We start from the raw sequence: 144,179 nt of genomic DNA on the forward strand, positions 1-144,179 counted from the left end.
ACGGAGGTTTAATGTAACCAAAGGACCGAAAAGCGATACAATAAAGGATCTGTTTGAAAAATTTCAGTGGACTGGGAACGTGACGGATGAACGTGCTGGAAAGGTAGGGCGACCGCGTACGGCAACCACAGAGGGCAACGGGCAGCTAGTGCAGCAGGTGATCCAACAGCGGCCTCGGGTTTCCGTTCGCCGTGTTGCAGCTGCGGTCCAAATGACGCCAACGTCCACGTGTCGTCTCATGCGCCAGAGTTTACACCTCTATCCATACAAAATTCAAACGCAGCAACCCCTCAGCGCCGCTACCATTGCTGCACGTGAGTCATTCGCTAACGATATAGTGCACAGGATTGATGATGGCGATATGCATGTGGGCAGCATTTGGTTTACTGACGAAGCTTATTTTTACCTGGACGGCTTCGTCAATAAACAGAACTGGCGCATATGGGGAACCGAAAAGCCCCATGTTGCAGTCCCATCGTCCCTGCATCCTCAAAAAGTACTGGTCTCGGCCGCCATTTCTTCCAAAGGAATCATTGGCCCATTTTTCAGATCCGAAACGATTACTGCATCACGCTATCTGGACATTCTTCGTGAATTTGTGGCGGTACAAACTGCCTTAGACGACACCGCAAACACCTCGTGGTTTATGGAAGATGGTGCCCGGCCACATCGCACGGCCGACGTCTTTAATTTCCTGAATGAATATTTCGATGATCGTGTGATTGCTTTGGGCTATCCGAAACATACAGGAGGCGGCGTGGATTGGCCTCCCTATTCGCCAGACATGAACCCCTGTGACTTCTTTCTGTGGGGACACTTGAAAGACCAGGTGTACCGCCAGAATCCAGAAACAATTGAACAGCTGAAGCAGTACATCTCATCTGCATGTGAAGCCATACCGCCAGACACGTTGTCAAAGGTTTCGGGTAATTTCATTCAGAGACTACGCCATATTATTGCTACGCATGGTGGATATGTGGAAAATATCGTACTATAAAGTTTCCCAGACCGCAGCGCCATCTGTTGTTGAAAATTGTAACTACTGTAATTTCGAAAGTTTGTCTGCCTGAAAATGTACTGTTGTCCCAAGCATATTGCAACAAACGGTGTATTTCTATCGCTGCTCGTATAGTTTTTATTGCCGTTTCAAATATACCGGTCATTTTTGAAACACCCTGTAGGAGCATTAATGGTCTGGTGACGGCTAGAGAGATATTTTTCTGAGAACATTTTGTTGATTCACGAATTTCCGCCTCAGCCGAATTTGTGCAGAATTTCTTAGATATCTACACAGTGGAGAACACGAGGAGATCTGTTACAGCAAACATTCTTGCGAGAATTTTTGAGGGCAACGTTGCACACGTCTTCCAGCCTTGGTGAGTGTAGAGTGCCATTTGTTTTCGCTAGGGGCGCACACAGTTTTCCCACTTCATAAAAACACAAGGAAGTGTAGACTGTTAAACTCAGAGGCCAGAAAAGTATTGTCAGACCAACAGGCATGAGAGGCGATGCACTCAACAGCCGACCACCGCCAAGATTATAGCTGCATTCTGCAAAATGTATATGACACTTTGCACAAGCGTTAGAGGTTGAAGTCACCAGCGTGCTTTCACTTCAGGTCCGCATTAGATTGGAGTAGTTATTCGCATTTCCCTCGGTTCCATGTCAGCCACGTAATTCACGCATGATCGTGAGGTTTAAATTTGAGGAAATATTCAAGCAGATAGAAATTATTGCCCGGCTACAGTAATTTAGTTTATATTGAGGCAGTATACCATTATGATTATGACAGCAATGTAAGCTGCAATACTTTTAGTAGTTTCTAGTTGCCTTCATCAATACTTTCTTTGTGTTTATTTTCCTACGGTATCTTCCTGGTTTGTGTAGGATTTTCCTAGAGATAACACTTCCACATCTTGGACATATATATGTATTGGTCATTCATTTCATAAAATCTTTTGTACGGGGAGTAAACTGCTGATTGTTATAAAGTAGAGCTTACCCCCTTTAGTCACTGGTTTTAGGTGCGACGTCGGCAACTATTCTTCTGATGTCTAACTATCGGTGTGGCTGGCGTCTTCACACCGGATTATGATTTAATTTTCGTTTTCAGAATATTCTTTGCCGGCTAAGTGGTGGGGTAGATCACACCAAACCATCACCAGCTTGTTAGAAGTGCTGATTTACAACAACATGATCCTGCATTCAACTTCCGTACTACGTTAGTTAGCCTGAGTCTAGCTCACATAAAAAACTGAGAACTAGTCAACGTGTAGGAAGCGACTGCTGTACCTTCTATTCATAGACTCCTCATATTCACGGAATGAGAGTAGCAAGGAAGGAAGCAGATACAACACTGACTCAACGTCGGTGCGTCGATTTATAGTGTATGAAACCCTCAACATTAGGCCCATAATCATCCCTTCCTGCTCTCTAGAAGTGAAAAATGTGATGTCATCAGCAAACACTTAAATGGTTTAAAGCGGCTTCATTAATGTGAAATTCTTCTTCATTTTCTCGCATGAAATATCTGCGAACTTCCTCGTCTTACTTTTGATTCTAAATTTTTCTATGTTTGGATAAATTCCAATGAAATCTATAAAATGGTGGTGAATGTTCCTCAATATATTCATCTCCGTGCCATCCAGCATTCACTTTCAGAGCAGTGATCATGCCAAATTCCAGCTCCCACTATTCTCAGGAGACATAATCAAAGCGACGGATCAAGGAGCTCAAGTAGATGCAGTGTTCATTGACGTCCGAAATATATTTGACATAGTAACAAACCTCCACTTATTATCGAAAGTAATGTCGTGACTTCATGAGAGATTCCTTGGTACCGACGATACAGTATGTCATCTTGGATGGAGAGTTATCGGCGAAGGAGAAGTAACATCATAGGTGCCCGAGGGAAGTATGCCAGGTCCCTATACCGAATGAGGTGGCGCAGTGGTTAGCACACTGGACTCGCATTCAGGACGACGACGGTCCAATATCGCGTCTGGCCATCCTGATTTAGGTTTTCCGTGTTTCCCTAAATCGCTCCAGGCAAATGCCGGGATGGTTCCTTTGGAAGGGTACGGCCGACGTCCTTCCCTAATCCGATGAGACCGATGACCTCGCTGTCTGGTCTCCTCCATCAGAAACAACAACAACCAGGTCCCTAGCTGTTCAGATTGTATATTAATGAATTTTAATACAATTAATACTAATAAACTCAGAATTTTTGCTGACGATGCAGTTATCAATGAAGTACTGTCTGAAACGAAGTGCAGATATTTCGCCGGATTTAGATAGAATTTAAAACTGATGCAGAGACTGGCAACTTGCTTTAAATGTACACAGATTTAAATTTGTGCACTTATGACACACAGCAGTTCTTGGTCATCTCATAAATACACTAGAGTTTAAAAGTTTTCTGAGATATGAAACGGAGCGATCACGTACACTGAAATGACAAACGTCGTGGGATACCTCCTAACATCGTGTCTGATCTTCTTTTGTCCGGCTTGTGCAGTAACTCGAAATGGCGTGGACTCAACAAGTCGTTCGGTGCAGAAATACGGAGCCATACTGCCTCTCTAGCTGTCTATAACTGCGAAAGGGTTGCTGGCGCAGGACTTTGTGCGCTAACTGAGCGCTCCATTACTTCGCATAAATGTTCGATGTCATTCCCGTCGGGCAGTCTGGGAGGCGAAATCATTCCCTTGAACCGTCCAGAATGATCTTCAAACCAATCGCAAACAACAGGGGCCCAGTGAAATGACGCGTTGTTACCCATTAAAGTTTCATCGTTGTTTGTGAACATGAAGTGCATGAATGGCTGCAAATGGCCAATGATTTTTTCAGTCGGATCAGAGGATCCAGTCCTTTCCACGTTAACATAGCCCATACCGTTATGGAGTCACCAGCAGCTTGCACGGTGGCTTGTTGACGGCTTGGGTCCATAGCTTATTGGTGTCGGCGCCATACTCGAACCCTACCATCAGCTCCTACCAACTAAAATCTGGCCTTATCAGACCATTCCATTGCTATTCAATCGTCACGACCTCAAGTTCAAATGGTTCATATGGCACTGAGCACTATGGTACTATGGTACTATGAACTTAGAACTACTTAAACTTAACTAATTTAAGGACGTTACACACATCCATGCACGAGGCAGGATTCGAACCTGCGATTGTAGAGGTTACGCGGTTCCAGACTGAAGCGCCTAGAACCGCTCGGCCACAACGGCCGGCTACGAGCTCAGGAGAGGCTTTGCAGGCATGTCGTGCTGTTGGCAAAGGCACTCACGTCGATCGTCTGCTACCATAGCCCATTAACACCTAGTTTCGCCGTACTGTCCTAACGAATAAGTTCGTCGTACGTCCACCACTTATTTCTGCTACTATTTCACGCAGTATTGCTTTCTGTTAGCACTGACCACTCTATGCAAACGCTGCTGCTTTAGATCGTTAAGTGAAGGCCGTTAGCCAATGTGTTGTCCGTGGTGAGAGGTAATCACTGAATTCTGGTATTCTCGGCACTATCTTGACACTACGCATCTCCAAATGTTTATTTCCGTAACGATTTCCGAAATTAAATGTCCCATGCTCCTAGCTCCAGCTGCCATTCCGTGTTCTAAGCATCCTCCTTCCCGTCATGCGGCCATAATTACTTCGGACACCTTTTCGTATGAATCACGCGAGTACAAATGACAACTCCGCCCATACATTGCCCGTTTATACCATGTGTGCGCAATACTAACGCCATCTATACGTGTATATGGCAGTGCTATGAGTTTTGTCACCTTTGTGGTAGCTCTGTCGTAGATAAAGGAGGTGGCAGATTTTGGTATATTAGTAGAATAGTTGGGAAATGGAGATTTCTTAAGAACTCTCTCGTCACCCATTCTAGAATAGTACTCGAGTTTGTGGAACCTGTCCCTTAGAGGACTATTTAGAAATTTAGACTTATAGGATCCAAGGTGTGTGAATTCCTAAGGGACGAAACTGCTTAGGTCATCGGTCCCTAGACTTACACACAACTTAAACTAACTTATGCTGAGAACAACATACACACCCATGCCCGAGGGAGTACTCGAACCTCTGGCAGGAAGAGCCATTTGGACTTATACAAATAAGGTTAATACATATGGGCATAGGTATTGTTGGGCCCGTGGAAGAGTGTCGTTAAGATTCTGAAGAATCGTAAGTGGCAGACGTTTGAATTTAAAAGCAAACTATCCCGGGAAAATCTACTTGCAAAGTTTCTGGGAACAGCTGTAAGCGTAGAATCCAGAAACATGCTACACGCCCCTACCTTTTGTCACGTTGGGATCGTGGAGACAGACTAATCACATCTCAGAAAAGAGGAGTTTCAGCAATCATTCTTGTTGTATTTGAAACATGAAAGAAATGAGAAAAAGGCCGAGTAACTATTAAAGTGGCACCCACTTCACAGACCGTGGATGTTGCTGTATATGTAGACGCAGATTCAGTGCGTGCCTTGATTATCTAGGAATGTTGGTACAAATTTTACTTTCTCAAAATCCGATAGCCTCAGAATTTGTAGTGCTTCATGTTCACTGTTCACTTGACGTTACACTAACAGTTTATTGTTCTGCATCTCCAACCAACATCAGCTTGTTCCTTCGTCTCATTAGCATACAAAGTTTTTCTTTTTCTGTTGTGAGTGGAGTAAGTTTAGTAATTGTCTCATATGTGGGAGAGGAAAGGAAGACATCTATAATTACGTACGGAAGCGCATTCGGGGAGTCTGCGGCTCATATCTTCGTCTGTACATCTGCTATTAGCAATTCTGTAAATGGTCTTTGACAAATGCCTGAATCTGTTCTATCCTACTTTTTTCATTTTTGTGGAACTGACTTCCTTCGCAAACATGGTTCAGTTTTTGTTTCCATCTTAAGATATCGTAGGAACAAGTGGGTATTACATACAAACTTTACGCAAATCCATTCGCATCTGTTTTTGCTGTGTTACGTCCTCTTCTGTTTAGTAGTGGTACCACGAAACCAAGTATTAAGTATGCAATAAAGTCTTCTGGGGTTTCTTCCCCCGTTAATATGAAGTATGTATGGAAACGAAGATTATTGTAGCATGTCAGTTGCAGTTATTAATTGATATGTAACAATTTTCTGTTCAGGGTGTTGATGGGTCAAGGTCTACAAACGTAGTGATTACAAATTTAGTAATTATTAGGAAACGAATACCATCACCAATCTCAATTTTACTTTCTGGTACCAAGACTGCTTTCACGCACCTAGACCGCTTTCAAGTTGTTGTGAGCCCTACCTTCGTGGAAGTACACAGACAGATTCATGCTATTCTGCAAAGAGGCCATCCAGACAAACCCCATATAATGTACTCGTACTACGAAACGTAGGAAACAGTTTGCATTTTGCGCTGGAATACTTGATTCCTGTCATTTTCACTCTTTCTAGAAACACGGACGTTTTAATGCTACAGCTGCCTCACCATGTCGAGGAGAAGAACCACTTTAATTGGAAAACGCGCGTGTGGTGCGCAGGAAGGAGCAGCTGACTCTACACGGCCTTCTGCCGTTTCCCACTCTCCTAACCCTACCCCACCCCCCTCCTAACCCATCCCCCCCCCCTCCCACCTCTTTCCCAACGTGCATTCCCCCGCCTCTATAACAGACGACACACGCGGCGGAAACATCGCGTCTGCTACTCGCTGGCGCCCAGGTTGCCAGGTGTTGCCATGACTACGCGGGGAGGCGTGCGAGCACATCCCCCACGCCCGCAATATTTACAGCAGATCGCCAGGGCGCGCACAGACGCCGCTGACAGGGTGTATAAATAACGGCGCGCGCTCACTGCCGCTGCCGTTTAACGCTCTTAGCGGCTGCTGCGACGGAGGAAGGGAAATGGGGAAAAATGAAACGACGACACCTCGGTGTTGACGCGCCGTGTGTCATACAGGACACCACCCACTGTCCAGGTCGCTTACTGCATGATCATTTACAGGGTCACATGGTGTTTTTGTATTTGATTTTATGTATTATGTACGTCATTACAGGAATTTTGTTAATTTATCCATCTTAATTGTGGTTGCGCTTAATTGAAGAATTACCTCAACCTGACAACATGTTACTGGTAGCTTTATGTTAAGCATGGATGCGTGTCGCGCTTTCAGTCATTCGTCAGAATATCAATTTTACTGACTGCATTTTGAATTTTCGGTTAGCTTGAACGAAAGAATGGAAAAACTCGTAGAAGCGGACCTCGGGGAAGATCAGTTTGGATTCCGTAGAAATGTTGGAACACGTGAGGCAATACTAACCTTACAACTTATCTTAGAAGACAGATTAAGAAAAGGCAAACCTACGTTTCTAGCATTTGTAGACTTAGAGGAAGCTTTTGACAATGTTAACTGGAATACTCTCTTTCAAATTCTGAAGGTGGCATGGGTAAAACACAATGAGCGAAAGGCTATTTACAATTTGTACAGGAATCAGATGGCAGTTATGAGTCGAGGGGCATGAAAGGGAATCATTGGTTGGGAAAGGCGTGAGACAGGGTTGTAGCCTCTCCCCGATGTTATTCAATCTGTATATTGAGCAAGCAGTAAAGGAAACAAAAGAAAAATTCGGAGTAGGTATTAAAATTCATGGAGAAGAAGTAAGAACTTTGAGGTTCCCCGATGACATTGTAAATCTGTCAGAGACAGCAAAGGACTTGGGAGAGCAGTTGAACGGAATGGACAGTGTCTTGAAAGGAGGATATAAGATGAACATCAACAAAAACAAAACGAGGATAATGGAATGTAGTCGAATTAAGACGGGTGATGCTGAGGGAATTAGATTAGGAAATGAGACACTTAAAGTATTAAAGGAGTTTTGCTATTTTGGGAGTAAAATAACTGATGATGGTCGAAGTAGAGAAGATATAAAATGTAGACTGGCAATGACAAGGAAATCGTTTCTGAAGAAGAGAAATTTGTTAACATCGAGTGTAGATTTAAGTGTCAGGAAGTCGCATCTGAAAGTATTTGTATGGAGTGTAGGCATGTATGGAAGTGAAACATGGACGATAAATAGTTTAGACAAGAAGAGAACAGAAGCTTTCGAAATGTGGTGCTACAGAAGAATGCTGAAGATTAGATGGGTAGATCACATAAATAATGAGGTGTTGAATAGGATTAAGGAGAAGAGAAGTTTTGGCACAACTTGACTAGGAGAAGGGATCGGTTATTAGGACATGTTCTGAGGCATCAAGGGATCACCAATTTAGTAATGGAGGGCAGCGTGGAGGGTAAAAATCGTAGAGGGAGACCAAGAGATGAATACACCAAGCAGATTCAGAAGGATGTAGGTTGCAGTAAGTACTGGAAGATGAAGAAGCTTGCAAAGGATAGAGTAGCATGAAGAGCTGCATCAAACCAGTCTCAGGACTGAAGACCACAACATCAACAACCACGTTTAGCGTTTCTTCCTTTATGTTTAAGTACTAATTAGATGCACTTACCTTTTTTCCGTAATCTAATGAAAACAATCGATGAAGTCGGCTATTGGAAAACAATAAATTCGTTTGTCTGTGTTTTTATTTATCTGATGAACTGTTCATTCCTTATTTTGAGTGAAAATAGTCTGTTGGCGCAACCGAGGAAAACAATCGATTTAGCAGATTACGGTTCTACATATCAGTGTGATTAGTATTCAGTGAGAACAGACAGTGCCTGGAGTCGAAACGGTGACTCTTGAAATTAAGTTGGCCAACTCAGTCCTTGGTGTAGGTGAATGTAATCAGGCGACTACTTTACTTTAAACTGTCAATTCCAGAGTTTCTGATGACGCACTTGCATTAACACAGAGCGATATAGATCAATACTGACTACTGAGTGCGACCTGTGTCTGCCTTGGAAAACTGGATAACTATTCATTCATTTCTTTAGTGTGAAACGAGTCTGAGGGAGCAACCGAACGAAAAATTTGATCGTATTGGCATAAAGAACAAAAAGGAAAATGGTTCAAATGGCTCTGAGCATTATGGGACTTAACTGCTGAGGTCATCAGTCCCCTAGAACTTAGAACTATTTAAACCTAACTAACCTAAGGACATCACACACATCCATGACCAAGGCAGGATTCGAACCTGCGACCGTAGCGGTCGCCCGGCTCCAGACTGTAGCGCCTAGAACCGCGCGGCCACTCCGGCCGGCGCATAAAGAACAGCTGCTAACTGCACTGTACCATCGCCTGAGGCCACTGTTATCCTCATTCCTATATTTTATATTTATTGAGTAGCAATAAGTAGCTTCTAGTTCGGGTTTTTGTCCATATATTGAATTGTATACTCTGTTTCTGGATCGAAATTCCGAAAAGCTGACTGGTGTGGGTACGGAAGTAATCGTACGACTGGATGAAAATATGGTCCTGAGGGTAAATTCAATACGATATACAGTATCAGCAACGATGATTTTTATTCTGACGCTGTTACTTAAAGAAACTCAAAGAAAACTGAAATATGATGACAAATATTTCTCGCAAACAGTGCTTCACCAGGTGACTGCATACGTTGAAAAAGCAAGCTGTTATACAGCAGACAATTAAAGGAATTGTATCTTAAATGATTCGTGTTCACATCTCCTCAGCATTTACTGAAGGAAAATTATCTGTGATCGATAAAAACCACTGGGTTGAGAGAGACAGAGCATCAATAGATTTATAATAAAAAGGAGCTGTTCGTATATTTAAACGTAAACTTGTCGTTTAGCACCAGTTATCGACTTTTTAAAACGAACGAAACATGTATATACAATTCGGGAAGCAGAAAAACTTAGCAGTTAAATAAATAAATTTCGAAAATGCTTCAATTTTAGAAACATGCTTTTGACCACTACTGTTTGAAACAAGATGGGTTATTTGGTCTAAAAAACTCGGCAACACTAGTCACAGTCCGTTTGTAACAATAGAATTTCTAACTGAAGTCGCTCGGTCTTGGAGATGGAGTGCAAACATTAACACTCGTATAATTGGCGTAACCGTGAGAGAGTTGCCAGTCTGTTGTCTCACATTGAGTGAAGCTACTCAATCTTGTGAAGTGAGAGGAAAACACTCATTCAGCTGACGTGGCCGCAGAGATAGTTTCATTCGATTGTTCCGTTTCGCTGAAGAATTCGTCTGAATCCGAATGTTTATCATGCGGAGAAGTATTACGCAGTAGTAATACCGATATTTTTTTATAATTCTCTTCCAAATATTCAACAATTTAAACGAAGTTACTTTCTCGAAGTGTGTGCGTGTGTGTGGTAATCTTCAGTCCAGTGACTAATTTGATGCAGCTCTCCAAGGAAGTCTATGGTATGCACATCCCTTCATCTCTGAATAAGTTGTGGCACAAACTCACTTCTCTCAAATTCATCACAGTAACCCATCATTATTTACTGTAGTAGTGAGTCGATCGACACCTTCAGAATTGTCCTGTAGCAACACGCTTAATGCTTGTACTCTTCTCTTTTGTATGGTTCACCGGTCCACGTTTCACTTCAATATGAGGCTATACAACAGGCAAATACTTTCAGAAGAGGCTGTCTGACACTTGAAGTCACATTCGATGTTGACTAAGATATCTATTCCTCGTTAGTTGTTCTTGGTATTTGCGGTCAACAAATAATTGCCTTTGTACATATTTTACCACCAGATATTTTACTGTAAAAATAGGACAAATAATACATTGCTTTCAGTCTCTCCGTAATCCGATTCCCTCAAAATCGAATGAACTTGTTGACAAATTTTCTAATAATTATCGAAATTGTTATTGGTAATGCGATCAACAACCTAATATGATGTATCGCTAAGTAACAGGGTGGAACGAAGTACGTTAACAGCATTGGAAACCTTGTTCCATTGGGATGGAGAATTTAGGAGGCTTTCACAAAGGAAGCATGAGCTGTAGCTTACGAATGAGTGAGGCCGGCCTTTGCTTTCAGTGCTTGTACGGGGAAGCTAGCTGGGACCAGTCGAGGTCGCCCAGGTCCGAGAAATGGCAGATGCGGCCCGTTCTTGAGAATAAGGTTACAACAATGAGTAAAGTAGTCGTTAATTAAGTGAATAAAACTCAGAAGTTGGATTTTTCAGTGCTTTGTCGTTGTTGTGGTCTTCAGTCCTGAGACTGGTTTGATGCAGCTCTCATTTTTCAGTGCAGTTCTCAGAAGTTGGATTTTTCAGTGCTTTGTCGTTGTTGTGGTCTTCAGTCCTGAGACTGGTTTGATGCAGCTCTCATTTTTCAGTGCAGTTCCCACATATTGAACTGAGGAGTTACCGTACATAACTAATAGAAAAAATGGTAAAAATAAACAAGTCATTACAGGGCGAGACCATGGTCCGGAACCACCTTATTGACGACGTTGTACCGACGTCCTTAAGAGACGGAGATAGACAATTTCTACTGGTGGTAATGACCACTTGTCTGGCTGACCTAAAAGGAGAAAGAACGTCTTAATTCAGACGGAGTGTGATGGTGTAAAGCATAGGCGCTACCTTAGTCCTTTTGGCATTCGTTGCTGATGAGTCTGGTCACTGATGCGAGGTTCCGATGACATACTTAACATACTGACAGTTCTAACAGTTAATATTATTAAATATATCAATAACAGCACTTATGAGCATGTTCTGCTCACTCTCCTGGATAGCCATGCGTGTTAAAGCGCGGACGGGTGGCGCGCTGGTTCCGCATCTAATATGATGAGGGCTGACGTGTCGGCCAACTTGGGTCCCATTACATGACTGCGAGGCTGGCTAAGTCCCGCCTCAGCTACAAAATTTGCAAACGAGTAGAAAACACTGGCTCATTTTCAATTGACCAGCTCTATAGGCAGACAGTTGGGGTGCAAATATTCAGTGCGGGGGAGAAACAGGGTGGTGACGGAAAGTGCATCTGGCTACTCCATAGACTAACCGCGCAAGATCAGTTCATAATCATGCCGACCCTGCGCCATCACGGACCAAATGCACGAGAAAAATGAGATGCTGAGCATCTTACAAAAAATGGCTCTGAGCACTATACGACTGAACTTCTGAGGTCATCAGTCGCCTAGAACTAATTAAACCTAACTAACTTAAGGACACCACACACATCCATGCCCGAGGCAAGATTCGAACTTGCGACCGTAGCGGTCGCTCGGCCCCAGACTGAAGCTCCTAGAACCGCACGGCCACTCCGACCGGCTGTGCATGTTACACTGCACGGGTGGTTGTGTATTGTCTCATTACTTAACACAAGTTTCTTCTTAGAGGATATTCTTGTTCTTGGATGTATCCCATTGGCGAACTTGCAAAGAACCTGAAAAGAATATTTTATTTGTTCTAGTAGCGCTACCCACAATCATACAGTAGCAGCCAATTTCCATTTAGTAATGTGGATAGTAGTCTGATACTTCCTGACAGATTAAACCTACATGGCGGACCAGGGCGAGAAGTCTGAACCAAGCTATTCCCAGACTACTCACGAAGCGCACTCATAGCTTGACTTGCACCAATAGCTCTCGGGTTTTCATCTTTCCTATCATTTTTATTAGATGATATAGCGCTAAGTGAAGAGACTCAAGTGAAAGTCGCGCAACGGACGAGCGCCGCTGCCATTGTACGGTAGGCACATGCGAGAGGGGTAACACATTGTCCGTATTCAGATGTACGTGTGCAGTAGCCTCAGCCCCGCAATAGCTAACGACATAAATACACTGATAAGCCAGAACCACCTTCTTAATAGCCGGTATGGCCAACTCTGATTCGGAAAACAGTGGTGACATGACGTGGAATGGAAGCAATGATAGTTTGTTAGGTCACTGGAGGGAATTGACACCACATCTGCACACCCAAGTCACCTAATCCCCACAATTTCCGAGGAGAGGGGCGATGAGCTCTGACACGACGTTCAATCACGTCCAGATATGTCTGATCCGGTTCACCTCTGGCGTGTTCGGGGGCCAGTACATCAATTGGAACTCGCCACTGTAATCCTCAAACCACTCCATCACAATCCTAGCCTTGTGACATGGCACATTATCTTGTTAAGGGGCTCCGGAACGCCGTATACTTGCAATGTTAAAATAACGCTTATAAATTACATCTTTCCTCACAAAGTATTTGACGTGGGAAGTAGAACTTTTTACAGATTATTTATTGGAATATGGGCTACAACTTAACACAGGGATTTTACAAAATTTTAGTTCAGTTAGTAAAGATGATTTTTTTTTCAATTGTAATGAAAATTCACATTTTTTTGCAATTTTTTATTTATATATTCAAAAATATACAGTTTTTTGGAAAAATTATGCAGAAGGTACTGTGTAACATTTACTGAAAGTTTGAAACAAATATGTTTGGAAGATCCTTAGAAAACATGTAATTAGTATGAGAAAGTAAAAGTTTTGGGAATCGAGCGACAAAGATTGGATTAACTTTTTAGTGCATTCCAGGTCCATAGGATGGATTATCTTCATCCTCTGCAAACCCCTCCTCCAGCTTCCTCTTGTTCCTCCTCCTGTTTACTCTTGCTTGTATTTCTAGACTCTTTACAGCCCTGCCTGCAGCCCGAAGGCGTTCCTTGTCTAAAGCAAGCATCGCTCGTTGTTGTGTTCGTAGATTTTGCTACCATTTTCTTCAGTTGCAGTTCCTGCAACACTGTTCCAAAAGGTGGTCATGTATGAACACTTATCACATTTCAGTTGTATTTCACTAGCAAGTCCTACGTGCTTTATTATGGAGAGTTCCAGACCAACTTCACTACAATGAATACATCTTACACAGTTTGAAAAAATTCCTTTGAGAACCGACATATCAAATATTTCATTCACATCCGAATCGCCCATAAAACATTCATAGTTTTCACTCATTGAACCAAGCTTCTTCTGTGAAGTATTTTCTTTCCCACTTTGACTGCTATGGGCAGGTGTACTTGAGAGGATAGGTTCACTCACTTGGTTATCGTCTTTATTGTTTACAGTAATAATACATACCTTTGGCTTTCCAACATTTCTCCTTTTCTTAAAAGCTTTCAGAAGATTTCTAATAACTTTACTTTTACTCATTATTATACTTCAACAAAACAGAGACTCAAGAAGCAGAATTAATTACGAATATTTTCGAGATAACAACAGAGTAAATAAACATGAAACAATCGACAATCACACCAGCGATATATATTGAACCATCACAGGTTAGCCACAACACATACTTTATCTCACATCACTAAAATGTACCTGATGAACACGGACGTTAATAATAACACCATTTGACAGCAGTTTAACAGCGCCACAGTGGGTCACGCCCATGTAGAACACATTTAAAAAAAAATTTAAAAATAGTTGTAGTCTTCGAAATTGAATAAATTATATATCTATTAAGAGGTAATAGTCTACAGATTCAGAAAACGCAAAAAAGTAAAAATTGGACTTTTCATGATTTTGAGCCTTTTCGGAGCCCCATAACAAAGATCACTACCATCTGGAAACACGGCCGTCAGCTAGCAATGTACGATACTCCTTCGCTGTCATGGTGCCTTGCCTAGGAAGCCCACGCCAGAATTCCGCAGTGCATGAAGGAGCCTCGCTAGCTTGTCCCCGTCTCTTAGTAAAGCTGTTTCCATGGAACGCGACGGAATCGCGCCCTCCCACCGGCTTTATGAAGTAGGTATCGGGATTTATCAGGCCACGCGGCGCTCTGCCACTGCCTCAGCCACTCATTTCATTCATAGTTGCCGATGTCGAGTTGTTAACATCGTCACATCTGTGGGTCGTCGACTGCGGAGGACCGTAATTAGGAGTGCTCTGTGCACTGCGGATTCAGACACCCTTCTACTCTGCCCAACGTTAAAGTCTGATGTTAGCTCCGCCACAGTTCGCAGCCTGTCCTGATGTACCAGTCAGCGCAGCCTACGACGTCCGACATCTGTAACGACGTGTGGTTCCCGAACCCCACAACGCCTTAACGTGGTTTCACCTGGGTTTACAACGTGTTGAAGACACTCATGACAGAATTTTCCGAACACCCGACAAGTTGTGCAGTTTCCGAAAAGCCGATCCTCCAGTCCATCACACGCTGCCCTCGGCCAAATTCAGAGAGATCGCGCGTCTCCCCATTTTACACGAGGACAGCGCGCTCCCTGATACTACATGCACCGTGCACGTGTCTGGGTAACAGTCACTCCACGCCAGTTAACGCTGCTTTCGCCTGGACTGGTTTACTTCGAAAGTAGGTCGGTGGCCATGATGTTCCGGCAGATCAGTGCGTAATCATATATTAAAAAAGCTCAGAGAAACTGTCATTGATCATAAAAAGACGAAATTCATAATAAACACAATTTACTTATAATAATTCTGGATCGTATTGTGACACTACCAACTGGGTACTCTAAAATGTGTGCCCACTGGTTTCCTCGCAGCCTGGCATATGAGCATAAAGAGCAACAATGTTGTGTGCGGAGTTGCTTGGTCGTTACAAGGCTAATACTGACAATTTTTGTTGAATATCGCCAAAGATTATGAAACATGAGGTCATCACTTCGAATCGGAAGCGGAACGACAAGCCCCGGTACACCACTTCTCCTCCGAAGAAAAAGTTCAAATCCGGTAAAGCCAAGGAGACTATCTTCTGGATCTCTGAAGAGGTTATTTTCTTTTATGACCTCCTTCATGGTGCAGTGATCAACTGTGAAGTGTATTGTGGTGCCCTCAGGTAACAGAGGAAACAACTTGAACATGTTGGTCGACACAAAAACGCAAAAGAACTTCTCCTTCTCCGCGACAGTGCAAGGCCTCACGTAAATCTGCTCCTCGTGGGAACTCAAACTTCATTGGACTGTTCTTTCTCAGCCGCCCTGCAACCCGGATCTTGCACTTTTCGACTTACAACTGTTTGCCCCGATGAAAGACGCACTTTGCGGGAAGCAACGCATGGGTGATGCTGGGGTTATTGATTCAGCAAGACATAGGCTCCGACATCGACCAGTAGAGTGGTAACATGCGGGCGTATTGGACTTCCCAGTAAGGCGTCATTTAAAGGAGATTATGGTTTTGTAGCCAAAAGAGTGGCAAATAATGTGGTGTATTGGAATCCTGAATAAAACCAATCTGTTTTCAGAAAAAAAATGTTTTGTGTTACTTTCTGAACACCCTTCTTATGTTGGTGCCGTCAATGAACAGTGCATTCAGGAATAAGAGAATCTGGAATCCCTAGCTAGGTACTAGTGACGTTAGATACGGGGTGCAATAAACAAGCAGACAATACTACCGGCAACGTTACACTCTCTCCCACATTGAAATCGTCACAATCCTCCTGCACATCTTATGGCAGGAGCAATCCTGGTGCAGTCTTACTCTGCCAGGAAGTTGATTAAAACACGTTCCGGTGCAGAGTGGAAATTTGTTCTCGGCAGTGGTCTGCCAAAGAACATCCAATGAGTGATAGGGAGCAACACTCTTGCCGTGGACGTGGCGCCGGGCGGCTCTGGTTGGTCTGCCTTTAGGACGCTTGAGTGACGCGAGCATGGAGTGTACCTGTTGCGGCCAGTGGCCAGTAATTGACAGTAAGCAGGGGCGCGGCGTGATGGATGACCGGCCGGTGGCGCGACACGGCCTCCTAATCAAGGCGGTCGCCGTCTCCGCACCTCAGCCCCGCTATCTGGCAGGACGGGCCGGCCAGGGAACTCACTGGCCAAGTCAGCGCCATTGCAATTCGTCGGTAAAGCGTGGCTGGGTGCCACGTCGCGTAATTTGCCATGAAGGCTCGTGGTGGGCCGTGCATCCAGATGCAGCGAACTGTACGTTGAACCCTTGGGCGATTGAACGTTATTTTGGAAATGATCTCATTCTTTAAAAAAAGGATGTTAATAGGTCTAGAGCCCTTTGTGTCGCCCCAGTCTTCCTCCTGAAGTATAATAATCAGTCATTGTTCCAGCTTGAACCGAGCTTGGGTGTGTTGTGGAAAGACACTTGAAAGACACTCGACTAGCGTTCGAGAGGACTGTGAAAATCTCTTTCTGGCAATTCACATTTCCATGATTGCTATTCATTGCTTGTTGGCAGATGCTGGGATGATGCATTCGAGAAGACGCCATAGACTTCGTACATTTTTGTGACCATAATGTCCGCAGTTGATGTACTGCTACATACAGCACTTCAAATCTGAAAGAAGCCAACCTAGACTGAGATGCCTTCGAGCAGCCACAGTGTACTACATCGATAGGACGTTCTGCGAGGCAGATCGCTCCCCTAGAACTCAGATGTGGGAATCAGAACTGACAGAATATAGTGATGAACAGTTACCATTGAGCTTGGGGTGCCGGTTCTCTCGCAAATCATTAATGATGTCGATAAAAGTCGCTTCATCTACCTACTGATATAGAACGTCGGTCCAATTTGACCCTAATTTATTGTAAAGTCTGTGCTTCAGAACATAACACGAAGTTTCCGACAAAATGAATTCGAGAGGAATAATACACGTACAAAATAAGAGAAAAAGTCTGTATTGATAATGACAAATTGACAACTGCTTAGTAGAGTAAGGAAGAACAGAGAACAGAGATTGCTCTCATCTTGTCACATAACGTCAGATGTCACGTGCAAACTGAGTCGTTAGTGATCCTTGTAAGAATAATCAAAATATCAACATTCTAGCATCTTATTAATCAAAAATCGGGCTCCTTTCCCAAGTCTCATTCGCGATCCACTGTGCTGCAGTGACTCATTTTGATTTAAGCTGTGGTATGGAGTAGCACATTACTTAAAAGGTCAATCCAAAATTCCCACCCTTCACACATAAAATAAGTTCTGTCAATCCGCGTTTCTCAAGCGTCTGTAAATCACAGAAAGCGTCCAGCTGTTTCCCACTATTTGTTAATTATTTTTAGGAGGATCCAGTGGAGCTGCATTCCACGTTTGGTACATCACGAACGACCGTTCACCCTGCGTGGAGACAATGTCTGGGTGGCAGCAGCTCGCCCCTGCAATGGACAAAATAAATTCTCCGACGAACTCAACTATTTATTTTCCCACGAAAAAGACATAGATCTTTATGGTATCGCACCCCCCTTGGTTTCTAGGAAGGCTCCCAGCATCAGCAAACACATTCTGTAGACCGGAGCTCTGGCCGAATAGCTTTGGCCCTGTAAAATTGGTAGTATCGTATCCAGGACCAAGTTTTCGTCACGGCTCATTCTACCAGAGTATTAAGGTGGAGACAATGGACTCCCACACTGTAATATACAGTGACCTGAGAGGAAGTTACTGGCACTAGGCCTAAGAAAAACACACAGAAATCTACATGCACTCACACAGGACCCATTGATCCTCGTCTACAAACTTCTTACAACAGGTCCGACCTTCCCTGTGGGTTATCTGTCCACGTCTGAGCTCATTACATGTCGCAGACACGCAGCTGCAAAAAATGCACATGCAGCAGCTACCAAATATGAAGAGGATATTAAAATGGGAAATGACTGTACAGCATTGTATGGTAGTGAAACATGGCCTTTGGGAAAACCGGGAATGAAGAGAATCGAAACATTTGAGATATGGTGCTGCAGAAGAATGGTGAAAATTAGGTGGACTGATAGGCTGAGGGGGAGTGAGGAGGTCCTGCACAGAATCAAAAGGAATACGTGTAAAACAGCAACAAGAAGAACAGACAGGATTGTAGGACATCTATTAAAATATCACGGAATAACTTCCATGGCACTAGAAGGAGTTTCAGAGGGTAAAAATTGTGGAGGAAAACAGATTAAAATACATCCAGCAAATAATTGAGGACGTAGGATGCATATGAAGAGACGGTTACAGGAGAAGATAATTCGTGTTGGGCAGCATGAAAGCAGTCTGATGACTAAAACGAAAAAACTTTGCAATCTTTGAGGATCCTCAGAATCATCATTAATATATTTCATTGATAGCAGAATGTCTCAGATGGGAAAATGAATTAAGGAAGTGAAACGAAAAAATAGGCGAGTCAGTCCATAGCAGGCTTACACTTTCATGTTGTGGCCATAAGTGGAACACCAGGCCTAACAATCATAGGCGGCGATAAGAAAATACACTTTTATTAAACCTGCTCTACATACGGTTAACAACAAAACTGGAATTAAAACGAACACAGAGTCAAATTAATTCACTTAAGAAATTAATCTTCTCAGGCTAGATTTTGAGAACGAGAACAGCAGTTAACCAATCGCTATTAAACTGTGTTCACTGGATAGTTAGCCTCTCAGTGTGGACCTTTTTGGTTGGATTTAGCTTCAGTGGCTAAGTCCAGTTTAAGATTTGCTGTCCATTAGCAGCATAATTCAAAGAGGCAGTGCTAGTAGGTAAAAGCTACGCCTTCTCAGTGGAGTTATCCTTGATTGCACCGCATCACTAACTGGCTGGTTAGGTGACAAACTGCTTCTTAAACACACGCTAAATCGTAGGATACTTGTTCTGTCCCCTTCTGGGCATGACACCAGTGGAAATGCAGATACCGCGAGTTTTACACAGAGCCATCCGCCGGACTGCTGCTAAACATGTTGTTATTTACTAGTGGTGGAGCCTGGCAGGTGCTATTATTTACTAGCGGTGTACACTGGCCAGTGTTATAATTTTGACGGCTGACTGCTGTTGGTGGACAACCCATGAGCCTTACCTGTGCTGCAGTGTGGCTTATGTCCTAGGATACTTAAAATTACGTATTTAGGAGTATTGTAGTATTTGTGCTTCATTACATTTATAGAAAAGTCGATAGTATGGAAATAGACGAAATGAGATAACTAAGCGCTTTAAAACGCCGGCATCATGGGGAGGCGAGGCGGTCTCGTATCGAATCCGTCCGGTGGATTAACAATGAGGGGCCTGGTGTGCCAGTGATGCTGGGTGTAGATTTTAGGCAGTTTTCTGCATACGACTAGGTGAACACAACGTTTGTACCTACATCTCTCCTCAAACATGATTTGCAAACATTTAGAAAACATTCTCACACTTGCGCGTGAGACAGATGAGATGGGTTCACAACTGTCGTCCCATTGATGAGGTGGGGGGGGGGGGGGCGGCATAAGGGCATCCGGCCACCTGCCACCTCAAACAGTGCCAAATCCGAAATAATATGCTCACCCTGGGGAGACAGAGAGTAAGACCAGCGAGAAAGAAGAAAAAAGTCATTGGTTTAATATAAAACGTTATTGCATTTCTAATTTAGTTCTACACCTAAAAACAGTTAATTTCAGATGTTGAAATGATATTATTTACTGCGTTTTGAACTGGTGTCTCTGACCTAGTTTAACGCAGTACAGCTTTCTGAACGTAAAAAATGATACACTAAATCACAACTGTTTACTTACGTTCTTCTGGTTAGAAATATGTATGTGGTGCAATATTTGACCTTTTCTTACGTCTAAGCTACAGTTAGCTATATGTTTCCGACAGAAGGTTAGTTTTTTGTCTGTATTTGGTCGCGTTTTACGTCAGCGCTACTGGTTATTTACGTTTTACCAACCAAAAATGAGGTTGGTGGTGTAATACCCAGTCGTTCTTTACGTTAAGGACATTGTTTACACACGTTGTCCAAAGAATAATGAGGGAAGTTGTGTAATATTTAATGCTCCTTTACGTCAAGAAATGTGTAATGCTGCAAGCCAAAGTGATACTAGGCCGAAATTGCTAGTTTCAAATCCAGTATGTACGCGGTAAGCCTTGCTAAAGCAATGTAAAACTCATAAACTTAATACAGAACTCTAGTGCGTGGCATCAAATCTTATACGCCATCTTCTCCGATTTGCCTAACTAATTGTAGTCATCGTCATGTTCCTCCCACAATAAAGAAGAATAATTGGCCTCTTGTAAGTTCTCTGCGAACGTCGTGTTTGTAAGAGACTGATACTGATGGAACCTGTGTCTGCTTCGCCGAGAATGAATTTAACGGCATCTTTCTCATTCCCTGCACCAAGAAGCGGTCATTGTACAAAATTCCTCCCAATACATGACCAAAACCCACGTGTTGCCAAATATGAGCGATGCTGTTCCTCTGTCGCCTCTTAATCAAATATTTCCCCGACTGTTTGAAATTAAGGTATATACAGGTTGAAAGGTATATTAGTTCAGGTCGTTGGTACCTTAATATGCGCCCACTTCAATGTGTTAGTTTCTTTCTCTGTGTCCAACAGTCTTCCTTGAAATACGTTACATATTTTACTACCGATTGTTCTCTGCACAGGAGTAGCAGCACCACTATGTGGCCTATGCCTGTCGGTGTAGAGTACCCGTCTTTCGTCTATGAGTCCACATTCCAGGACATGACCAGCTGCCCAGGGGAAACATTAATGGCTTGCTCTGGAGGTACTACGTAATCTATAAACGTACTACTCTTATTAGCTCTAATTATTATCTAGTTACCTTCCATTAGGAATGTGGGTGCACTCAACGACTGTGATATGACCTTCAAATGATAGAACACAGCAATCAGTCGACCTCTTCTTTCAGTTTTCATTAGGCAAATCTAGATTTCGGCTAGTGCCTAGCCATTATCAGTGCACTATTTCATGCACTACATGTCCTACAACGTCAGGCCCGTGTTGTTCGGGCTTGTCACAGTTCGTTCACGAGTCTAACGCACTAGGACGCGCACTGATACCATGTAACAGCGCATAGGTGATGGCTAGAAACTACCTGAAATCTAGATTTCCCTAATAAAATCTGAAAAAAACGACTAATTTCTGTGCTCTATCGTTTGAGAACTCTAATCATTAGTTCGCATATGAAGTGAATATTGATATAATGTTGTTCAGTACACTTCCTACAGTCACTAATAGAAATATGTGCACTCACACCCCTAAAAAAATGGTTCAGTGGCTCTGAGCACTATGGGACTTAACATCTGAGGTCATCAGCCCATAGAACGTAGAACTACTTAAACCTAAGGACAGCATATGCTTCCATGGTAGCAGCAGTATGAATGAAATGGTTTCAGGATCGTCTGCTGCGTCATCGTAAAAACTCTGAAATATCTGTATCTGCACCAGTCTCTACATTCGCTCTCACTGCGCAATAATGTCTCCACTGCTAGATGGTCCGAATGGCTCTGAGCACTATGCCAGACTCAACATCTGAGGTCATCAGTCCCCTAGAACTTAGAACTACTTCAATCTACCTAACCTAAGGACATCACACACATCCATGCCCAAGGCAGTATTCGAACCTGCGACCGTAGCGGCCGCGCGGTTCCAGACTGAAGCGCCTAGAACCGCTCGGCCACTCCGGCCGGCGAACACCCTTAAAACCGTATATATTTACAAATACCACATTTGTGACGATGTGTCAGAATATGTCTACAAGCTATTTGGCTTGTAACTTTTCCGGCATGGGCTGCCATAGAAATAATGCTTCAATAATGACAATTATGAACCCCCCCCCCCCCAAAAAAAAATCACTGTCCATCTTAAGAGACAACTGAAAAGATACGTGAACACCTAATCGATCGCTACCTGGCAGTACAATTCTTCGCCTACATAAAAGGAGGAGGAGCGCCATTATTTGTCCCCTCGTTTTGATTAGCAGTCGCCAGCCACACCTGTCAGCAGGCACCCCGGCCGCCAGTAAGGCGCGGGCCAGCCCGGGGTGCCATCCATCCAGCTGGAGCCGTGCCGCCAGTAATTAGCACGTGAAAGACTCGAAGAAGCACCAGAAGCAGGGATCGCGCCGTAATGAAGCCGGCCGGCCGTCCGGCGTAGCGCAGCCACCTACAGAAAGGCGCCATTGTCTGCGGTGACGGGCCATTGCCTGCAGACAGCGCGCAATAAAGCACAATGGCTTTGCTGTTCCGGTACGCCGCTGTGTCACTCATTCGCCAACCATTCTCTTTCCCCTGTAACTAAGCGAGTTTTGTATGCCGCGACCAGGACGTAAAGCGATTCTGACACGAGGAAGAACAAAAGGACTCGGGAGGCGTGCGGCGTGTAAGACGACCTCCCCATGAGCAACCACTGGTAGTCGCAAACGCGCTTTTTTTTGCCTCTACAGGAAACTTGTAGACAGCTTGTTGCTACAGTGCAGGTACTCGATCAATCATGTACGAGTCTTTTAAAATGGAAGCTTCCAACGCTGCACGGGAGGGTATCTAGTGCTTCGTTGTCTCTGTCCCTCCTACCACCCAGTCGAATATGCACTGTAGAGCCAAAGAAACCTGTACACCTTCCTAAATTCGTGAAGAACCCCCGAGAGAACGCCGAAGTGCCACAGCACGAAGTGACATGGTCTCAACTAAAGTCTGAAATAGTGCTGGAGGGAACTGACATCATAAATCTTGCAGGGTCAGCCATAAATCCGTAAGAGGGGGTGGGGGGGGGGGCGGAGGGGGCAGGTGGAGATATTTTCTGAGCAGCACGTGCAAGGCATCCCTGATACGCTCAATGATGTTAATGCCTGGGGAGTTCGGTGTCTATCGGAAGTGTTTCTGGAGGGAATCGGTAGCAATTCTCGACGTGTGCGGTGCCGCATTGTCCTGCTGGAATTGACCATGTCCGTTCGAATGCACAATGGACATGAATGGATGCAGGTAATCAGACAGGATGCTTATATACGTGTCGCTTGTCAGAGTTGTATCGAGATATACCAGGGGCCCTACATACTCCTAGTGCTCATGACCCAGGCCATTACAGAGCCACCACTAGAACAGTCTGCTATCATGAAGGTTCCACGAATTCATGAGGTTGTTTCCATACTCGTACACGTCGATCCGCTCGATACAACAAGAAACAAGAGTCGTAAGACCAAGCAACATGTTTACAGTCATCAACACTCCAACGTCAGTGTTGACGGTCCCAGGAGCGTCGTATAGCTTTGTGTCGTGCAGTCATCAAGGGTACACTAGCTGGCCCTCGGCTCCGAAGCCGGCCGTGGTGGTCTCGCGGTTCTAGGCGCGCAGTCCGGAACCGCGCGACCGCTACGGTCGCAGGTTCGAATCCTGCCTCGGGCATGGATGTGTGTGATGTCCTTAGGTTAGTTAGGTTTAAGTAGTTCTAAGTTCTAGGGGACTGATGACCACAGCTGTTAAGTCCCATAGTGCTCAGAGCCATTTTTTTTTTCGGCTCCGAAAGACTATATCGATGATGTTTCGTTGAACGGTTGGCACACTGACACTTGTTGCCCCAGCATTGAAGTGTGCAGCTATTTGTCTTCAGTTGTAGTTGGCCGCGTTCTTGCAGAATCTGTTTCTGGCTGCAGCGATGTCTGAGATTTGACGTTTTACCGGATTCATAATGTTCGCGTTACTCTCATGAAACGATTGTACGGGAAAATCCCCACTTCATCGCCACCTGAGAGAAGCTGTATTCCATCGCTCCCGCGATGACTACAACATCAAACTCACTGAAATCTTGATAACCTGACATTGTGGTGGTAGTAACCGACCCAACAACTGCGCCGGACACTTATTGCCTTACATAGGCGTTGACGATCGCAGCGCCGTATTCTCCCTGTTTCCGTAACTCTGTATTTGAATGCGTATGCTTCTACCAGTTTCTTTGGTGCTTCAATGTACATACATTAAAAAAGAAGTTTTGCATCACTCCAGTTCCCAGGACTCCTGAAGATAGACGTTGACTGTGGATATTGTATCACACAGTCCCTTTGATTGTTCAGATATGTCACTAAACCTGCCCAAAGATGTAAACAACTATGCATGAGCAGCGCCTATTTGACGGAGGAGGTCCGACAGCCGATTAGTTTGTCATTCCACCAGGAGGGAGGGACACTGCTCGTGTTGTCTGTAGTTCAACCATGTCTAGACAGTCGATACCGCGGTTCGATCGCATCCGTATTTTGTGCCAAAAAGGGCTCTCAACAAGGGAAGTGTCCAGGCGTCTGAGAGTGTACCAAAGAGATGTTGCTCGGACATGGAGGAGATACAGAGAGACAGCAACTGTGAACGACATGCCTCGCTGAGGCATCCCAAGGGCTACTACTGTACTCCGAAAACCTCTACCAACGGATTATGGCTCGAAGGATCACTGACAACAACGCCACCATGTTCAGTAATGCTTTACGTGCAGCTACAGGACGACCTGTTAAGATTAAACAGTGTGCAACAGGTTGCATGATGCGCAGCTTCCCTCCCGACGTCCATGGCGAGGTCCATCTTCGCAACTATGACATCATGCAGCGCGCTATAAATAGGCTCAACAACTTGCCGAATGAAACGCTCAGGATTGGCATCACGTTCTATTCACCGAGGAGTGTCGCTTATGCCTTCAACCAGACAATCGTCGGAGACTTGTTTGGAGGCAACCCGGTCAGTCTGAACGCTAGTGCAGCAAGAGGGAGGTTCCCTGTTGTTTTGGGGTGGCATTATGTGGGGCCGACGTACGCCGCTGGTGGTCATGGGAGGCTAAACGGCTGTACGATACGTGAATGCCATCTTCCGACCAATAGTACAACCATAGCGGCAGCGTATTGGCGAGGCATTCATCTTCATGGAAGACAATACGCGCCCCCATTGTGCACATCTTGTGAATGACTTCCTTCAGGATAGCGACATCGCTCGACTAGAGTAGCCAGCGTCTTCTCCAGACATTAACCCTATCGAACATGTAAAAGAACAGGAGAAGTGGCCACCACAGAAAGTACTCGACACCGTGATTTCGAGGAAGCTATTCGCTGCTGTCGCATTTCTGCGTATGCACATCCGTTGCTTGCTCTGTCGTGGGTACTTTGCTCTGTCAGCATGTTTTAGTATGAGGGAGATGTGCGGATGTATTTAGTGACCAGTTGAGTGCCATAACAAATGGCGCTTCTTCAGTGCACAGTGTTACGCCAAGCCCAATTCGTGGAAAACTTAAGCGGAACTGCTCGTGCAAGAGAATAAAACTGAAAGAGTTTCGGCGAAAACCTCCAGTAAAGTCTGAAGTGTAGACATTGGAACCATAACAGCGTGAAACTAACTCTCTAGTAAATAAAAATCGCATCTTTCCGAAAAGAATTCGAACACCAGAAAAAATTTCCTCGAGTGAACGAAAGTCTGGACCATAGTGTGAAGAATTGTCGACGACCTTTAACTGCGTAAGTGGTAATTAAGAAATTGTCGCTCCAAACGTTATGAAGTCGGGAATGCATCTTCATGTTTTCTGACTGTTTAATGGTCGTTCGCCATGTATTTTAATGGTCGTTCGCCATGTATGTCTCCTCCATTAACCTCTTCATGTCAGAGTTGCTCTTGGACCCTACGTCCTCACTTATTTGTTAGATGTGTTCCAATCCCTGTATTCCGCTACAGCTTTACGCTCCGCAGATCCATTTAGCGTCAAGACAGTTAATCCCTGTGCAATAACACATGTCGCATCATACTGTCCGTTCTCCTTGTCAGTGTTTTCCATACGATTTTTCATAGCTGATGCTGCGGAGATCTTCCTCATACCTTATCTTGTCGGCCTATTTAATTTTGAAACTTTTTCTGCAGCACCACATCTGGAAATCTTAGATTCTCCTCCTTTCCGGTCTTTCAAATTTACATGCCTCGCTACCATACAATGCTGTGCTCCCAAAGCACGATCTTAAAAATTTCTTCTTCTTATTAGAGCCTATGTTTGATGCGAGTAAACTTCTCTAGACCAGGAATGCCATCTTTGAGTGTGCTAGTCCACTTTTTATGTCTTCCTTGCTTCGTCGAACATGAGTTTTTTTACTTGTAAGGTAGAATAACTCCTTAACTCTGCTTACTTCGTAATCACCAATTTTGTGTTACGTTTCTCGCTATTCTTATTTCCACTATTACTCGTTGCTTTCGTCCTTTTCCGTTTAGGTGTTAGTCAATGCTCTGTGCTCATTCGACAGTTCATTTCGTTAAACAGATGCTCTAATACTTCATGTCTTTCATTGAGGATAGGGATGTCATCAGCGAATATTATCACTGGCATTACAAAACTACTATTGTGCACAAGTTAAAGAGTCGAGACGAACTTATGCGTGTTTATTTCTGCCGGTGTTTGCAGAGTGAAGCGGAATCAGAACAATTGGATACTGAGATTAACATTTCCTCAGCACGAATCAAATGTGATTAGGCATAAGAAGAGCCCCATCAGTACTTTGAAGAAAAGTTGCATAGACTCAAGATTCGTCTTCGGTGAGCAATGTCAATTGTCCTTATCGTTTCATGATTCTTTCCCCAAAATGTTAATGGTTGCCTGCAATCCGGTAGTCAGTATAATCAGTATGCCAATTAACTCACAGGAGGTGAGTGACTGTACACGAGTTCCCATGAAGACGAAGTAAAAGCACATACCTCTTTGATAACCTTGTAACAAGTACATGAGGTGTTTGGTGAGAACAGGGCGTCCAACAGAGGCAGTGCCATCTACTGACCATCTTAATCACTTGAGCTCTCACAGTGTGATTTTTATCTACGGAGAAAACGAAGGATGAGGTGTCGGTACTTAAATAATCCTCAGACAATGGAAGAGCTACTGCACAGCACCGAAAACGCTACCGTTGTTAGTCCTCGCTCAGAGCCGCTACTCACCAGAGTTTGGTAAACTGCACAGTGCTGCAGCGACGGCAACGGTGGTCATTTGTAGTATCTTCTGTGACACTCATTAATACGAGTCAATCGTGCGTCAAGCTTATTCCAAATATGTTCCAAGCTAATTGTATTTCACCCACCCACCATAATAGCAGCAGTCTCAGAAACTTGATTATGCCATTATTCATGCAACAGAATGGCGAAATGTTTACTCATCAATATACCAGTAAGCATTATGATTATGAAGAGAGACCAATGCAGTGTGAACTTGTAAATGCCAAGAACGTTGTTTCTTTCACTCGTTTCCCACTCCATTCGGGAAGTCAGTGTTTTTATTTTACAGGAGGGTCGTTCACCCTTTTACTTTCGCTTCCTGCTAATTGATTTGCTATTCCTGTCTGTGGCCTCAAGGGCCATATTGCATATGTTGCTGACAGCAGGTATAGTCAATTTGTGAACGAGAAATGACTGGAATGCTCTCTGCAGGGTGACCAGGACGCAGGGCTACCGACGTGATGGACCCTTACAAAGCATATGACAACTGCCTTTAAACTTAGCTTGCATTGTTTTACAATTCCTTTTAGTTTTAGCGCTTTAAAGGCTATATTCACAATACTTTACTCTTTGAAATGTGGAATTCAAAAGTTTAAAAATATAAAGGTCTCATATTTTTTAATATGTTGTTGTTGTCTTCAGTCCTGAGACTGGTTTGATGCAGCTCTCCATGCTACTCTATCCTGTGCAAGCTTCTTCATCTCCCAGAACTTACTGCCACCTACATCCTTCTGAATCTGCTTAGTGTATTCATCTCTTGGTCTCCCTCTACGATTTTTGCCCTCCACGCTGAAATCCAACGTTAAATTTGTGATCCCTTGATGCCTCAGAACATGTCCTACCAACCGGTCCCTTCTTCTTGTCAAGTTGTGCCACAAACTCCTCTTCTCCCCAATTCTGTTCAATACCTCCTCATTAGTTATGTGATCTACCCATCTAATCTTCAGCATTCTTCTGTAGCAACACATTTCGAAAGCTTCTATTCTCTTCTTGTCCAAACTATTTATCGTCCATGTTTCACATCCATACATGGATACACTTCATACAAATACTTTCAGAAACGACTTCCCGACACTTAAATCTATACTCGATGTTAACAAATTTCTCTTCTTCAGAGACGCTTTCCTTGCCATTGCCAGTCTATATTTTATATCTTCCCTACTTCGACCATGATGATACAAATTGTCGAATTAGTTACAGCATAATAAGGATTTTACGGCTTTGTGGTTTACATAAAGATCTCATATACGAGTAATGCTTCCTAATATGTTATTCTGTTCTCAACATCAGGTATTACACTTAATTTAATACTATAATTAGTAAACGTCACCTTCACTAAAAATACCATCACTACATAAGTGGCGCACAGAGTAGAACCTAAAAAATACAACACTATGATTATATCTGCATCATGTGCCACATTTCAACATACAGCTCTGGGTATCACATTGTAACACGTAGCTGTGGGTACTTTGTACAAATAACAGTAGAACTGCTGGACGAACTGTTAAAAACATCAGGTTTTCATAATTATGTAACAGCGTGTGGCCAGGTCAATATCGCCCTTGTTCAACGAGTCAACAGAGTAAGATGGCGGTATGACTAAAATGACGGGCACATTTTCTGGGAAAATGAGATTGGCAGTCGTGTTTAGACACGTAATTCATCACGTTACCTTCCATTTGGAAAGTGGGTGCACTCGGCGACTGTTATGTAATTTATAAATGATAGAGCGCAGCGAAAAAGGACGACTGATTGCTGCGCTCTATCATTTCTAAACGGTAATTCATGTTAACGGTCGATTCCCCAAATTTCATACGGTGGTTTGTTTGAAAGAAAAAAGAAAAAAAAGAAAATAAGAAAACTGAAAAATCCTTCCGGAGACTACTCTAGTCCGAGCTACTTCTCGGTCTCAGATGTTAATATACTCAGATTTTAAGTACTTCAGCTCTTCCGCTTCAACGATTCCCGTTTCAGTTTATGAGTATCTGTGAGTTTTATTTCTCTGTCACGTTTTAAGATGACTTCTGATGTCAGGTGTACTTTTTTCAGACTATGCTGACGAAGAAGCTCCAGTTTTAGCAATTATATACAACTGCATCGAAGACGAAGGATCCGAATCTACGGAATTTTCACAATCACCCCAACACACCAGTAAGGAAGTAGAAGTAAACCGTTGAATTATAGGCCTATAACATGGACACAGATTTGTAGTAGAATTATGGAACATGTACTGCGTTCTGTCATTATGAAATACGTGAAAGAAAATGGCTTGTTGACACATGAGCAGCACGGGTTCAGGAAATGTCGTTCTTGTGAAAGAAAAGTGGCATTTAATTCACAAGAAATAATAAGTGACCTAAAGCGCAATCTCAGCATGGTTCCGTATTTCTAAATTTCTATCAGGATTCTTGTCACCGTTCTGCGTTAGTGGATGCTAATCAAATTGTGTGTCAGTGGAATACGATTTCAGTTATACGACCGTACTTGTTTTACCCTCTCATTCATGTCACAGTTCGTAGTAATTAACGGGAAGTCAAAGAGTGAAATGGGAATGGCATCCGCGGTTCTCCGAGGAAGTGTTATAGGCTCTCTGCTGTTCTTAATCTATAGAAACGCTTTTGAAGACAACGAGATCAGCCTTCTTAGATCGTGTGGAGATGATGCTGTCGTTAATTACCTAGTAAAGCAAATTGCAGAAATATTTGGAAAAGAAATTGTCACAATGCAAAGTGTCTGCAATCAACTATAAGGGAAAGGCCCACGAAATGAGTAGAAGAAAATACGGTTAAATTTCGGTTACACAATAAATTAGGTAAATTTAAAACACATTTACAGGTAACTATAATTGTAAGTATCACATGAAATGGAAGCTATAACAATCCCTAAATCGGTTTATGGCAGGGCGATTTGAAATTTCTGCGTTATGTTGGCAGAACACTAAGAGCATGAAATAAATCTGCTAAAGAGACCCTAGGTAAGCTTGTCCGTCCTCTTCTGGAGTACTGTTGCGCGGTGTGAGTTACTTACAGGATAGTATCTATGGGGAGCATCGAAAAAATTCATTTGAGTCTTCATTTACATCTGAGGATGGGAAAAAGATGACATTAAATTTATAATGTGAAACAGAATAATGAAATAAGTGCAAGTCAGTTAGATCAAACATAGAAATTACGGCTGTTACCTTCCTCAAAAACATCAGCAGCAATGGAAACGCTTAAAAGCGTTAGAGTAAAAAGTAAGGAGTGGCGCTGTTTACTATATTTTTTTGCTCTTACGTTAAGGGATTTCGTTAACTCACCTAAGTCAGTATGGTACTAACGGGGATTACAATAGCTCCTCCAATACAGGGTTCAAATGCCTTAAACGGCTTGCACATAGTGATACATCACACGTGCAATGGTCTCGGGTGTATTGGTTTTTGTTTCGCGGAGTATCAGCCTTTTCAGTAACTGTCACATCGCCGTATCTATTGATTCATTTTGATAATTTGTTGAAGTGTATTATGATGCAAAAATCTGTATATGGTTCTGTCACATTCAAATCAGCTATCAAATTATTTTTTATTCATGATGAAAAATAAACTAAAACAAAAAATGAAAATTCAAAATATTATTTAATGAATAATCATGTAAAGGGTAAATATTTGACAGCTTTCGCTTTATATCTCCTGAATGTACATCTTCGTCGATTACGTCGTCTATAGCTAGTACATTTCTTTTTTATAGTTAGGTACTCATAATTGGTTAGGTAAGAGACAGAACGTGGAGCTGTGGCTAGAAAAAATATATTCTGAACAACATAAATAGATGACATATTTTTTGAAAACTTAAAAGATGAAGAAGTTAGTGATTTAAATCTGCTATATTAAAAATCCTACCCCCATGAACCATGGACCTTGCCGTTGGTGGGGAGGCTTGCGTGCCTCAACGATACAGATGGCCGTACCGTAGATGCAACCACAACGGAGGGGTAGCTGTTGAGAGACCAGACAAACATGTGGTTCCTGAAGAGGGGCAGCAGCCTTTTTAGTAGTTGCAGGAGCAACAGTCGATTGACTGATCTGCCCTTGCAACACTAACCAAAACGGCCTTGCTGTGCTGGTACTGCGAACGGCTGAAAGGAATGGGAAACTACAACCGTAATTTTTCCCTTGGGCATGCACCTTTACTGTATGGTTAAATGATGATGGCGTCCTCTTGGGTAAAATACTCCGGAGGTAAAATAGTCCCCCATTCGGATCTCCGGGCGGGGACTACTCAGGAGGACGTCGTTATCAGGAGAAAGAAAACTGGCGTTCTACGAATCGGAGCGTGAAATGTCAGATCCCTTAATCGGGCAGGTAGGTTAGAAAATTTAAAAAAGGAAATGGATAGGTTGAAGTTAGATGTAGTGGGAATAGTGAAGTTCGGTGGAAGGAGGAACAAGACTTTTGGTCAGGTGGATACAGGGTTATAAACACAAAATCAAATAGGGGTAATGCAGGAGTAGGTTTAATAATGAATAAAAAAATAGGAGTGCGGGTAAGCTACTGCAAACAGCATAGTAAACACATTATTGTGGCCAAGATAGACACGAAGCCCCTTGCCTACTACAGTAGTACAAGTTTATATGCCAACTAGCTCTGCAGATGATGAATAAATTGAAGAAATTTATGATGAGATAAAAGAAATTATTCAGGCAGTGAAGGGAGACGAAAATTTAATAGTCATAGGTGACTGGAATTCGAGAGTAGGAAAAGGGAGAGAAGGAAACATAGTGGGTGAATATGGATTGGGGGAGAGAAATGAAAGAGGAAGCCGTCTGGTAGAATTCTGCACAGAGCATAACTTAATCATAGCTAACACTTGGTTCAAGAATCATAAAAGAAGGTTGTATACGTGGAAGAATCCTGGAGATACTAGAAGGTATCAGATATATTTATATAATGGTAAGACAGAGATTTAGAAACCAGGTTTTAAATTTTAAGACATTTCCAGGGGCAGGTGTGGATTCTGACCACAATCTATTGGTTATGAACTGTAAATTAAAACTGAAGAAACTGCAAAAAGATGGGAATTTAAGGAGATGGGTCCTGGATAAACTGAAAGAACCAGAGGTTGTACAGAGTTTCAGGGTCAGCATATGGGAACAATTGACTGGAATGGGGGAAAGAAATACAGTAGAAGAAGAATGGTAGCTCTGAGGGATGAAGTAGTGAAGGCAGCAAAGGATCAAGTAGGTAAAAGACGAGGACTAGTAGAAATCCTTGGGTAAAAGAAGAAATATTGAATTTAATTGATGAAAGGAGAAAATATAAAAACGCAGTAAATGAAGCAGGCAAAAAGGAATACAAACGTCTCAAAAATGAGATCGACAGGAAGTGCAAAATGGCTAAGCAGGGATGGCTAGAGGACAAATGTAAGGATGTAGAGGCTTATCTCACTAGGGGTAAGATAGATACTGCCTACAGGAAAATTAAAGACACCTCTGGAGAAAACAGAGCCCCTTGTATGAATATCAAGAGCTCAGATGGAAACCCAGATCTAAGCAAAGAAGGGAAAGCAGAAAGGTGGAAGGAGTATATAGAGGGTCTATACAAGGGCGATGTACTTGAGGACAATATTATGGAAATGGAAGAGGATGTAGATGAAATGGGAGATGCAATACTGCGTGTAGAGTTTGACAGAGCACTGAAAGACCTGGGCCGAAACAAGGCCCCGGGAGTAGATAACATTCCATTGGAACTACTGACGGCATTGGGAGAGCCAGTCCTGACAAAACACTACCATCTGGTGAGCAAGATGTATGACACAGGTGAAATACCCTCAGACTTCAAGAAGAATATAATAATTTCAATCCCAAAGAAAACAGGTGTTGACAGATGTGAAAATTACCGAACTATCAGTTTAATAAGTCACAGCTGCAAAATACTAACGCGAATTCTTTACAGACGAATGGAACAACTGGTAGAAGCCGACCTCGGCGAAGATCTGTTTGGATTCCGCAGAAATGTTGGAACACGTGAGGCAATACTGACCCTACGACTTCACTTACAAAATAGGTTAAGGAAAGGCAAACGTACATTTCTAGCATTTGTAGACTTAAAGAAGGCTTTTGACAATGTTAACTGGAATACTCTCTTTCAAATTCTAAAGGTGGCAGGGGTAAAATACAGGAAGCGAAAGGCTATTTACAATTTGTACAGAAACCAGATGGCAGTTATAAGAGTCGAGGGGCATGAAAGGGAAGCAGCAGTTGGGAAGGGAGTGAGACAGGGTTGTAGGCTGTCCCCGATGTTATTCAATCTGTATATTGAGCAAGCAGTAAAGGAAACAAAAGAAAAATTCGGAGTAGGTATTAAAGTCCAAGGAGAAGAAATAAAACCTTGAGGTCCTCGGATGACATTGTAATTCTGACAGAGACAGCAAAGGACTTGGAAGAGCAGTTGAAAGGAATGGCCTGTGTCTTGAAAGGAGGATATTAGATGAACATCAACAAAAGCGAAACGAAGATAATGGAATGTAGTCGAATTAAGTCGGGTGATGCTGAGGGAATTAGATTAGGAAATGAGACACTTAAAGTAGTAAAGGAGTTTTGCTATTTGGGGAGCAAAATAACCGATGATGGTCGAAGTAGGGAAGATATAAAATATAGACTGGCAATGGCAAGGAAAGCGTCTCTGAAGAAGAGAAATTTGTTAACATCGAGTATAGATTTAAGTGTCGGGAAGTCGTTTCTGAAAGTATTTGTATGAAGTGTATCCATGTATGGATGTGAAACATGGACGATAAATAGTTTGGACAAGAAGAGAATAGAAGCTTTCGAAATGTGTTGCTACAGAAGAATGCTGAAGATTAGATGGGTAGATCACATAACTAATGAGGAGGTATTGAACAGAATTGGGGAGAAGAGGAGTTTGTGGCACAACTTGACAAGAAGAAGGGACCGGTTGGTAGGACATGTTCTGAGGCATCAAGGGATCACAAATTTAACGTTGGATTTCAGCGTGGAGGGCAAAAATCGTAGAGGGAGACCAAGAGATGAATACACTAAGCAGATTCAGAAGGATGTAGGTGGCAGTAAGTTCTGGGAGATGAAGAAGCTTGCACAGGATAGAGTAGCATGGAGAGCTGCATCAAACCAGTCTCAGGACTGAAGACAACAACAACATATTAAAAAATATGAGACCTTTATATTTTTAAACTTTTGAATTCCACATTTCAAAGAGTAAAGTATTGTGAATATAGCCTCTAAAGCGCTAAAACTAAAAGGAATTGTAAAACAATGCAAGCTAAGTTTAAAGGCAGTTGTCATATGCTTTGTAAGGGTCCATCACGTCGGTAGCCCTGCGTCCTGGTCACCCTGCAGAGAGCATTCCAGTCATTTCTCGTTCACAAATTGACTATACCTGCTGTCAGCAACATATGCAATATGGCCCTTGAGGCCACAGACAAGAATAGCAAATCAATTAGCAGGAAGCGAAAGTAAAAGGGTGAACGACCCTCCTGTAAAATAAAAACACTGACTTCCCGAATGGAGTGGGAAACGAGTGAAAGAAACAACGTTCTTGGCATTTACAAGTTCACACTGCATTAGTCTCTCTTCATAATCATAACGCTTACTGGTATATTGATGAGTAAACATTTCGCCATTCTGTTGCATGAATAATGGCATAATCAAGTTTCTGAGACTGCTGCTATTATGGTGGGTGGGTGAAATACAATTAGCTTGGAACATATTTGGAATAAGCTTGACGCACGATTGACTCGTATTAATGAGTGTCACAGAAGATACTACAAATGACCACCGTTGCCGTCGCTGCAGCACTGTGCAGTTTACCAAACTCTGGTGAGTAGCGGCTCTGAGCGAGGACTAACAACGGTAGCGTTTTCGGTGCTGTGCAGTAGCTCTTCCATTGTCTGAGGATTATTTGAGTACCGACACCTCATCCTTCGTTTTCTCCGTAGATAAAAATCACACTGTGAGAGCTCAAGTGATTAAGATGGTCAGTAGATGGCACTGCCTCTGTTGGACGCCCTGTTCTCACCAAACACCTCATGTACTTGTTACAAGGTTATCAAAGAGGTATGTGCTTTTACTTCGTCTTCATGGGAACTCGTGTACAGTCACTCACCTCCTGTGAGTTAATTGGCATACTGATTATACTGACTACCGGATTGCAGGCAACCATTAACATTTTGGGGAAAGAATCATGAAACGATAAGGACAATTGACATTGCTCACCGAAGACGAATCTTGAGTCTATGCAACTTTTCTTCAAAGTACTGATGGGGCTCTTCTTATGCCTAATCACATTTGATTCGTGCTGAGGAAATGTTAATCTCAGTATCCAATTGTTCTGATTCCGCTTCACTCTGCAAACACCGGCAGAAATAAACACGCATAAGTTCGTCTCGACTCTTTAACTTGTGCACAATAGTAGTTTTGTAATGCCAGTGATAATATTTTCTGATGACATCCCTATCCTCAATGAAAGACATGAAGTATTAGAGCATCTGTTTAACGAAATGAACTGTCGAATGAGCACAGAGCATTGACTAACACCTAAACGGAAAAGGACGAAAGCAACGAGTAATAGTGGAAATAAGAATAGCGAGAAACGTAACACAAAATTGGTGATTACGAAGTAAGCAGAGTTAAGGAGTTATTCTACCTTACAAGTAAAAAAACTCATGTTCGACGAAGCAAGGAAGACATAAAAAGTGGACTAGCACACTCAAAGATGGCATTCCTGGTCTAGAGAAGTTTACTCGCATCAAACATAGGCTCTAATAAGAAGAAGAAATTTTTAAGATCGTGCTTTGGGAGCACAGCATTGTATGGTAGCGAGGCATGTAAATTTGAAAGACCGGAAAGGAGGAGAATCTAAGATTTCCAGATGTGGTGCTGCAGAAAAAGTTTCAAAATTAAATAGGCTGACAAGATTGAGACGATAGGCAGGACTGGTGCGTGATTCAGTCACTCGTTATTTGAGAAAGAGAACCTCTAAACGAACAGAGGCAGCCGTGAAAATGCAAAAGCAAAGCGAATATGAAATTAAACCATTCAATAGCATACTTCTATGTACGTATAATATAAATTTTCCACATATATTTGTTTACAAACTAAACGAAAGAGAAACCATCTACACATTGAGAGTTGGAAATTTTACACGTCTTTGGATACTTAAACCTACTGCCGTAAAGAGACGGTGAAAGTCGTCAATAAATGAATGTTAGCTGAGTGATATTATCCGTGAAAATGATAAAACAATTGTTACTGGCACGATAGCATCAAATACGATCACTTCCAGGGGTGTGTGGATTCAATAAAAACTTTCCGGAGAAATGACTGTTGTATTCTTGTAGGAAACGTCAGATATATGGTATCATTTTCGGGAGAGTTTATGATGAAAATATGAGGCGTGGGAATATAGCTCCGACTGTATCAATACTTAAAAGAAGACAAGAGCATTGTTTGTAATAGACGTTAACTAATTCCAAATTCCACATCAGAACGAAGAGGTCAATGAACATTTTAAGCAAGTCGATATGCTGCGAACCTCATGTTTTGTTAGAGATATTCTAATTATGAGAGGGTAGCTGCCTAAAGAGGTTGTACTGCGTTCTTAAAATTAGCTGCTATCCCTCTACTTGAAGCACCATCTCATGAAGAATATTTCCATGCTCTGGAGCCTGTCCGTTAAGGAAGATGGACTGCCGAAATATTTTATTGCATGAAAATATTGGTAGTCAAGGATTAGCCTGAATTACGAACGGAAGAAGAGAGTGGAATTTGGGTCGTTAAAATTTTACATTTCAGTGCTCATGTCGAAGTACAATTTTATGTCCTTTCTGAAGCCAGAGTATCGTATTTGAATCTCAGTATTCTTTCGAACCTTCGTACATACATCACCTATGTTGATATCTCCTGTGTGTTTCAAAAAATACTGAAAAATATTTATGGTTCCTGTTTCCTATTCTGTCTGCGAGGCTATTTGACATCATTATGTAATAGTCTTCTGAATTAAAAATGAAAAATAATCTTTCTACTCAATTATGATGAAAATATAACAAAAATTCACGTAGGAATCGATCGACTCCAGTTATCCAGAATGGGACTGGAGAGTTGGTTTCCAGTACGCTTATAGTATTTTTTACCAGGTTTAATTGGAGTGCTGTGTCCCTTCAAATAGACGCTTCGCAATGGCACGTAAATGAAAAATACGTGAGTAACCTATTCTGGACTTTAAAAGCCATCCTCAGATGATGGGGGGCCCATGTCATCTTCTAACAGTAGTTTTTGAGATGAAATAATAAAAGATATTCTATGCGTTTCTTCGTCGTGGGAGCACGTATTCCTCTATTCGTGCGAAATCCAAATTTCACACAAATCACTTTTGTGCAAAAGAACCAAACAAGGAGGTAGCACAATGAAGAACCAAACTCGAATAATAAGAGTCACTTCACTGTGTACCAGACGTTCCGCATGAAAAATTGCATAGGGAAGTGTCCAATACTTCTCATGCATATCACTTTGTATTAGTGGTTGGGGTTGGGTTGTTTGGGGAAGGAGACCAGACAGCGAGGTCATCGGTCTCATCGGATTAGGGAAGGATGGGGAAGGAAGTCGGTCGTGCCCTTTCAAAGGAACCATCCCGGCATTTGCCTGGAGCGATTTAGGGAAATCACGGAAAACCTAAATCAGGATGGACGGACGCGGGATTGAACCGTCGTCCTCCCGAAAGCGAGTCCCGTGTCTAACCACTGCGCCACCTCGCTCGGTGTATTAGTGGTCTTCTTCAACTGAATGTAGTGAGAAGGTGCACCAATAATTATTCTGATTTGTCTCTAAGAAAGACGTAGGGAAGCGGATGATGAAATGCTGAAACGAGAATCATACTGAAAAAGCGCTAGCAACTTATTAGAAGGCAATTGTTTTGAGTCTCCGTATAATTTTTCATCGTTTACTGCAAAACAGAATAAAATCTTCGCAAAGCTGAATGTACAGCTGGAGGGCGTTCAACGGCATAGGCTGGACGGAATCCCGCCGAGATGTATCCGAGACAGGGGACGGAATATAATTGGAATCAGTCTTGCTCGGCTCTCCAACGTTCTGTGCTTACAGAACTCAGTGCTAATCGCAATTTTTAAAAGTTCGCGACAGGAGTGGGTTAGGCATTTGGTTAGAACACCATCACCTTGTCCCAGAGTAAATAAGCTTTTATAGCGTCCCACACTAGGTCACATGGTGATGCACCGAATTAGGAAGGAGCCGTGCTCTAGTAGCGTATACGAGTAAAGTTTGTTTTTGACGCCGCTAAGACTTGGGTTAACTGTCGTTTACTTTACGCATATCTTGATTAATGTTTCCTAAACGGGTGTCATTAAAATCATTAACCTCATTTTGATTTCACTAGAAACATATACTACTACTCAAATACTTGGGCTACCCTAATAAATTCTCCGTTGCAAGCATGCATTCGGTTTGTAATTGCAGCTTCAGTGCAAGTTTGTTCAGGGTGATTGATAGCATTTCTAGACAAGGCAAAGGCACGACGAACTAGTGTACTATACAATGTGTTTTTTTTACCTCATGTTCTCTTAGTACCGGCCCGCTGCCTAAAATGGAGGCCAAAAGGAGATGAAGGAAAGGGACTTAACATCTGTGGTCATCAGTCCCCTAGAACTTAGAACTACTTAAACCTAACTAACCTAAGGACATCACAGACATCCATGCCCGAGGTAGGATTCGAACCTGCGACCGTAGCGGTCACGCGGTTCCAGACTGAAGCGTCTAGAACCGCACGGCCACACCGGCCGGCAGATGCAGGAAAGCATGGAGGCAGTGTATGACGAGGCGTCACTGGAGACAAAGAGGTGTACAAGAACACAGGCAAGAACGCGTAAGATATGCTGCAGCAGGAAGCGAAAGGTTGAAAGACGTCCATTCCACCTGCTTTCATCATATCTCATGCACTTGCATCACAGACATTTAGTTTGGTGGTTTTCTTCTATCTACGTTTCGGTATTTCCAACAACAAAAGCCAACGTACGGTGCGTGACAGAGGGTATCTTGTACCACTACCAGTCATTTCCTTCCCTGTTCAACGCGCGGATAGAATGAGGGTAAAACGACTGTGTATATGCCTCCGCATGAGCCATACTTCTCGTATCTTCGTGATCGTTACGGGAAGTATATGTTGGCGGCAGTGGAATCTTTCTGCAGTCAACTTCAAATGCCGGGTCTCTCAAATTTTTTCAGTACTGTTCCTCGAAAAGAACTTCGTTCCCGTTTAAGTTACCGTAGCATTTCCGTAACATTTGCCTGTTTTTCGAACTCACCTGTAACAAATCTAGCAGCCCGCCTCTGAATAGCTTCAATATCCTCCTTTAATACAATATGGTACAGATTCAAAACACTCGGTCAGTACTCAAGAACATTTCGCACTAGCTTCCTTTAGGCCGCCAGCTTTTCAGACGAACCGTACTTTCTCGAAATTGTCCAAGTAAACCGAAGTCGCCCATTAGCCTTCCCTTCCACAATCTTCACCCATTCGTTCCACTTCATATTGCTTTGCAAAGCTACGCCCAGATATCTGAACGATGTGACTATGTCGAACAGAAAGCTACTGATGTTAACTCAAGGTATTTTCCCAGACAGGTTAAAATATGCTATTGTCAGGCCTCTCTACAAAAAGTGGGACACCACAGACGTCAATAATTATCGGCCAGTGTCCTTGCTTACAGTATCTTCAAAAATCCTCGAGAAAGTAATGCACTGAAGAGTGGTTAGCCATCTCATCAATAATGGGTACTTAGTAAACCACAGTATGGATTTCAAAAACGCTTTTATACTGTAACAGCAACATACAATTTCACTGTCCACATAATGGAGTCTTTAAATAGCAAAATGTCACCAACAGGAATTTTCTGTCACTTGTCCACAGCATCTGATTGTGTGAACCATGACACTGTGTTACAGAAATTACAGTTCTATGGTATAAATGGAACAGCAGATGAGTGGTGAAAGTCATACCTGCAAAACAGGAAGCAAAAAGTTTCCTTATATGGGTCAAGGGATTTAAATAAGTCTGCCACTTCATCTAACTGGGGTGAAATTACATTATATGTTCCACAGGGTTCAATCATGGTCACCTTCTGTTCTCGATAAATGTGAACGAACTCCCCTCCTATCTGAAACAGGAAGCTGAACTGACACTATTTGCTGATGATACAAGTATCATTATTAATCCAGTAAAAGAAACTCCAAATGAAAATGATACAAATAAAATCTTTGGAAAAGTCCTTAATTGTTTTTCTGCATCCGATTTTCTGCTGCAAAACCTACAGTTCCTTGAATAAATATAACACGTCAACAGAAGTCAATAGACAGGGTAGAGTATACTATGTTTTTGAGTGTACAAATAGATGAGAATCTTTATTCGAAAATTCATATTTTGCATCTTCTAAAGCGGCTAGGTTCAGCAACTTTTGCAATCAGAATAACTGACAATTTTGAGGATATAGAAATTAACAAGCTAACATACTTCCCATACTTTCACTCTCTGATGTCATACGGAATTATATTTTGGGGTAACTCAACATTTAGACAAAAAGTATTCACCACTCAAAAGAAAGTGGTTAGAATAATGTGTGGGGTTCATAGTCGCACATCTTGTAGGCATCTTTTTAAAAGATTGGGAATTCTTACAGTAAATTTACTCTCTAACGAAATTTAATCTCAACAACATGGACCAGTTAAAAACAACAGTGACATTCATGATTATAATACCAGAAAAAATAAAGACTTACACTATCCTTTACTCAACCTATCTTCGGCACAGAAAGGGGTAAAATATGCTACTATAAAATTTTTGATAAATTACCAGATGAAATAAAAAGTCTGACAGAGAGCAGTAATAGCTTCAAAAATAAATTTAAATCATATCTACTTGATAACTCCTTCTATACCATAGATGAATTCTTGAATAGGAGTTAATAAATCTATAAATATAGTATATGCATTTTGTGTCATTTAAAGGAATGGGGTCAATAATAGAAATATTAATCTTCATATATAAAAAATCTTGTTTCATATGTGCATTTCTTGTGCACTTGTCACATTCCACATCATAATGGTTACCGTAACTTGCGATTTATCAATGGAACACGCTACCAACTAACTAACTAACTAACTAACTAACTAACTAACTGTAGTCCGCAGCTCGTGGTCTAGAGGCTAGCGTTGCTGCCTCTGGATCACGGGGTCCGGGTTCTTTTCCCAGCCGGATTGGGTGTTTGTGTTGTCCTCGTCATTTCATCATCATCATCACCATCATCATCATCATCATCATCATCATCCGTGACAGTGGATAGATTGTACTGTATAAAAAAATTGGGCTGTGTAAGAAATTGGGACTTTGTACCAAACAAAACTAATGCTGTATCTGAATATTACGGGTTTGTTTTTCCTACTCATCCATATTATTACTCTTTGTTTTTACATGTAGAGCTGGATGCCATTCATTATACCAACTACAAATCTTGTCTAAGTCATTTTGTATCCCCCTCCAGTAACTCAACTCCTACATTCCCAGACACCACAACATCATCTGCAAACGACTGCATATTGCTGTTCCCCCTCTTTGCCAGTTTATTTATGTGTATAAAAAGTAACAGCGGTCCTGCCGCATTTCTCTAGGGCACTCCTGACAATACCCGTGTCTCTCATGAACGGTAGTCATCGTGATCAACATACTTGGTTCAATTACTTAAGAAGACCTCGGACCAGTCATGTATGTGGGAACCTAATAGAGATAGTCATACCCTCGTTAAACATTCTACAACGGAGCACCGTATCAAAGGTTTTCCGGAAGTCTAGAAATAATGGAATCTGCCTGTGTCCTTTCACCCATAGTTTGCAAGATATTACATGGGAAATGGGCAAGCTGACCTTCGCACGCGCGTCGCTTTCTAAAACCATGCTGAATCGTGGACGTAAGCTTCTCGGTGTCAAGAAAATTTGTTATATTTTGAGAATATGTTCAAGGATTATGCAGTAAATCGGTTAGGGACATTGGTGTGCAGTTTTATGGGTCCGTTCCTTGGCCCTCCTTATACACAGGAGTCACCTGTGCTTCTTTCCAGTCGCTTGGGAACTTTGTATCGAGCGAGAGATTAAATGCAAGCTACGTAAGGGGCCAACGCCGTAGAGTACTTTTTCTAAAATCGAATTGGGATTCCTACCATACGTTGCGTCTAATTTGTTTTTAACGTTTTCAGTTTTTTCTCCACGCCAGGGATGCTTATTACTACGTCGTCCAGGTGGGAGTTTGTCCGATGGTCAAACGTCGGTATGCTTGTACGATTCGCATGTGTGAGCGTTTTATTAAATATGAAATTTAAAACGTCCGCTTTCGTTTTGCTATCTTCAATTGCGACATGAGGCTGGTCAACGAGTGACTATATGGAAGCATTAGAACCGTTTACAGATTTTACTTAGGACCAAAATTTTCTCGTGCTCTCTTTCACATGTTTTTCTAAGCTGTGATGGTGGTAGTAGTTGTATGATTCACGCATCTGGCAGAATATTAATGTAATCTATTAGATAAATTTTTTATGAGGGGTACGTTCAAGAGGCAAGGAAGTTGTTGGTCTCCTTGCTGTTGTTACTGTTGTTACTGCTGTTTCGTGAGGGCACGTGTTGGCTATGCTGAGTGGGAATGGGTTTGTAACTTTGTCTTCGTATTTTTAATGAAATAAGAGCAAAAAACCCAGAACAGTTCGTAAAGTACGAAGAAAGGGACTGAACCTAACGGCCAAGTCAGAGTGACGGATCATCATCAGAGCTGTAACATCCCCTCATAGATTTGATATTTCATCCAGGACAATTGCGCAAACTCAGGAATTCAGATCCCCACACTACCAAAATCCCAAATTTTACGTAAATTATGAAGATATAGATATCAATGATCACCAGTTTTCAGCCGCCTACCTCCGACTCTACTGCCACAGAAAACCGAAAAGCGTCTGTAGTTGTCACTTAATAGAGTGTACGACGCTAGCTACACGATAAATAGTCGGCTATCCTTTCAGTGACCAATATGAATTAGATACAGTTTATGGCTATTTCATAATCCCGTCAACTCACATCAAAACTGAGGCAGACAAGGTGGTACGAGTAGAGCAGAAGGTAGTTCGAAAACATGCCGTAGGGGGCGAACGCGTTGCTTAGTACGGGTAGATGCGCTGGCAGGCGTGTTTATTTGCGGCGGCAGTACGAGGAGCGGGCCACTGCTCACACTGATCTCAACCAACGCTGACCTTACCTTGTGGAAGTAGGCTGTTTAGGTTTTTATGTTGGTAACGCCACGTAACGCTCTGTATGAAAATCACTGATTGTGCTGTGTGAAGTTTGTGACTGGTTTGCATTGTTGGAATATTTGCTATTACAGTGTTGAGGAATTGGATGTGAACAGCGCGTAGCGTTGTGCAGTTGGAAGTGAGCCGCTAGCAGTGGTGGATGTGGAGAGAGAGATACTGGAGGTTTGAGAGGTTGCTATAAGATATATATATATATATATATATATATATATATATATATATATATATATGATGACTTTTGAATATTATTACAGTAAATACATTGTTTGTTCTCTATTAAAATCTTTCATTTGCTGACTATGCCTATATTAGTGCCTTCCGTAGTTAGAATCTTTTATTTAGCTGACAGTATTGGCGCTCGCTGTATTGCAGTAGTTCGAGTAACGAAGATTTTTGTGGGGTAAGTGACTCATGAAAGGTATAGGTTATCGTTAGTCAGGGCCACTCTTTTGTAGGGATTATTGAAATTCAGATTGCGTTGCGCTAAAAATATTGTGTGTCAGTATACTGATGATGAGAATAAGTAAAGAGAGAAATGTCTGAGCACATTCGTTTTGCTCGGCTGTTTGAAAACCAAATAACGTAAGAGGTTTTCCAAGACAGTCATTTATAATTTTCTAAGGGGATGTTTCACTTGCAATTCGTGCAGTTACTAAAGATGCCCTTCAGCATTTGAAATTTTTGAATAACGGTTCAATGAAGATTGTAGTGACTACTAGCTGTGATACGCTGAAGTGCTGAAACTATTACGAGCACCTTCTTAATAAGACAATATAGCAGAGTTAACGGAGTTATGTGGCATCAGATCACGCAATTCCGATAAATGATGGGCCTAGCTGGTGCGCAATAGCGTTCCAGTCGTTTTTCATCGCTTTCGATTAAGCGAATTTGGTGGTTAAGACACGGAGATCATTATCATCCTCTTGAAACCACTGTAGAGTGATTCTAGCCTTGTTAAGTGAGGTGTCGACGTCCATATCCTTGTCGCCTATTCGAGGTTTCAACATAAAATTCTACTGTTCGACACGTGGAATTTGTTCGTCGATAATTCAATCCTTTTCTCATGGTCATCTCTCCCTTGGCCGTCCTTCCACAGAGAAAACAAATGAGGGCTAATTTGTAATTTTTTCCCAGTGGAGAAATCATCGTGAAGTTTTCTTCGCTTCCGGGCAATATTTATAGACACACATTGTGTGCTTCTGCTGCAGTTGTTTCCATTGCCTTCTGCATACAGTTCGACCGCTTTCCCTGGCTACTCACAACAGTAGCACGCAAAAAGCTCACCAGATTCGTCGTTTACAAGATGACCGTTTCTAGGGACTAGGTCATAACAATCTTCCGATTCTCTATTTACCTATTACGCTAGAACGATTCGCTTTTCGTCTCTGCTCCTCTTGAGTACTTTCCATACTGTGGACCAGATCACATCAGTCAGAACACCGAGAACACAAAAATCTAATACTCTTTAATTAAGAACATGATAATTAGCCGTTATACAGTGTGGGCAAAGAGGAACCACTTCGTAAACTACGTCGTGCACCTTATGACAGGCAAACCAACTACATCGTTACCTCGCTTGCGGAAGATATATGTTTGGCTGCCTACCAAAAGGTGGATGAAATATTTTCACCTTATCATCCCTGTATTATTGACAATTTATTGCTGTAGCCACCATTATTTTTAGCACTGCTGTCAGCCAGAGAAAAACGGAGCATCAGCAGATACTGCCATGGTGCATCTCAAATATTTTGACAATCGTCGGGTTTCTGTGGCGCTGTTGAATGCGTGCGGGAGTCGTCGAGGATTTCAAACGTCTGCTGCCTGTCTTGCGTCCCGGGCAGCACGTGCCTCCGAGCTATCTCTTACCTGTTGCAAAATGTCTCTCATGACAGCTATCGTTGAAGCACTCATCCAAAGTCTAGCAGTGGTGACATTTTTGCGCAGCCAGAGCTAGTGTAGGGTACTGGTGCAAATACAGATGTTTCATGGTTTCACGATGACGCAGCAGACGATTTTAAAACCATTTCATTCAAACTGACGCTAGCATGGAAGCATATGCTCTATTAACTTTTGCAGTGTATTTTTACCGCACTCTGGGGTAGCATCTATGACTATTAACCAAAAAATTCTATATAAAGGGTTCGATAGCATACGCTACATAAATTTTGAGTAAAAATCATCAGCAATTGTGGTGGAAGATTTCCAACGTAAGGGCGATCCCTTGTTCTGCCAACGGCCTTGATAAAGAGGGCGGAGGAACCGTAAGATGTTCAGGGCACCATCTTCTCGATGGGAAGAGAAACTGTTCATAGAAGACGGAAAAACTGGTATGACGATGCAGAAGATAATGGAAACCACTGCAGCGAAGCCCACTATTTGTATCCAGTAAAAACGAGGACCGGAAGTGAAAAAGCATTATCATGAGACTTCCACAGGCAAAAAATTTCGAATTAGTCTTCATCTCGTTTTTGTGTTGAAGGACGGCCAAGGGAGAGCTGACCATAAGAAAGAATTATCAATGAACAAATTCTACTTGTGGAAATGTGAAATTACATAATTTTGAAGGCGAGGGGGAAGCTAACGATCTGAAAAGCACAATACAAGGACTTAGTCTACATGTAGTGTTTGTCAGTGAAGTTAAATGTGGTCAGGTCAATAGAGGGTATTATCAACAGCAGACGAAAATGTTATAATTGGAGTAGCATTTGTGACGAAGAAGGTCAGAAAGTTAGTTATTTTGTTGAATTCTGTGGCAGGATTATTCTAACAGTGCTTTTCAGTAAAACGGCATCAAGCCTTACAATTATGAGGGTATTAAACGGAGAATTGTGCATTTTCCACGTGCTTCCTTTTTCTCCACGATTCTGTGAAGAGCCCCTCAATTTGTTATTTCATCAGTCCATATAGTAGAGAGGTATTAACCGTTAATTTAGTTCTGCAAAGAGTAACTAGAATGCAATATTCGTGGGCAAAACAAAATATTTTGTTATGTTTATACTTACTTCCATAACGCTACTAAAATCTTTATTATGCTGCATCTCATTTCGACAGTTCATATCATATGGCAAATTTTACAGATTAAAGTGCAGTGTACCACATGTTAATTCGAATAACGCTATGTACATATTTTTGTGCAAGGAAGTGACCTTATTATATCCCATGGCATTATCCAGTCCAGGATGTCGTTTTGCACATCTGGCCCTCTTGCCTCCACAGCAGTAACTACAAAAGTTACGTTTGTAGACTTCTGGCATACTCCAATTTAATCTTTAATGTGGCAGCAACGCTAGCCTCTAGACCACGAGCTGCGGACTACAGTTAGTTAGTTAGTTAGTTAGTTGGTAGCGTGTTCCATTGATAAATCGCAAGTTACGGTAACCATTATGATGTGGAATGTGACAAGCGCACAAGAAATGCACATATGAAACAAGGTTTTTTTATATATGAAGATTAATATTTCTATTATTGACCCCATTCCTTTAAATGACACAAAATGCATATACTATATTTATAGATTTATTAACTCCTATTCAAGAATTCATCTATGGTATAGAAGGAGTTATCAAGTAGATATGATTTAAATTTATTTTTGAAGCTATTACTGCTCTCTGTCAGACTTTTTATTTCATCTGGTAATTTATCAAAAATTTTATAGCAGCATATTTTACCCCTTTCTGTGCCGAAGATAGGTTGAGTAAAGGATAGTGTAAGTCTTTATTTTTTCTGGTATTATAATTATGAATGTCACTGTTGTTTTTAACTGGTCCATGTTGTTGAGATTAAATTTCGTTAGAGAGTAAATTTACTGTAAGAATTCCCAATCTTTTAAAAAGATGCCTACAAGATGTGCGACTATGAACCCCACACATTATTCTAACCACTTTCTTTTGAGTGGTGAATACTTTTTGTCTAAATGTTGAGTTACCCCAAAATATAATTCCGTATGACATCAGAGAGTGAAAGTATGGGAAGTATATTAGCTTGTTAATTTCTATATCCTCAAAATTGTCAGTTATTCTGATTGCAAAAGTTGCTGAACCTAGTCGCTTTAGAAGATGCAAAATATGAATTTTCGAATAAAGATTCTCATCTAATTGTACACTCAAAAACATAGTATACTCTACCCTGTCTATTGACTTCTGTTGACGTGTTATATTTATTCAAGGAACTGTAGGTTTTGCAGCAGAAAATCGGATGCAGAAAAACAATTAAGGACTTTTCCAAAGATTTTATTTGTATCATTTTCATTTGGAGTTTCTTTTACTGGATTAATAATGATACTTGTATCATCAGCAAATAGTGTCAGTTCAGCTTCCTGTTTCAGATAGGAGGGGAGTTCGTTCACATTTATCGAGAACAGAAGGGGACCATGATTGAACCCTGTGGAACATATAATGTAATTTCACCCCAGTTAGATGAAGTGGCAGACTTATTTAAATCCCTTGACCCATATAAGGAAACTTTTTGCTTCCTGTTTTGCAGGTATGACTTTCACCACTCATCTGCTGTTCCATTTATACCATAGAACTGTAATTTCTGTAACACAGTGTCATGGTTCACACAATCAGATGCTGTGGACAAGTGACAGAAAATTCCTGTTGGTGACATTTTGCTATTTAAAGACTCCATTATGTGGACAGTGAAATTGTATGTTGCTGTTACAGTATAAAAGCGTTTTTGAAATCCATACTGTGGTTTACTAAGTACCCATTATTGATGAGATGGCTAACCACTCTTCAGTGCATTACTTTCTCGAGGATTTTTGAAGATACTGTAAGCAAGGACACTGGCCGATAATTATTGACGTCTGTGGTGTCCCACTTTTTGTAGAGAGGCCTGACAATAGCATATTTTAACCTGTCTGGGAAAATACCTTGAGTTAACATCAGTAGCTTTCTGTTCGACATAGTCACATCGTTCAGATATCTGGGCGTAGCTTTGCAAAGCAATATGAAGTGGAACGAATGGGTGAAGATTGTGGAAGGGAAGGCTAATGGGCGACTTCGGTTTACTTGGACAATTTCGAGAAAGTACGGTTCGTCTGAAAAGCTGGCGGCCTAAAGGAAGCTAGTGCGAAATGTTCTTGAGTACTGACCGAGTGTTTTGAATCTGTACCATATTGTATTAAAGGAGGATATTGAAGCTATTCAGAGGCGGGCTGCTAGATTTGTTACAGGTGAGTTCGAACAACAGGCAAATGTTACGGAAATGCTACGGTAACTTAAACGGGAACGAAGTTCTTTTCGAGGAACAGTACTGAAAAAATTTGAGAGACCCGGCATTTGAAGTTGTCTGCAGAAAGATTCCACTGCCGCCAACATACACTTCCCGTAACGATCACGAAGATACGAGAAGTATGGCTCATGCGGAGGCATATACACAGTCGTTTTACCCTCATTCTATCCGCGCGTTGAACAGGGAAGGAAATGACTGGTAGTGGTACAAGATACCCTCTGTCACGCACCGTACGTTGGCTTTTGTTGTTGGAAATACCGAAACGTAGATAGAAGAAAACCACCAAACTAAATGTCTGTGATGCAAGTGCATGAGATATGATGAAAGCAGGTGGAATGGACGTCTTTCAACCTTTCGCTTCCTGCTGCAGCATATCTTACGCGTTCTTGCCTGTGTTCTTGTACACCTCTTTGTCTCCAGTGATGCCTCGTCATACACTGCCTCCATGCTTTCCTGCATCTGCCGGCCGGTGTGGCCGTGCGGTTCTAGACGCTTCAGTCTGGAACCGCGTGACCGCTACGGTCGCAGGTTCGAATCCTACCTCGGGCATGGATGTGTGTGATGTCCTTAGGTTAGTTAGGTTTAAGTAGTTCTAAGTTCTAGGGGACTGATGACCACAGATGTTAAGTCCCTTTCCTTCATCTCCTTTTGGCCTCCATTTTAGGCAGCGGGCCGGTACTAAGAGAACATGAGGTAAAAAAAAACACATTGTATAGTACACTAGTTCGTCGTGCCTTTGCCTTGTCTAGAAATGCTATCAATCACCCTGAACAAACTTGCACTGAAGCTGCAATTACAAACCGAATGCATGCTTGCAACGGAGAATTTATTAGGGTAGCCCAAGTATTTGAGTAGTAGTATATGTTTCTAGTGAAATCAAAATGAGGTTAATGATTTTAATGACACCCGTTTAGGAAACATTAATCAAGATATGCGTAAAGTAAACGACAGTTAACCCAAGTCTTAGCGGCGTCAAAAACAAACTTTACTCGTATACGCTACTAGAGCACGGCTCCTTCCTAATTCGGTGCATCACCATGTGACCTAGTGTGGGACGCTATAAAAGCTTATTTACTCTGGGACAAGGTGATGGTGTTCTAACCAAATGCCTAACCCACTCCTGTCGCGAACTTTTAAAAATTGCGATTAGCACTGAGTTCTGTAAGCACAGAACGTTGGAGAGCCGAGCAAGACTGATTCCAATTATATTCCGTCCCCTGTCTCGGATACATCTCGGCGGGATTCCGTCCAGCCTATGCCGTTGAACACCCTGCAGCTGTACATTCAGCTTTGCGAAGATTTTATTCTGTTTTGCAGTAAACAATGAAAAATTATACGGAGACTCAAAACAATTGCCTTCTAATAGGTTGCTAGCGCTTTTTCAGTATGATTCTCGTTTCAGCATTTCATCATCCGCTTCCCCTACGTCTTTCTTAGAGACAAATCAGAATAATTATTGGTGCACCTTCTCACTACATTCAGTTGAAGAAGACCACTAATACACCGAGCGAGGTGGCGCAGTGGTTAGACACGGGACTCGCTTCCGGGAGGACGACGGTTCAATCCCGCGTCCGTCCATCCTGATTTAGGTTTTCCGTGATTTCCCTAAATCGCTCCAGGCAAATGCCGGGATGGTTCCTTTGAAAGGGCACGACCGACTTCCTTCCCCATCCTTCCCTAATCCGATGAGACCGATGACCTCGCTGTCTGGTCTCCTTCCCCAAACAACCCAACCCCAACCACTAATACAAAGTGATATGCATGAGAAGTATTGGACACCTCCCTATGCAGTTTTTCATGCGGAACGTCTGGTACACAGTCAAGTGACTCTTATTATTCGAGTTTGGTTCTTCATTGTGCAACCTCCTTGTTTGGTTCTGTTGCACAAAAGTGATTTGTGTGAAATTTGGCTTTCGCACGAATAGAGGAATACGTGCTCCCACGACGAAGAAACGCATAGAATATCTTTTATTATTTCATCTCAAAAACTACTGTTAGAAGATGACATGGGCCCCCCATCATCTGAGGATGGCTTTTAAAGTACAGAATAGGTTACTCACGTATTTTTCATTTACGTGCCACTGCGAAGCGTCTATTTGAAGGAACACAGCACTCCAATTAAACCTGGTAAAAAATACTATAAGCATACTGGAAACCAACCCTCCAGTCCCATTCTGGATAACTGGAGTCGATCGATTCCTACGTGAATTTTTGTTATATTTTCATCATAATTTAGTAGAAAGATTATTTTTCATTTTTAATTCAGAAGACTATTACATAATGATGTCAAATAGCCTCGCAGACAGAATAGGAAACAGGAACCATAAATATTTTTCAGTATTTTTTGAAACACACAGGAGATATCAACATAGGTGATGTATGTATGAAGGTTCGAAAGAATACTGAGATTCAAATACGATACTCTGGCTTCAGAAAGGACATAAAATTGTACTTCGACATGAGCACTGAAATGTAAAATTTTAACGACCCAAATTCCACTCTCTTCTTCCGTTCGTAATTCAGGCTAATCCTTGATTACCAATATTTTCATGCAATTAAATATTTCGGCAGTCCATCTTCCTTAACGGACAGGCTCCAGAGCATGGAAATATTCTTCATGAGATGGTGCTTCAAGTAGAGGGATAGCAGCTAATTTTAAGAACGCAGTACAACCTCTTTAGGCAGCTACCCTCTCATAATTAGAATATCTCTAACAAAACATGAGGTTCGCAACATATCGACATGCTTAAAGTGTTCATTGACCTCTTCGTGCTGATGTGGAATTTGGAATTAGTTAACGTCTATTACAAACAATGCTCTTGTCTTCTTTTAAGTATTGATACAGTCGGAGATATATTCCCACACCTCATATTTTCATCATAAACTCTCCCGAAAATGATACCATATATCTGACGTTTCCTACAAGAATACAACAGTCATTTCTCCGGAAAGTTTTTATTGAATCCACACACCCCTGTAAGTGATCGTATTTGATGCTATCGTGCCAGTAACAATTGTTTTATCATTTTCACGGATAATATCACTCAGCTAACATTCATTTATTGACGACTTTCACCGTCTCTTTACGGCAGTAGGTTTAAGTATCCAAAGACGTGTAAAATTTCCAACTCTCAATGTTTAGATGGTTTCTCTTTCGTTTAGTTTGTAAACAAATATATGTGGAAAATTTATATTATACGTACATAGAAGTATGCTATTGAATGGTTTAATTTCATATTCGCTTTGCTTTTGCATTTTCACGGCTGCCTCTGCTCGTTCAGAGGTTCTCTTTCTCAAATAACGAGTGACTGAATCACGCACCAGTCCTGCCTATCGTCTCAATCTTTTATTTGATCAAATCTATCGTCTTCAACAGTAATGACTTTTAAAGCATTAGAATGTGCTTTGTTCTCAAGCTTCCTTTCACTTATGAACCTCCGATGATCTTATTCATTTTGTAGCAGCCTTGATGTTGATACAAAATTACAGACTTTTGGTGTACAGTTTCTCAGCTGCTGTGTCGGAATGTGTACTTTTCCCAGTAAATCATTACCAACACACCTAATTTGAATCTTTGATGGACAGCTAACTTACACGTCGGCAAATTTTAAACTTTTCTTTGAGAGAGGACATACTACTTTTTAAAATCATAAGTTTTTGATGCGGTGCACCATGAATTCATCTTTAGTGCCAACCTTTTTCTCTCAGAGAAGCATTGTACCCTACCTCCTCATATATTTGCTACTTGTATTCCAGTCGATGTCTTCTTGTACAGTTTGTACTTTCTACAGGTCCCTCTAGTACCATGGAAGATATTTCTTCATGTCATAACAGCTGTTCTATCATCCGGTCTCTCCTTCTTGTCGTTATTTGCATATACGAGGGTTATTCGGATAGTAAGGAACGATGGTTCGCGAAATGGAAACCGCAGTGAAATTCTGATGAAGTTTTGCATAGGTATGATGAGCAGTGTCTCTAATATCCCCATCGATCGCGTTACGTCGTTCTTTTTAGTTCTGAGCACATAATGATACCTAGAACAATAGTGTCTCCCGCCAAGTACGAGGGCCTGGTGAGAAATTTCGCCTGAAGCTATGAAGCCAACATTACATAACCGTCGTGCGTTTTCTTCTTCAATACAATTCTCAGAAGCATTCTGCAGGGGCAATAAAGATGCGCTATGAGTTTCACCTCTGCTCACATGTACAGCTGGCTATGAAGACAACATTTTGGCCCAGACAATGAGCTGTAGGCCACCGTAGAGAATTGGCGGAAAGCACTGCCGGCTGCCTTCTGTTACGAGGGTATTGGGAAATTGGTACAACGCTACGACAGACGTCTAAGTCGTATCGGCGACTGTGGAGAAAGGTTGCTGGAAGTTAACGGTTGCAAATAAGAGTTTTGACTTTCAGTGTGGTTTCCATTTCACGACCTATCGTTCCTTAGTTTCCAAACAGCCCTCGTATTTCTTTCTTCACTGATTCTGCGAAAAATTGCCTCAATACTTACTATATTGGTGAATGTAATTTTCGACTTTTTTCTGCAGCACCACTTCTGAAATCCCTCAATTCCCTTCTGTTACAGTTTCCGCACAGTTCATGGTTCACTACCGAAAATCTCTGTGGTCGAAATCTACATTCTCAGAAATTTCGTCCTAAGAATAACGCCTATATTTGATTCCAGTAGCTTCTCTTGATCAGAAATGCCCTTTTTCCAGTCCTAGTCTGCTTTTTATGTCCTCTTTGCTCTGTACGTTATTGGTTAGTTTGCTGCCTAGACATGAGAATTCCTTAATTCCATCCACTTCGTGATCACCAATACTGATGCTATTCTCGCTGTTCTCGTTTCTGCTACTTCTCATTACTTTCGTATTTTATCGATTTATTCTAAATTAATGTTGTTCTTATTAGACTGTTAATTCCATTCAACAGATCCTGTAATACTTCATCACTTTCACTGAGCACGGCAATGCCTTCGGCGCTTTTTATCATTGGCATGGTTTAACCTAGATCTTTAACCCGAGTCTTGAATCTTTCTTTTATTACCATCATTGCTTCCTTCGATGTACAGATCGAACTGCAGGGGAGAAAGACTGCAGTTCTCTTCTATACCCACTTTAATCCAAGGATCTCTTTCTTGGTTTGCCAGTCTTTTCACTTCCTCCTGGATCTTGTACTTACTGTACATTACCCGTATTTCCCTATAGCTTACCGCCCGCATCTCGTGGTCGTGCGGTAGCGTTCTCGCTTCCCACGCCCGGGTTCCCGGGTTCGATTCCCGGCGGGGTCAGGGATTTTCTCTGCCTCGTGATGGCTGGGTGTTGTGTGCTGTCCTTAGGTTAGTTAGGTTTAAGTAGTTCTAAGTTATAGGGGACTGATGACCATAGATGTTAAGTCCCATAGTGCTCAGAGCCATTTGAACCCTATAGCTTACCCCTATTTTTTCAGAATTTCGAACCTCTGGACATTGTGGAATGCTTTTTCCAGATCGATAAATCCTATGAAAGTGTCGCGAGTTTTCCTGACTTTAGATTCCAGTCTTGTCAGAAGCTTGGATGCATGAACTGTTGAGCACATTATGCGGTAATTCTCGCTTACTTTGCTATTTTTCTCTTCTGAACTGTGTGGAAGAGGTTTTTCCGAAAGTCATCAGACTTATATTCCATACATTTCACATACCAACTTGAACAGTCGTTTTGTTGCAACTTCCGCAATCATTTTAGAAATTCCTCTCTCCTTCCCTTCCTCCTTCTCTCCCTCCCTCTCTCTCTGTGTCTCTCTCTCTCTCTCTCTCTTCTCTCTTCTCTCTCTCTCTCTCTCTCTCTCTCTCTCTCTCTCTCTTTCTCTCCCCCCCCTCTCTCTCTCTCTCCTCTCTCTCTCTCCTCTCTCTCTCCTCTCTCTCTCTCTCTCTCTCCCTCTCTCTTTTTTTTCTTGCGCGAGTCCACTGGGACCCTCTATTTCTTGCTTGAGGCCATTGACTCTTCAACTCACTGGTCCATTCTACTGTAAGAACACATTCAAATGAGTAAAATGAAGCAAACAACCAGGCCTAGATGATGAACGCATTTGTCATGTAGAAGTAATATTTTACGAATTTGATTTTCTGATTTTTGGTTGCCAGAGGGACAACCTCACCCCTTACGTGATGGAATGGAACCAATCTGGTTGGGTAGCTCGAGAAAAATTACCAACTACTGTAAGAAGTGCAACGTAAGAGCCTCCGTAGCGGACGGGTAATGCCAGACATCAGCCTGGGGAATCGCACTCCCGCTGTGAGCCGCAGGGCTGCATCAGGCTGCGCGGGCTGGCGGTGTTTGTGCCGCGCTCGCCCGTGAGGCGGCGTCACTCAACCAGCCGTCCCAGCCCGGGTCAGAGCAGAGCAGAGCCAGGGCGGGACCCGCAGCAACTGTTGCTGCTTCAGATTTATGGACGGCGGGGAATTTATCTCGCACTTGCAATTCAAAGGTAGCTCCCGGGGGAAATGCCGCCTATTGTACGCCGTCTCGTGTCGATAACATGAATTATTTATACCGCCTGTCATTCTGCTTGCGTGCACCGGCTCCTTTCATCTGTAACCGTATCGACCTATCGCAATTTGAATAGGACTCCGGTGCGTCTCTTTCTACTAGATGACTTCGTCCCGTTGTAATGGGACTTCCAAAGATTGTAAATGACAACACAACCGCGGGGGTAAGCAAATTTAACTTTTTAGAATTCTTGATTTGCTATTTGACGAAGGACCTAAGGGGAGCCCATTATCCACCATACTCGCTAATTTATTTGCGTAAGATTCTGAAGACAGGACGCTGAGGACGGCTACTTTACAAAGTACGTGTTTGTAGAGGCACGCCCACAATAGTCTAATTGTGGTCACATCGACTAAACGCGCTCAGCCGCTTCTTTGGTAATTTCTAATACCTTAACACTGTCATCAAGTTCACAATAGAGGCAGGAAAAGTTTGACTTACTGACCTAGAGTTCAATAATGCGACTCTTGGTGACAGTGTTTATAGAAAAGCAACGCACGCGGAGAGGTACGTACACGCTTACGGGGTTCCTGAAAACGTACTCAGTAGCAATTCATAGTTTCTACCGGCTTTCACAACTAGGATACTCTGCCTTCACATAAAGGCTGGGGGTAGCAGCGACGATGTCTGCTGCATGCGCTGTCCGTTGCGCAGCATACAGAAGGTCACCGTTCACGATAGGAATCATTTCCGGCGATATTAGGAAACAGCATTCTCATTTAAAGATGGTGACAAGATCGACCACCGAAATACTTGTACGATCCAACTGCAGAGTGCATACGCTGCAAGAAAATTATCAAGATACAAATCTGAAAAAGAAATTAGCTACACTATAGCTGATGTGTGGCACTATGACACAACGTTTATACACAAAAGACGCAAGTACACTCGCAACTGTGTAACTGAAATGGAAATGAGCGGTTGGCGTCATTGGCCGGGAGACCCCTTGCGGGGCATGTCCGGCCGCCTTCGTGCATGTCTTATTACATTAGATGCCACGTTGGGCGACCTGCGCGCAAGATGAAGACAACACAACACTCAGTCTCTGAGCGGGGAAAATCTCTGACCCAGCTGGGAATCGAACCTGGCCCGTAGGACGGCACTCCATCACGCTGACCACTCAGCTATCGGAGCGGACAGAACTGTGTCATTAATACAATAGAATTAAATTTCCAGATGTACTCAGTTCTAACATGGAAGGGTCGTGGACACAGACAGAGGAAATACAAATGAATTTCATAGACATGTTTAGCAATACAGTAAAAATAAATGTGTAAATTCCAACATACAAATACACCACATCCTAGCCTGCACAGCTTACAACAAATTCAAATGGCATTGGCGGTGCAAGTGCAACGATGGCATAGCCTTCACAATCAAACGGTGCTTACTGCCTTCCTAACAGCTGCCCTCACAAATACAACAGCAAATAAGAGGGGCAGGAAAAATCTTAAACATATATAAAATGTTTACAGAACATAGCACTAACGGATGAAGCAGTCAATAACGCCGCAATTTAAAAATGAGAAAATTTCTTTAAAAGGATTATAACAAGGCTGCTAAACTTACTGTAGCAATAAAACTACAAGTAATAAAACTTATCAATCAGTAAATGAACCATATAATCTTTACTAAAAGAAGTGCAGCCAAAAGGGTCGTGACTTCCGAAATAAAATTCCATTTCGCCAAATTGGAAGGATCTTCATTTAAAACAGAACTCAAAATACTAAGGTTAAATACATTTGAAACGCAAAAGCTCTTATTCTCAGCCTACAATAATAAACCGACCCAAACGAATCAGATTTTACAGTTTAGCAACAATCTTTCGATAAGACAGTCATGAAGAAATAATTTAATTTTTATCGCCGTGAGTGAGGTTCACAGAAAAATTTAACCTACCGCTGTAAGTGGGCTAGTAAATGAACAATTTAAAACCTTACCCTAAAAAATCACGTTAAAAACACTAAGAGGTTATACTGCCTTTCTTAACACGTAACCAACACTGCTAAGCAAGCGGGTGCCTATCCCAGTTATACAACTAGGGTAAGAGGACCTGTGTTTTTCCGAACCACGAGCTCCTTCTGGCAGATCATGGCATCGTTGAGAAGTGAAAGCTACGTAAAATCGTAGACTGAAGACTCAGTGAACTGAGAGCGATTCGATCTCAACATCTGCAGGTCTACAAGCATGGGCTTTGGTACTAAACGTCCACGCCTGACATGTATGTAGGTATGTAAGGCTTTCGTGGCAGTTGTCACTGGAGGTAAAATTTTCTGGATTGTTAGTCCCCGTCATATTCTTTCTAAACAAACGACTTTTGTCCTCTCTGCTGCGATTTTCTTGAGGATCTTGTGGTATCCATGTAGACTGAGCGCCATCAGATGCCAGTGTCACTTTCTCTTATCAAGAGAAGTCCTCCCGCCCTTGTGCTGGAGAAGTGGAGTTATTGGGTAAACCTTGCGGCTACCGCTGGTGGACCGTCGTCGTCAGATAGCAAGAGAAGTTTTGTCTCCCTGACGCCGAAGACGGGGTTATTGGCTAAAACTCTTCTGGCTACCACTGCTGGGCAAACGTCATTGATTTGGAAGGGATTTTTACCGCACACAGGGTGGAGAATATTGACTAAAATTCCTCCCTCTGCTATTGATGGGACAATGTTGTTAGCTAGAAGCGAAACGGGCACGGAAAAAGAGAAGAAATGTTTAACGAAAATGTTGTTGTCCCCAGCATTTTTTTGGATTGCTCGCATGCCGCGGCCGCGTATTTACTTCTCTCTATTGAAGTTACATGCGTTCTTAGAAATTTTAATTGCTGCTCAGACTTTCCTTTTATAAATGTTGGTTTCCTTAGGCAGCACACGAACATAATTGATACTGATGTCAAGGCCACAGTTCTCGTGATGTTTCGCTATTGCCTATTTCATAATTTATTATGCCGCATGTGGCTTTCGTGTTCCTTAGTACGTCCTTTAACAATCCTTCCTGTATCGCCTACATACGCTTTGCCGCAGCCACACGTCACTTTATAGGCGCTCGCGAATGGAAGCAATCAGGTGTATCGATATATCCGTCCGAAAAAAGTCTTTTATTTTGTTTTGACTGTAGAAGGTGGTCTGAATACCATTTTCTTTAGAATTCTGCTTATGCGGTCAGTGACCCCAGAAAGAAAGGTAAATTAATAGTGAGAAGGGTTTTTCTCGACGTTCCAGTTAGCAAAATTGTTTCACTTAAAAGCCCTGTTTATGGACAAACAGTCGTAGCCATTAGCCTTCATTGTCTTCTTTAACAAATCCACATCCGATTCCAAGCTGATTCTGATACGGAAGGCACCTGAAGATAGTGTGTTGAGCACTGCTTGCTTCTGGGATGGGTGGTGATAACAAGTGACACCTAAATACATATTTGTGTTAGCAGGCTTCCTGTATATCCTCTGTATAGTGTCTTGTCAGATGTTTTACATAGCAGCACACCTCCAAGGTAAAGTTGATTTTTGGGTGAATTCCATTTAAGAAATTGTGGAACACACGAAGCTCTTCTTTTCTCTGCGGCCTCATGACAATTGTCATCCACATAATGGAGCGAACAGGAAGGCTTCAAAGGAGCACTACTTAATGTCTGATGCTTAAAATGCCCAATAAACATGTCAGGTGCTACTGGTGACAAGGGTGAGCCCATAGCAAAAACGTCAGACCATAGAATTCGGCGTTGTATTTAAGATAGCTCAACAGAAGACATAACTCATTTAAGTCGCAAACATATGGAGCAACTTCTCTCTTAAGATCTCCATTGTATCTAATACTGGTATATTTCTAAATAATGTCACATCGAAGACAAGATAACGTCACTTGCGCATGACTTCACCGTGCGTAAAATTTCTAAAGATTGTCTTGAATCAAAGTATTTGCTTGTCCAACTACATGTCGGTTTTCCAGAAAAATAACTAGCTACAAAATAAATTGGTGAGATATTTCCGTTCATTATAGGGCTCAAAGGAACAGGTTCTTTGTGTATCTTGGGTATTCCATTAATTATGGGCCCGACTGATATTCGAGACATTACATTCTTTGTAACAGAGCTATCCATTCTGGAGTCTAAATCCAGAGTTTTCACTCTCCGAAATGTTCATCGAATGGTTTTTTAACTTTCGGTACACAGGATCAGCTAATAGCTGTTCCTTCTTACTGTGGTATTCCACATAACAGGTGTAGCATTCCCTTTAAACGATTGCCTCACAACGATGCATTCGTATCTCTTGAGTTTATTAAGAGCTTTCCTTTGCTTTGCCGATACGTTGCTTTCGAGTGGTTTCCATTTCCGTAGATTTCTCGACAGGTTTAGTCTTACTGCTTCGCTCTGCAACTTCGGAAGACAAAACAAGGGTGTTTCGATGGCACTTGCTATACCTTCAATGATAATTTTCTTAGGTGCAGTTGCGAAATTCAAACCTTTTCCCAGAACTAAAACAACTGATTTATCGAGTCCTTCTGACGAGAAGTTCATCGCTATTAATTGTATGTACGTTTTTCATCTACAGATTTTATGAGTCACTTAGTGAACATCAAACTTTATCACATAAACGACCGTATCGTTTGATCGCACTGACTTAGAAGCTTCAATTTTTTATACCGCCTGGGGGATAGGAAAAAAAAGACGAAAGAACAGATAAACGGACTATATGAGACAAAAATATATTTTATGTGATACAATTTTAGGATATTTTTCTTTTATTTTTACTAAAAAACCTTGTTACCGTCGAATTTAATAATTCTAGGTCAACGAAAAGCTTTAGAGTGTGATTTTGTAGCAAGAAAACTGGATTTTACTGTATTCTGTACCAGCTTCGTTAAGGCACTACCGGTTTCAGGCCTTGCAGCCACATCATCATGTACATATCTGAACAATAAAATAAGAATAAATAACTATAGTGGTTCGAGCCTCACACAGCCAAGTAATACCAATATCATAGATGTCTTATTCCGAGGATAGGTAAAAAATGCACTTTTTTGAGTCATAAGTCTTCTGATGCTGCCCGTAACTGACTTCCTCTCCTGTGCCAAATTTTTCATCTGAGAGGGGTCCTTGCAACATACGTCCTCAATTTATAAATGTACTTACAAATATTAAAACATTGTAAACAACATGGCGAAGATTATTGAAGGCCCGGTCTTGTTAATTCAAATCATAATGTGCGTATGGCATACAGTCAGTGAATGAAACCTGGGTTATCCGGCAGACTGATCGTCGTCTAACTAATCCTCAATTTTGTTCAAATGGCTCTAAGCACTAGATGGCTTAACAGCTGAGGTCATCAGTCCCCTAAACTTAGAACTACTTAAACCTGACTAACCTAAGGACATCACACACCCATGCCCGAGGCAGGATTCGAACCTGCAACCATAGCAGCCACGTGGTTCTGGACTGAAGCGCCTAGAACCGTTCGGCCACCGCGGCCGGCCTCAATTTTATTTTTTATTGTTTAGTATTTTATTCTTCTCAACTGCTGGGACGCATGAGACATGAGACGTTACGCTGATTAGACGTTATTCTCGCACTATTTTAAGATGCAGAAGCTATTTTACTGGCCAGTTTTATTTTTCTCACCCTTTAGTTATAGATTTAGCACAAATAGAAGAAAATAAAATGTATCTACATCGAAGTTGTACACTTCCAATGTTAAAGTGACAAGCTGGTCACATTTTGCATCGGCCTGATAATGGCCTACTGATCAAAACCGTTAGCACTGTGCGTGAAAATAAATAGTTGATGGTCATCTGCAATGAAGTTTCACAAAACAAAATGTGATCTAGTTTTACAAAATACGAATTGAAAGACGTAAAAATTATTTATTTAGAGCGCAATAAGGGGCAGTTATTTTTTTAATAAAAGTCGTGGTTCCATTTCTCAGAACCCAGCATATATCTTGCTACCGTAGGGGAAAGGCAAAGAGTCAACGTTTAAGTGATCCGCTGAGAACGCCATATTTCCATACTACGTTTGAATTGTGTCACACGCTACAGAGCAGGGTCGATGTCAGCATTTCGCGTGTGCGCGTACGTCGCGTCCGCGTCAAGCCGCTGCGCTGCGGCGCAACGTAACGCATCGTTAATCTCTGGGAGTGATAAATGCTCGCCCGCGTCGTTCGGCGGCCTACCCAGGCAGTCGGTGGGTTTCGCGCCTGCGACTCGGCAGCCGGCGTAGCGGCTGTGCAGAGCGGGTTGCAGCTAATGAAGGGGTAGCACAGGCCGCTAGATATACGCCGGCCAAATGGCTGCGTAATGAACTGCGCGGCAACAGGCAGCTGTTATCGAGTGGCCATTCCGCACGGCGCAGCAGGCATGGGAGGGGGGCGCCGATTCACCTTGCGTGACTGCGGCACCTCCTTCGCAGTGAGCACGTATGCCCGCGCGGCACATTAGCACTGTTATCTGTGAAACCCTGTTGAACCTAGTACAGCATTACGCTATGTGAATCATATTCTATTGATGCCCGTATGCTTTATAGGTATTGAAAATAATGCAATAAATAATGAATTATCGTATTGGTCAATACTTAACGCAATCTTCACATCGGTATTGCACGCTCCCTGGACCCCATGTTTTCGAGCATAGCTATTCTAAGATTTATAAAGAGCGATGAAGAAGTCGCCCTTCGAAGACTGTAGAATCGAGATCGTAGCATTGCGGCAATCATCCCACCAACACACTACGTGGAAGATACCCGTTTGATAAAACACTGCGTCTTGCTGCGTAAAGAAGCCCAAGACTGCCTGCTGCACATCCTAGCCCGACATTAATCCTCGACCCTTCGAGGTCTTCCTTAAGGGATCGAAGGCGTGATACTGGAAAGGGAGCTATTAGAACTGTAGGGAGGGTGATCGAGTCTTCCACTTGAATTGGCGTAACTTCCGTGTCACGACATTTACCATACGGGGATGTGCGTTATCATGAAGCAGCAGCACCCCTTGTCGCAGTTTTCTATGACGTTTCGCCTCAGCCGAACACCATAATTTTTACATCTCTGTGCAGTACTGTTCCCCAGTGATAGCAGATCCAGGTTTCATGAAATCAACTAACTATGGACATCGGTAAACAATATACAAGATCAGCACCACCTTTCCAACATATGCCTGGCTTTTCAATTTCTCGGGAGGAGGGGATGACGGACGATGTCACAACATCATCGTTTCGACTCCAGTTCCCAGATTTAGTCACCTCAAACAATACGTTCAACGAACACGTTGTTTTCAACATTGAAACGCAGCATGCGCTTCACCCAATCAGCAATCCAGTTTTCTTTCTGCTCGGTGTTTAACTCCCGGGTATCCACTGGCTGAAGACTTCACGGTAGCCTGAACCCTGCCGGATAACGTGTTGCACGCTACCGATCCTGTTGTCGATATCATTAGCTAGCGCACGGATGGCTACGAGCCAGTCCGCCATAATCGCATTATAAACGGGCTGCTTGTGATTTTACGTAATGGATGACGCTGGTGTCTCAGATCGATCGGTGTCTTGTGTCGAATTGCTACCAGCACCATTCTGCAGCGGAGGTATTCGACAGACATAATGCCTCATACACATTCTTTATCGCCGACGGATGTCTGCGATGCTCACCATTCGGCAGCCAAGAAAAAACTATAGTACGTCGTTCCTGCCAGGATGCATTTGGTAATGTCACCATAACCTATGTTTCTTTACTTACTGCACGCATGTTGGGAAGACACTCATGCTACATTAATACCTTGCTCACATGTCGGTGATTACATGCCGATATCGGAGTCATGCTACGTTTGCATATATGCTGCAGAAACGCCGACAATCGCAAAATTTTTGATCGCCTCTTATGCAGTTCGGACTGAGTGTCTTCAGTACCCTAAAGCAAATGTGTGTGACAACAACGTGGTTCTCATGTTTACTTTGGGAGTAATGCAATAAACGTACTTCTGAAGAATTTATTAGTCATATTTTCAACGACTTAACATGCTCCTTGTATCCTCAACGATCCAAAATTAACGTACTTACACGCTCATCCATTATTCCAGCTCGTCCTGGTGACAGTGAAATACGCTAAAGGGCTACGAAAGCAAGATAACACCACGTCAATTGCCTAAAATAAGTGCAAGCTGGTGTCCTACTTTCTAATTATTAAGGCTATAGCTTTGGTTCGGTTCCCACACCACATTCCCAGATCGTAAGTTCATCTGCCGATAAATAAGGCAACTCCAAGAGACAAAACAATAATACTGAATAACACCGCCTACTACAATAATGTTAGCCAAAAATTGAGCGTGGAAGTGAGTGAACAATGTTCTTCATGTATTCCATATCCAATAAACCCACCCGGGTTCCCGGGTTCGATTCCCGGCGGGGTCAGGGATTTTCTCTGCCTCGTGATGGCTGGGTGTTGTGTGCTGTCCTTAGGTTAGTTAGGTTTAAGTAGTTCTAAGTTCTAGGGGACTTATGACCACAGCAGTTGAGTCCCATAGTACTCAGAGCCATTTGAACCATTTGAACCAATAAACCCACTGATTGATGACTGAATACCGTAGAACCACTAAACGGCGGAAGTGGTTATTGATCAGTTTTACCCGATGTTCCGTAAGACTCAAATATTTTGTAAGGAATCAAGGTTCCGTGATTGAGCGGCCAACCGAGGTGCGACAGGTGCGATATCATACCTGAGTGTTCGTCCATCCAACCACGTACGCGCGCAGATCTGTGAATACAAATTTCATCGTCCTGGAAGACCTGAGTGTTTACAGTGCACTCGTCCTGAAGCTGTAGAAGAGAGGGCAGCACTTGATCACCGAGAATGTTGAAATAAACATCCCGGTTCATGTTTTAGGTTAACGTCTCCCGCCTGAACAACACCTTCCACACAAAGCAAACTAAAAGCATCATTGGGCAGTCGGAGGACGAAGCACCTTGCACCAGACACGGTTCGCCGGACCATAGTACATGCCTCTAGTCGGCTACGGTTCAGTTACAGTGTTGTTCTGTTTAAGGCGTTCAGCTATATAGGCGACTATCATCATTGTCCATTTCGCGCATTTATTTTCATAATTTTAGATCGGGAACTGCTCGATACTGGCCTGCATTCGATCATAGTATATACTCCTTGAGCTTTTTTAAACAATAAACAAGACATGACGCTCAGCTCCAATACTATCGGTTATGATATTCTTGTGACCACTGTTCTGTCGCTGTATCACATGGGCTAGATTGGTACACCTTTCCTTGTAGACAAGTTATGAGTCTCAGTTTTCACACCAACAAAGAGGCCAGTTTCAAAAAAAATGATTCAAATGACTCTGAGCACTATGGGACTTAACTGCTGAGGTCATCAGCCCCCTAGAACTTAGAACTACTTAAACCTGACTAACCTAAGGACATCACACACACCCATGCCCGAGGCAGGATTCGAACCTGCGACCGCAGCGGTCGCGCGCTTCCACACTGTAGCATCTAGAACCGCTCGGCCATTCCGGCCGGCGCCAGTTTCATTCACGGTTTGTTTACGAGCTGGACTAAATACGGAACATCTCTTCTGCTATTCAGTCGCGTATCCATATTGTGTAGATTTGATAGAACTGCCTGATACATTACCGCCACTGCAATACCAGTACTTACGTCAAATTTCTGAAGGATCTACTATATATACATCTACATTGCTACTCAGAAAATCACAGTTAAGAGCCTGGCAGAGAGTTCATCGTACCACCTTCAGAATAATTTTGTTATTCCTCTGACGAAAATCTCGCGGAAAAAACGAAAACATAATTTTCCGTGCTAGCTCTGATTTCCCTTATTTTATTGTGATGATCGTTTCTCCCTATGTAGGTGGCGTCAACAAAATATTTTGATTGGTGACTGAAATTTCGCAAGAAGATCCCGTCGCTAGGAGAAACGCCTTTGTTTTGATGATTTCCACCCCAAATCCTGTATCATTTACGTGACTCTCTCTCCCCTATTCCTCAATAAGACAAAACGTGCTGCCCTTCTTTGATCTTTCACAATGTATTCCGTTAATCCTATGTAGTAAGGATCCCACACCGCGCAGCAGTACAAAAGAGGACGGACAAGCGTAGTGTAGGCAAAATCTTTAGTAGATCTGTTGTATCTTCTAAGTGTTCTACCAATAAAACAGTCATTTGTTCGCCTTCCCACGTTTTCTGCGTGTTCTTCCCGATTTATGTTGTTCGTAATTGCAATTCCTAGGTATTTAGTTCAATTTACGTCCTTTGATTGGCCGTGTAACGCAAGATAATCGATTCCATTTAGTGTTCATGTGGATGACCTCACTTTTCATTACTTATGGTCAGTTGGCAATTTTCGTACCATACAGATATCTTATCTAAATCGTTCTGCGATTTGTTCCGATGATGTGATTATTTTACTAGACAGTAAACAGCAGCATCGTCTGTAAACAATCTAAGACGACTGCTGAGATTGTGTCCTAAACTGTTTATATAAATAAGGAACAGCAGAGGGTCTGTAACACTACCTTGGGAAATGTCAGAAATCACTTCCGTTTTACTCGATGACTATCCGTCAGTTACCACGAACTATGACCTCTCTGACAGGAAATCACGAATCCAGTTGCGTAACTGGACACCCGAGGTTCTACAGCGCTCCTACGTTATTACTCTGTTCTGTTAAAGAGATGACTAATACTTGCTCCGGTGAGTGTGTTACTGTCGCGGTCACACAAGAGGAGTGGCGTGTAGAGGCATTCGCTCTCACGGAACGAGTTTTTTCAGACAGTGCTTTGTTGCGGGGTGCAGTTTTTGCTCGCGTTTCAGGGCGGCTGCAGCGCACAGTGGGTCGTCACGTGATACGGTGGCGGCTGGGCTCGGCTCGGCGCACGCGAGCGCGAAATGCCGGCCGCGCGGTAACAAGGCCAATTACCGGCCGTGGCTCATTAATAGCCCAGCGGCAGCCAGCGGCACTGCCCCGGCGCACCACAGCACGGCCGACTCGCGCCACGCCGCGCTTGAAACGCGAGCTCTGTGAAAGGCTAGATTCCACAGCCGTCCGGTATGGTCCTCGTGACCGATGTTGCAGCTACCTGGTACGTTACACCACACGGACTAACTGCTATTGCAAGGGACATACAATAATTAAAGTGAGAAATTCATGCAGAAATGAAACAATTTGTAGAACGTATTTTCTAATTTTGCGACTTATTAGCAAACTGGGATGACTGAGAACAGCTAAAGCACAAAAATATTGTGTGTCTGCAGCTTGTGGTCGTGCGGTAGCGTTCTCGCTTCCCGCGCCCGGTTTCCCGGGTTCGATTCCCGGCGGGGTCAGGGATTTTCTCTGCCTCGTGATGACTGGGTGTTGTGTGATGTCCTTAGGTTAGTTAGGTTTAAGTAGTTCTAAGTTCTAGGGGACTGATGACCACAGATGTTAAGTCGCATAGTGCTCATAGCCAAAAATATTGTGTTTAACGATGGCGTGTCCACCCGAAGTTTCCACATTAGCTGAATAGCGCTCAGTGATCTGTTTTGAACGCTCAAGATGAGCAACCACCTAAAATCTTCCACGAATGTTTTTACTCTGTGGCGAAACTAACATCGCCGGATCACAACGTTTTGTTTACGGACAACCAATGCAGTCTGTGTTGCAGATCACCTTCACTTGAAGCTTGGAAGAAAAAGGTAGTAACTGATGATTTTCCATAAGTGCGATATTACGAACAGCTATCTCATGGATATTAGAAATTACAACAAAACAAGTTACAGTATTTCAAAGAAAAACACCTTTTGCGTGCTGCACGTTATGTCTTTTTGTTTATCTAGCGCACCCAGACGCGTTTCGCCTTTGTTATAAGGCATCTTCTGTGGGTGTCAAATCAGCTTCTAATTCGATAGTTTTAAGCCAAACAGTTTTCTCTTACGTGTATAACTGGTGGAAAATGAACACTTTTCCTTTTTGTTACTGCTTCTAACATATAACAATTTAAGTGCCATATCTGGCCAGCACAAGAGGCATGTTAACAACAAAATACTATCAACCCACACATATCTGGTACTGCAAAGTGCCTTTTGTCAACTTTGTGTGAAACTGAGATAAAAAAAACATGAATGTGTAGAAAATGTTTTCGTATAATCACGTGACGTGTCCATAAATCAATGATGAGCACATTAAGACAGTGTAAATCCAATTCTCGATTTATAATCAAACAAAAAATAGAAAAAATTCAAGTGTTCTTCAAATCTGAACATTAAAACCGATTGTCGGTAAATAAAAAATGGTGATCCAAACGGTGTTTGTTTATTTATTGTAAGAAAAGGGTCACGGTTCCTAATACATGACGTCAATTACGAACTATGGTGAAAGTTGAATGAACCACGGTTTTTCTTTATAAGTGAGTAGATCAGTTCAGAACCTCCGAAGCTCGGTGACTGACGAGCAGTGGCCTGAACGGCCAGTTAAGGTGTCAACACCATCGCTTGAAATTCGAAAATACTTTATTTGAGAAAATTCACGTAATACAGTTGAGCATATAGCAAAACAAAAGCAGTAAGTGTTTGCATAGTTCATAACGTCAACATTAACAAGTTCATACACAGCAAAACAAGTGCAAGGTCTGTGACGAAGCAGATAACGCAACATCACGAAACAAGACTCAAAATGTGTACAGACTTTAAAGAACGCTACGAAAGAGAAGGTGACATTTTTCTAAATACGATTTTAGCGTGTGATGAACCTTGGTGTTACCATTTTGAACAAGAGTTCAACATCAACGAGAACTACAATGAATTTGTGAGAAACTGGTTCAAACAGCAAAACAGACTTCTTTGCTGCAGGTAAAGAAGAAAACTAGTTCATCTCTGGAACGAATGCATTAATACTGGTTGGGGCTGTATTGAGAAGTGGTGTATGTCCAATTTTGTAAAAATCAGCAGTTTCTTTTCTACGTCTGTTTCTCTGTTTCATTACTGAAAGTCCCTTATACAACATCACATTTCGATATACTGTACATGTTGTTATTCATCGATAAAGAGCTTCAACAATTTAAAGCTAGCCTTCATGAAGGTACTAACAATTGGAGACTAGTGTTGGTAGTCAAAATGTTGTGACTTGGCAAAACAGCCAAACCACTAGGAGGTAGCCGAAAGGCACGCGTTTAAGCTCACGCAGGCTGGCGTGAGGTCTGGAACAGGTAAAGTAATTATACTAGCAAAAGAGGTACGTAGCTTCTGGAATACTTAACTTTAATCCATAATTGGTGAACATTGGTCTGCCGGTACATGCATCACAAGATAAATAGCAAATGATAATGGCACCTTGCTAGGTCGTAGCAAATGACGTAGCTGAAGGCTATGCTAACTATCGTCTCGGCAAATGAGAGCGTAATTTGTCAATGAACCATCGCTAGTAAAGTCGGCTGTACAACTGGGACGAGTGCTAGGACGTCTCTCTAGACCTGCCGTGTGGCGGCGCTCGGTCTGCAATCACTGATAGTGGCGACACGCGGGTCCGACGTATACTACCGGACCGCGGCCGATTTAAAGGCTACCACCTAGCAAGTGTGGTGTCTGGCGGTGACATCACACAAAATATATTTCTCTTTATTTTTAACTTCCATGACGGGTTTCAGGTTACCCCATCATCAAAACTTTAAGATAGATGCACAATGCTTTGCCATTTACAGTCATTCCATTACAACATTAGTGGATCTGATATTAAAAAATGGTTCAAATGGCTCTAAGCACTATGGGAGCTAAATTCTGAGATCATCAGTCCTTTAGACGTAGAACTGCTTAAACTTAACTAACCTAAGTACATTACACACATCCCTACCCGAGGCAGGATTTGAACTGCGAGCGTGCAGCAGCGCGGTTCCGGACGGAAGCGCCTAGAACCGCTCGGAAACAGCGGCCGGCTCTGATCTTATAATGGAATGATAGTAAGTGTATCGATGTTAATAAGAAATTAAAAATAAAATAAAAAATATGGCGGCCAAAACAAGTGTGTAATCACTACTGCCATCATGGCCGCACATCGTCTCGAAGACTTCTTGTCTAGGGTGACGATCAAGATGATCAATGAGTGTTTCAGATCCGCGACATTCATGGACAGCAGATGCATTTTTAGTAGAGGACAGTGCTGTATCTTTGGACACTTCTCAACCTTTCGTCCCTAGCCAGCTCTTCAAGAAAGCTATGTCATATCCTTTTTCTAAATTTTTAAACGATATGTGCTGTAGTCTATTTTGAAGCTACAAAAATTACTCTGGAATAGACACGTTTTTCCAGGTGTAAAAACAAGATACAATGTGGTCATGGTCATGTACATGGTCTAACCGCCGCCACACTTCTATATTCCAACGTCGATTCGTTAATGTCGAAGTAACTTTAAATTTGAACGGCTGGTCACAGTCTCACAGCGCTGGGCACACTGAGATAGTGACACACTGCAGAAAGAGAGACAACAACGGCAGAATTTAAATAAACAATTTTCGTAGTAGTTGCCTGCCACCACCCTTCGTTGTTGTCGAAAATTGTAGACTCATGTCCAAGTCCATGCTAGAATTTGAATTGCAACTTCATATAATGGTCTAGGAGATGCTCGGTATCACTACCTTAAATGATATGAACACTGGTTGAGTTTCTTTTCTGGAACAAATATATTTTTGGTTATTTCACTTCAGAAAACAATCATGTTCAACCTCCATGCCCGCTCAATACATACATAACTCGTACTCCATACTAGCACACCATACTTGTACGGAACAAGAAAAAAGATTTACCTATAACAACGCGTAGCAAAGAAAAAGAACTATCGTATATCGATCTGTTAACGCAAAATCATTTTTAAACATACATTACAAAAACGAAGTACAATTACCTGTTTATCATGACATTTATTTTTAAGAAGTCAGCAATTATCATAGTTTACATATGTTGATGTTTATAAATTATCGTATGGCTGTTTGGTAGTGGATTTCTGGGTTTTGAAACTTTAACTTGAGAATCAATTGTTTCTTACTATCCAAGATCAGTTAGTGTAATTTATCTCAACATAACCAGTTTTATTGCAGTGGAAACATATATTCTATTGAAATTTGAAAGCTTTGCGGTAGAAGAAATCTTGCCAGTACTGTATCTAGACGTTTACGTAATACATTATTACTCCACTACACACCAAATATCAGTCAGTGAAATCAAATTAAGCATAAATATTATCAAACACAACCTCAAAGTTAAATCCATGTCGTAGTTGAAGCTGCTGGAAAATAACACAAATTTACATGATCGAGAGAGGTGAAATTTTTAAAAAATTAACTCAACTCAGTTAATTCTCGACTAGCCTATGATCTACGGCTAAAGACCTTCCATTTCAAAGTACATGGTGTGCATGGACGACGAAATATCACTTCACAATCCACATGCTATTTATAGAATTTCACTTGCCACAAAACACTGTAACTGAAAAATAAAAAATATATTCCAAATAGCTTTCAGATATTATGTAGTACTTAAATGTACATATTTCTAAATATTTACAAATGCTGCACAAAACACAATCCCGTGTCTAGGAACAACAGACACTACAGGAAATGGCAGAAACAGCTTAAGGCGCTCTCTGGTGTCCATTCCTAGTTGTGAATCTAAAACAGTTCACTAGACTGAAACACCGACGAAGACGCATACATCCACGAGACAAAGCTCAATTCCCTATGTAGTGTTTTTGTACTTAAAATGTGTTATGTTCAAATTAAACATGGGAGCCACTTTGCCACAGTAATAATCAAACAAGAGATAATTGTTTGTGGCTTAAACTGGCTTCGGAGCATTGACTACAGACCAGTAAGAGCGATCCAGGTTGCTCTCCCAGTCGTCCTGAAAAAAAATGAGTCCGAAAACAAAAGTGTAACCTCTTCCACATTGGGGGCGGGGGAGGGAAAGTATAATATTACGCGTCAGACCTGAATAAGAAGTGCCCTTGTTCCTAAGACATGTCGGTATAAGTAGATTCCTTCCTCTCTTAAACGTGGTCTTAATCTGTCCGAATTCAATACACACTGTTGAAGAAGTAATTGCAACACCAAAAAGGAGTTGTGCGACGTAAACGAAAGTTGGTAGGCGTGTTTCTAAATCTGATAGATGATGCTTATTCTAACTCCGTGCTGGTCGTATAAGAGTGGCAAGTCCAATTTGCTTCAAATACGAGCAATAACGGTGACTGTACGTGGTGATCTGACGTTAGTGAAGAACGCCATTGTCGCTCCTCACTGAGCTTGAACGAGGTTGTGTAATAAGGCTACGAGAAGCTGGATGTTCCTTCTGCGATACTGCAAAGAGACTGGTAGGAATGTAGTCACCGTACATGATTGCTGTCAGCGGTGTTCCCGATGTTGTTTAATTAATAAATATTTGGAAAAAGTAAGAAAAAAGAGAATGTAATATCGCCAGAAGACAAGGCACTTGATGGTTTAGTAGCAGTACCGAGACGGAAGACCATCGTAATTGGCGTATGAGTCCGTCGCTTCATATTGCATCTTCAGCAGCAAATTGAGCAGCATTTGGCACCACAGTTACAGAACGAACTGTTAAAAATTGGTTACTTCAAGGACAGTTCCGAGCCAGACGCCCTTCAGCATGTAATCCACTGATCTTCAGCCACCACCATTGGAAGGAGGAGTGGAGATTTCGTGTTCTGTGATGAAATTTAGTTCTGCCTCGGTGCCAGTGATGCCAGTGTGTTGGTTAGGAGGCCAGTTGAGAGCCTGTATCCAAACTGTCTGCGTGTTACACACGCTGGACCTTACCTGGACCTATGCTCTGGAGTGCGATTTCAGAAGAATTATTGAGTTTGAAGAGTGTAGCGCATCCATCAATTGAGGTCCTGTTTATTAATATTTGAATTTGTCAGTTGAGTATGCCTAGCTTATTTTTTTTTGTTAACTACTTTTCTTGGTAATTTAAATTCTATGCGTTAAATTGCACCAAGTAACTGAGATACTGTGTATGTTGTAATAATAAAATTTAACAGTTAACTAGTCTTGCACCTCCTCTAGTAAGTAACATTTTTGGGGAAATTAAAAGCCTTGTCTCTAAGCCAACTAAACACACCAAGCTCTAATGTTGTTAAGGGTCAAAATATTTTATTTACGTTGCTTGGTTATTACAGATGATTAACAGCTATTGTGCTGCAGGAGTTATTATTACTAACTGAGAGAACTGTGTTGATGTAAGGACAAAATAATAACTATTAAGGTGGCATGTACATATTGTACCTATCAACCGCTCAATCTAAAGTTAATCCGACATGTAAACAAAGTTCTGGAAACGTGATATTCAGTTACTATAAAAGGAATTTAGCTACTTGCCATTACAATGCTCACCGTCCCGGGGATCCTATTTGCGTACGATCGTGAAAATGTTTTACTTAAAATTTAATGTAAGGTTTAAGTAAGGAAATTTTAAAACTGATGGAAGCTTTGAAAATTTTAAAGTTGATGCTTTAACCTCTTCTAAAGGTACTTAATTTTTTGATAATTTGGTTTTATTGCAAAGTCCTGCGTGAATATAAATCTAAAATGTCATGGTTTAGCAAATGAAAGAAGAATTTGCAAAGGATCCAATAGATGTCAGAAATTTTGATTTGAAATTAGCAACCCATGTGCATTTAGTAAAATGAATGTGTCTCTAATAGTATTCAAAATTTCTTGTCCCATCACGTTTCGTACTGCACAAACTTGGAGCTATCCGTTTGGTCCAAAATTAACTTTTATCTGTTTTACAATAATTCAAAATATAGTATTTTTCTAAAGTATGGGACGAGTTATGTGCGACAATTCAGAGCCCTCTATCGGCAGCTGGTTTTATTTAAAAAGTTTCTAGAACTTTTCACATAAAAAACTCAGAGCCATTACTTTTCAGCATGCCCTCATAATAAAATAAACATGTGTTTTCCGTACAACAAACAGGTAGAATCAATTCAAGTACCTTATATTAACGAGAAGGGTCTTTTGAAAACATAGATATGTAAAACGGAAGAATATACGAAAGAGGAGATTCCAGATATGGGACGATGTGATAGACAACACACTCGTGTACGTCATCGTTACGGAGGAAGGGATGGACAGATAGAAATGGAGACGCAAAAGAGAGAAGAAGAAGATCAAGTACGAAGCTATTAAAGGTATCTTATACAATTATTATTTTTTTCATAAATTCTCTATACATTTTCAGAATCGCCTTTAACATGATGATCAGTTTCTGTAGCTTAACTGATGTCTTCAGATACTGCATTTGATGGCAAGACAATAGTTAAATTATTTGAACTGGCCATTACTTATTAATTTTTTTAATATCTTCTGGTAAACCTTCCGGGATGTAAGGTCGTGGTCCATGAAACTCTTCAGCTCCTAACGTTTCGTCTAGAGCTGCGCTGGACATCTTCAGAGGGGTGTTTCTCCTCCGGTGAGTCTTGCGCAGCTGTGGACGAAACGTTAGGAGCTGAAGAGTTTCATGGACCACGACCTTACATCCCGGAAGGTTTACCAGAAGATATGTCATCCGGTCGTGAAAGCCTTCACACTATGAATTTTTTTAATGTTAAAAGCGACTGAGACAATGCATACAAAATTTTTGAAAGTTTCTAAAACTTTTGTAAAAGGTATTTAACACTTTTTTTTTATTTCGTATTTTATTATCTGATACGATGGCCATCACCTGTTCTAAGAATGTCACACATATTCACAAAAGAAGTAATGACGATGATGGGATTGTGTGTGTTATACCACTTACTGTAACATTAGAGCCATTGTGTACAGCATGTAATCATGCCCGAAAAGCATTTTCGTCGGAAATCCAGGGTACACAAGACCCCAGTAAGGAACCGCAGAGCTGCTACGAGCGGCATGCGGCGCCTTTTCTCATCCAGCACTTACCTGCGCAACGGCCCGCGGGAGAGAAGGAAACGGAGTGTAGGAGAGGGGGTGGGGGCGGCAGAGAGAACAGCAGAGAGTAATTACAAGCGGCCGCCTCAGCTCGCCGCGCGGACAGACACCGGCTAATTGCGCGGACACCTCTGCTCGCTGTTTATGACGCGGCGAGGACCTTTTAGAAAGCACTCTGCGCTTTATTTGGGTCGCCACTCCAGCTCCCTCTGGCGTCCGCCCCCTCCCTGCGACGAGGACTTCTGCGCCCGGCCGGCGGCGCACTGTGCAACCCTGCGCCCGCGGCGGCGCCAACTTCGGCCCGCGGTTAGAAAGTAATTAATCGTTAGCGCATTATCTCCGGCGCCGACTGAAACGCGGACAGCTTCCTGTCCCACCCCCGCTCCCTCCGCCCCCACCGACACTCTTCTGCGTTTCCTTGTTTTTCCGCGGCACACTTCTTTTGTTCCGCAAAGTCGAGCGGCATTTAATTTGGACCGTCTAGCGCGTTCACGGCCCATCTTTCCCGCCCACACCCCTTCCCTCTGTCTCTCTCTCTCTCTCTTCCTTTTGGTCCGGAAAACTGTTTTGTTAAAATTATTTCCTCAAGTTGTTTAATTTCGCGAATTTAGGAGAAAAGTTGGTTTGCCGCGCAGGCACCCTCCCACTCGCCCGCCTGCCCGCGTGATAGTTCACAAAACGAGGCGACAGAATTACCGCCACCGTATCTGAAGACGTTTCTAATTTGTGCTATTCCCCACTCTCTGTCACTTCTCCGGTGTGTGTTCTGGCTTTGCTTTCTGCGAGGTTGTTTATTCTTTCCAGAGCTACAGAGCATGAGCTCAAAATGCTATCTGCAGTGTATGTAGCACGAGGACTGATTTGTATTCGAACAGTCCATATCTTTTCAGAAACACGACGTCGCATCAAGAGAAGAAAACTGTCATCTGCTCTGATCCCCATAGTGCATTACAATCAACTGTAACTAACATAGCAACCAGGATGAGATTTCCACTCTGCAGCGGAGTGTGCGCTGGTATGGAACGTCCTGCCAAATTAAAACTATGTGCCGGACCGAGACTCGAACTCGGGACCTTTGCCTTTCGCGGACAAGTGCTCTGGCATCTGAGCCACCCGAGCATGACTCACGTCCCGTACTCACGGCTTTACTTCTGCCAGTACCTCGTCTCCTACCTTCCAAATCTTACAGAAGCTCTCCTGCAAACCTTGCAGAACTAGCGCTCCTGAAAGAAAGGATATTGAGGAGACATGGCTTAGCCACAGCCTGGGGAATGTGTCCAGAATGAGATTTTCACTGTGCAGCGGAGTGTGAGCTGATATGAAACTTCGTGGCAGATTAAAACTGTGTGCCGGACCGGGACTCGATCTCGGGACCTTTGACTTTCATGGGCAAGTGCTCTGAAAGCTGTGAGTAGGGGCGTGAGTCGTGCTCGGGTAGATCAGATGGCTGAGCACTTGCCCGCGAAAGGCAAAGGTACCGATTTCGAGTCTCGGTCCGGCACACAGTTTTCATCTGCCAGCAAGTTTAATATTTTTTTTTTTTTGTCATCAGTCTACTGCTGACTGGTTTCATGCGGCCCGCCACGTATTCCTTTCCTGTGCTAACCTCTTCATCTCAGAGTACCAATTGCAACCTACGTCCTCAATTATTTTCTTGACGTATTCCAATCTCTGTCTTCCTCTACAGTTTTTGCCCTCTACAGCTCCCTCTAGAACCATGGAGGTCATTCCCTCATGTCTTAGCAGGTGTCCTATCATCCTGTCCCTTCTCCTTATCAGTGTTTTCCACATATTCCTTTCCTCTCCGATTCTGCGTAGAACCTCCTCATTCCTTACCTTATCAGTCCACCTAATTTTCAACATTCGTCTATAGCACCACATCTCAAATGCTTCGATTCTCTTCTTTTCCGGTTTTCCCACAGTCCATGTTTCACTACCATACAATGCTGTACTCCAGACGTACATCCTCAGAAATTTCTTCCTCAAATTAAGCCGGTATTTGATATTAGTAGACTTCTCTTGGCCAGAAATGCCTTTTTTGCCATAGCGAGTCTGCTTCTGATGTCCTCCTTGTTCCGTCCGTCATTGGTTATTTTACTGCCTAGGTAGCAGATTTCCTTAACTTCATTGACTTCGTGACCATCAATCCTGATGTTAAGTTTCTCGCTGTTCTCATTTCTACTACTTCTCATTACCTTCGTCTTTCCCCGATTTACTCTCAAACCATACTGTGTACTCATTAGACTGTTCATTCCGTTCAGTAGATTATTTAATTCTTCTTCACTTTCACTCAGGATAGCAACGTCATGAGCGAATCGTATCATTGATATCCTTTCACCTTGTATTTTAATTCCTGAACCTTTCTTTTATTTCCATCATTGCTTCCTCGATGTACAGATTGAAGAGTAGGGGCGAAAGGGTACAGCCTTGTCTTACACCCTTCTGAATACGAGCACTTCGCTCTTGATCGTCCACTCTTATTGTTCCCTCTTGGTTGTTGTACATATTGTATATGACCCGTCTCTCCCTATAGGCCGGCCGGGATGGCCAAGCTGTTCTAGGCGCTTCAGTCTGGAACTGCGCGACCGCTACGGTCGCAGGTTCGAATCCTGCCTCGGGCATGAATGTGTGTGATGTCCTTAGGTTAGTTAGGTTTAAATAGTTCTAAGTTCTAGGGGACTGATGACCTTAGAAGTTTAGTCCCATAGTACTCAGAGCCATTTGAACCATTTTTCTCCCTATAGCTTACTCCCACTTTTTTCAGAATCTCGAAGCTTGCACCATTTTATATTGTCGAACGCTTTTTCCAGGTCCACAAATCCTATGAAAGTGTCCTGATTTTTCTTTAGCCTTGCCTCCATTGTTAGCCGTAACGTCAGAATTGCCTCTCTCGTTCCTTTACTTTTCCTAAAGCCAAACTGATCGTCACCTAGCGCATTCTCAATTATTTTTCCATTCTTCTGTATATTAGTCTTGTAAGCAGCTTCGATGCATGAGCTGTTAAGCTGATTGTGCGATAATTCTCGCACTTGTCAGCTCTTGCCGTCTTCGGAATTGTGTGGATGATGCTTTTCCGAAAGTCAGATGGTATTTCGCCAGACTCATATATTCTACACACCAACGTGAATAGTCGTTTTGTTGCCACTTCCCCCAATGATTTTAGAAATTCTGATGGAATGTTATCTCTTCCTTCTGCCTTATTTGACCGTAAGTCCTCCAAAGCTCTTTTAAATTCCGATTCTAATACTGGATCCCCTATCTCTTCTAAATCGACTCCTGTTTCTTCTTCTATCACATCAGACAAATCTTCACCCTCATAGAGGCTTTCAATGTATTCTTTCCACCTATCTGCTCTCTCCCCTGCATTTAGCAGTGTAATTCCCTTTGCACTCTTAATGCTACCACCGTTGCTTTTAATGTCACCAAAGGTTGTTTTGACTTTCCTGTATGCTGAGTCTGTCCTTCCGACAATCATATCTTTTTCGATGTCTTCACATTTTTCCTGCAGCCATTTCGTCTTGGCTTCCCTGCAGTTCCTATTTATTTCATTCCTCAGCGACTTGTATTTCTGTACTCGTGATTTTCCCGGAACACGTTTGTACTTCCTCCTTTCATCAATCAACTGAAGTATTTCTTCTGTTACCCATGGTTTCTTCGCAGCTACCTTCTTTGTACCTATGTTTTCCTTCCCAACTTCTGTGATGGCCATTTTTAGAGATGTCCATTCCTCTTCAACTGTACTGCCTACTGCGCTATTCCTTATTGCTGTATCTACAGCGTTAGAGAACTTCAAACGTATCTCGTCATTCCTTAGTACTTCCGTATCCCACTTCTTTGCGTATTGATTCTCCCTGACTAATGTCTTGAACTTCAGCCTACTCTTCATCACTACTATATTGTGATCTGAGTCTATATCTGTTCCTGGGTACGCCTTACAATCCAGTATCTGATTTCAGAATCTCTGCCTGACCTTGATGTAATCTAATTGAAATCTTCCCGTATCTCCCGGCCAAGTATACCACCTCCTCTTGTGATTCTTGAACAGGGTATTCGCTATTACTTGGTGAAACTTGTTACAGAACTCAATTAGTCTTTCTCCTCTTTCATTCCTTGTCCCAAGCCCATATTCTCCTGTAACATTTTCCTCTACTCCTTCCCCTACAACTGCATTCCAGTCGCCCATGACTATTAGATTTTCGTCCCCCATTACATACTGCATCACCCTTTCAATATCCTCATAGACTTTCTCTGTCTGTTCATCTTCAGCTTACGACGTCGGCATGTATACCTGAACTATCGTTGTCGGTGTTGGTCTGCTGTCGATTCTGATTAGAACAACCCGGTCACTGAACTGTTCAGAGTAACACACCCTCTGCCCTACCTTCCTATTCATAACGAATCCTACACCTGTTATACCGTTTTCTGCTGCTGTTGATATTACCCGATACTCATCTGACCAGAAATCCTTGTCTTCCTTCCACTTCACTTCACTGACCCCTACTATATCTAGATTGAGCCTTTGCATTTCCCCTTTCAGATTTTCTAGTTTCCCTACCACGTTCAAGCTTCTGACATTCCACGCCCCGACTCGTAGGACGTTATCCTTTCGTTGATTATGCAATCTCTCTCTCATGGTAACCTCCCCCTTGGCAGTCCCCTCCCGGAAATCCGAACGGTGGACTATTCCGGAATCTTTTGCGAATGGAGAGATCATCATGACACTTCTTCAGTTACAGGCCACATGTCCTGTGGATACACGTTACGTGTCTTTAATGCAGTGGTTTCCATTGCCTTCTGCATCCTCATGTCGTTGATCATTGCTGATTCTTCCGCCTTTAGGTGCAATTTCCCACCCCTAGGACAAGAGAGTGCCCTGAACCTCTATCCGCTCCTCCACCCTCTTTGACAAGGCCGTTGGCAGAATGAGGCTGACTTCTTATGCCGGAAGTCTTCGGCCGCAAATGCTGATTATTTATCAAAGTTTAGGCAGTGGCGGGGATCGAACACGGGACCGAAGACGTTTTGATTATGAAACAAAGACGCTACCCCTAGACCACGGGTCAAAAGTTTAATATAGCAACACTGAAAATATTCCAAACATACCCTGCGGCGATTTTAACTGATAATAGGAGATAGTTGTCATTATTCTAGGCACATGGTGGCATGGAGGAATTGAGAATGAGACAGCAGATTTAGCATGTCTGCCAGGAACGCAGTCTGACGCAGTGTCCCTTCCCTCTTCAAGCTGTCATGTAACTCTTGAGTATGAAAGCCATGCAGAAGGGGGAGCAGATCACTGTGAGGATAACTGTTTGGAGAAAGAGTAAACATCTACACCATCCTCACGTATCCCACTACAGTTGTTCAGAAAAGACGGTCCCTTGTGCCACATTCTAAATGAACATACTCCTGTAATAGCAACCCTCACAATTTAACTGCTGGGACAGATGTAGCAGAACTTACAACATTTTGTGAATTGTGTAGACTCCAATCTACATTTTATTTAGCGCTTATCAGTGTGTTGCAAAGTGGGTGGATATTATTTTCCCGTGTATTGTTCAGCGAGCCATATGTTACCATCCTAAGTATCTTAACCACTTCTCCACAGAGCTCTGTCTAAAAATGGCTCTGAGCACTATGCGACTTAACTTCTGAGGTCATCAGTCGCCTAGAACTTAGAACTAATTAAACCTAACCAACCCAAGAACATCACACACATCCATGCCCGAGGCAGGATTCGAACCTGCGACCGGAGCGGTCGCTCGGCTCCGGACTGGAGCGCCTAGAACCACACGGCCACTCCGGCCGGCAGAGCTCTGTCTCCATTGAGTTCTGTCCCTGTTTAAGGCTATATTTTTTTTTTCAATTGAGGATACGAGTTTCACCGTAGCGAAGATTAACAAGTATTCATAGCATTCTGGAGCCCATGTTTACTGGGCATTTTTTCTCTTGTTTCGGTCCACACAACAGCACTGAAAGTTGACTAACCTGCAATTTTAGCATTAACAGCACCGCTACATGTATTTCCCTGTCAAAGGTATCAGAAAGAGTTTCGCTTATAAGCTTCGACTCGAACGTTTCCGGACTAGGGTCTCATACCTGAAATTGTACATTTGTCCCCTTCCATCATCCCTGAAAGTTTGTAACACTATCACGGAATAGCCTGTTAACGCCTACAAGTACTAGCGCGGGCGCATGTCACTTCCACGCTCCGCAGAGTCTTCAGATGACGTTTCCGGACACGGGTTCTTGCCCGTGTGTTGCTCCTCAAGTCTCCTATACACTCACAAAGTTTATCGCTGTAAATTTGAAACACACACACACACACACACACACACACACACACACAGAGAGAGAGAGAGAGAGAGAGAGAGAGAGAGAGAGAGAGAGAACGTGATTAAAAAAGGAGAAGCGTCTGCTCAATATTTTTAAAAATTCTGTATGGCGCTACTAATATTGGCCACCCTGCCCCACCCCATAGGATTGGGGAGGGTGTCAACATTTAAATCTTAAACTGAAGCATCTTATTTTTATTTAAGTTTCAGGTTCTCAGGGAAAATTTACCTGCAGTTTGCATGTAACTCTTTTTCTCGTTGCACGATAGATGGCGCAGTGCTAGACAAGTAACAGAGTTTGGTTACAAAACAGCATTATCTCTAGAAAAAAGCATGAGATCAAGAAAAGGGAAGCAGACGTAAAAATTAATTTTGAAAGAATCTTGTTTGAGGTTTGTCCTCTCACTTCTCACCAGTGAGGTACTTTATGTTAAAATTATTTCACCGTAATTGCTCAAGAATTTCGTCGCCCATATCGATTTACTTCTCTCTCCGCGCATGGAATGATTCGCACGACAAAGAAGCTTTTCCGATGTAATCTACTGGCATGCATTGGTCGTACGCCGAGTTATATTATCACACGTTGTTGTCACTTTATTACAAACTTCACTCTTGAACTAACCCGACAAACGAAAGTGAGGAGAAGTAAGATCTGGCCATCTTGCTGGCCAAGACAATAGACCGCCTCTTCCGATCCATCGATGATTGTGCGCGCAAATTAATTCTACCCGTCCTGCTACAGAATAATGTGCTGGACGGCCATCGCGTTGCAACAACATAGTTAGTCGCAAGTCCAAGGGAAGTTCTCCGAACAATACTTGAAGATCGCCCTCAAAGAATATTTAACGTTTACCACCATTTTAGCTGCCATCGGTAAAGATTGGTCCAATGAGTTTTTGACCAATTATTTCTCACTAAACATTCATGTACTACGGAGGCTGACGTTCAACTTTGCTTAACGATTTTGGGGTTTACAGTACCATAAAGCATGTTATGTCGACTGCTCATACCGTTGTTCGTGAAGGTCGTCTGGTCAAAGATCAATACTAGAGCAAAGAAGTTGGTCTCTCTCTTTATCTGCTGAAGTTAACACTGGCAAAATATTACGCGGTTTTTGAAAACACAGCCATGAATTTCCTGATGGACGGATATATGAAACGGATGATGTTTTCTAGGGTTCAAAGTTCAGTAATCAGTAGCCTTGACTAACTCCTGATGTACTACTTAAATGCCGACTGGTAATATAGAAGTTAAAACTCACTGCAGCTAATACCGGTATTTCATTACTCTTACCAGCAACTAGTCTATGACGGTTCTATTCCTGTGGTTGTATAGTACGCTCTGTGGAAAACTGTCGGATAACCTGACAAAAAGAAACGGCCGACGGCAGCCTGCTTTGAAAACGCTGTGAAAAGTGTTACTGCGTAACCACATTCCCACCTCTTTCTTCGTATCTGTAAACTATTTCGGTTTTATTTTCTTTCATAATAGCCTTTATTCGAACAAGTAGCGCAGTCAGGTTATGAAGTGAAGTATTTAAGGAAAGAGAGACAACCTGCACGCATGACTTGTAAAATAAGATATGGTCCAACGTTTGGAAACAACTACACGGAGAAAACACCGTGTCAGGAACCCAAGTGGGTTCCTTGTCGATGCCAGTGTCATTTATCGCACAACGACAAAAGTGTTACATAGGAGAGGTACATATTTTTTCCAGTGGAATTCGATTCGACAATAAGAATGTTATGGTCCTGTTAAACATTGCTAAGTTATCCCCCCCCCCCTACCAAATACCTGGGATGAGGCTGGGGTTAACTATTGGTACCACCTGATAGCATTTTCAAAGATATTATTTGCGTTCTTTTCCCTTTTTTAGCCCGGTGCGTAGTTATCAAGATATTTCGGGCTCAAAAGATAATGACGTTCATGCCACTTTCTTCATGCACGTACGGAATGGAAACTTTATGATATCTTTGTAGACGGTACAATCCAGAATCGGCATGCCACTCAGGCAAAATCGCGGCGAGCATTGAGGTAATCATGCCACCGTTCGGTAGGACACGTGCCCTGCTGTGTCAAGAACTCCGCAACAACCTGCTGCACCTCGTCAGACAGCAGTCATCGATCTTTCAAGGCCTTTTTTAAGGGATAATAATCGCATGGGACGAGATCAGAACTAAAGAGCGGGTGCTTCAGTGTCTCTCACTTCTGTTGGAATAACTTCTGCGTTACGACACATACTGTCCCACACACTATGTCTCTAGCGGGTGTCTACCGGTTATCGGTGTCTGTCATACGATAGCCAAGGTACGTATAATAGTATGTTGGCCCTGTTTGACCATTTGGTAATAACGTCACTATATTCATGTTTCCGTATTTACAGCGCACACGTCGGAAAGACACGAATTCCATACTAATATATTGTCTACATGTAAGTGCTCATACACACGCATCGCAGACATGCTATGTTGCATATACGCTACAGCAACGCACTCAAACGGAAAATTTTCCGTCGCCCATTTGCATATACACTGATCAGCCAGAACATCATGACCATCAACCTATTATCGATGCAAATCCGTCCAGGCGATAGCGGTGTCACCTAATGAGAATTGACTGCTAGTCAGATACACTCCAGTTGCATGCGCTGTCAGTAAGAATGGTGTAGAAAAGGGAAGGTGGGCAATCTGAGTGTGACGGAGAGCAGAGAGTGATGGTCTGGAGGCTCGGCACGAGCATTTAGGAAACTTCGCTACTTGTCGGGTGTTCGAGGAGTGCCGTGGTGTGTGTGTTCAATACGTGGAGAAACCAAGGTGAAACCACGTCCAGATGTCGTGGGATTGGAGGGCCACACCTCATTAAGGATCTTGGACATCCCACCTAACTCTGCCCTCTGCCACTTCATACACTTCTCAAATTAAAAAAAAAAAAGTGAAAAATTAAATTCGACAGGATGCATCTACATCATGGGCGCACACAATATGCAGGAATGCACAATCCCTACAAGTAAACAACCATAGCTTGTAAGACAAAGTTACTTTACTTCAAATGGTTCATGTATATTTTTTCACCGGAAATAAAAATGAGAAGTAATATTAGTAATAGGAGACTTGGTTTCACTGCTGTAAAACTGCTACCTTCTGGACTACTTGGACTTTCAACAATGGAAACGATGCCACAGTTTCTGTCGTTACGCAGTAAGGCAGGATTCCTGCTCTGTCATGAGTCCCGTTGTACACAATAGTGGACTGCGCATCACGGCAGAAGCTGTTATGTCTTTGCCATCTTTTAAAGTCTACGTGTTTCAGAACAGTGAAAACGAGTCTTCCGTCTGTATTTGTACCTCTAGTTTTCATTTTTTTTATATATTTTGCTGGATGTTAGCGACAGAGGTCTCACAACAGAGGTCTTTTTTATATCTAAAACTGACTACACTCTCTGGTGATAAAGAAACCTAGTTACCGTCAATATAAAAAAAAAAAGAAAATAATCCCGTAGTTGCAATAACTTCTAATTTGTCTGCAGAAGAGGTTTATTTTAAAATTTACTTTTTGAGGGTATCATGATGAACTTACTGCATACACTGGAAAGACTAACTTAAGAAAAGTGGCAAAAGTGAGAAACATTTTGTAGTTCTTCACTTAACAAATGTCATTACAACGAAATCATTAAATTTACGATTTAACGTACCACGTATCGCACCTCACCATAAATGGCGTGGGCATAAACGAACACAGTGATACAACACAAGTAGAAACCCTGCAGGATCTAAACAGACTTTCTCCAGATTCTCTCAAATTAATAGCTGACAAAGAAATTGGACCTGAAATTATCACTAATAAACAGGAAATTTACTTTTAATCTTGATAGGATAAGAGAAAACTCTGTGTTGTATTTTAATTATACCTCTAAATATTAGTGTATTAAATGTAACATGAGCAACATGAAATTCAAGTTGTTGTAATAAACAATTGAGACACTGAGAACTATAAAGGCCAAAAGCACAGATACAAGGAATTGGGAAAAGTAGATTTTGTAGACAAACCACCAGATTCAACATCCCATATTTTCTAATAAAAGTTTAATGTCCAACCATAAGTAATGAGAAGGTATTAATAATTCAGGCTGTATCTTTTATTGATATTAACTCAGAAAATGTACATATATAGGCTGGTGAAAACTGTGTGTTCAGACAAGTGCAAAGTTTGGAATTTATGTCAAACCGGAATCAAAACATAAAGCAAATATTAAATGCAAAACTGGAATCATCTAAATCTACATCTACATGGATACTCTGCAAATCACATTTAACTGCCTGGCAGAAGGTTCACAATTCGCTATTATTCCAATCTCGTATAGCGCGCGGAAAGAATGAACAGCTATAACTTTTCGTACGAGCTCTGATGTCCCTTATTTTACCTTGGTGATCGTTCCTCCCTGTGTAGGTCGGTGTCGACAAAATATTTTCGCATTCGGAGGAGAAATTTGGCGATTGGAATTCCGTGAGAACATTTAGTCGCAACGAAACATGCCTTTCTTTTACTGATGTCCAGCCCAAATCCTTTATCATTTCTGTGATACTCTCTCCCATATTTCGCGAATATACGAAACCTGCTGCCTTTCTTTGAACTTTTTCGATGTACTTCGTCAGTCCTTTCTGGTAAGGATCCGACACCGCGCAGCAGAATTCTAAAGGAGGACGGACAAGCGTAGTGTAGGCAGTCTCCTTTGTAGAATCAAAACATAAAGCAAATTTTAAATGCAAAAAAATGGCTCTGAGCACTATGGGACTTAACATCTATGGTCATCAGTCCCCTAGAACTTAGAACTACTTAAACCTAACTAACCTAAGGACAGCACACAACACCCAGCCATCACGAGGCAGAGAAAATCCCTGACCCCGCCGGGAATCGAACCCGGGAACCCGGGCGTGGGAAGCGAGAACGCTACCGCACGACCACGAGATGCGGGCTTTTAAATGCAACACACACACACACACACACACACACACGCGCGCGCGCGCGCGCGCGCGCGCGCGTAAACAAACAAAACAATGATCTAGTCCAATAATTCGTGGTCCTTTGTCATCATCATCTTAATTAAGCAATGTATGTAGCTTAAAATTAGAATAAGACTGCCACTACACCTCCGATTGCGAAGTAGTTCTAATACGTATATGAGGCAGACACTGAATTATGGTGGAAACCCGAGATAACAATACAATATCCGACGGGGTGAGACAGGTTTTCGTGAGTGTTCGTATTTACAGCTTGGACGTAAAACGTGGATAAAAATTGTTCTCCATGCAGTGAGATGTTAGGAATGTGGATACATGCTACAACCTCAAAACCGACGATTGTGTGTGAGTACCTTATTGTTCTCGGCATCTCGGTTATAACTGCACTTTAATTACGTTCAGACAGTACATTTTATTTGGAAATTTTGTTAACTGGAATTGCAGCATTTCGAGTATCCCCACATAAACAAAAAATATAATTAGTGATAACTACTCTCCAAGATGGATAGGATAATGAATCTATCACAAAACTCTATCACTTGCGAAAATTTTAATATTTCTCACTTTATTGTATTTTCCGTCATTGTACCAACCGGTAAACAAATGGGACGATCCTGCTAAGTGATAACTGGAGGAACGAGCAATGCTGTATGTAGCATATTTCCAAATGATTTGTCACGCGTATAACGGTAGTTGCGGGCAGGCGCGTCAAATAGCATCATATTAATTAAAATCGGGGATAAATAGACATTATTTTGGAAGAATTAAAAAGGGGAAAGTAATACGAAACTTTAATAACTGCACAGTATTACTAAGAAGCAATACAATGAAAAGTAATAAAAAGCAAAGTAGCAAAGACCAAGCGGGACAGAAAGATGTAGGGGCGCGTTTGTTTTTTAATACATATAAAAGAACATGTAACACATTATTGAGCTCTCTACCTTTCAGTTATCGCGATCGGCCTAGTCGATGAAAAAGTGGTGTGCGACTGCGAAATTCGTTAAGTAGATTATTTAAATACTCTTCAAGCACGTTTAAAATACATTACATGTGACGAAGTGATCAGAGACGTTCATTGTATGGTGAAGTGCAAATGTTTCCGACAACATAATTCGAACTTTGTGTTAGCTGGGAAAAATACTCTTGGGAAACTATTATGGTTGTGGAATCCAAGAAAGTTGTACGCAACGGAAAGCTATAGTTTACGTAATTCTGCACTTTATGAAATTGTGAAACGCGTGTGCGCGGAACATTAAGGGACTCTTATCCTTGGACGGTTGCGGGGGTAACTGATGCAAACAATGCGCCAGCATAAAAATAGTTCGCTTATTAACGACCAGATATTAATTAACGGGGACCTGAAATACTAAAAACAGTGCATACCCCGTTAAATTGAACCTTGCGTGTGAAAGACAATCACATGGAACATTTCGAGAGCAAAGAATAGCCGTTTAAGCGCCGAATTGAGAGCCTGGGTCGTGTCGGTATTTGGACGTTATATGACACACGTTATTCAGAACACGATATCGACCACTGTAATACTGAAATGAAGGATAGGATCATCACCTCCAATCCCGATTCATATTTCATATTTAGTTAGTAAAAAGAAAAGTGTTAATATACAAACTACATTTCAATTTTATCCACGATTTTGGCTTCATTACGTAGTCTTGACTACATGGCCGGCCGGAGTGGCCGCGCGGTTCTAGGCGCTACAGTCTGGAGCCGAGTGACTGCTACGGTCGCAGGTTCGAATCCTGCGTCGGACATGGATGTGTGTCATGTCTTTAGGTTAGTTAGGTTTAATTATTTCTAAGCTCTAGGCGACTGATGACCTCAGAAGTTAAGTCGCATAGTGCTCAGAGCCATTTGAACGATCTTCTTGACTACATGATAAACAATATCTGTGGAAGTTGTATACAACGTATCGTCATAATATTTAGCCAACCAATATTGTGGGACACCAAAAATGTAAATGCACGAAATTGTTCTTACAGCGGATGTATAATGTGTGAGTGCGACGAACTGTATTGAGAAACTGAACATCCATTACGTACTTGCATGTCTGTCTACGAAAATGGTCCTTGTTGGTGCATCAGCATAGAGAATCGCTGGAACATTGCAAACCATTCAGATTAATCGAACATCTAAATACGCATAATGCTGGTGTCACCAGGATGTGTTCTTTCTCCTCACCCCCGTGGCAGTAATTGAATTAAGAGTCAGCCGGGAATAACATTTAAATCAATTGACGACCACTGAGCTAGCGTCACGAATTTTCAAACGTCCACTGCCATGTATGATGGTGAGTGACACCACGAGTGCTAACGTCGATCGAGGGGAGTCGTCGTGATCGTATTGAATGACATTAAGCGGTCACAGCGTGTGATAACGTTGATCAGGGCTCACCTAACCAGTAGTTGAACGTTATGTAATTTATATCATGACTTCTCGGGGGTAAGAGTACAGTCATGAAATGTACTCCGTCCACGAAAGCGACCGCTTAAAGGGGAAACAATGTGCAGTTTTAGTAACCTAATAATTTTCTGTAGCAATGAGTGCTGGAAAGAGTTCTGAACTCTGCAGAGGACCCACCTACGTGCGAGTAGGGGTCGCATTCTTTCACCGCCGCCCACAGGGGTTGGCAGGACGGCATCCGGTGACGCGGCGCAGCAATTTGGCGCTCGTCGCGGCGGCCTTTGTACCGCGTGACGTGCGCGACGTCTCGCATTTACCTGACGCCCGACGCCGGCGACGTCCTCCCAGGTTGCAGCCGGGGGCGGCGCGCTGACGCTCGCTTTGACTCGCCGGCGCCCCTATTGTCGCATTCCGGGCGCATTCCGCGCTCATTGTGCGTTGCCGTCGCCCCTGACCCCCGGTCGGCTGCCGCGTCGAACGCCACACAGGCGGCCCGCAGAGCGTGTGGGCGGGACGTCACAAACGGCCGCGGACGTAGCTCCACCCCCCGCGTGACAAGCTCGCCACCGGGACGCGCAGCGGCGGCGATCGAGGAAATGGCACTGCTGCTTTCATCGTGTCAGAACGCAATACTAGACCTCACATTTCAAGCCACGGCAGGGCTAAAAAGGGAAACCTATCCAGAGGTATCTGCTCTGATTTCGCCAAAGCCTTTGGTCGTGTCCATCACTAAAATTTACCCCCCAAACCATGGTGTTCGAAAATAAATGACGTCCCTATTGCATGATTAAGAGAAGCTTGATACAGCACAGAGTAGACAGTCACACTGACATAGTCTCATAGGCATGAAACTGGCCTGTGGGGTCCTACAAGTATCGAGGCCCAGCACTTTCTTTCTTACTCTACGTAATTAATCTTCCAGTAATTTTAAAAGCACTGCTGCTTTCATCGTGTCAGAACGCAATACTAGACCTCACGTTTCAAGCCGCGGCAGAGCTAAAAAGGGAAACCTATCCAGAGGTATCTGCTCTGATTTCGCCAAAGCCTTTGGTTGGGTGCATCACTAAAATGTACCTGCCAAACCACGGTGATCGAACAGTAATGACCTATTTCATGATCGAAGGTAGCTTGATACAGCACAAAGAAGACAGTCACACTGACAGTCTCACAGGCACGAAACAGGCCTGTGGAGTCCTACAAGTGTCGAGGCCCAGCACTTTCTCTCCTACTCTACATAATTAATCTTCCAATAATTTTAAGAAGTAACTAAAAAACTATAATTTCTGATGATGACACAACCACATTGCTCAACAGTTCCGTAAATGGGTCACAGCATCCCCATCAGTTCTTATTTTGACAACGTTTCGTGTTATGCAAGTTCTAACAAGCAAAAATCTATTAGCAACTCAAGCACATTTCAGTGAAGGAAAATGAAGAGAAACAGAATTCGTACAATTGCCTGAAGGTCAGCTATATGACAAGTTTAAACGGAATCAGCACCTACGCTATCCGGTCTCAAGTCTCCAGCACGCCGATGAAAAGCGGAACTGACCACCAGATATGACAAGAGATGAACTCGACAGTACCAAAGGAGGCGGGGTGTACTGTGTTGTCAGTAGAGTTAAAGTATCAGAAGAAATGGTGGATGAGCAGAAATCAGTGCCACCTATCGCCGTCAAATAACTGGTTGTCCATTTTGGACATTTCAACATTTCTAAAGCTGTTTCAGTGATGTGACTGTGAGATGGAAACGCGAAGGAACAACAGCAACCAAAGACAGGCACGCCTCATGTATTGATGGACAGCCCTTATCGAGCTTTGGACAAGACGGCTGTGATAAATCACGTGAAACCAGCCCAAGAAGTCACTCGTGAGTTCCAAAGTGTTATCAGCGGTCCAGCTGCGCAATGTGCGTGCGGAGTTACAGAGAATAGGCTACAACGGTCGAATAGCTAATTAAACCCATATGTTAATGTAATATTTTGCTAAGCAACGCTTGATGTGGTTTAATGAACGACACCACTGGACAGTGGAAGACTGAAAAAGAGTGATTTTGAGTGTTGAATCACGTTTTACTTTGTATCAATCAGATGGAGGTGTTTGGGTTTGGTGCATGTCGGGGGAACTTTAGATGTCATCGTGTAAAGCGCAAACAGTGTTATAATCTCTTCCCCTTATGGCCCTTAACAAAACGCTAAATATGGGAGGATATGAATACATTTTACAGAACTGTGTACACTTCGGAGAACGGTGATTGTAAGTGTGGCAATGACAGTAGCATCAATGAGTCAACAACATTCTGATATGAACAATACTGCCCAGAGTCCCGAACTGAACCCATATGAAACATCTTTGGAATTACAGTACTGGCCATTAAAATTGCTACGCCAGGAAGATGACGTGCTACCGACTCGAAATTTAACCGACAGGAAGCAGATGCTGTTTTATGCAAATGATTAGCTTTTCAGAGCATTCATACAAGGTTGGCGCCGATAGCAACACCTACAACGTGCTGACATGAGGGAATTTTGCAACCAATTTCTGATACACAAACAGCAGTTGGCCGCTGTTGCCTGGTGAAACGTTGTTGCGATGCTTCGTGTAAGGAGAAGAAATGCTACCGTCATGTTTGCGATTTTGGTAAAGGTCGGTTTGTAGCCTATCGTGATTGCGGTTTAACGTATCACGACATTAGTTGAGATCCAATGACTTAGCAGAATATGGAATCGGTGGGTTCAGGAGGGTAATACGGAACGCCATGCTGGATCCCAACAGCCACGTACCACTAGCAGTCGAGATGAGAGGCATCTTATCCGCATGGCTGTAACGGATCGTGCAGCCACTTCTCGATCCCTGAGATCGTCTGCAAGACAACAACCATCTGCACGAACAGTTCGACGACGTTTGCAGCAGCATGGACTATCAGCTCGGAGACCATGGCTGCGGTTACCCTTGACGCTGCATCACAGACAGGAGCGGCTGCGATGGTGTGCCCAACGACGAACCTGGGTGCATGAATTATAAAACGTCATTTTTTGGATGAATCCAGGTTCTGTTTACAGAATCATGATGGTCGCATCCGTGTTTGGCGTCATCGCGGTGAACGAACATTGGAAGCGTGTATTCATCATCGCCATACTGGCGTATCACCGGGCGTGATGGTATGTGGTTACACGTCTCGGTCACCTCTTGTTCGCATTGACGGCAGTTTAAACAGTGGACGTTATATTTCAGATGTGTTACGACCCATTGCTCTACCCTTCATTCGATCCCTGCGATACCCTACATTTCAGCAGGATAATGCACGACCGCATGTTGCAGGTCCTGTACGGGCCTTCCTGGATACAGAAAATGTTCGACTGCTGTCCTGGCCAGCACATTCTCCTGATCTCTCACCAACTGAAAACGTCTGGTCAATGGTGGCCGAACAACTGGTTTATCACAATACTCCAGTCACTACTCTTGATGAACTGTGTTATCGTGTTGAAACTGCATGGGCAGCTGTATCTGTACACGCCATCCAAGCTCTGTTTGACTCAATGCTCAGGCTTATCAAGGCCGTTATTACGGCCAGAGGTTTTTCTGGGTACTGATGTCTCAGGATATATGCACCCAAATTGCGTGAAAATGTAATAACATGTCAATTCTAGTATAATATATTTGTCCAATGAATACACGTTTATCATCTGCATTTCTTCTTGGTGTATCAATTTTAATGGCCAGTAGTGTATGATGTCTGATGGTGAGACAATCACATTCCGGAACAGATCCGCACATGGGTCACAGCATCCCTTTCAATTCTTAATTGCACAACGTTTCGTATTATGCGAATTCTGACATGCAAAATTCTATTACCAAGTCAAGCACATTTGAGTGATGGAAAATTTGTACAATTGCCTGAAGGTCAGCAAGATAATAAGTTAAAACGAAATCAGCACCTACACTATCCGATCGTAAGTCTCCAGTACGCCGATGAAAAGCGGAACCAGACATGACGATAGGTGATCTCGACAGTACCAAAGCAGGAGGGGTAACATTTCCAAAGCTGTGTCAGTGATGTGATTGTGAGATGGAAACGTGAAGGAACAACCACAACTAAAGACATGCAGACCTCATGTACTGATGCACAGGTCTTGTCGAGCTTCCGACGAGACGGTTCTGAAAAATCACGTGACATCAGCAGAAGAAGTCACTCGTGATTGCAAAGTGTTACCAGTGGTCCAGCTGCGCAATGTGTGTACGGAGTTACAGAGGATAAGCTACAATGGTCGAATAGCTAATTAAAACCAAGTGTTAATGTAATCAGTGCTAAGCAACTCGTGGTGTGGCTTAATAAACGACACCACTGGACAGTGGATGAGTGGAGAAGATTGATTTTGAGTGTTGAATCACGCTTTACTCTCTATCAATCCGATGGAGTTTTTGGGTTTGGCGCTTGGTGGGAAAACTTTACCTATCCTTGTGTATGGTGACAACAGTGAAATAGGGATGAGCTGTGTTACGGTAAAGTGGCGTATTTTGTGGTTAGGGTCTGTTCCCCTTATTGCACTTAACAAAACTCTAAATTTGGAAGGATATGAATACATTTTACTGAACTGTGTACTGCGTAAGGTAGAGCAACACTCCCGAGAATCATGGTTGTAAATGCGACAATACAACCTTTCCTACAGCAGCATCAGTGAGTGAACAGCAGTCTGATATGAACCATCGAGGCTAGACTCCCGAACTGGATCCATATGAAACATCTCTGGAATTAATTAGATTGTCGATGTCGGGCTAGATCCAAGCGTCCAGCATCAGAACTTTCTCTGATTTGCTTTTAAGAAAGAATGTGCTGTCATTCCTCCACGGATGTTAAAACACCGCCGGCCGAAGTGGCCGTGCTGTTAAAGTCGCTGCAGTCTGGAACCGCAAGACCGCTACGGTCGCAGGTTCGAATCCTGCCTGGGGCACGGACGTTTGTGATTTCCTTAGGTTAGTTAGGTTTAACTAGTTCTAAGTTCTAGGGGACTAATGACCTCAGCAGTTGAGTCCCATAGTGCTCAGAGCCATTTGAACCATTTTGTTAAAACACCTTTTCGAAAGAGTCCCCCCAGGAGAGTTCAAGGTGCCATAAATGGTGAAGCGTGTACGCACCCCTCTTAGTAAAAGCCACCATCAGGTACCCGCATACATTTATTCAGCTAGTATGGAAAAACTGTGAAGCCCAGTTCAACGTACTTTACCCTGCGAAAATGATTCTCGTTGTTTGACCTAAAGATAAAATCGCTGGAGTTATTGTATCCACCTGTTTTAATATCGAATTATCTTCTGGATTTATCCACCTGTCTTCCACCATTGTCAGGAGGCTTCTGGTATACAGGGTGGTTCTCAAATGAGAGTAGAAAGTGAGTGTGTTGGTAGAGTGAGCCATGACAAGCGTACTTCACATAGAAACCCATTTCCACATCCCTTAGCCTAAGCCAATACGCGCCGTTGAACAGGGTGGCGCATCGCCAAGAGGGTGAGCAAAAAACATGTCTTCCGATACGTCATGGTATCAGGTTTGCAGGGCCACGGTTTCCACGTATTTGTGGTATCAAGGTAAATGAGTAGTCGAGGTGAAGTTTTGTAACATTTATTTGAAAACACTTACAAAAAGTGCTCTAAATTATGCCCTCCTTTTCCAAAGCACACCGTGCAAAGACGCTACAGTCACTGTCACAATTTCAGTCCCTCTTAGCAAAGTGGAAATGGTATCGGAAGCTGCAGTAATGCGTGCCATCAGATCTTCGAGTCTCAATGACTGTTTCATAGAGAACAGATTTCAGGTGGCCCCACGAGCAAAAACGTGCAGGACATGCCACCGGCCCACCGCGCCCTATCCAGTTCTCACGAAACGTTTCTTCCAAATGAATTCGCACTCCATGTGCGAAGTTCGCAGGTTCATCACCGTGTTGGTACCATATTTGCTGTCGCACATAGTGTGTAACATGTTGAAACAACTATGGCAGAGTGTCTCGTAAAAGAAGGAAGTATCTGTGAAAGGTATCTGTTGGATTCCTTTCATGTTAATTTCTTAAATCTTTTACGGCATAAATTCCTCTTCTAAATTTACTGTGGTGTTTCTGACTATCTGGGAGGAGACTGAGCAGTGAAACGTGTTACTTTTACACATAAACAAGAACGATCTGTCACACTACAACACTTTAAAACACAGTTTATATGTAATTCATGTTACACAGTCTCATACGGAACCTGCATCCGCTTTCTTTTGTATACTGTATGTGATAAGATACTGTCTCCCCTCCATTCTGTGTGAGAGGATGAATGAGCAAATGTATTTCTAGTTGCATGCTTGATGCTAGCAGACAAGCCTGTCTGCTAGAGAACAGTAAGACCAACGTCGGAACAGGTAGCTACGCTTTGTAAAAGCAGAGAGGTTTCTATTCTTAGTATGGTCCTGTCCGTCCCTTGTCATGTTGGTATAGGAAGCTGCCTCTCTGGTCACTTCCGTTTGTATCTATTAAGCACCCTCAGCAGGGGCCCAGGGCAGTCTGTCCGCGGCGAGTGTCTGAAGTGGTAAGATCTCTGGCTAAGCGCGTGTCCGCTAAGTCTGTAGGACAATGGATTTCTTAAGTTCAGCCTAACTGAAAATTTAATCACCTTTATTTCAGGTTTGGATCTAAAATATCTAATGTTATCTTAAATTGCAACGCAGTGTATTTCGAGTGTGAAGTTCAGAATATCTTCCAGTAGTTGCTTTGTCACTACTTTGTGAGTAAAGTAGAACCACGTGTTGATCAGTAACTCTAACTAAGATCATCACTCTCAAATGCGAATGTGCGTGAGATTATAACGTCTCGTCTTGACAATATTTTTCAATATAGATACTTTTCTTTATGTTCAACCCACGTGGGGTGTACTTTGTGAGACCAGTACCACGTGCTTATACAATTGTTTGACCCATCAGGTTAATAGTAAGACGATAGTAACCAGTTCAAGGTTCTTCTTTCGTAAACTGCGTTTCGATGTAATTTATTTTAATTATCAAAATTATTGTGGAGTTACATGCTTTGTGTAAACCATGTTGACCACGTGAAGCATGTGGTGCAATCATCAAAGTAGCCCTCAGCTATTCTTTTCGGGAAGATTTCACAGAGAGTTAGTATGGATTTAGTATACCAATGTGTGGTAATTTCATGACGGACAGGATTACGCTACGAACGTAACTTCTTTGGGTGAAAATTGAATTGGTTGGTTGTGGTTAATTTCCTCTTGCATATGTTTCAACGTTCTTCGTGTGTTATTTTATGAATGCAGTGTTGTGTGTAGTCTCCCAATCTTGGCTCCCTATTTGATGTGTTCTGTAAGATTACAAACTCACATTTTCACAATCCTAAATAAGGCACCAGTTTAGTAATGAATCAAGTTTGATATGCTGAAATTTTAATGGAACAATGATCAATGTTTAAATAAATGTCCAAATATAAACTGATTTATTTCCTTTTATTTAAATTGTCTTTTTATATATGTATCACCGATTATCGTAAGATGAATACTAAAAGATTATAATTAATGCTAGTCTGGTTGGGAATTTGGTAAGCTAGACTGGATACCTGGTGAAACAGTTGCGCAGTAATGCAAGGTTAACTTCCTCACATAGCTGACAGCTTTTAACCCACTTTTATGGTCTTGAATATCACCACCGCTTTCAGAACAAATTAATGCAACAACATTACACATGGCGACCCTGTTCTGTGATTCCGCTAGACTCTGGAATCTCTGAAACGTTAGATTGTGAGCGTTGTATAATCTTAATTTTTTTCCCTGCAGCGCTCAAACAACTTCTGCGTTGTTTCTGAGCAGACTTTCAAAAGATTCACTGCATTGTTGAGCGGCGTTGTGTTGTTTGTCTTGTTTTGTTTTCTATATTTGTGTGTTTTATATGTATGTGTTTCTTTTTCTCGCTTGTAAATTGCACTGACTTCGGTCAAAGATATAAATTTGTTTTGCGTGTGAAAAAGTGCGTACTATGTTGGGTACCTTTCGTGTGACTGTCGTAATTTTTGGGGGATACATTTATTTTGATTACTGTGTTGTGTACCGGGTATAAATTGAACTAATGCAGACACATAACCAAGCTAAAAGTAGGCGGTCCAACAACTTAAGCGACATGGACCACGGGGATAATTTGATTTCGAATATTAAAGCGTCGGACGGTTCCGAAAATGCATTGGGGAATACTTCAGAGGAAATGCAAAACAGGACGAATGGGCTCACATCAGAGCCTGAAAGTAATTTGCCTCCTACTAACCAAATTGATTTGGGAGAACTCATGAAAGCCTTATTGCAATAAAATAAAGAAAACGCAGAGAAATCTGAAAAATCGATCCGAGAGCTAGGTGAACAAATGACGCAGAAATCTGAAAAATCGATCCGCGAGCTAGGCGAACAAATAGACGAAAAACTAATCCAGCAGACAAATAAAGTCGACAAGTCGATGCAGAGAGTGTCCGATGATATCTCACAAAGAATAAACTATCTGGCAAGTGAAATAAAAAGTGATTTTATGAAAGAATTAGGCCATACATTTGAACAAATCGATGATCGTCTGCAAGCCTTAGAACAGGGCAAGCGGATTCGCGATGCGGAATCGAAAGAGAGCGAGGAACAGCTACCTAGGAATTTCCAAGCTCTGAGAGAAGAATTCCAAAGGGAATACCAGCAGGTACTCGCCAGAGTCCAGGAGGCGGAAACGCATTGTCCCGCGTCCGTTAGCAACACAGTAGCGGACAACAGTCAAGCGATTCACGCACTCGAACAGCAAGTAGAACAATTGAAGCAGACTGGGTCGGAGGACAACAGACAAAAACATGATAAGATTGCGGCATTAGCGGACATCATAGGCATGATGAAGGTGACAGAGAGCGATAACAACACTACACCGGTAGCGGTCGTAGAGACCGATGAAGTGCGTTCGCTTCTTAGATTTCAGAAGGGACAGTTCGAAGTGAACAGGCAGCACAAAGCTGCAACAGGCGAATTACAAGAACGCGTGGCGCATCTGGAAAGCCACATGGGGTATGATTCCGAACTCGCCAATAGCACTAAAAATAGCTGTACGAACAGTGCAGAGAGGGACTCCAGCCACGAGGGAGATTTTGATGACAGGGAAGAATGTATTTTGAGGGGCAGACATGAGAAAAATAGAAACATTCAAGGGCCTCGCCGGGAGGGAATGCGGGGATTTGATTTCAAACATTTCCTTACGGGGAGAAAGTTTGAGATATTTCGAAATTCGCAAAAAGGAATACATCCACGAGCATGGCTCGAGCAATTTGAGTTCTGTCTGCCCCCCGACTAGGCAAGTTCACATAAGATAGAATATATGTGTGGCTATTTGGAAGGCGAACGGGCGATTCGCATGAGGTCGGCAGCGCGTCACTGCAACTCCACTCGGAAGAGGCACAAGATAGGGTCAAGCATGGCATAATTATGCAGCCAAATTTGAACCAGTCTGGTTTCGGCAGCCCAGCACGCCTATTCGACCACATGCCACAGGCAAATCAATTTCTATACGACCCATACGGGCCTGCAGAACTAATTAGGATATGCATCACCAAATTGCCGATGCACTTGCGCCACGTCATTCTTGCGGGACGATGCAAAGAGGACGTGGAAACGTTTACGACACTTGTGCAAGAATTTGAATGCAATACAGGAGAATGCCCGCCTAATCAGGCACAAAGTTATTACGGGGCACAGCAGCGCGATCGCAGTCGTGGCCGTAGTACTAATCAACGGCGTGACTGGTCGCGACGCGACGCGAACGGAACAATAATCGGGACCGGCCGTGTAGAAACTGGGTAACTGTCGCTAACACAGGTGGAACAACGGAAATGATCGAGGACGTGGACAGGATCGTGAACGCAACAGGTACGGCAACCATAATCGATACTACTATGATCACGGTGGGAATAGGATTGTAGGCGGAGCACCACATGATGTTGAAATTCGGCCGGCCAACCCTAGACATAATCCACCAAATGGAAATGAACAAAACCGGCAATGACAGATGATGAGCGCAGAAGGCGCCCAATCGGAACAAATGAGTGGTATGGCAAATGAGTACATAGGGCGTATAGAGAGGAGAATGAATTGATTAGTTTACATTTGTAACATATTCATTTTTAATAATATGTTGGTAAAAATAATGATAAAGATGTTTCTATGTGATTGATTGAAGTGACGTCATTAGTTTTCTTTCTTTCCTTGTGCAATTAGGATTTAGGTTGGTTCAAATGTGAAGATAAAAGGTTTCTTTGTGAACGAGTGAAATGCTGTTTATGGTTTTTTTGTGTAAATTGAAAAGAGTCGCTCCTGAGAGAAGCAAGATCTATGTTGAATTAATGCAAAACTCAGGGGAATATCCGATTTGTGGGTATTATGGGTCTGGCAAAGGCAGGTACCCAGCTGTTAGTAGCCTTGTTTCCGATGTTCTGCTTTCAGTGCTATCTATTACTATTCTATATCTGTCAGTTTAAATGAGGATCTCTTACTATAGTATGCGTGCTGTATGAATATTTTAAGATAGGAGAAATCTGAGAAAGGAATGAGTAAGTTTGGAATCTTGAAACAAGGATGCGATAATACGATTGTTTAACCAATGGCTTCCCAATATAAGCTAATATGTTAATATTGATGATATATGTCTTTTTTGTTCTTTATAGCTGAGTACGTAAAGTGCTGTCTGTGGATTTCGTAAGTAGATTTATCCCCTTCAAGGTGAAAGAAGAGTTGTGGGTTGTGTAATTTACGTGGCCCTGAAATAGTAATATGGCAGTGAAATGACGAGCAGTTTTCCGGCTCAATGCGTTAGTTCACTTGATGATGGCGACATGTATGATCGCCGAAATATTGTGCCCATTGGACACTCTAGACCGGCAGTACACCCGTGGATATTTTGATTATCAAATACGCCGGGAGAAACTCAAGAATCACAGATAGTATACTGTTTTCGACATTTTATTCGAAACACTAGCATTTAGTTTTATCGAAATGTTATAGCTGACTGCTCTGAGGAACTGTCCGATTCGGTACTCCTTTGGATACCCTCATAGAAATCCACAGAAGAACAGAGCAAAGCCTCAACAACAAATATGGCTGATATGTATTTCTACAGCTCTACATTTGATCACTCGATACCTCACTGACTAACTGATTTATCATTTCGCACCAAATACGATTGTCGTACAACTTTGCAGCCCATAAGATGCCGAATTATGTGACAGTTTACTAGGGTCATCCGTCAGTCACAGTGGGCTTTGTAAAATACATTTTCTTGTAAAATAACAAAATCAAGCTTTCAAGTGTTTCTCTTATTCTCTGCAACCACTAGGTCGATATTAGTTGCGGATCAGTAAAAAAAGAAAAAAAAATTACAAGATTTCTGAGGTTATTTTACAAGAAAATGTCTTTCATGCAAGCTGTACCACAGAACTTCCAGAATATTTTATAAAATTCTCGAATGGATCTGTAAATAACTGTGAGTGGCCTCTTAACAACTGTCTCATACCGGCCGGAGTGGCCGAGCAGTTCCAGGCGCTACAGTCTGGAACCGCGTGACCGCTACGGTCGCAGGTTCGAATCCTGCCTCGGGCATGGATGTATGTGATTGTCCTTAGATTAGTTAGGTTTAAGTAGTTCTAAGTTCTAGGGGACTGATGACCTCAGAAGTTAAGTCCCATAATGCTAAGAGCCATTTGAACCATTTTGTCTCATGTCCTCGCGTGCGGTAAACAACTAACATACCTGCTGAATAAATTCACCGCCTTCATGGTGCATCAAAAGAGGATCGCTACTGGATTATATATATGTCACTGTCGGCCGCACAACAGATGATGTCTTTACTACCGTTCGTGCAGCACATGAGTAGCAGCGTTAATCTCAGTGACCGCTTGTCACTCTTTCACATTTTATGCTCTTATCTCCGGTCAGAGTAATCAAACAAAGCAGAAAGGACAGATATTATCGCGTGGAAGTTCAAAAAACCTGTAAAGTAAATGACAACCAAAACACACTTATAAATGGTGTGCAATGGATTTCCCGAGAAATTTGATGTATTCAACAGTAAAGATGGCAAGGGCAGATAGAAGATTGTCTCAGAGTTGCCTTCACAATGCATGCTTTCGAGTTGTGGACCATAATAATACATGGATGAACGGACAACGAAGAATCTCTTAAATGGTGGGTTTGATTTTCAGTAAAGGCATTAAAGAATCATCACTAACTTTACACTTGGTAACGGAGGCAACGCATATGAAAACTTAAGGCCCTTTTACAGGAAAAGAATTTGACTCTGCACTGTGGTGCAGGATGTTTGAAAACATAAGAACAAGTGGCGTACGCTATAGGGAAAGACGTGTGACATACAGTATGTAGGGTACGAATACGGAAAGTGAACAATGAGCGTGGAACACAAACAGAGAAGAGGACTTTACTTCTCAGTCAGTATATCTGAGCACTGAAGATGTTAATGAAAAGATGCAGGAGTGAGATACAGAGATAAAGAATATCACTGACAGCACCAGAATGAGATTTTCACTCTGCAGCGGAGAGTGCGCTGACATGAAACTTTCTGGCAGATACACTACTGGCCACTAAAACTGCTACACCTCGAAGATGGCGTGATACAGACGCGAAATTTAACCGACAGGAAGACGATGCTGTGATATGCAAATGATTAGCTTTTCAGAGCATTTGTCCGCAGCTCGTGGTCGTGCGGTAGCGTTCTCGCTTCCCACGCCCGGGTTCTCGGGTTCGATTCCCGGCGGGGTCAGGGATTTTCTCTGCCTCGTGATGACTGGGTGTTGTGTGATGTCCTTAGGTTAGTTAGGTTTAAGTAGTTCTAAGTTCTAGGGGGCTGATGACCATAGATGTTAAGTCCCATAGTGCTCAGAGCCATTTGAACCATTTTCAAGCATTCACACAAGGTAGGCGCCGGTGGCGACACCTACGACGTGCTGACGTGAGGTAAGTTTCCAATCGGTTTCTCATACACAAACAGCAGTTTACCGGCGTTGCCTGGTGAAACGTTGTTGTGATGCCTCGTGTAAGGAGGAGAAATGCGTACCATCACGTTTCCGACTTTGATAAAGGTCGGATTGTAGCCTATCGAGGTTGTGGTTTATCGTATCGCGTTGCTCGAGATCCAATGACTGTTAGCAGAATATGGAATCGGTGGGTTCAGGAGGGTAATACGGAACGCCGTGCTGGATCCCAACGGCCTCGTATCACTAGCATCTTAACCGCATGGCTGTAACTGATCGTGCAGCCACGTCTCGATCCCTGAGTCAACAGATGGGGACGTTTGCAAGACAACAACCATCTGCACGACGTTTGCAGCAGCATGGACTATCAGCTGGGAGACCATGGCTGCGGTTACCCTTAATGCTACGTCACAGACAGAAGCGCCTGCAATGGTGTACTCAACTACGAACCTGGGCGCACGAATGGAAAAACGTCCTTTTTCGGATGAATCCAGGTTCTGTTTACAGCATAATGATGGTAGCATCCGTGTTTGGCGACATCGCGGTGAACGCACATTGGGAGCGTGTATTCGTCATCGCCATACTGGCGTATTACCCGGGGTGATCATATGGGGTGCCATTGGTTACACTTCTCGGTCACCTCTTGTTCGCATTGACGGCACATTGAAGAGTGGACGTTACATTTCAGATGTGTTACGACCCGTAGCTCTACCCTTCATTCGATCCCTGCGAAACCCTACATTTCAGCAGGCTAGTGCACGACCGCATGTTGCAGGTCCTGTAAGGGCCTTTCTGGATACAGAAAATGTTCGACTGCTGCCCTAGCCAGCACATTCTCCAGATCTCTCACCAATTGAAAACGTCTGGTCAATGGTGGCCGAGCAACTAGCTCATCACAATATACCAGTCACTACTGTTAATGAATTGTATTATCGTGTTGAAGCTGCATGGGCAGCTGTACTTGTACACGCCATCCAAGCTCTGTTTGACTCAATGCCCAGGTGTATCAAGGCCGTTATTACGGGCAGAGGTGGTTGTTCTGTGTACCGATTTCTCAGGATCTATGCACCCAAATTGCGTGAAAATGTAATCACATGTCAGTTGTAGTATAATATATTTGTCCAATGAATGCCCGTTTATTATCTGTATTTCTTCTTGGTGTAGCAATTTTAATGGCCAGTAGTGTAGAAACTGTGTGCTGGACCGAGACTCATACTTGGGACCTTTGTCTTTCCCGTTCAAATGCTCTGCCATCTGAGCTGCCCAAGCAGGAAATTTTATCATTGACGATAATCGCTGATGAAATTTTAGTTGTCAGTGAATTGTCAAGGAATTCAGAGAACTGTTGAATGTTACGAACAGGTTACTAAGCAGAGAAAATGAGTGGTGAGTAAAGCAGAGAAAGAGAATTGTGCTTAGAAATAACAGAAATGAGATTAGTAGCGAACGAAACATTATTTTGTGCCCAAGCTGTATACGATCTGCAGGATTTTTATGTCGTCATAAGCAAAATCAGGCTAATAGGACAAGGCAAGAAGTGCGTGGAATAAGTAGTGTTTTGAGCTACCAAAGATAACAATTCTCGCTAAAGAAGTTTGTTAGTATCATAATACGTAATTTAAGACATCTGGAGCAGAACCGTATACAGAAATTAATCCCCAGCTGAGAAAAACTGAAGGAGAAAAGCAAAGTGTTTGAGATGTAGTGTTACAGAAAAATGCTGAAATTACATAGGGTAGAAAAGATAAGAGATATGGATCAGAATGACATTTTCACTCTGCAGCGGAGTGTGCGCTGATTTTGAAACTTCCTGGCACATTAAAACTGTGTGCCGGACCGAGACTCGAACTCTAGGCCTTTGCCTTTCGCGGGCAAGTGCTCTACCAACTGAACTACCCAAGCACGGCTCACGACCCGTCCTCACAACTTTCGCAGGAGAACTTCTGTGAAGTTTGGAAGATAGGAGACGAGGTACTGGTGGAAGTAAAATTGTGAGGACAGGTCGTGAGGAAGGCCTTACAGTCTGATATCTGATTTCGGACTCTCTGCCTGACCATGAAGTATTGTAACTGAAAGCGTCCCTTAGACTATATCCAGCCTTTTCCATGTATTTCTCTTGTGATTCTTGAACACAGTCTTTCGACTCTTTTTTCAGTCTTTCCCCCCTCTCATTTCTTTTCCCAAGCCTATATTTTCCCGTAAAACCATCTTATACTCCTTCCGCTAGAACCGCCTTCCAATCTCGCGTGACTATTAGATATTCATCTACGTACTGAATTGTCCGTTCAATATCCTCATATACTGTGTTCGGTAGAGAGCGGAAAAAGGTGAAAATTTGATGGCACAAGGTCAGGTGAATAAGGTGGGTGCGTATTTACTACCCAGCACAACTCCTATATTGTTCTTTTTGTCAGTCTGACAGAAAGCGGTCGGGAGTTGTTGTGGCGTAGCCTAACTTCACGAAGTCTTACTGGTCTTGTTCTTGGATTGCGTCAGCAATGTCTCAGTTTATGACAAGAAGTATCAGCAATTATGCTTACATCTCGGGAAAGAGATTCGTATTAGGCCACACCGTCACTCTTCCACCAGATATATGAGATTATTTTGTAGATGCGTGGAGGTCTTTGTACATGATATTGCTGCTTTGTTTGGGCTCGACTGTTTCTTTCTTTTCCTTATATTAACATAAAGACACCATTAACGGTATAGGATAGGGATGGTCGGTGTTGTTCAATAGACAGTTGATGACTGGGAAGCAGAGATGCACATATGATCACTCTATGATTCTTGTGGTTTCGGTTTAGAACATGCGGCAATGCTAAACCTTATTTTGAACCTTCCCCATTGTATGCATATTTCGTAAGACGGTGAAATGTTCGCAGTTCATCAAATGTGACAGTTCTCGAGTAAATTGACGTTTATAATTGTGAATTATTTGGTTAAAACGATCTTCATTAAACCCGTATGTCTTCCTGAGCGTGGCGAGCCAAAAGGACCAACTAGAGAACCATTTTCCTTGCTTGCTCTGCCCATTGACATTGTCCCCGTATACGGCGTTGTCAATCCTCTGCTGGGCTCAAACAAAAGCCTGTGTCGGAAGAATTCCGAATTCTGCAATTAGCACACCATTTTCTGGCGTTCACAGTTCCACTCACTATGTCCATATGACAAACCGTTAAATAGCAATAGTGAACTACAAACGAAAAATGACAATCGGTAACCAAACGCATAGAACCTTAACACCACAAGCAAAACGAAAATGCTACGAACTTATGCACCAACCCAATTCCTACAAACAACCATATGTAATCGCTCACCTCTTTATGATTTACGAGTGTGTGCTGGCTTCCTAGGCTGTTACGCCGCGTCATGTTTCTCTTCAAATTCCTTGTTCAGAATTCGCGTTCGGACCTTTCTGCTGAAATTTTTACCAGAATATTCGTGTATCTCCAGTAAGCTAACAACCAAGAAGATTAAACTTGTTTCAAGACTTTTCAGTACTAGCGACACACTGCTTCGTGATAGAGATGGCTCTCATCCATTCCGTATTTTACAAGTGAAGACGACATAATTCATCCGAACCCGGTAATTGTCATTAAGAAATTTGCGATCACGCATTGTTCATAAAATTACAAGAAAAGGTAAGGAGGAAAGGAAAATAGGACAGTTGTTATTGGCATTGTGGTAAGGTCTGATGGGACCAAACTGCTGAGGTCATCGGTCCCTAGGCGTACACACTACTTAATCTAACTTAAACTAAATTACGCTATAGACAACACACACACACACACACACACACACACACACACACACACACACACACACACACGCACGAAGCATATCTCTCATTCTGAAGGAAAGAAGCTAAACGTATGGAATTTAATGAGTATTCTTTTTGCTTACAGGTAAGGATATCTCCAAGCAACATGCATAGTGGGGTCTGAAGAGTTGGTGTGCAGAGGAAAAGGAGGTGACCTTCCTTGGGTATGTGGCTGCACATATTTAACTAACCATCACAGTTGATAACTACAACGAGAAAAACTTGTTTTCCTGTAGTGAACATTCATTTATTTACAGATGTAAGGAATATAAATTTGTTAAAATTTGGCTATAGTAACTGTAAGCCTTTCCCATATTTTTGTCAGTAGTAATAAACTACAAAGACGAGAAACTAAACGTTATGGACTATCATTCTGTCAGATTACATTGAAAAGTGATTTTCCTCGATGTAAGTGAATATAAATCATCCTCTTTTTAAACACAACACTATTTGTGCAATGTTCCAGTTAGAGACGTAAAACCATCGGTACTACGCAAAAAAAGCAAACATTACTAGGAGACATAAAGGCTTATCATTGCGCGATCATGTTTTTCCTACGCTGTGAGAATTATGATAAAAGCAATGAAGATGTAATCTAGGGTACTGCTAGGAAGTAACTACAGTACACGGAGGTTTGCAAATATTTTCTGCAGCACAAAAAACTAAATCTACATATTTGCCGTGTTATTGGATGAAAGCATCAGAGCGTACAAATTTATTTCTGTTTGCACAAAATTATTTAGTGGGCATATCGGATTTAACTACATAGTCAATATGAATAGCCCACAAATATTGCTTGACCGATGGTTACGTCAGAACATGCTGGGAGTCAACATTTCATTTTGGTTCCTGCTCGAGGAGCAATATTTATGAAATATTGATAATGTCTATACTGTCGAAAACAGAACAAGCACTAAATAATTTTGTGTGCATAGCATGATAGAAAATTCATAGTGGAACGAGATTAGACTTCTGGGTCACCCTCTACAAACTACATCATTGCAATATGGGTTACGTTTTGCTGTGTCAGATAGTTACATACATTTCACCAGTTTAATGCAATAATGCATAAATAGTAAACAGTTCTTAAGGGGCCACTGATTTCCTGGTAATTTATGAAGATTGTTGTAGTGTAAAGACACAGCTCAAGATCGTAACAACAACGCACTAACAAATCACAAAAATAGATCCTTAATGGTGTGTGCTGGTGCATCTTGAAGGTGTGCAAAATAGTCTTACGGTCCCAAACTTTAATGAAAACTATGTTACAACTACATGTAATTAAGTTCACCTAACTACTGATGTATGCTGAATGAACGAATTCTGACCCAGGTAACATGATAATGCCTTAGGAATTTCCATATGATAGCACAGATTATAGCAGGTTAGAAAGTTTTGAACTATTCAAATGTAAATTATCTTCTCTGCAAAGGTTTGTGTTACAATTGAGCACCTGATTAGTAGCCACAAAATCTGCATCTTGTAGACATACGCATACCATGAAATGTCGGGTGTCGATTACATAATTCAGTAGGCTCAGTAGACAAAACACAGATTCGCACACTTTTGACTGTTGGCGCACAACTTCGAACCCGTGTCTGAACGTCGTACGAGACACCCGACCGGAGACTACAACCATCACGGGCTGTACACTGACAACGGCCTCTATAACACACAGAAAACCAACGTTCATCCAAAAACATCACAACGGATCATCAAGGCAGAAAACAAATGGAGATAAGTTTCTGCTCAAAGTTTCTTAAATTCGGTATTGGGGGAATGACCTGCAGCAATAGTTGATGTTAATTCTGCCGTTCAGACAACCTGAATCAAATGAACACTCATAAAAGATAATCTGCAGAGCCAATCAGGACGTTGACCTTACAAAGAACGGTAACCTGCAGACAGTTTTAACTACTAAGAATACCTCCCTTTGACAGCACAATGTTTTCAAGTTGAAACCGCCCACAGGCAGAAAGTGACGCAGCAAAATCCAACTTAAGTTGAAGGTTAACGTTTAGTACACAGGCAAGGAAATCATTGACATATCGTGAAGGTATCAATTCACTCAAATAAGACACAAATTCGCCGAATATCGACCATAACTGGTAACAATCAAGAACCAATAGCAAGATGACCCAGGAAACAAGTTGTTAATTCCACTCGCCATTATCAATAATGCAAACACTCGAGTAATTTAAAAGAACACCCCTCGAACCAACGCGGTGGTTACAAGGAGCAGACACAGTCTGGAAATGATCCAACAGACTGATAGCTCAACATCTGAAAGGTAATCCACGTTGCTTGTGTAGATGTACAAGCTAGGCCAATCTCCGGGTGTCTTGTCACAGCGCAAAGAAGGAACGACTCTTGAACAGAGCCTTTGTATATCATTCGCTGCATCTTCACTCAAGTTCTGCTGTCCAACAGCCGTAGGCGCCGCAAAGACAACACTAGTCCGACACAGCAGTACCCCACGCGCCAGCTGATCACCTGCGATGCTTCTTCACAGACTAGTTCCGTACTCCTCCCTCCTGCAGAGTGGCAGGCCCCGCATATCAAGGGGGCGCTCGACAACCAGCGCTCCGCAAAGCCCATCGTTTACAGAGAAAAAAACTACCGCGAAAGCAAGAACATCGCAGGAGGTCACGGGACAGTCAGTATACGTCGGTATCTATTTATTTCTGTTCATTGGCCATTACTACAGCTATAAACTGGATTTCTTGTCTGAACAGTTGCTGATGTTACTGTGACTAATATAAGCAGTGACGGAGCTCATAATATTCATTATATTTGTGACTGAAAAATGAAACAAGACTAAGTAGCCAGAAAGGTACCAGAGTGTCGACTATCTTGAGGCTCAAGGATTAATTTAACGATGTCACCGTCTTGTGAAGCACGTGTGCTGCAAAACGAGATAGCTAACACTTGGCACTGTGCCGAGTCAATGCCAAAAAAAGTTCACAGTTGTGCGCCAGTCACTTGCTCCTGCGATGATTCTTCAGATAAGCTTTTATCATTAAGTGGCTCGGGTACAGTGATAGAAGCTTGCCCCATTACTGCTCAGGTGTGAAATGATGAGCAACATTTTCCTAACTGAACTGATAGCGACGGAAATGGTGAACCAAGATTAGTAATTGTCGTCATCGTGTTTTTAGTACATATGTTGTTAGATCTTTCCCGATCTTATATAAATTTCTTAACGTGACAACAACAGTGTTGTTGTTGTTCCAATCTTCATTCCGAGGAACTGTTTCCCTTGTACTTCAAAAATACGTTCCTTTATGGTACATACGTAAGCGACTTTCAGGTTCGACGCAAATTCTTTTCATAACGGTAGACATACGAGCTGACGTCCAAAGTTAGCTAATTTCTAAAGACACTGATTCGTTCTTTAACCGATGGTAAAGACCGTGGAAAATATCACACGACCGTACTCATAAGTAACAGCTGTAATTAGAATCATGGTTTCAGAGACCTGCCCTAACCTCCCCCCTCCCCCCCCCCTCCCCAATACACCACTTAAATCATTTCTTACACACTTGTTGAATTCTCACACCCAGTCTCTTGCAACATTCATTTGAGGGACACTACTGATAAAAAAAAAAATTTGAAACATTTTAATGCTTAGTATATTTTCGGGCTGAAGATGGCTCAGTGAACGTACGTCCAGAAATTAAAATTTAAACTGCGCAATCATTAATTTTGGGAGCATTGTTATTCTTGTTTACTATTACTTATCTTTTCTTGGCAAACATTAACGAATAAGTTTCCTGTAAGCTCCACGCACAGCGTCTGAAGATGGGCGTTATTAACCGCTATAAAATTGTTGCAGAAGTGCTCTCTATACAATTTCTGTCAAAGGAACTCTCAAAGTAAGTACTAGTTACAACCATTTTCGTCGACATATCGAGGTTGTCCTGTGATTTGCACTGTGGACTCGAAATTGAGTGGACTACAGTTAAAATACCTAGTTGGTGCTTTCCCCAAATCGCTTAAGGTAAATACCACGACAGTTTCTTTATTTATTTATTATTATTATTATTATTTCTTTTCTCAGACATTATGTCTGGTCAAAAATAAAAGCGACGCAGACCTTGATCAAGCGTGACTTCCTTTTAACTGTACGGTATATATAACATTGCATTTTGGAACTTTCGGGTAATTGAACATCTATCAATAATTACAGATTTCTGTAGTTGTATATATACGGTTGGATGTAGCTGTATTGCGTTGATGTACTGGTGGATATTGTGTGGTATGACTCCTGTAGTTGATAGCATAATTGGTATAATGTCAACTTTATCCTGATGCCAGATGTCCTTTACTTCCTCAGCTAGTTGGATGTATTTTTCATTTTTTTCTCCTGTTTTCTTCTGTATATTTGTTGTATTGGGTATGGATATTTCGATTAGTTGTGTTAATTTCTTCTTTTTATTGGTGAGTATGATGTCAGGTTTGTTATGTGGTGTTGTTTTATCTGTTATAATGGTTCTGTTCCAGTATAATTTGTATTCATCATTGTCCAGTTCATTTTGTGGTGCAAACTTGTATGTGGGAACGTGTTGTTTTACTAGTTTATGTTGTATGGCAAGTTGCTGATGTATTATTTTTGCTACGTTGTCATGTCTTCTGGGGTATTCTGTATTTGCTAGTATTGTACATCCGCTTGTGATGTGATCTACTGCTTCTATTTCTTGTTTGCAAAGTCTGCATTTATCTGTTGTGGTATTGGGATCTTTAATAATATGCTTGCTGTAATATCTGGTGTTTATTGTTTGATCCTGTATTGCAATCATGAATCCTTCCGTCTCACTGTATATATTGCCTTTTCTTAGCCATGTGTTGGATGCGTCTTGATCGGTGTGTGGCTGTGTTAGATGATATGGGTGCTTGCCATGTAGTGTTTTCTTTTTCCAATTTACTTTCTTCGTATCTGTTGATGTTATGTGATCTAAAGGGTTGTAGAAGTGGTTATGAAATTGCAATGGTGTAGCCGATGTATTTATATGAGTGATTGCTTTGTGTATTTTGCTAGTTTCTGCTCGTTCTAGAAAGAATTTTCTTAAATTGTCTACCTGTCCATAATGTAGATTTTTTATATCAATAAATCCCCTTCCACCTTCCTTTCTGCTTAATGTGAATCTTTCTGTTGCTGAATGTATGTGATGTATTCTATATTTGTGGCATTGTGATCGTGTAATTGTATTGAGTGCTCCTAGGTCTGTGTTACTCCATTTCACTACTCCAAATGAGTAGGTCAGTATTGGTATTGCATAAGTATTTACAGCTTTTGTCTTGTTTCTTGCTGTCAATTCTGTTTTCAGTATTTTTGTAAGTCTTTGTCTATATTTTCCTTCTAGTTCTTCTTTAATATTTGTGTTATCTATTCCTATTTTTTGTCTGTATCCAAGATATTTATAGGCATCTGTTTTTTCCATCGCTTCTATGCAGTCGCTCTGGTTATCCAATATGTAAACTTCTTGTTTAGTGTGTTTTCCCTTGACTATGCTATTTTTCTTACATTTGTCTGTTCCAAAAGCCATTTTTATATAATTGCTGAATATTTCTGTTATCTTTACTAATTGGTTGAGTTGTTGATTTGTTGCTGCGAGTAGTTTTAGATCATGTGTGATTTTGTGTTGGTATGTTCCAGTAATATTGTATCCATAATTTGTATTATTTAGCATGTTGGATAGTGGGTTCAGAATAAGGCAAAACCAGAAAGGGCTTAATGAGTCTCCTTGCTATATTCCACGCTTAATCTGTATTGGCTGTGATGTGATATTATTTGAATATGTTTGGATATTAAGTGTGGTTTTCCAATTTTTCATTACTATGTTTAGGAACTGTATTAATTTAGGATCTACTTTGTATATTTCCAATATCTGTAGTAACCATGAGTGGGGTACACTATCAAAAGCTTTTTGGTAATCAATGTATGCGTAGTGCAGCGACCTTTGTTTAGTTTTAGCTTGATATGTCACCTCTGCATCTATTATCAGTTGCTCTTTACATCCTCGTGCTCCTTTGCAGCAGCCTTTTTGTTCTTCATTTATAATTTTGTTCTGTGTTGTATGTGTCATTAATTTCTGTGTAATGACTGAAGTTAATATTTTGTATATGTTGGCAGGCATGTTATGGGGCGATATTTTGCTGAGTTTGATGTGTCTGCTTGATCTTTAGGTTTCAGATAAGTTATTCCTTGTGTAAGTGTATCAGGGAATGTGTATGGGTCTGCAATGTAATTGTTAAATAATTTAGTTAGGTGTGAATGTGTTGAGGTGAACTTCTTTAGCCAGAAATTTGCAATTTTACCATTTCCAGGGGCTTTCCAATTGTGCGTAGAATTAATTGCTCGGGTGACTCATGTTGCAAAATTATCACTTCAGGCATTTGTGGTATCATCTTGTATGAGTCTGCTTCTGCGTGTATCTACCGTGCGTGTCTGTTGTGTTGTACCGGGTTTGACCATATGTTGCTCCAGAAGTGTTCCATGTCTTATATGTTTGGTGGATTGTCTATTTTAATGTGTGTGTTATCTATTGTCTGGTAGTATTTCTTTTGGTTTGTGTTGAATGTTTGGTTTTGTTTCCTTTTATTTTCACTTTTATTGTATCTTCTAAGTCGTTTGGCCAATGCTTGTAATTTATGCTTCCTTTCAACTAATTGCTCTATTGCTTCTTGTTGTGAGATTTTACCTAACCTTTTTCGTTTTTTGTCTGATGTTTCATTTCTTATAAATTGTGTTAGCTGTCCAATGTCGTTACTCAGTTTTTCTATTCTGATCTGTAGCCTGTGTTGCCATGCTGGTTTTGTGGGTTTCTTCTGTGTGTTGGTTGGTTCTGATCTCTGCCTAGTGTGTATATTTAGTGTAGTGAGTGCTCCTACATAAATCAGTAGTTGTAACTCTTCCATAGTTGTATTTTCATTTATTTTGTTGTGTATGATTGTGTTGATAGTTTTTATTGTTGTTTCAACTTGTGGGTTATTTGGTGGTCTATGCTAGAATGGTCTTACGTCTGTATTTGTGTCTTTGTATTCTATATATGTCAGCTGAAATTTTTCTTCTATATCTAACACGTGTGTCACTTCGTGTTCTATTTGTGCTTGTTCTGGTGCTTGTCTTAAGATTTCGTTTTCCTCTGATTGTTTAATTGATGCGTGGTGTTATTTGTTTGTTTGCTCTGGGATGTTTTCCATTACTGTATTTTCTTCTTCTTCTGATTGCACATCATTTTGTTCTAGTATTTGTTGTACTTTTTGTTTGATGTTTTCTAATTCTGATTGGTGTACACTGTTATTTTTGATTATTACACGAATCTGATCAGTTAGTCGTTGTTCTGTTAAAAATTTTAATTCTGGGTATCTGGTAATAAACGTTGTGTATACTTGTGATCTGCATCCAGTTGTGTTGGTTGCTAAGTTTGTTGCTTGGTAATAACAGAACATGAGGTGTCGGTTAACTTCATCTGACCATCTCATCCTCTGTCTGTCTTTTCCTTCTAGAGTGGTTGCAGGAAGCATGTCCTGCAAAACACCTCTATTTGGATTTAAATCGTTTTCCGTGTGGCTAGCAGTGTCGTTACCATTGTGGACGGGCATAGGGTTCAAGCGTCGTCCCTGACCATGACAGCGCTTGTCCGAGGCTTCATTAGTTCTGTCCTGAACCAACTAATCACACTAAAAGGGGGGTTAGCCCTATTAGTGGTTTGTTCTTTTCGCCGCCTTTTACGACTGGCAGAACATACCGAAGGCCTATTCTTTTCCCGAGCCTCCACGGGGTTTATTATTATTGTTGTTATAATTATTACTGTCTGCTGAGTGGATAGTGTACAATATGGCGAACTTAATAATTTCGGAAGTCTTAAACCTATGATTATAGTCCTTTAATCCGTAATTACGCGTTCGGTTTCACGGGTATACCAATTTAGAGCATCACATTTGATATTTAGAAGGAGCAATTGAGGTATGTATGACTATTACACCAAAATCTGTATGCATTCATCGAAAGGGACGATACAGTGCATGTCAGAGGGCACCTTGCTCCGCTATTAGTCATTGCCCCTCCGTTGCATCGCAAATGGAGCCAGTGGAAATGTCTATCTACACTGCGGAACAGAATTAAATGATCAGGTTTTTGAAGTCCCATAGTTATTTACAATTGCGACGTGTCAGACTGAAATTCGGCTCGAAGGTGCGCTGATCATTTCTCTGTAATGGTGCGAAATCCTGGCACCCTGCGGCCTCACCGTCGGGCACTGAAGATGCTTCAAACGTCAAGGTGTCTACGCATGTGAAAAGAGACCACAGCTCAGAAGTTCACGTGAAGTGTAAGGTGGATTAATGATATCACATACGCACAAAATTTCGACACAATTCTGCCAAACGCTACCGTGGATCTGTCACACTATGTGTAGGTTGTCACGAATCCTCTTACCCACATTTCACCCCTTCTTTTAATGCCTCTGTGTTGAAGGCTAGAGCCGCCTTATTTGTAGCCAAAAAAAGAAAAATTTCGCACACCCTGCCCCTGAGAATCGGCTCTAAAAGGCTTCACGGGATAATATAAAGGGTGTCATTGAAGCCACCCCCTCCCTTTAGGTGCTGATTGTCACACATTTTGTGTTCGAAAACGACACTTCACAGTGCGACGAGCAACAGAACGGTGCTCTTTGCAATCTTTGACACCTTGCTTACACCTTACGGAATCTTCAACCTTCTTGTAAAGAAACCGTGGGCCATCAACCACACTGAACGATATCGCACCCTTTTGGAATACAGCGCAACCACGTATTTTGCTCTGGCGTACAGTGTGGAACCACAGGTGACCGTTAAGAAGCAGCCACCCTTTTTTTGCGCCCTCCTGTTGCGTGAACACGGAGGTGTACGACGTTTACACAAACGTGAAAAAGGTAGCAAAAGTAATCTCCCACTTTGGCAAGAACCTCAAGGCCACGCGCCTACGTTTGTTGAGCTCTTTCAAAATGTATCTCTGCGGAGTAAACCCGTGATAAGGGTCCTAGGTGTCTGCTGGTGACTACTTGACACCATTCCGGCAAGCTTACTAATAGGTGGCAAGGGATCACCACTGGTATGTGTGTGTGTGTGTGTGTGTGTGTGTGTGTGTGTGTGTGTGTGCGTGTGCATGTTCATTACTACTGAGCACAAAACCCATGGTTATATAGCACTATATTTCCGAAGTGTGGGGAGGGTGAGGGAGGGGGGGGGGAGTCTCAGGGGGATACTTTCTCATTGTCACGTACCTAGGCGATCACGCCACAGGAGGACGCAAAACAGAAAGGTAGCAAGAGGAAAAACTTCCTTTGCAGCTTCGCATCACGTGCCTATTTCGTCGATTTGTTTTGAAAGTTCCCTTGAGGTTATACACTGTAGACCAGAGCAAAAGCTGCCGTTACACTCCACCAAGTGGTGCGCTCAGTTCACTGGGGTTGTTAGGCCATAGTGATCTTACAGAACGGTTTAAGCGTCCGTGAGGAGCCTGCAGCGTCAAAGATTGTCAAAAACGTCATCTTGTTGCTCATCACACCGCAAACTGTCATTTTCGAACCGCAGAATGTGTGGTAATCAAAGCTTCAACGGAATGGGTGATTTGATGAGGCCTTTTCATTCCGATTCTGTGTGTTGGTATCTCTTTCCCTCGGTGACATATAATAAAAAGTCATGAATTCAGTACTGTGTGTTGTAGTTCTAGCCGCCATCGCGCTGGCATCGAAAGAAGGGATGAAATGTGAGTAAGAGGGAGTGCGAGAACCTCCACATTACTTTAAACGTACAGGGTGGCATTGTGCAGAATTGAGAAATTTGTCGCATATGAACCCACCGCACAGCTCACATGAAATCCGTGCTCTGACGTTTTCTGTTTTTTTTTTTTTTTTTTTTTTTCCTGACGTGTTAGGAACTTGCTGTTTGAGGCCGAGCAGAAGGATGATGTCGCACGGCGCCAAGCTTTCCTATTACTACAGGAGAAGGTCGTAGGCACCTTTGAGCCAAATGTCAAACTTACATTGGTGCGTCGCGATAGGAAATAATTACCTGCATTCCTTAAGTTTTGTCTTTAATGGCCTCCCATTCGATTTGCATACTCAGGATGTAAGTTAGTATGCAGAGGCGAAATTAAAGATATTACAGTTTTTCATTACCTTTACAGAAGGTTACTACCTTGTCATTTGTCAGGCTTCACCAATGCCGTACGCTCTCTAACTGAAGAACCATTATGCCCCTCTAATGGATAGCCTTGATGGGCTGTGTTTTGATCTGCCCTATCAACTCTACCCATGATTTTATTGTAAAGATGTATCACCTGAAAGTGTATGATAGTTATTCATTTCTACTCACTCTGCGAAAATCGTTTGAATGAGTATGATGACCTTACAGGCACAGAGTGGGAAGTTGTGAGGTACTGCCGTCGTGCCATCTTGCAACTATTGATTTGCTAGATTTGTCACTTTCGAAATAAATGGTGCCCCTAGAGGATTTCATCATCTTCTTACTGTAAAGTAGGGGGAATTCTGAGATCCGGTTTTCTCTAATTGTCCCAGTACTTCGGATTCCTTTGTCAAATAATTCATTAAGGAAGATTAACTGAGTAAAGCACTTTTCAAAACCAGGTGGTAAGAGTGTTTCGACAAACTCAGTAACACATAAGCTTACTGAAGAAAGAGACTTACTCATAAACCATTTTGTAACCCTCCGGTAGAGTGGTGCTCAAAACTTCATAACGATCCATCTGTACATTCCACCTAGTCCTTGTAGTTCCAGTCAAAATTCTGTAATCCGTTTCATCAACGTTGTATTTTCGTCCATGGTTTGCATTTTCCTCGAATCTTGTGTTGAGCATGTCAGGTAACTGTCTCACCTTAGCGAACCTCGCATTGTCACATAAGTGTAAGCTGGATATTATTTCATTTTCACATTAATTAGCCGGCCAGTGTGGCCGTGCGCTTCTAGGCGCTTCATTCTGGAACCGCGTGACCGCTACGGTCGCAGGTTCATGTCCTGCCTCGGGCATGGATGTGTGTGCTGTCCTTAGGTTAGTTAGGTTTAATTAGTTCTAAGTTCTAGGGGACTGATGACCTCAGAAGTTAAATCGCATAGTGCTCAGAGCCATTTGAACCATTTGAACCACATTAATTATAAGCTGGATATTATGAATGTTTGTCTATCGCTGGCAAGAGACACAGAAACAAGATCGTTATGGAAATCTGATCTTGTTTCTCAGTATATACCCCACCTATGTACTTCAGTGTAACCGCTAAGTGAAAGTAATTCAACAAATGGTCTAATCTCAGTTGAAGTCAGATCACACAGCCTAATATGTTTTGCTGCGTATTAATTTCTGAATGTAACAATGATATCAAAATTATCATCAGAGAATGAATAAAATATTTACGAAGAATTTCGATTGTTGGGAATGTAATATTGTTGAGAGCATTCAGTATTGCACTCTGCTACTTCACATTTGCCCCGGTTTTACATTATTGGCATAAAAATGATGTTGATATTGTTGTGTTGGCAGAAGAGCCAACACCGTGTTACTAGAAGAAGCCGAAATGCACGCGTTTTAGCTCACGCAGGCTGCCGTGAAGAGGGAAGAACTATATTGACGTGATTTCTGGAACATGACAAGGAATTAGAACTCAGAAAGCGGACGTAGGTAGATTGATACTTAACTTTAATCCATTAATGATGAACGTCGCTCTTTACGGTACATGATTCACAATATTATTATCAATAGTAACTGAATATGGGGCCTTGATAGTTTGTAGCAAATGACGTAGCTGAAGGCTATGCTAAACTGTCGTCTCTGCAAATGAGAGCGTATGTAGTCAGTGAACCATCGCTAGCAAAGTCGGCTGTACAACTGGGCGAGTGCTAGGGAGTCTCTCTAGACTATATCTGCCGTGTGGCGGCGCTCGGTCTGTAATCACTGTCAGTGGCGACACGCGAGTCCGACGTATACTAACGGACCGCGGCCGATTTAAAGGCTACCACCTAGCAAGTGTGGTGCCTGGCGGTGACACCGCAGATATCAATATTTTCATTCTGCCCTCCTCTAGGCCAGCCACTTCTCCTCTATCTCCTGCCCTTCCTATATTTTTACTTTCAAGATCCATTTCTGTTTCAGTTCTCAGTTGACTTCCTGTTAAATTATCTAAATTTGTATTATCTTCATTGCCTGAATCCTCATCAGTCACATCGTCAGAAGATTAATGGGTTGGGAGGGGGGAGGGGCTGTTAGTGAAGGCTGACTGCTAGAGTCGACAATGTCGTTTTCTTCTCAGAGCTTGATGGACACTGAAACTCCTGTACAAGAGAAATAATAAGATATTATCACATGCTGTAAATGAACTCCCTTTTGTGACTCATGTACTATATGCAGCAGGCAAATACATAACACTTTCTACCAGTTTGCGGCCACAATATTATAAATTGATTTGTTTTCAAGGTGTGGATAGAGAAGTAGCAGTTAAAGATAAGCACAATGCATACATCACAATATTTTCATTCCAAATGCGATAGCACAGGAACATTGACACAAAATTCCAGTCACAGATATAAATCAGTTCTGCAAGATCTTGATTGATGACTCCGATTTAAACTTTAACAAATTGAAACATCCCATTAGAAAAATTAATGAATTACTGTGCTGATAAACTTCTTACGTTATTTGATTTTCAAACACCTGAGGAGAAACTGAAAGTACTCAGACATTTCTCACTTTACTTATTCTGATCAACACTAAACTGACACAATATATTTAGCGCAATGCAATCTGACTTTCAATAATCCCTACAAAAGAATGGCCCTGACTAACAATAACTTATACCCCTACGTTGTATGAATGACCTATCCCTTTCATGAATCACTTAAACTCACAAAAACCTACGTTACTCGAACTATTGCAACACAGCGAGAGCCAATACTGTCAGCTAAATAAAATATTCTAACTACTGAAGGCACTAACTACTGATAGCCATAGTTAGGAAATGAAAGATTTTGATAGAGAACAAACGATGTTTTTACCTTAATAATATCCAAAAGTCATTATATACAGGGTGCTCAGCAAATGTCTGAAACGCTTGTAGTGATGTTGTAGGGAAAGTTGTACTGAGACATAAATGATACGAAAAAAATTCGATACGTTGCGCCTTTTCCGAGTTATTTAACATTGCAGTTAGCCAATCAGATCGTCGCGCGCGTAAATTCAAGTTTCAGCTAACGAGACAAAGCACTCGTTGGGCAACACCGCCCCTGGCAGGCCGCTTGAATGTGAGCGCGCGACGCCCCGATTGGCTAACTTCAATGCTAAACAACTCGGAAGCGGCGCAACGTATCGCATTTTTTTCTTTAACATTTATGTCCCAGTACAATCTGCCCTACAACATCACGATAAGCATTTCGGACATTTTCTGACCAACCTGTATATATCAGTTCATGATATCCAGTATTACAAATTTACTCTCTCTGATGGACACACGTCCAGATCGTCCGCTCTCAAAATTCAGCCATCTCTCTCCGCACATCCACCACTGCTGGCGGCTCACCTCCAACTGCGCAACGCTACGCGCTGTTCACATCCAACTGCCCAACACTAGAATAGCAAATATTTCAACAATGCAAACCAGCCACAGACTGCACACAGCACAGTCAGTGATTTTCATACAGATCGCTACGTGGCGTTACCAACATAAAAACCTAAATAGTCGATTTACAAATGGTTTACGGCTGGTACGAACTGCTGCCCACATACTCTTATCACACTTTAGGCTCCTAAACAAAATCATCCACAGCATCTTAAATGTAGGACGTCAGTCTTGTCCGTTAATTAAGACCTTCTTTGAATAAGTAAATGTTGAAGGTGTGAATCTGTAGCCCTGTATACATCCGTGATGAGAATGGGAAGGAATTGGAGGATTGGGGGAAGGGCAAGAGAGAGAGAGAGAGAGAGAGAGAGAGAGAGAGAGAGAGAGAGAGAGAAGGGGATGGAGTTATTCCGTGATGCTGGCATGACGGAGCGGGAATCAGTAGAGTCGGCGGTTTTAATATAACAGCGCGCCGGCTGAACACGGGTAGCGAGGAGGAAATATCCACCGTGTGCTCGCAGCGGCTCTGGAATGCCGTGCGCTGGCTGCGGGGGTGTGTCACTCTAATCCGGGGTCGAGATTGAACGGGCTAATACCCACCCCAACCCCGGGGAAACCGCCCCCGACCCCGTCGCCTGCGCCCAGTGGCCGGCCGCCCACGCACGGGCGTTCATCCATCGAGTGCGAGCGCCACGGCTGCGGCGAACCTCTCCGCGATATTCCGCACTCCGCCGAAAACACGGCCTCTATAAAAACTGCCGGCCTACGGCGAGACTCGTTTCATTTTTCACGGGCGACCACGCGCCGCTCGAGGGTAGAGCCGGTCGCGGCGAATGGTCGGAGGGGTGGGTGGGAGGGCGGGGTGTTGCGTACCGCCGGGGATGACCGCTAGGGGCGCCACGGCATTCCGGGCCAGGTAGCCAGAGAGGCCCCGAGTATTACTGCAATTTGCAAAACTTGGCACGGGGGAAATTAAAGTTAAAGAGTACACCTGTCTCGTCGGACGCCAGGGTTTAAATGACGACGGCTAATGTCCGGAGCTTCGTTCTGGGGCGCGGATTGCCGCCGGCGACTGCTGGCTCGGTGTGGTTGCAACCCTTCGTACGCGAGTGCAGAAGAGCAGGGGGATGTTCCGGGAGAAATTAGATTGGCCCCGAGCGATACCGGGCCGCCGTTTTTAAACACAGACTCACTCCAACCTCTCCCCTTCTATGTCACTGCGCTTCCCTCGATCGGATGGAGTTCTTTCTGTGTGAGTGTAGCACTCAGCAGTTTTTCTGTTTCCCCTTTGTTGTACCACACCGATTAGTTAACTGGGGCTAGGTACACTTTTTATCATTTATTTATTTGCCATTATAGGTCACGTTTGCCGTCTGTGACAATAGAGAACAGTGCTAGCTATAACGATAAAAATTACTCTTAGAAAAGTTTGTACTACAGTTTCTGTTTTCACATAATTTCAGCATAATATACATGATGATTCAGAAGGATCGAGCAGGTTTCAGGTATTTGTAACAAACTATGAAAGACATAAGCACACTGCGCATGTCACTAGACAGAACGAGGTACAAATTTTTTTTGTTCACTCAGACACTCAGAATGAAAAACTTGCGCCGCTCGGGTAGCGTCGAGACGGTAGTCAGTTTCATTCCACACACGAATCAACGTGTCCATTGTAACCTCCCCGCAAAAAAATGAAGGATGTTATTCAAATGTAAATGGACACAGAGCTAGTGTAACCTCCCCAGAGAAATTTTAAACACAATAATTGAATGTTAACAAGAATACAACCTAATGTAACCTCCCAGCAAATAAATTTAATGACAATGACAATTAAATAAAAATTAGCAATCTGACCCAGGTATAAACTGCCCACAAAAATGTAAGTCAATTCAATAAAAAAATGAAATCTCAGTGACAATGAAAACGCAAATAGACCGAAATGTCGATCTTAGGCCCTGATTAAATTCAAATTCTTACCTCAGTAAAACTGCATCTGCTCTTATTTTTCGCCGTAGCTTGGAGGAAATGCATCGCAATATATATATATATATATATATATATATATATATATATATATATATATATATATATATATATTTGAAGTTAAAGGGAACTTTTCTTTATGGAAATGTAAGGCAAATATTCTTTCAAAAAAGGATTCTTTGTTAAAAATGGTTGGTTTAAAAACAAAATTATTATTGGGGCGATTCTTGAACAAATTAGTTACAGTTAATTTACATTACATTATCAAATGTGCGGAATGCTGCTTCATTACCTTATTTAAAAATATACCTCGTCCTGAATCTTGACCAGAGTGCCATGTCGACGCTCGCCGAATCCTCACACACAACTGCGACTACCTCTCGTGCGCTACTACCACAGACTACGTCATCTCGCATGCGCTACAACTCTCGAACTGCTAACTCGCAACTGAAAACTCGCGCGGTCAAGCGCAGACTAGGAACGACAAATAGCTCTCTGGTCAGAGACTCTGCAATGCCTCGCCATCGCCGCCACACAACATACGTGTTTCACCATGTTTACTGGAACGACAGTTTTAACGCCTCAGTTTCTAAGCTCTTGAAGATTAGCTACCATAGGTAGGACAGTGACACAGTTTTGTGTGTATCCTTACAGAAAAAATGTTAGACTTTGTGAGGTCTGGCTACCTGGGAGGCTAAAAGTAATGAACAAGATCTTGCTGTCCACTTCTTCCAATCCACCGTTGTGAGATGGTGAACGTAACACCGCACCTCAAGGTAAAAGTGGGGCCGCACGCCGTCGTGCTTAAAAATGAAATCCTTTGAACCTTCGTGAAGTTGAGAAAGCAACCAATTTTGCAGTATGTCCAGTTACGACATTCCTGTCACATTTTCGTCCGCAAAGAATAAAGGTCCATAAACTTCGGGAACATAAACGACAGAAACACATTCATTTTCGGTAAGTCTCTTTCACGTTCAACGACGATCCCGGTATTTTGCGAGCCCCATATTCTTGAATTATAGTGCCTTACTTTGCCCAACAGACAAAATATCGAACGATCCTAAAACATGAGCCGTTCGGAAAAACTCTCCTCTACTAGTATTCGAGAAATGAAACGCAACATTCACGCAAATTCTAACACACACTATAATATTTCTTGTGTCGAAGTCACCACGTTACTACAAACAACGCAGTATGTATTTCTCTATCCAGTGACATGCGCAATATGTTTCCCTTATAGTTTGTCTGAATTAAACAAATGAAATCCGTTCTTTCTTTCTGAAATACCATATTACCGACCTATTTCGTGATATGTAGTAGGATATTGCAACTATATATAGTTTTCTATAACACTTTCTGGTTGCTACCACTGCTTAGGACCGACCGAGGTGGCGGAGAGCTCAGCACACTGGACACCTGTTCGAGAGGACGATGGTTCAAATCCTTGTCCGGCCATTCAGTTTTAGATTTTCTGTGATGTCCCTAAAGTGATCCAGGCAAATGTGGGGATGGTTGTTTTGAAAGGGCCGGGCCGATATCATTCCACATTTTTTCGTAATCGGAGACTGGGCTCCGTTCCTAAAAACCATACTGTCGACGGAAGAGTAACTTCCAGTAATCGTTACTTCCTTACGTGCTTATGTTCAATAAAATTAAAGTCCAATTCGACCACTCAATAATGAGACAAATCCAATATGTGGATTTCATCAATGACATGCCATGAATTTTACGGCTGCCGTCACTTTTAGGTCTCTGGTCCAAAAGTTGGTTGTTCTATAAGGTTTTCCTAACTAGTTGTAACGTAAATATCGATAAATCAAAGTAATTTTTTTGCAGATAATTTTTATTTTGTATACAGAAAACAAAAGAACTTCAAAGTCACAACCGATATCAGACATGTTTTAGATTGTTGGCGACCTAAATCTGGACGGCATTTATAAAAACTAAATTTATTGCATGCCTACATGATCTACTATAGCACCAATTCACTTTAAAGTGATTTTGACGTCCGCTAAAATCTATACCGATATACCGGTATCACAGGTTTAAGGGCCGCGCGGGGTAGCCGCGTGTGTTGTCCTTGCATACGTCAGTGTAAGATTAAGAAGCGTATAGGCCTAGGGACCGATGTCCTCAACAGTTTGGTCCCATAGGAACTTACCACGAATTTCCAATTTACAGGTTTAGTGGATGTTAGATCATAAAATGAGATCTGAATAATAGAAATAAGCTGTGTGAAGAATTGCGTTGATTTGATACCGGTATTAAATTAACTGAGTTTTTCGTTCCATATTTAACGACTTGGAAATGATCTGTAGAGTCCAGAATGAGATTTTCACTCTGCAGCGTAGTGTGCGGTGATATGAAACTTTCTGGCAGATTAAAACTGTGTGCCGGACCCAGGCTCGAACTCGGTCGTAGTCCGGAGTTCGAGTCTCGGTCCCGTACACAGTTTTAATCTGCCAGAAAGTTTCGATCTGTAAAGTGTCTCATCGTAAAAGTATTTGCGTTCTAATTGCAACCTGCTGTTAGTTAGAGTCTGCAACATTTACAGAGTAATGGAAAATTTAACGTTATAATTTGTACTTTAGTATTATTAATTTATCTGATGCTTTGAGTTAGTCACTTGCATAAAACGTGATCTTTTTTTCTTCAGTATTTGCTGAATGAATGCGACTTTTCAAAATATCAAATAGAAATTCATTTTCACAAAAGCTTCCTTAGTTATTCATTATCAGTTCATGGTATCAACATATCAGGTTATGTATTGAACTGGATTCAACATTTGAAATACTGATTTCTCAGAGGAATCCTAAAGTAGAATTTCAGGGGATGCTTTGCCTGCCGGAGATCGCGATGTATTCAAGGCAGCCCGCACACTCGGTTGTAGCGAGCCAGCCTTCCACTCTGGGGGCGAATCCATTTTAGTTTTATGATAAGATGTAAGGAAACAAACACTTCAACAGCTGTTAGTTCACTTACAGAAAGTCTTTTACAAATTATGGCAGCCCTGAAAAGATCCTTTTTTGTAGCTAGGACATCGTTTACTTAAAGCAGGTGTTCGAACTGGCGACCCTCCGACGCGTCACAAGCTTGGTAATGACGAACGGTGTTCTGCCGAACTCTTTCAAAGATAACTGGCATTGCCCTGATGTGATCGGCGGCATGATGAATGCGATCCATTAATTCCTCTTCGTTTCAAAAATGGCTCTGAGTACTATGGGACTCAACTGCTGAGGTCATTAGTCCCCTAGAACTTAGAACTACTTAAACCTAACTAACCTAAGGACATCACACACATCCATGCCCGAGGCAGGATTCGAACCTGCGACCGTAGCGGTCTTGTGGTTCCAGACTGCAGTGCCTTTAACCGCACCTCTTCGTTTCCTTGGTGGTTCGTGTCTGGGTGGGTGAACTAGAACCTTGAAGATTCCCCAGAGAAGGAAGTCCTGTGTCGTGAGGTCTGGTGATCGCGGGAGACATGTCCTTCGAACACCTCTACCAATTACCCGGCCGTCGAAGAGTTCATATAAATATCCACGCACAGCACGACTGTTACGTGCGGGCACTCCATCATGCTGCAACGACATGCGTAGCCGTATGTCCGGGGGAAAATCTTCCAGCAGGCCGGGTAGAGTTTCTTGCAAAAAGTGAAGGTAATTTGCCCCGTTAGGACGAGGAGGTAGACGGACCGGCCCAATAAGATGGTCACCCACGATGCCTGCCCAAATGTTGAGCGAAACTCGTTCCTGGTGCTCGTGGACGTACGTGACGTGAGGAATTCCCCTTGCCCAGTAATTAACGTTTCGAGTGTTGTACCGGCCATGCTGATGGAAGGTGCACTCATCGGCAAAGAACACTATTGCGGGGAATTCTGGATCTTGTGCGACACGTCACAGAAACCTACGACAGAACCCTAGCCTGTGTTCATAGTCCACCACAGAATTTAGGTCTTGCACAGGGTGGAAACTAAATGGATACTGGCCGTCATCCTTCAAAACCTCCCAGACCAACCGATGAGTGACCCCCATGTTGTCTCCAACAGCTCGAGTGTTTGTAGGAGGTGCTTCTTCGAAGCACTCGAGAACAGTGTCTTCTAATGCAGCATCCCGTCGTGTTCGACGTCTTCCAGCATCACCATGATATCCCGCTAACGAACCTGTTTCGCCAAGTTGCCGGTGAATTACTGTAAATGTTTGTTGGTGCGGGTGGCGTCTTGCTGGGTACCGTTCCTCATACAATCGTCGTGCTTCTTGTGTGTTACCGTCGGCTAGTCCAAAAACAAAACGCATATCTCGTTGTTCTTTAAACTAAAACTCTGCCGCCAAGCTTACTGTGTGACTAAATCGCTGGTGACGTGTGTGTGCTCCGAAGCGAAGTTTACGCGTGAATGCCTCTGACGTGAGTTGGGGACAAACGGTAAGGCCTATTCGACACGTATACGTATCACGTTGGGTCAGTGAAGGGCAAGGGACGTTTGCATGTGTGAATCGTCAACCGAGGAACTGCAACGGGGCAATCACACGGTCAATCGGAGCGCGTGGTGCCCAGTTTCCGTAGTTTAAAAATGGTGCAATGTCGACCTACACAACATTAGTTAGTTCGGTTACTAGTGGCATCAGCTTTGCAGCAATAAAATTTCAAGGCAGTTTCTCTCCACGCTGTATAGAGATACCTAATACATAATTCATAATGATATAACAGACACAATAAAAGTTGCCTCATAATCTAATCTGTTCATTTTCGTAATTACACTTATAAATGTAGCACTGCAGTAGTAAGTTACTTTCCTATCTGGTTTACGGAGGTAGAATTTTTTAATCAGTTATTGCATATCTGAATATCACCTCATGGTTTCAGTGAAAGGAAAGTGTTACCAAGGAGGAACCATATACAGGCACTCCGTAGTCCGTATGACTTATGTGATACGTCCTTGATACAGTGCTACCTATTAGATATTGTACCAGTTTGTTCTTTGGAGTACGCATGCATAGAATGTCAGACAAGAAGAGTACTCTCTGTTTATTAACATCCCTGACAGGACTTGACAGATGTCGTGCAACCACGGAAGTTTTTTGGTAAACAGATTTGTTTTTGTTCTTTTTTATGGTGTGCAACAGATTTCTCCATAAGGATTTTAATATGGCAGCATTATTGTCTTTTATCTTCTCCATTTATGTGACACCCTGTTATTACCTGATGTTAGAATCCTGTCTTCGCATGTGATCCCTCCTAGTGTCCTGGACAAATGTTGAGCAGAGACTTTTTGGGAGCAATATTTTCAGTTTTAGAGGAGTTATTAAGTAATCGTTTTCTTGGGCTTGGATGCACAGGCACTGTAAATGTCTTTAAAGCAAACTTTTTTCAAGTGCTACGATTATTCCATTATTAGTAACTATAGTCGAATTTAAATTAGTTGGCATCTGATGAGTAAGGTCGGAAGTTGTGTAGTTACCATGACAGATAGTTAATGTTCGGGGGGCAGTAATTGCAGTCCTCCACTCTCCACCCGGGTAGAAAATCATCTCCACCTCCAGTGATAACCACGTAAATTATCTTTAATGTCCATGCTTGGTACATATATGTCCACGGTTTCTCCAAGAATGTCAAACAGTCGGTTCATAATGCAAATTAAGGCCAGAGCTGTGTTAATATTTTTGAAACAGAGGAAGTTTCCCTGCATGACAAACTGTTTGAAATCTCCTTATTTCCTCTGTTCGCCATCGGTTGTTAATTGCTTCTGTATTCTTAGGATGTGGTTCATCTAATACAGTTATCTGGAAGGCTGATTGTGCTATGCCATACGAATTTCTCTTCTTTTTACAAGTTAAGTTTTTTCAGTATCCTCTAACACAAGTTTGGTTTTGTATATAACAACTGAGTTACGTAACAGTTACAATTACTACATTAGGGTTTTTTATTATTCTTTTGTTTTTCGGCGAGAAACAACGTGTTGCATAGATTATGTGAGGTTTAATTAGTATTTGTTTCGGCTTACAATATGTGATCTTTTTAGTGTATATGTGCCGTTTTGGAGCTGCACTTAGTAAATTTGCATACACAGTATATTCGATATTCGACATAACACTTAATTTAGTTGTGTTAAGTGTGTTCTTATTTGTTTTGTTTATTATATGTTGTGTTGCCAACTGTCGCACTATGTTTTTCCTTCTTCTCTTACTTGCGTTATGTCGATATATATATATATATATATATATATATATATATATATATATATATATATATATATATATATATATATATATATATATATTGTGTGTGTGTGTGTGTGTGTGTGTTTTATAATCAGTTAATATTTGATGTGATTATGTTCTACACTTCAGTTTGTTAATGTTTTACTGTCCAACATGACCAGTGAGTTGTTACTTGTATTGATTTGATCGTTTATCACTTTCTTTTTCATTGCGTAGGATTTTCATGTGTGAAAGTTTTCTTTTAATCTAAAGATTAATCAAAAGATTAATCTGGTCATCCTAAAAATTACTTTTTATCTTGTTCCATGTTAAATGCTTCATGTCCAAATTTTATCAAGTGTTAAGCAACGGTAGATTGGCTGTTTCAGGCTTTTCGTGTGTTCTCTATAACTAGTTTTAAGTTATATTTGCAGTTCTCACAGTCTAACAGTTATGCAGCAGTTCTTTGCTAATTATCTGAATTTTCTTTTGGTGTTCCCAAATGTGAGTTGAGTGCGTTTCTGGTTCTGTAGACTACGTATTTACCATTCTATAGGTTGGTTTGAATTTGTGTGTTATAGTGCACCCTTTTTTGTTGTGAATCATGTCGCATGTATTACTTTTCTATGTGTTTATGCGTGTATACTACAGCGTCTGCCTTGTTTTGTACAGCATGTGTGTTCGCTTTTAATTTTCTTTTGTTTTGATATTCTGGTGGAGTCATCGTTTTATATGATAGTTTATCCATTAATTTTGCTATGAGCGGTATTGTTTCTAATTCTTTTTATAGTTTCCTTTGTTGACCGGGATTTTGTACAGTCTGTGTATCATGTGTTGGAATGTTGTAGTTGGTTTGAAGAGGCACTGATAAGTGTGATTGCTGCTGTTGCCTTTCTGTAAGTATCTGATTCTTGCTCATTTTCGTCTCTATTTTTATATCCAAGAAATATTTGTTTTTATGTTTTCTTTCGTAGGTGATGTGAATATCTTTGTACATACTGTTTACAACTGCATGCAGTTGATTTCATTTCGCTATTGGTTTATCTAACATTTAGATTATATTATCCACAAATGTTTAACAATTAACAATTTTCTATGCTATCTTTGGGATTATGGTATAAAAGACTGCATTTTCTATGTGATTTATAAATATGTTTGCCAGTCGTACTGATGTTTTGGGGTCATACTGATAAGCCATATTATTGTAAGTACTTATCGTTTGCAAGCTGAAAACTATTTTTACGTGTGATTATTTTGTCTTTTATTATTTCTCTTATATTACCAGTGGATGTTTTTTGTATGTGTGCAGGTTTTATGCGATTAGTTTTATTGCATCTACAGTTGGTACTGAAGTGCACACATTGTCCACGTTAAAAATGTGTGAAACTGTGTTGCAATGTATAGGTTTTTATTTTTGCTACACGATCATTCAGGTTTTCACCTGTGTTTTGCCACATAGTATGGCGTGTGAGCATAAAACTCATGACTCGTCAAAAGGAATATTAAGTTCATGAATTTTGGACTAGCTGCTGAGCTTTTGTGTTACGTGTTGTTCCTGTTTGCTTGTGAATGTACGTTTGATGTCCATGAAGTACTTTTATGTTTGTCTGGAAACGTGCCATTAAGTCAGATTTAATTTTTTTATGTTGGAGGAGAAGAATTCCTTGATTTTTAATAGTTTTTATTGATCAGCGCTTTAACGTTCTGTTTATCGACTCTGGTGACAGAAGTGCGTGGAGTGTAATTTTTCTTTTACTCTTCTTATGGTGAAGCGCCTTATTGCAGTGAGGCAACTTATTATACACTTTCTTTAGAGGTTTATTAAGTTTATTATTTGATTTATCATCAATAGCCTTTTGGCCCTATATTTACAATGTCATCATCTTGTTTCTCTTCCTCTAGTAGGATGCTTAATGTTTGTATAAACAGATTTCCTACGGTACCGTCTTGTCTTGATACTGATACCGTGTTTCACCCCTTTCTCAAACAGTCATGTTTATTTCCCTGTTACTTCTGTACCTGAGAGGTCTGCTACCTTCGGGTGAAAGGTGTGGTGATGTATGTGTTGTACTTTGTTGTGATTATATTGCAGCTCCTGTTTATTAGCAAGTGTTTTAATTTTGTATGTGCATTTGTTCTGTGTAAACTGTAGTGTTCATGTTGAGATGTGTTCAGTTTTCTGAAACATAAAAATCTCCGCTGTTGGTTGTCAATTAATGCAGATTACTCGAGATGTTCGTCATACAGATTTCGGCTAAGCATGGGTTTCTTGAAGAAAGGGGCTCTTCATTTTAATTTTCAGCCAAGTCTCCTTTTCTGCAAAAGATTTCGATTTTTGTGGTACCAATGAGTCGTTTCCGACCTGCATGTGAATATAACATGGGATTTATTATTTGTTTTGCACATTTGATTCAGTCTGATGTCCTGGTGACTCCTCTGATGTGCTGGGTATTTCTGCAGTATTCTGGAAACTCAGGAGATACCTGGTACAACTCAAATGTCAATATTTTTTGTGATGCTTTTCGTCATTTCGTGGTTGCTTCTATGTTCTTGGGATATGATTTGTCTAATGTTAAAAACAGGAGTAATTTTGTTGTCATATGCACTTCGCCCTTTTTTTTTTTTTACACGAAGAATCATCAATGGCCTGTAATGCAAGTTGTTATGCACATAAAACTTTCATATAATAATGACAGATTTGTCCTTACATTACAGGCTTCTTACTATCCTTTTGCTGTTAGAAACAACATTTTGTAGCACAACTTTTTTAAGGTTTAAGTGTTATTTGTTTCTACTTGCTATTTATGAGCTTAGTAGCGCCTGTTTGCCCTCCTGGACTTGTATTGAGGTTGTTTGCCAACCCAAGACGTCCGATTTTTAGCGTTATATCAACACATTTCGGCTTAACATCTCACATTTATGGTTCACTGAATTTGTTTCTTTTTTTACTGTACTTAGTGTTGCCAACTGTCGCTCTGTGTTTCCCACTCACCTATTGTTTGTGTTGTGATGTCTGTAACTATTATATATATATATATATATATATATATATATATATATATATATATATACATGGTCTTGGTATGATCTACATCTCTGTTAGGTATTGTTTTAATGACTAACTTAATCAGTGAGTTTTTTCTTATACTGATGTGGTCGTTTATTTTTTTTTCTTGTTCATTGCAAGGCTCTTTGTAAGTGAACGTTTCGCAAAGTACAGTGAACAGGTGAAGTTTTGTGTTAAGTAGAAATGTGTTCCATCATCTTTCGGGCGTGCACTCGGGACAGCGACAATTCTTCTTGCGATATTTCGGCTAGAGACCTCCCAGCCATCTTCTAGGCGAGTTGGAGACTGAGTTCATAGTGTTTGCGCGTGCCTATTTATACGGAGAGTCACGTGATACTTAACCGCCGGGAAAACTTCAAGAATCGCAAGTAGAAATGTGTCTGTAAAACTCAAAAAATCGAACATTCTGGGTATGTAAACCGTAAGTAAAACTCCAGGGTGGCCCATATGCAGTAAACAGAAACAAACAGTAGTGAAACCTCACAAAACAAGAGCTACAAAAATTAATTTCTCACATAACAAAGGAAGAATAACAGAGAAATGTAATGTAATAACAAAGCTTTATTTAACAGGTAATGTGATTATTGTACCATGAGTTACATTCTTCTGTTGGATGATGAAAGAGTCGCATATGCCTCTTTCTGAGCCACTCGGACAGATAAGTGTGCAAGTAGCTGCCGCAATCCTCTTCCTATATTCCTCACCAAACGTTTTGAAATGCAAACATTTTCGAGTTCACTTTTCACAGAATGTTTAAATTCTTTTCTCAAATCTCTCTTCGCAGTTAAGCCTTCACACTCCCCTAAATGGGAAACTTCAAAATGTCAGTATAGGAGTTTTGCGAAATTGGAAAAAGTTTTTAACGCTTGGGAATAGGACGATGGGAACAATGGGCAAAAGGCGACCACACACACCAAATATTTCGCTGCCACTGTCCGTCATTGTTTCTTTCACCGAATTTGACGCCATCTCCTCTCTCACTTTCGTTGGCCCTTCTGCTTTCCTCTCCAATGGCCGCTGTCTCCTACCACTGTCTCCTACATCTCATTTACATTGTCTCCTGTATTAACAGCATGCCCCTGCCACTACCTCCTCTCTCAATTAAAATGTCTTCTTTTGTCATCTTTCCCAATGCGTGCACGATTCCTCAGCAATTCCAAAACTCTGAGGGTCTACCTAATTGTCCGCTAGGAGGTATCTACCTATGTCTCTTTTTCATTTCCACAGTCTACTCACACTTAGATCTCACTGATACTTACTCTATTCATCCCTCGTTTTGTTTTACTACACTGTCTGTCACCGACCATAGCTGTCTCCTCTCTCTTTGATTTCCACTGCTATTGCCTTCATCTATCCATTTTTCTACTCCACTACGACTTTGTATCTCCCACAATTACTGTCTCATTCTCTGTCACTGGCACTTTCCCCATGTGTTCCACCATCACTGTCTCTCCCTGCTACTCTCTTTCAGCACTAAAAGTGCGAATATGTTCGCATGCCAAGATCTTTGGTGAGGAAGGTGGAATGAGGATTGAGGCCACTGGTTCCCCACTCACATGCCAGAGTGTTTTGAAGTAGAATATATTCGCCTTTTCTGTGCTCTGACATGAGCATTTTTCCGCCGTTTCCTTTCTTTTACCTGCTACAGCAGGATGTGATGCATACGTGAAATAAATACTGCTACTATAGTTTTGTCAGTGTCTTTACATACGTCGACACACTTTAACGCTTTGATACATATAAACAAGCAATAAGTACACATAATGAAAGGATAACGCAAAATAGATTTCTTTGCACTTTTTCTGGACGCTCTGCTCATCCATCACAATTAATCGAAGACTCCTGATCATGATTCGTATCTTAAAGGAATAACATTGTTACCAACATGACTTTACTGAATTTGTAGTCTTTCCAGCTCTACATGATGCCAAGCCGTGATTGAGGTATTCTTGGCGAGTCCTCACCAATCGTTGTCAAATTCCAACATTTAGGGTCGCACTGTAGCTAATTTCGCCCCCTTGGGCTTTGGATATTGATGAAGTGACATGACCTCCTGCATTTTGATTTGAGGATTGTAGCAGTGCTATGTTAATGTAGCATGGGGATTTCAGTGTCTTGCAGGACTGAAGGTACGTATTCGTACCTGGAAACAAACAAAAAATTAATATGGTAGCTGCGTTTTTTTATATGTGATAAGACTTCATGTCTACCTTTCGCACATCACACAAAATTTATATTATGCTTACACTATGCCATGATGTAAACAGCAAAGTCATTATGTTATTGTAATTTGTTGACCACACCATTTGTTTTCTCTGTATACGAGACATATTAATCTATTCTAATGTGCTGTGCATGGTGATATGGTGAACAAAACCTGAATGCGAGTTGAATTTCTTTTTCATTTTACCTGTTGAACTCCACATCTGTAATAGTTTTGTCTCTACTCACTTCGCTGTGATGAACACTTAGTGGGGAAATCTGTTCCTTCGAGGACTATAATTTCACTGAAAGTGGACTCTCCCTTAACTTTGATTAAACACATTATGTACAGGCGTGTAGAAGAAATAGAATATCTTCAGCAATTAATGTACCATATGAGTATAAGTGAGTCACTAGGGTAGAATTTTCCAAATTTGTGGCTCTACATTGAACTTTAAGAAACATGTTACTTATTTCGGATACTTCTGCTCTTTGTATTATTCCTAGCTTTACAAATAAATAAATCAGCAAGGTTGGCATATTAATTAACACATTTCTGTGTTTTCTCATCACATAAAATGTGCTAATTGCATGAAAGCGACAAATGATAATAATCTGCATTCTGTATACTTAATTGTATTGTAGAGACACTAATGAAATTCTCTGGAGCTGCAGCACTAGAGAAAACAGTGACTGTTACTGTCCATTGCTAAAGCTGTCACAGGCTCCTAACCAAACAGAATATGCGGTCATAAAATATCTTTAACCATCTACCCAAAAACAAAAAATGTTTGATTCATAGCAAAGCAGTTCTTAACTCTAATATTAAATCATTTCTTCTGGACAAGTCTCTCTATTCTACAGGCGAATTTTGTAATTGAATTCGTTGTGTTACGGTGCAACATGTTCATCATTATCAGGTTTAAGACACTGTGTAAACGACCAGTATAAAATCTGATGGAAATGATCTATACATAGACTGCGCAGTTTTTTCAACAATGCTGCAGTCATTTTACTGTAATAACGTTTATTTTATTGTTATTCGATCAAGAATGCTGCCTTAGGCCATTTTCTAGTGCAAAAACTTATTTATGTGTACTTAAAAACAGCCAAAATCTCGATCTTATAGCAATAAAATACAAATAATTACAGTCAAATCGTGGTGATCCATTTTAAATTTTTCCATGACTATGGCTCCCACAAAAATGAAAACCTATACATAATTATTCATTCCAGATTGTTTCGATAAATGTCGAGCAATTAATCCACTGCCCATGTAAGTTACTAACTAATAAGATGAAGGACTGAAAAAAAAAAAAAAACAGAAGCACACTATACGTTGAGTAACTATGAGGTGTCAGACATTTAAATCTTCCAGTGTAACCAAATATTATTCGTGATGCTTACTTCACATCTTTGCGGATTACCATGATATTAACGTTTTCTTTTTAACAGATTCTATGTTGGCTTGTGATGGGTCTGACCAGTAACTGGAGACAGTTTTGAGAGCATGTAATGATTATTGAAGACTTTGAGTTAATCAGTGGAGCGTCTGCAGATGACGCAAGCGCTAACACACTGCACATAAATGACAGGGATTGCAGGTTCGAGCTCTGGTTCGAGAAACCGTTATAAACTGTCAACGGTATTCATTCAGTAGTAGTGTTCACTACTTATTTTAACATTACTGTAAATTTTTGTTTGCTCAGATCAATAAATGGAAAATGTTACTTATCGAAAAGAAATAAGCCTATCTCAGTACATCACTTACATATTACAATGTATCAGACAAATTTTTCTGCGTCGTTGATCTACGAAAAATTGATTTACAATCTAGGTCGGAACATTGTTGTCCCTTAATGTGCGCGCAAGCATCGAATGCCTGCTCAACAATGTTTTTCTCTTAAAATAAAACTGTTCTTTTTTATGATAGAGATGCGTTAGTGTACTTTACAGCGTCATTTGGCGACAAAAATCCGCAGGCTTTCGTGACCGTTGTCATTCATGCTAAAATCTTTTGAGTACTTTAGAAGATGCCGGCAAACGGATAGAAACGTCGAGCATTGGAAAACGATGAAGAGGTGTATGAGGCAGCCTGATGTCTCAATGGATTTTACCGTCATCTTTTGATGATCTCGCAGCATTTGGTTTCTGGAATGAAATGAAGCCAAATTGGAAATTATAAATACTGAAGTACAGTTCATCGAGGGCAACAGTGTAAGATCAGAGTATTAACGCAATGAAATAATTTATTTCTACTATAGGAGAAGGAAATTATTGTAGTAGAAGATGGGCGTTTCTCGCCGCTTCGAATAATGTCGTGAGGCAACAAAGAGCTGTCAAGCCGTATACTTACATGAGATACAAAAAGTGATGGAATCGCAACACAAATAGACGCAAATATCAGCTTTAAGCCTAGAATAATAGCATAGGAAACTGAAACAAGCGCAGTATATTTGGAGAAACAAATGATTTAATAATAGTCGAAACATATCTGAGTAAAAAAAGGAGAGATATCATTAGCTGGCTGATAGCAAATCAGCGATGGTCCATACATTTCCAGGGCTGACTGTCTGTATTGTGTCAACAGTTCTATGTCGCAGGGACCTAATCATTTATCTACAGACAATACTCGCTGCAGTTGGAGGGTCCGAACGTACAGTTTCCTTTATGTCCACATTTTGGAGCATTAATGCTGACACGTTTGATCGAAACCATGTCTGACGCATGCTGTATGACAATGTAACTGACAATTTGTTGTATATTGTTAGGATATAATTGACATTTCATTTGACTGTGCCGAAATTCGTTGTTACCGTCAAGTGAGGTACTCATACACCAATTCCTTCTGTCATGTTGTATATACTGGTTCTTATAGTCACGTTAGCTTAGGCTCTTGTTTCATTGAATAATCATAAAAATGGGCGTCACACCTGAAACATGTTACACTTGACGGAATATTAAAGAGGCATTTTTAATAGCTGAAGTGGTGTCAATCACTCAGCAAACAAAGTAATTTCGTATTTTCCACAATACACAGTCATAGAAATCATATTTTCTTAGCAAACACGGTTAAAATTAATATCAGGAACTTCATAACTTACCATGGGTCTCTTTCCAACGTCATGTCAAACATGACTTAAATGAAACAAATTAAACTACTTCGCAGTAATAGTAAATCTAAATAAAAGTAATGGAAATTTTACTCAGAAAATATTACCTGAAGAAAACTTTACCCACTCGATCAATGGAACTCAGCAAGAAAAGTTACACTGTATTAACCGCTTACGTCAACTATTTCAGTCGTAGTGGAGAGAAAGAGTACTTGAGGCGCATTGTAAATGGCAGCGTAGAAAATAGCACTGTCAGTGTGAGCATGGAATTCAGAGATCGTCACCTTTAACCGCTCCATAACGTTGTTTTTCTAGACGAACGATTATCTTCATGCTTCACAGAAGTATCTCTGAAATGGTATCCATTTAGTTCTCCCTCTATAACCGCGTGTGTGTGAAATTGATGTCGAGGACTCTCATAAATTTACGTGTCAACAACGGATCCTTTTCGTTTCACCGAGGCATACACGAGAAAAGCGAATATAAGATCTCAGGTCATATAATGATACACAGTTTTCAAGCCAAATGTTACCTAATTTTCCCTGGTTTCACCTTTTACGATAATATGAAAGGTTTCGATCCATTTTTTTAATTTTCGCAATAAAAAAGTATTACCGTTATCTACCAACAAGTTTTATTTGGTTTATAGATTCTTCACTGTACAACAAATGTAATATGACGTAAATAACTTCGGGTCCTGCGCAGACCATATGGTGCAATAGAACACGAAGAGACAAACGTCGTCGTAGTTACATTTTACGTTAGCTACCATGTTCACCCGTGACTGTGTACGATCTCAGTGTCCTGTGTATTTTCATTTGGGGCTGTTAATATTTAATGGAACAGTTCAAAACAGGATAAAATCTTTGGTCACCAACACTTATTTTTCATGTGTTCGCTCTGTGTAATTAGGACCGGATGAATGATGAATGCGAGCTTCATACACAGGAGTTGTAATTGAAATGTGCACGTTATGGTTAGCGCTAAATGTATTACATGATCAGTGCTTTTGGTGAACGAGATGACAGATTCACAATCCCGCTTTTATGTTACGAGATGCTAATTAGTACGTAATGGAAACATCAATTACAGGTTTAATCATCAGCCCGAGACCATGAGAGTACTGCATACTCTGTCACATGTTCCATTCACAGCAACAGTTTTGCGCATGCTGATTACTGTTGTGAATTTTGTCATGGGCTTTGCGTATATATAGCGCAGCTTTGAAATGAACGAGATATTACTTCAAAGCAATCGATAATTATGTCTTTCATTTCTCACGCGTTTTTTGGTATATCTTGGCTAATACTCATGTCTCCTTCCCTAGTAAGGAAGTACGAGGGAGATACCAATAGTACTGATGGATGTATTAATACCTGTAATAGTAATTTTCTCCACCCTTCTCATAATTTCAAAATATTACATCTCCAGGAGAGCGATGAGACACTATATATCGTTGTGTATGTTTTACTTATTAATAATATTTTCTTTTATATTGCTTCCTAGGCATTCCTAACGCATTCTTATTATTTCTTCCAACCAGCCCACGAGTAAATGGTTTTCACAGTAAATTAACTTGCAGGTTTTTTTTCCACAAGATGATGGTGGAAGGTGAAAGGAATAACACGATAGCTGCTCTTGTTTTACTTTGATTCTATCATGGTATGCTTATATATTAAAGACTATAAGCTTAATTTTCCACTTGGTAGATCAATAACTTCATTCTTTTTCTAACGTGAAATTGATAAGAAATTCAGATATTTTAGAATCAGAATGACATCTCATAGGAAAGGGGTCAACAGTTTCAGGCTGTATACCACAATATGAAGATTAGTGATACGTTCTGTAAGACATCTGAGTGACCAAGGAAGTACAGGAGGCATGTTGTTTGCGTCTCTCTCATATTCTTTGGAGAACTGTTGTTAGAGTTTTAACATTGGTGTACAGCGCGTAGCCAAACTCTCGAGGTTGGTTGATATGCCACGAATGCTGAACTGATGGCAGGTTGCTCTACTGCCGAAGCTTCAGCAGTCACTTGTACTTCATCATAAAAAGGAGGTATTGCTTCTAGAGGGGGGGAGGGGGGTGGTACCCTAGAGTCAACTTACACCTAACCATATCCACTTGCTCCCTCTCCTTGCTGTGTTTTCCGCTGTCTTCGGTGTTCCACATTATCAACCGCAGTAAGATCAGCTAAATATGAGGTCTGAACGTTTTAAAATCCACTGTATAAAATTTCGAAGAAACTGCTCTCTTTGAACAGCTGTTGTCGACTGAAAGCAACCTTCAACCAAATGGAGTAGATAAAGGGTCACACATCCATTTCTGTCAAGATCGGCAGAAGGAAATACTTACTGGTGAAGATGCGGAATGAATGGAACAGTGTTTTCCTGCAGTCACTTACAATCCATTAGGTGGAAACATCTCTGCTAACGTGGTTGGCGTGATCTTCGCCCAACAATTTCTTCTCTATTATTACGCTGTCCACTCTTTCTGTCAATTTGGGACACTGTCTTCGGAATTCGTCATAGATCAAAAAACCCAGTAAACAAGAAATAAACTGGAAGCCCTAGCAATAAATATTCTGGTTGCTCTTTCGTCAACTTTCGACATAAACAAGCCCTGTCAAATGACAACTGCCAATTACGTCAGAAACGTATTTATTTTCTGCAACCACATTACCTTCGAGCGGCAATATCTCTGGTCAAGCACGGATTTTGCCAAATTTGCGAAATTTCGTGGGTCTCCCAGAATGCACTGAAATATAATAACTATGGCTATGATTGTACTGACATCTGTCACATGTCCCACTCACAGCAACAATTTTACGAATGCTCGTTACTGCGGCCAATTACGCTGTGCACATTGCACCACAGCTTCCAAATCCGACGACATACATGGTCACACATTACAGCACAGTACTGTATTTACGCTGATTTTCAATTAAATATTAGCTAATCCATCCAGAGATCAAGCAGATAAGAAGGAATATCTGCAAGGAATAGACTCTATACACACGATGGAACTGATGGTAATTCTGAATAAATACCAAACCGATAATCACCAGAACTAGAAGGAAAAATTTCCAAAGTGATTAAACAAAGAGGAATTTTCTTAGAATTGAAAATGCTGCATTTCTTTAACAGGTTTTCGGTAAAACGTGAGATACCAGTGAACGGGTCATTTCAATATACTCTGACGGGAAATAAAATCGCAACACCAAGATGGAGTTGTGCAACATAAACTAAACTCCGTAGCCGTGTTTCTACATCACAACGATGACGGCTGTTAAGATTTCGTGCCAGTCGCACAACAGTGGCGGTAGTAGCGCCACTATCAGAATGAAAATCAGCTTTCCTTCAAATATACGCTGTAATGATCGTGAGCGTTAGTTACCGTTGAGACTGAACGTGGTGAGATAATGTTAGCCAAGAATGCCTTTATGGCGACAAAGACTCCATCATCAACATCTTAATGGGTTTGAACGAGGTCGTGTAATAGGGCTACGAGAAACTGCAGGTTCCTTCTGCTATGTTGCGGAAATACTTGGCGGTGATGGAGCTACACTACATGATTGCTGGCAGCGGTGCGAGATTGTACGGCTCCAAGAAGACCGGGCTCCGAACGGCCACGTGGGACTACTGAAAGAAAAGATTACCGTTTTCGGCGTATGGCTCTGTCGCACCGAACTTTATCTACAGCGGAAGTTTGAGCAGCTGTTGGCACCACAGTGACACAACAAACTGAAACAATTCGGCTACCTCAAGGACATCATTGAACAGATGCCCTGTGTCCATTCCACTGACCCTAAAACCATCACCCCCTCTTTGCCACTTCAGTGGTGACAAGAGAGAGCTAACTTGAGATCTGTTGTGTTTTACGATGAAACTTGGTTCTAGGTCGTACTAGTGGGGCCGTGTGTTGGTTAAAGGAGGCCAGCTGAGGACTTGCAAGCAATCTGTCTGCTTACTAGACACATGAACCTACACCTGGAGTTATGGTCTTGGATGAGATTTCATATGACAGCAGGAGCACTATCGTGGTTATCCAATGCACAATGGTTGCTAATTTGTACGTCAGTCTGGTAATCCGACCTGTTGCGCTGCCATACATGAATGGAATTCCAGGGGTGTTTCCCGACAAGATAATGCCCACCCAACTACCGTTGCTTTAATCCAAAATGCTCTACAGGGTATTGACATTGACTTGGTCTAACCCCCATCACCAGATCTGTCTCCAGTCGAACGCAATTGGGGCTTCATCGGAAGACAACTGGAGTTTCATCCACCATCAACTTTAACTGTCCGTCTATTGACCGACCAAGTGCCACGGGGATGGAATTTCATCCACAAACAGACATCCGGCATTTGTACAACAGAATGCATGCATGTTTGCATTCAACATTCTGGCGGTTACACCGCTTATTAATGTACCAGAACTTCACAATTACAATGGCTTATATAGCGCTTACATTAACCTGTGGTATTGCAATATAATCACTGAAATGTGTTACCTAGACAAACGTATTCCTGAAATTTCATAGCTCTACCTTAATTACCTTTTAGTTTTGCGACTTTTTCCGTCAGTGAATGAGAGAGGCGAAACAATTAATACATTTAACTACATGACTATCAGTATTATAAGTACAGGTTACAAACCAACAGAAAAATAACAGATGAAAGACTTCGAAATGGAGGAATAAGCTGTTTCTCAAAGGAAAGGTCATGCAAGTACGATGTTTCCCCACTGCAAGAGATAACACAATGGAGAAGAGAAATCAATCTGGAATCCCACCTAGCATGTGCGGCTTATGAAAAAGTATTTGATAGAATTCACAATGGGAAGCTAACGTAAATCATGGAGGAATTCCTTAAAGTCTGCTCCATCGTAAAATGTCCGTATATGAACACCAGAAATATGTTTGACGCAGGTAAGGGGATAACACCTGAAAGACATCCAAACAAGGAGGGAAAAAATTTCTGCTTTTCACCAACGTGAAAGAATGAAAGCATGGAAGCGTTTCCGATACAGATAAGTTTGTAAACAGGTTGCAGCCGCAGTGGTTAAAGTATGTTGTGCATTGCAAAATGGCACTATACAAGACGGGTGCGGAAGCAGCTGTGGTTGACAAACCGCCATAAATTGCAACGGAGAACGACAGCTACGGAGATTTGTGCGGGTGAAGCTGTAGAGCAACTGACCGCAGAGATGAACCAAGCGGCTACCAGACCTCAACGACCTTTTCCTGCAGCCTCAGGATCATGCAACCATGCCAAATGCTTTTCATCGGCAACGGTTACTAGAATTTTCACTCCAGTACCGCAACTGATTAGCGACTGGTGACCTTTTCAGTCGAATCACGTTATATACTCCATCAAGCTGATAGCCCTTGGCGTGTATGGCCTTGCAAGAATCTTCGTAAAGGTCCAGACGGGAGGAGGGAGCGTCATGATCTGGGAAGTGTTTCCTTGGCATTCCCCATGTGATCTGATCGTACTGTATGGCACAATGGATCAACACGTGAATGAATCTATTCTTGGGGCAATGTCCATCTCTCTATGGTTCAAATGGCTCTGAGCGCTATGGGACTTAACACCTGAGGTCATCAGTCCAGTAGAGCTTAGAACTACTTAAACCTAACTAACCTAAGGACATCACAGACATCCATGCCCGAGGTAGGATTCGAACCGCAGCGGTCTCGCGGTTCCAGACTGCAGCGCCTAGAAACGCTCCGCCACCCCCGCCGGCATCTCTCTATGCATTTGTTTCTTACTCGTCACGGTGGCATCTACCAGCAGGACTATGTAACGAGTCTCACAGCTCTCACTATACGTCCGTAGTTCGAAGAGCAACAGGATAAATTTATCGTACTCCCCTGGTCACCAAATATACCCAATTTAAACCAAATCGAGAATTCTCAGTGTCAATAAAATTCACCATCGGCCGTGTACTTTAACATATTATTTTATTTTATTCTGAAAGCAGCCAGTCTCGGCAATTAATTATGCCATCTTCAGGCCCCACACTCTTCTAACTAAATAAGCGTATGGGGCCTGAACATGGCATAATTAAATGCTGAAACTTGTTGCCTTCAGGATAAAATAAAATAAAATAACACAACACTTTAAAGCACACTGCTGTTCGTGAATTTTATTGACATTGACAATTACTTAACCAGCCCATGTCCCCTGGCCATTATGGACCAACAGAAATCGAGAATTTGTGTGACCACCTCAACTGGCTATTTGCACCATAGATCCACAAGAGAGAAACCTATCGCAGCTGGTCACGGCACCCTCTGCCAGGCAGTGTATTGTGAATAGCAGAGTAATCACGTATATGTAGATGTAGATGGGTTCGACATGGCCCCACATTCCTGTCAGTACCTTCCAGAACTTCACTGACCTCCTTTCTACACGTCTTGTAACGGTCTGCGCTGCAAAGTGTGGTGATCTGGGCGTTTGACAGATGGTCTTGTTAATGAGAGTGTACAGTGTAGATGACATGATCAGTAAATGGAAAAGAGATAGAACACCATCAGGCATAAATACCAGGAGGAGTAGACATACCAACACCATGTTATTCACTGATGACGAAGTTATTACACAAGGCAGCGAAGATTAAATCACAAATGACGTTACAAATTCTAATGGGTCTGAGCACTATGGGACTCAACATCTGAGGTCATCAGTCCCCTAGAACTTAGGAATACTTAAACCTAACTAACCTAAGGACAGCACACACATCCATGTCCGAGGCAGGATTTGAACCTGCGACTGTAGCGGTCGCGCGGTTCCGAACTGAAGCGCCTAGAACCGCTCGGCCAGGCTGGCCGGCAATGACGTTACATAAACTAAATGAAATAAGCGCCACCTGCAGTATAAATATATTTGTAACGAGTGTCATTTTTAGATAATCACCCAGTATGACCAAAATCAGTCCTCGGTAATACACCGATGGAACAGGTAGGCAGTTCCCAGTATTTAGGATGCGACAAATCATATAAATATATAGATATACAAAAGAAAAATACGTACCAGCGTGCGTGTGGAACAATTAGCAGAACACTTAAGAGTAACAGAAGAAAAAGGTAACCACTTAAATTTTATAAAGTCATGGCAGTCCCCAATACATTACATTGGGCTGAAATTTGGTCGCTGTAGAACAGTGATTTACAAGAACTAAGAATGAAACATCTAATATATGAGAATGGCGGCGCAAGGGACGACAAAAAATATAATAAAGGAAGAACTATGGAAGCAACCAATAACAGGAAAGGTAGTCCACTATAAAGACAAATAGAACGATCATGTGCTTCATATGGTACCACAGAGACTTCCTAAGCTAGCAATAGAATATAAACTACAGGGCAAGAGAAGTGTGTAAAGAGTGTAGAAGAGATGGTAAGACCAGACAAGGCACTAGGAATAACATGGAGTAGTAAACGATTAAGTAGATATTGGCAGATTTATACACATCTCTTCTCTATTAGCATGAAAGTACGAGTGAACTGCAAAAAGCACACTTAGATTCAGTAATACTGTTGCAACGGTCTCTAACCAGTTTCGATTTATACAATAATTTCCGTTTACTCTGTACGTCAATGTGTATCAGGAGAGGTGACATAAAGACATGTGGAGGAAAACAACCTCGCCAGTAGATTGTGTAGGCACAAATGGAAATATGTAGTTACAGCTTTGTATGAAATACTCGAGATATTCAACAGGTAATAATGGTGTTGCTTCTGTAGCGATGGAAGCAATGGAGATGCTTGAAGAATAAGAACTTGGAGAATAGGAACTTAGACATTTGATGAGCAGATGATGGTTAAAGTAATAGCTACAGCAACCAGAAATCTACAGATACCAGTATTCGAATGCTGGCCCCTGTTTTGACCAGAACCGAAATTTTCCTGTTACTCAGGCCTGAAGATGGCGTAGCAAATGGCCGAAACTGGTAGCCAAATAAAATAAGTTTGGAGACTAGACGACTGAAAGGTGTTTGATATAATATTCTGTGTCGAACAGCCGAGTCCCGCAACGATCTCTGAAAAGAGGGACATACAGAGATTAAGTCCCATTGTTATTATAGCATTGTATTGTAAGAAAAGTTGTGTTCATCTTTATCCACTATTCGCCATCGATTTCAAAACCGAAAGACTTCATTCCTCAGGCACAAAATGGGAGGCTGGTCGTGCACAGCACAATACTATTAAAGGGCTACTTTTTTCAAAAACCTTCTTGTGGGCATGTAGAGTTACGTGGTGTCAAAACAAATTGCCTGCCCTCAGGCGCTAAAGTTGCAGTGGACCTTCACTCAACTAAACTGGTGTAGAAGTATCTGTAAAGTTAAATTTCTAAAGTGCTCAACAAAGGTCCACAGGAGGCAACGAGGGTTTGGCCTAACTGGCCAGTCTTAGGGGGGGCTGGTTTATTCATGCACATGTAAATGTCACCCCGTACTCCCCCCTGATCAAGCTACAGGAAGGCACGAAACAACAGGGCTGAAAAATCATTAACGCCGTTTCCTGCTTCGACTTACATTGAAATTTCCATTGCTTTATCCAAGTAATCTTCCGCAGCAGATGTGAACGGCCATTTAGATTTGACACATTTCAATTGTGGAACAGTCTTGGTAGCACAGTTCATTATTAAATGCTACACGTTTCGAAACATCGTCAGACATAGGTTATGGGATAATGTACAGAGATTATGAAAGTAATTAACACATAAAAGTGTAATACACGATTAGGACAAACCCTGTATGCGCTATTATTTTAATTCCTACATGTGCTTTTA

This window comes from Schistocerca piceifrons, chromosome 4 (assembly GCF_021461385.2).
Source record: "Schistocerca piceifrons isolate TAMUIC-IGC-003096 chromosome 4, iqSchPice1.1, whole genome shotgun sequence".
In the NCBI taxonomy this organism is placed as follows: Eukaryota; Metazoa; Arthropoda; class Insecta; order Orthoptera; family Acrididae; genus Schistocerca; species Schistocerca piceifrons.